General features: G+C 48.2%; 2 protein-coding genes across 4 annotated transcripts; one reads left to right on the plus strand and one right to left on the minus strand.

Moving 5' to 3' along the window:
* Nucleotides 1-12,574: 12,574 nt before the first annotated feature.
* On the plus strand, nt 12,575-29,585 carry SYT13 (synaptotagmin 13). Of its 2 annotated transcripts, none has more exons than XM_075152533.1 (6): nt 12,575-13,094; nt 18,224-18,446; nt 20,322-20,456; nt 22,091-22,404; nt 26,526-26,655; nt 26,930-29,585. In XM_075152533.1, the coding sequence occupies exons 1-6, from the start codon at nt 12,912-12,914 to the stop codon at nt 27,232-27,234; spliced, it is 1,290 nt and encodes a 429-aa protein (XP_075008634.1). In that variant the 5' UTR covers nt 12,575-12,911; the 3' UTR covers nt 27,235-29,585. The 2 variants fall into 2 exon arrangements, with proteins under 2 accessions (XP_075008634.1, XP_075008632.1); XM_075152531.1 differs by having other exon boundaries at nt 12,603-13,094; nt 20,316-20,456.
* Nucleotides 29,586-38,238: 8,653 nt separating this feature from the next.
* PRDM11 (PR/SET domain 11) lies at nt 38,239-88,146 on the minus strand. 2 transcript variants are annotated; one of them, XM_075152336.1, is made up of 8 exons: nt 87,911-88,146; nt 69,800-69,918; nt 69,117-69,220; nt 68,484-68,746; nt 67,446-67,513; nt 51,124-51,311; nt 47,374-48,024; nt 38,239-46,536 (listed from the first exon to the last, which is right to left on the minus strand). In XM_075152336.1, exons 2-8 carry the CDS (start codon nt 69,913-69,915, stop codon nt 44,372-44,374), a joined length of 3,555 nt encoding a protein of 1,184 aa, XP_075008437.1. In that variant the 5' UTR covers nt 69,916-69,918; nt 87,911-88,146; the 3' UTR covers nt 38,239-44,371. The 2 variants fall into 2 exon arrangements, with proteins under 2 accessions (XP_075008437.1, XP_075008438.1); XM_075152337.1 differs by lacking the exons at nt 51,124-51,311; nt 67,446-67,513; nt 68,484-68,746; ... (1 more) ...; nt 69,800-69,918; nt 87,911-88,146 and adding an exon at nt 48,794-48,957.
* Between the last annotated feature and the right edge of the window lie 54,688 nt (nt 88,147-142,834).

Genomic DNA, 142,834 nt, shown 5'->3' on the forward strand with positions numbered 1-142,834 from the left:
TTCCCCATTTCACAGCAGGAGGAGCTGAATGTGTACAGGCGCGCATGCACCCCTCTCCCCTTCCCACTACTGATTTGCTCCAGGTCACCCAGCAATTGCAAGATTTTCCACCACAGGGCCTGGAAGGATCCCAGAGGAGGTGGGTGCCAGTCCGGTGCCTTCACTATTCCCTTGGGGAAGAGGGGACCTAACAGGGAACAGAGGATGGTTGCTACCCGAACCGTGACCGATCTATCCGTGATGCTGCCCAGGGGAGCTGTGGCTACGTTAACCTTGGCATACAGCTGTGATTACCTTCAAGAAAAAGCTTCCAAGGGGGCCTCTCTTTTCCACTCATCTGCCATTAGTTATTGAACACATTAAAGGGACGTGGCCACATTACCTATGATTACCGTTTTTCAAGCACTTACCAGTGTTCTTTCTGTGGCTCGGTGAACACATCCCTCTCCTTAGAGAACTTGCAGTTGAAATAAATTAGAGAGGCTGCCTTGAGATCTTCTGCTGGAGAGAAAAGCCTAGCTATGTTTTCATATTTCATTTATTTTAGATTTAGTTAATTAGCTGATAGAAGCGTGCATGGTCAAACTTCAGTCTGAGGGCTTTCAAGTCTAGCCTTTTGGCTTCGGATTCCTCTTTGTTGTAGTTTCTCCTCAGTGGACTCAGCTTTGGCTCTCAGTTCACAGGCTTGTATGCATTTATTTGTACTGGAAGATTTGAACTGCAGCTCTGGTTTCTTACAGGGATGGTTCTGTTGTGGATCTGCAAATGATACAGCGTGAGTTCAGCAACAAAGCAAGGTCAAGGCACTCTAAGAAAGCTTCTACTTCGAGGTCTGCTCCCATCCTTTACATATGTATCTGCCTTCTATCTCTGATAAGGAACGTCATAAACAGGATCTGTGAGGATATTTGTATTCCTCCTTTAAATAAGTAAATTCTTTTTGTAGGAAATTGAAGTGGGTGATGTGGAATATTCAAAGTGGTTGGTTTCTACAAAGGAGAGAAGGGTGGAGTATTTATCACTTTCTTTATTCTGGTAACCTTTTCTGATCTAGAAGAGAGAGAGGCCCATGTGTTACTCATTTTGGACCACCATAAAAAGGAGAAGAGAATGCAGAGTTTGTCTCTCCAAGAATTTATGAGGCCCATAGAGGCAGTCACTGTGGCCTGCCATTAGATGAATTATGCCTCTACCCTCGGACCATTGCAATTCTGGTATCTGGAGGTCTGATGAAGAAACAAGCACTAAGGTGCCGGTTTATGTGACGACATAACTAAAAAAAAAGTAACATGCAAATAGAAAAAAAATTGTATCAAATAATATCAAATGATTAAGTCAACCTTTTTACCCAATTAACCAGGAAAACTTTGTCATTTTTTGCCTAATCACGCAACTAACTGGGCAGCAGTCTTGGTGACCTACCCGGTCCTCACAGGAGCAGGACCACATGCGTCTCTGCTGATGGGTGTACTTGATTAAAGCACTCACAGACTGAAGCTAATGAGGATGTTCCTTGCTGTCAGTGAAGGCCGTTGGCCCAAATTATGAGCTGTTATGAGACAGTGATATCTTTTCCACACTCCAGTGTGTGGTTACTGTAGCAGGTGGTTTGAGTGCTGCTTAGGGTGATTTAGAGTAGCCTTTCATTAAGCAGTATTTCCACTTAAATTCCTCACACTCTGCTGCTGACACATACATCTTTGCTATCAGCCACTTGCTGGGGGTAGCAAACCAAGTCTAGGAAAAGGAAGCAGTGGTGTTTCCCCAGAGTGATAGACAGGCACTGTCACACTTTGAGTGCATTTCCCCTCGGATCACATCAGAATGGGTCATTCCCCCCGGGCAACTCTCCTGTCCCAGCCCAGGTTCCTGTTGGTGGTAAAGGGGCTCCCTCTCTCCAGGGGTTCTCCTGCCCTATGCCATTGAAGCTGCCAAGGACTTGCAGCTCTTCTTCCTGGCGGCAGAATCCACAGCTGGGAATGAAGGTCTGAGTACATTTGGAGCCCGTATGTTGGTTGTGTGTCCCTCTGTTAAGTCAAACCGAGGAGGCGGGGGGAACACCAGGCTGATCCCTAAACTGAATAACTGTCTGGGTTTGCAGCCCTCCGCTCGTGTCTAAATGTGCTGGCCAGGTCTGGAGGGGAGTGACAGAAAAGCTGGGGAGAAAACGGGACACTGCCATCTCTCTACCTTGGGAGTAGCTTCTTCTCATCTGCCTTCCTTGCCCCACAGCTTGCCTTATGTTGCAGGGCATGGGGAAGGAGACCTACTCCTAACTGAGGTCTGCGCTCTGCACCCTGTCCTACCCATCAACAGTGCCGCTGGACAGAGGCAGTGGTGACAGGCTGTCGTGTGCTGGTAATGCAGCACGAGAAAGGGCTGGCAATATTTGCTGCCTGGTAGCTGTAGCCTCATTTAGCCTTATGATCGCTCTGGTAGCTGAATTTCTGATTTTGCCAGAGACAAAGATCATTGCCGTGTTTGGAACTGATCCTGTTCTGTGGCAACAGAGACAAAAGGTTTTTCTCCTTTCTCATGACACGCCAGAGATCTGGTTTAGAAGATCAAGCTACAGATTTTGCAGCTTTGGGTGAAGAGAGTCCGTCTGAGCTCCTTCTCACCTGGTAGACTACCTGGGCATTGCTGCAGGGTACAGCATTATAAGGGGTGTGTGTGGCACCACACTTTGCAGAGACTGGTGTCTTTTTGCCTTGTCTTTTCTCTGCCTGTGACATGAGAAGAAGGGGGTTTGGGAGCTTCCTCCCAGGGTCCATTGGTATGACCCAGAAGGCACTGTGTATTCCAGTGTGGCTGGAAAAACCCTACCAAGATTTTCAGGATGTTTAGACCATCTACATTGCTGTTTCAAGTAAAGAAGTAGCCTCTGAATCTAATCATAGCGTGGCTTCTGTGCCCCAGCGTTTCTGTGTCCTGATCTGTACAGAGCTAGCCAAACTGGGAAAAGAAGCTGTGGGCAGCCACCTCTCCTACGCACCTTGCCATGCAACTGCTGAAGATTACACAACTGTTCCAGTTCTAGAGACAGGAGCCGACCTTTCCCTCCTACTGTCTGGTACCAAGTGTGTCTCAACTTTAAACAGAAATTTTGACACAAGATTCATGTATTTTGCCACAATTTAGGTGAAATGCAAAATTTCAACTTTGTTGGAACAAAAAGTCTTTCTGTTCTAAATCATAGCTTTGCAGTGATTTAATCTTAATCACATATTTTTGTCTGATAATGTCACAAAACGTCTTCAGTGGAATTGGTACTTCAGAGGAGTTAGGCTGTACGGACAGCAAGAAGAGCCTGGCGCTGACCAAGAAGACGCAAACTGCTGCTGCTGTGATATGAATATGTCACGCTGGGGTCATGCAAGAAGAACGGGCTTGAGTAATGAGGGCTTTTGATATGTAACTAGTGGTGTGACAGAAGATGTTAGATGGTGAAGGCAACTTGAATGGGAAAATCGTGAGTTCTAATATGACTATGTTAGACTTAAGCTCATATGAAGTCTCTTGGGAGAAAACATCAGTGTCAACCTGAGGTTTCACATTGTAAGAAGACAGATCAGATGTCAGATGTTGGTATGGCCTCTGTAAACTATTGATGAAATATGAAGCGGGAGTGGATCAGGAAAAGATCAGATGGAGATAAGGTATAGAGGAAGAGGAATTATCTATTCTCTTAAGAGATGATGGATTCTCATATGGTGAGGGCAAGAGAAGACGACCTACAAAATGAGCAGATAGAAGAAGTAAGAAGAGAAAGAGGAGGGATAGGTTTATGAAAGTAGAGGGAGGATATAATTGAGTTTCAAAAGTCATGAATGTGTCCAGGAAAAAAGGACGGCGTGAGCTGGCCAGTGTAAGCACAGCAGCGGTGTAGAGACTGTGCAAACCAGAGTGGAAACAACTGAGTTAAGGGAATTTGCAATAAGGGTTTTACTCCACCGTAACTGTGTCAGATTTCCTCCGACTTTACCCAGGGAAGAGCCACTGACCCACTTTGCAGTTTTGCAGCCAGAAGACAATTTACTCAGGAGTTTTGAGAGGGGCTAGGGAACAGTTGAGGACACAGGGCTTCAAGCCAGGGAGCCCCCTGGGGAGAGGCCAGTCCTCTCTGAAGTATAATTTGGGCAGTTGTGAAAATGAAGGAAACAATTCCCTAGGGCTACTGAAAGGAGCACACATGGGAGGCCTCCTTTCAAACTTGTATGCAACTTTTCCAGTCTCGTGTTAGAGGAAGGTTCTGCCGTGACTACTCTGAAGATTGAAAGTTGTGTACAAAGCAAGTACAGCCCTCTGGGGCAATCACAGGCAATGCCCCTGTGCTTTCCACCACAGAAGTGCCTAAATCCTGAGGGTGGTGGCTATCTCTAGATCATTTAGATTAGGCCTGACTGCAAAGCTGTCAATAACGGTGCTGGCTGGAGTGTGAAGTGTCAAGGACCTATTGCTCTATGTCACACTGGACAACATTGATTCTGAGTAGCAATTACCTGTCAAACTTGACCAGGACGAGGTCAGATCTGACTATGATCTCAATCTGAAAAGCTAAAAATAGCATATATTTCTGCAGACAGCAAAACCAATTCCCAGTCTCAACTATTTCGAAGGAAGGCATGGAGGTCAGGCAGGTCACAGCAGTGGCGCAGTAAGGATATCATAAGCATAGACACATGCCGCTCTGTGCACTTAACTCATTGTCAATAAACCCGATGGAAAGCATCTATCCTGATAGCTGGAGGCTGTTTTCTGAAAAGCCTGTTTTTGTAGAGGGTGTTTGTAAGGTCTCTTTCTCTCTTGACTGGAATGTCTGGGTACACGATCGTATGCGCCAACTCTTTTTATCGGAGTGCTGGCTGAGATTTGTATAATATCAGTGTTATAGAAAATGTTCCAAACCCAGATGAAATCTTGTGGCCACAAGCAATCGCTAGAGGTGAACATGAACAGAAGCGTAATTTCTCAACTCCAGAACTAGAAACTCTGAGTCTCTCTCATCTGTAATGATTTCCTCTGCTCTTTTCTCTGTCTCTATGTCAAGGAACAGGATCAAGCAATGTCATCTTAGGGAAAACTGTTCCTGTGGTGTTCTCGATACTAACAACAGCACAAAAGTCACTGCGAAAAGTGATTCACCATTTGCTACTAAGAATTACCACTGCTGAGGTACTTGCAGCTTCTGTGATGGGGGTACCTAGCAAAAGACCCCAATAAACATGGTGAGTGACTGGACGGGGCAGATCGGCTCGCAGTCTGTTCGCTGTGATTTCCTACCTGTGCCTCTTTGACAGAGGGGGGGAACACATGATAGCTGTGACCAAGACTCAAAGGAAACATGGAAAGAAAGAGTAAGAGGCCAAGAGCTGCTGCCAAACTGCTACTTTACATGAGCCAGTGACTCAAAATAACATCTCCAAAAAAGAAGCTGATTCGCAGGGTTTTACCTGAAAGATGTAGGAAACAAAATTTGTACAGCATGTGATGTCTGCTAGAATAGCACCCCGGGTCGGACCACAGGCCTCTCTGACCCCGTGTCCAAAAGTGGCTGCCTAGAAAAGCACGTAAGAACAGGGCAAACATATACGATACTTCCCCTTCGTTTTGAACTTGGATCCTGCTTGAATCTTCCCTGTAGTTCTTATACTGGAATTGGGAAGTTGATCCCTAGCCAGTTTCCCCAGTACACTCAGGATTTCAGAGACCTCTTTCTTCTCCCCTTGCAGTATCTCTTTTCCAGGCTGAGGAGTTGTAGCTTGCTCGTTCATTCCTTACACAGAAGCTGTTCCACACCTTTGATCATCCTTTCTGAACCATCTATGAACTTTTTTTCAGTTTGGTGACATCCTTTTTTAGACCAGAGAGGCAAGAACTGCACATAACACTTAAGGGAAAGGCAATCTGCTCCCAAAACAGAATTAACTCACACAAAAGCAGATGCTGCTTTGGCCATTATGTTGCCAGTTTGCCTCTTGCACCGCAGTGAAAAACACGACAGCTTTTTAATAAGTCTTCCCTTTCCTTCTCTGAAAGTTGCTTCTGCAGTGACAGTGGTGCCTGTGGTCTGAGGGGCAGTGGGATGAGGAACGCAGCAAGGTGGAGGACACTGCCTCCAAGCCCTGCTGCAAATCCAGAAGGACTGCTTGCCTGCTTGGGCTTTCTCTCGCAATACTACCTCCTAAAGACCTGTGCTAGGTTATTTTTTTTTTTTCAGAATGCTTAATACCACACAGTGCTGTACATGCTCCAGCACGGCTCCCGTGGAATTTTGCTGCAGATGCGAGCTCTCAGCTCTTGTGTAAATCAGACCACAAGGTACCAGGCTGGGTGTATAGAAAATGAGAAGGAAACATGTAATTATTCTGTTATTGTATAATAAATATTTCCAGCTGCTTAAACTGTAAGATCAGCCAGCAATCTGGCATCTTGTTTTTCTTTATCTACTCCTTCACTGGAGGGGGACACACATAAAAACCAGATGCTTTCAGTATATAACCCTGATTCATTCCCCAAAAGAGTGCATCTTATCAGCAAACTATTCAGAGTTCATTTAGAAATAAAATGGTATGTCATCCTGTACTTAAAGATTTAAAGACAAAGCTGACATGGAAGTGGATAGAAATAAGGCTTTATAGACAACCATAATTCTTGAATTTTCTGGCTTTGCAGCCTTAACATAGCTAGAGATATAATTTTAGCTAAAAGTATGAGATCCCAATGTTTTTCCTCTGCAAAATATCCTTCACAGCATTGGCACTGTAAAAAATTGAAACTCTAGCATGTTAACCAACTCTTAAAAGAAACTGTAAGGAAAACGTCACCTCTAGGAGGCAGCATTTTATTGCAAATACACAATGTATAATTTGGTGTCTGACACCAAAGGTTTTGAGGCTTCTCAAATCTCCTGTGATTATAAAAAGAAAATCTAGTAGAAAAGAAATAAACTGGAATTACCTGTGCAAAAATAAGCTCTGCTTCTCCAGCCAGCAAGAGGCAATTCTCAGATGAAATGGAGATAGTCAGGCACAAAATGCTCCCTGTTTTCCTGGGTTTTCAACAGCAAGTTAGCAGAGTTCGTTGGAAAAGCAGAATCTCTGGGTTGTTCATCTGCTCACAGCAGGATACCCTCCCCCATTTAGAAAAACGTGCTCATTTACTCAACTTCACCTGCTCGTTAGGAACATACTTAACCTCGTGGTTGCCACTTTACTGAACAACACTTTACTTTCAGTTGCATTTGCAGTGATTTTTTTTTCTGTCTTTCACCCAGGTCTGTCCTGAGCTGGAGCTGACATTTTCTTCCTGAATTGCCATTACTGAAGTGCTAAGACCTCACACTAAAGCACTTCACCTGGTGAAGCACAGACATTGTTTTTCTGCTGGGCTTTGTGGTGTGGTGTGACTTTCTAAAGCACAGCTGCCTTTCTCTTTGCAGATGGCCCTTTGGGGCTCTCGGAGGAATTGTGATTCTTTTGAAAAACTGCCTCACACATTAATACTCTTTTAACATCCCAAGCGGGCCCTATGTAAACATGAAACAACAGAGGACACCACATCGGTGGTGTCATTGGTGGTTAAACATCAGTTTAATTTGTAACCGAATGAAGATAAATCCCATTTAGCGCACAGAAGGGTACAGCTAGTTGCATGCGTGCACACCACCGTCTTGATTTCAAAACTACCCATAATGGAGAACCCTCCACAATCCCTCAGAAATTGCTCCCACCGAAATTATGCCCATTGTTGGAAATCTGCAACAGGTTTCTACTCCGAGTTTGTCTGGCATCAGCTTCTGGCCATTAGCTCCTGCTAACGCCTTGTTTGCTTGACAAAAGAGGACCTCTGTTATCAAAGATTTATTCCCCAGCTGGGTCCTTAAGGATTTTGACTGAGTCACCCCTTAGCCTTTTCGTCGATAAACAGACCGACCTCCTCGAGTCACACCCCGATCCACTGCCTTCCAGCCTGTGTTCACTCCCGTGGCTCTTTCCTGAACTCCCTCTAATTTGCCCAGCAAGTTGGTGCTCTGCCCAGCAGAGCAGGGTGCAGCAGGCACACCAATGCCAAATTCACATGTTACAGACCCTTCTTATTCCTACACGATGTTTTTCCTCTTGCCCTCCTGTGGATCACACTACCCTTCCTGGTCACTTTTGCTTTTCGGCTCCTTCTCCCTGCTTCGGAGTGTTGAGCCTCGCCCCCTCTGGGAGTATTCATCCAAAGTTGCCGCAAGGGATGCAAGAGCTGTACCACGGCCAGGTTTACAGTGGTTGCTGGTGATGGGGGTACCTGGCAGCCTCCTGAAAGAGGTACACAGCCAGATTTTTTCCATAGAACTCCTGAATCCCACAGGTCTTGGTCTCAGGACAGTTAGTGTCCTAGGCACAGAATCAGTTACCATGAGCCCTACGCCGCACGCATGCAACTAGTTGTACCCTTTTGCGCGCTAAATCCTTATCATCATCCTGAGGGTAGCAGAGTGGCGAAAGGCTACACGTGCAGCTGCCAGTTACTCCTGTAAGTCTGGAGATTTCAGGACTTCTATGTCCATTAACACCAGCTGAAGCACCACAGCTTGAAGCTCATTTTCTTGAGGTTGATTGCTGTATATCTCTCTTTGAGAAAATGATTCTTTCTTCTTCTCTTAATTACTTCATTTACTTGATTTATATCTACAGGTCCGTTTCAGTGACAGCGAGGGAGGGACCAAGCCCACATTCCTCTCACAAATCTTCCTTCTTTTCTTTTTTTTTTTTTTTGCATATAAATATGTAGAGACAACTGCTTTGTCTTAATAGCACTGCAAAAGATTATTTCAATGGTCTGGAACACTTTACAATCTGGTGGAGGATTACTTCACCACTCGGCGGAAGACAAAATCCCTTTCTTAAAACATTTACAACCTGAGGCAGCAGCACACAAAAGCATAAGGAGGTGGATGTAGTCATTGTAAGCACAAGCCTTTTACCTTCACTTTTGTTTTTGCCACGCTTCATTTTCTCGTTAAAGAAATGCGTGACAGCCATATGTGGTCTTCTGTCATTAACTGGCTATTTCAGTGCCCGAAGTCGGGTGGTGTAAACACCTTGTTATGATTCAGCAAGCTATTTCAGACCATCGTCCTGTTCAAACTGTCCCATTTCTGCAGCACAGAATCTCAGAATCTCATAGAAAGTCAATACAAGTGAAAACACGAGCTTACACCTTCAGGCTATATCTGACTCTTACAGGGGCTTCCCTGCAGAAAACCTCTCTCCCCCATTTCCGCCTGCTAACTCACACTTCTGCCTGGTGGAACGCCGCAGTGAGAGCAGAGTCTCTCTGACAAATACCACCCCCTGATGGAGTGGGCTGAGTCAGGGAAAGTAGTCTGCCACTATCTTTCATTCAGATGCAGTCGGCTTTCCCTTGTGCTAGTGAGGGATTCTGGAACTTTAATTTGTGTCTTCTAACGCGAGAGTAGAAGCTGCAGATCCCTGACCTGCTTTTCTGAGTGATTGGCAATTGCATTCAAGGGCTTTTTTCTGGTGAGGCATGAATTACAGCCAGGCAATACAAAAGCTCTTGTAATTTTCCACGTGATCCGTACCACCAATTCTTCATTCAGAGAAAGCCTCTTTTGTGCAGCCAATGGACGGAAAGGCCCAAAATATCAGTGGAAAAGCTCACAGCAGGAAAAAAGAATCTATAAGCACCAAAGGTTGTCCAGTGCCTTATATTTTGTCGTCACAGAATATTCATGTCTGAAATATTGGGAGCTCAAAACCCTGTTTATGCTTTTGTCATTCTTATACACGTATCAGAATCTGGAGAAAATATGTGGATAGAGTGACTGTAAAATATGTTGTCAGGCCTGAACCTGCCCATAAAGTTTAGCTTGCAAAAACAGGCTTTCATCTTTCTGCCCTGGCAAGTCTCTTTCCAAGGGCAGATGTGACAGATAAAAGAGCTATGTGATTCTGGACAATATCGGTGTGAATGGCCAGCGAGAAAAGTCATTTTAGCCTACTACTCCTTTAAAGAAAAAGAAGCAATTTTATTATTGGGTGTTAAAACAAGCAAGTGTAAAGCTAACCTTGAAATACATTTATGGTCCAATTTTTTTTAGACCAGGATGTGTTAAAAATAAGCAACCATGACAGATAAATGCAGTGGTATGTGCCAAAGCTACAGTTAAATTACATATCTGTACCTGTTACATGCATCAGTGCACACACAAAATTCCGCCATATTTGGCCTGTTGCTTGTAGACGCTCACATACTGCTAATATTCAATGTTTAGGAAGAGCTGTTTTGTTTTCCTAGCAATAGCAGCAAGAGGCTGCTGCCTGGCTATTATTATTAAAATATGATATCTGATGATGATTTTGTACATCTTACATTTCACAGCATATACAATTTCTGGCAAGGAAAACTTAATCTTCAGATATGAGCAGCTAGAAAACATCTTGGAGAGGTATACTATTAAATTATTGTCTTGCAAGAGAGATTTTGATGGGGTCTTCCTTCCACAGCCTGTTGTAAGCAGTCATTATATAATTCTCAGAACAGCTCGTAGAAGACACATGAAGATTGCATCTCATGGATGGACTGAATGCCTTCTCCACTCCGAATCTCTGTCAACGTATTCTACCCTTAACAGCACCTTCTTCTTTCTCATATGGTTTCCAAATCTCAGGGGCCTCTGATCTAGGTGTGTTCCACTTCCCTAGCACCTTGAGGAAGAACCCATCCTGTGGAGGAAACCAAAGGCATCTAAAGAGTGTGTCCATCCTTTTTGTCCTCTTTCAGACTCTCCTCTCTTCTAGTTCTCTTGAGTGGTGGTGGAAGTCCGTAACAATATGGTACATTTTTCAAACTCAAGATAAGATCTTGTGGCCCTGTGATTATGATGTTACCTGTTCAACTATGGGCTGAACGAAGTAGTTGTTAGGTAAGTCAGCAAATGGTTGCAAGAGTCTACCTGTGGCAGAGAAAGTTCAGATCAGCAAAGGTAAGCACAAGGATGCTGTTCAAGGCTTTGGAAGCTCCTGAGCCACCAAGAGCATGAAGCAAAGGGAGCATTTAGTCAGATTTCTCAATCCCCTCTATGTGATGTTCTCCCACTACTGAGCACAGCAAGAGATGTTCCAGTGGTCCAGCCTGGGGTGGCCAGTTCTATATTCCCATATAGACAGAAGAAAAAGCTCAAGGTTTTCCTTCTGTGGGCTGAGCTGAAAGGCCAGTTTCCATGGGCTCAGCAGTGTTTTGGGGGATTGTCTCTGCTTAAGGAGTCTATCGTGATTCTCTTCTTGATGGGGGGGTCAGGAGGCTTGGAAGTGGGGGGCGAGATGCGTGTCTGACAAGCCTGGTAGGGTGAGGAGAAGGCAAGATGACAGAATGCGCACTGCATCCATAAGGAATTGTTAAAGAGGAATCTTTAACAATTAAAGTGACAGTCAGATGTGTGAGAGAAGCTTTGTGCCAGGGAGGTGAACATGTCATCTATAATGGAACAAAGGTGGTGTGAGTCATCATGAGTAAGACGTGAGACATCAAAAAAAGTCAAGAAAAATCCATGGCAAAACCTGAGCAGCAGAAAGATCAAAAGAACTGAATTCCTAAACTTTTCTGTGTACATAGTTCATTTTTTTCCTGATCCACAGGCATCAACTGTATTCCAAAATAGAAAGACAAAGAAACTCCCAGTAGAACTGGGTATTTTTTCCAGAGCCTTATAAGGAATATTTAGCTCCTTGCTTACTAGTTCCACTCTGGCCCAGATATACAGTGACCCAGATTTATAATCATCTTCTGGCCACTAGGTACTCCTTGTGAAGCACCTGGAAAATGGTTGTATGTGTCACAAGAAACACACCAAAAGATGGCATTTTTTCTCCTCTCCCCCAAGTCGGGCAGTCTGAGAAATAAGGCAAAAATAAATGAGTCCGAGAAAGTTAATCACTCCATCACCTCGAGAGAAAACTGAGACGGACATGTAGCCCTTTAGGTCTGTTCATGTAGGTTCTTCTACTGCACTCATCAAGCCACTGCCTGACAGTGGTGTAGCCAGCAGTATGGCTAATATCTAGCGTTTGTTGTTTGCGCTCTCATCCTCTACAGAGGAAGCAGCGTACGCGCCAGGGTGTCTTCTTTGATAGGATTTTCTGCTGTCTTTTTAAATAGAAGTGCTGCTCTGCATTGATGCCACAGAAAGCAGCTCCAAAAGGTTCAGACCCTGCGCTTTGAGGGGAAGCTGGTGAGGAGCGGGACAGTGCTTAATTCTTGCGTGTTTGTTCCCCAGCCTCTAAAGAATGAGCAAGTTTTGCCTGACCTACACGCAGGCTTCGCGCTGACTGCGGTGCTATCCTGCAGTGCTATCGTAACAGGGCTTCTCCGGCCAGCACCTTCTGGCAATCACTACCTTTCCCTTAAGACAGAGAAGTTCAACCTCGAGCACATTAGCAAGCTAACCCCCAGAAATATTGCTAGAGAGCTGATCAAACATTTGGATGCACTTTCTGTGAGTTAGCTAGCAAGGCCCAGCCCCTTCTGCTGACGTCTTTCCTCTCTATCACACATCAGACTTTTCCCAGTGGAGCTGGAGAACAGGCTTCAATGAAAACTGCCTGTTTGCAGCTCTGTGGAGATTGCAGGCACCACAATCACCATTTCCTCTACCTGACCTGGAGCAGAAACTCCATCATCAGGATAGAAAGGTACCTTGTTGCCTAGCAAAGGTGGGATGATTTATCTCTGTTTCTAGATTGGTCCCTTTTCTTTGCTGCACAGGAGAATTGTTTTCAGACTTCCAAGGAGAATGAAGCCAGGCTAGAAATCGGAGTGGATGTGCGAGAGCTGCTCTCCCAGGGAGGAGAAGGAGTCACAGGGTTTCTGTGCTTTTTGTTCCGGTGCAGCGCAGGACAATGGTTTTATCTGCCCCAGTTATAGCCCTGGGGGCTACCTTAGGGACTGCAACCAGCATCCTTGCCCTCTGCGGTCTCACCTGCTTCTGCAAATGCAAGCAACCTGGGAAAGGACTCTCAGAAAAGGACCAAGAGGAGGACACGGAAAATACTAAGCCCAGTGTGCTTCAGCCAGTCCAGCAAGTAAGACACAGTCTCTAATTTACTCTGTGATTTTTCTTTAAATGCAGAGGGTGGGAACGCAACTTCTCTGTTAGGCTACTCAGCATGTGATTTATGCTGCTTATTTATCTGCTTACTGTGTTCAGGACGTAACAAGATGTTAGTGGGAGGAGGAGTGAGGGAAAAACAGAGATAGGTTGGGTCACCCACAGAATTACCGGAGCAGGAGACAGCTGCCACAGTGCCAAAGAGAAAGCTGCTAATGGCAAAAATAGGGGAGGAGGACTGGAAACGCTGCTTAGCTGTCAAGCTAGATCACAAGGGAAATAATTTCCTGAGGAGAGAAGACTGGTCTTTACCAGGTGGCATGCAGCACTGTAAAGAGGAGATGACTCCTGCTGAGTTCTCCCATAGCAGCTATTTCTCTAACTCCGTTCACGACATCTTATGGTTCCTGCAGGATAGTTCCCTGTCAACAGCTGGCTTCTTGTGGAAAACATCCCTCCTCCTCCCTCTGCCCCTCTAACTGAGGGGATTAATTATGTGTGAAGTTAAAACAAGGCATTGAAATGATAATAAAATGCAAGTGAGAATCTAGAGTGTGATGACTGGACAATCTCATCACACTGTGAATTGCTTTTTTACTTACTATAAGAGCAATGTGGAGTATGGATAATGTCAGGCACCCCTGTGTGGTTTTTCTTTCTTGTTAGAATCTTGTTAGAAACCCCCTGATTTACTCCTGAGCTTAGTGCAAGAGAGAGCGAGGCGAATTATAGGACCCTTCTAATATACCTATTAATGGAAAACTCTCCTTCAAAGGGAAACGTTTGACTGATTTCCTTGGTTCTTTAGCACGACCCGCAGCACTGGTCAGTCCCTGAAAGAATTACCTGTTGGCTGTTGCTCCTGGTGTTTGTATGTGCCTACGTCCTTTTCACTTTCATCTAGCCATTCAACTAAACGTTATGCCATAGCAGCCAGTTCCAAAGGCCAGTGATCCATTGTATAACAGTCTTTGTTTGCCTTTTAATTATCTGAGCTGCCTATTATTTTTGTATTCTTAAAGAGCGTAGCAGGAATCCCAACTGAACGTCTCTGTGATGTTTGTAATTACATATTCAGTCTCTCTCTGGCTACCGCTCTTAGGCTCTTAGTAGAAAAGAGCCCTGGCATCCTCATGCTCCTGTTGCAGTTTGTTCTGAGGAAAAATGACCAAATCTACTAATTGTATTGTAAGATCTGGTGCAGATACACAGAATGGCGTTACCAGAGCTTCTGGTTGCTGGGGGGTGGGAGGATGGCTCCGCTGGCCATGGATGAACATCTGCACTGAGCTTAGGACTTCTCAAGAGATTGCTGCTAATTCTGAGTGTTCATCCATGAGCACGGTGAATATCTCCTAGTACCTGTTCGCATTTTCCTAGGATGAATTTCACCTGCTATTCTGTTTGATAGTTTTGTCATGTCCTTTCCAGGCTCCTTTCTTGTCTTTTCTAACCCATACAGGGGATTTGCCAACTCCTGTATATAAGGATGTACGATAATGCCGAGATTTTCCAAGTTCACTGTTAAAATGAATGAGAGGTGTGTAACTTGGACAGTCATATCACTTTGCATAGCATTTTTTCTAGCTGTTGTCTGGAAGAACACTGCCCACAGATAACTTTACCATCAGTCTCTTTCTACAAGAGACTTTTTGTTGTTGTAAACTTCTAGCTCAGAAACCTCTTAAATCTTTACTTTAACTCTATCCTTGGACTGGACATTTTTCTTTTATACAGCCTTTTGGGAAACATCTTGGGAAAGTGTTAATCTGTCTTGGAGCTTGTCCTCCGGGGTGTCATCCTGCTTGCATGACTGAAATAAGCACTAAGTCACCGTGAAGTCCAATTAAGCCTCCAGTACCCAGCAGCTATTAGGTTATGGTCCTCACAATATTTCTACATACATCGAGTTTTGCCATTAACTTAATCCAGTATTTGACCAACAGGGGATCAAATTATTCAACCTGCCCTCAGTGTATCACTATTACCTGAGTGACTGTATTCTTTTAGCATTGTAGACTTTCTAATTAGAAGTATTATTTCTAATGTTACTGTTTGTTTGGTTTTTTTTAACATGAAATCTGGCCAAATTATAGCAGCTGAATGAACATTCTGTCACAGAAAGTGCAAAATGTTCTTAGTTTGCATATTCTGTATGTTTAACAATTCTTTCCAATTAAAATAGTTTTCTTGCCAGGAACATGCATCCTCCTATGCTGTCACTGATCCAGAATCAGTCTATATACCTTGAAGGAATGAATCTCAAATTGAGTTCTGAGCTTGTGAAGTTTTATCATCTGTGTCTATGTTTATAAATTGTCCTGTCGGGACTTTTTTCTGACTCCATTAGTACACCGTATGTCCTAGTCAGTGCTTGACATACTTAATTATTGAAGCCTGTCAGGGCCAGTGATTCTGATAAACAGAGATGACGAAAGATGAAGCAAGACTGCATTTTATTCACTCGGCATGTCTCCCATGACAGTGATGCTTGTATTTGCTATAGACAGCGGCTCCCCATGGACATGCCCTGCATACATGAGGAGGAAGAGTTCGAACACAAAGATACCTCTACAGAACAATCAAAAACTGCTGTAAATTTGCAAAGTCTCAGCAAAGCCTGCAGAAGGAAGATTTCTAAACACATCCAGCAATGGCAGCAATCTGGTGCATTGTTTGAGCGGCACTGGGCAGGGACCCAGAAGGGTCAGTTGCAGCCTCCTTGCTGCTTTTGGTTTCTTTGCTTTCACACTTCTTATGCAGAACTATCTGAACTATTCTGCTCATCTCTTTATGTAAGATGCTGCTGCTGATTTGCAAAGGGAACTTCCACAGGGCACTGCTATGTAACTAGATTAGTAGACAGCACTTGGGAACAGGGCTGGCAGCAAAAATAATAAACAGAGGCAGATGCAGTTGGAAGAGGGGGTGGGCTAGTCCCACTGTGCTTGCATATGTCTCTCATCTCTAATTCTGCAGAGCAGACAGACAAGAGGAATGTTTAGACCCAGTGGAGCTCTTACTTGCCGCGTGCTGATGGATTTCCTGACTAAATATCTGGCTTTTAGCAAGTGAAAGAAAAGACTGTACTAACAATACCTCATATTTGTACGGTGTTTTTCATCCCAAAGGATCCCAAAGTGCTTCATGTGCTAGCAGCACACAGCAACGCAGGCGCACTGCTCTGGTGTGGTGGTCAGTGACTGGTAGGACAGCAGCCTTATGCAGCAGCTTCAGGAGAGAAAGAACAGCAGAGACTGCCAGCATGGCAAGCACTGTACGCCTGTTAGAAGCAACGCCTTTGCAGAACAAAAGCGACCTGGTTTTTCAAGCTGTTGTCTAGTGATTCCTAACATATTTTGCTTGGTTGGTCTGCTTGAATTTTAGAAGAATGGAAAACTGCATTTAAGGTTTGGATGAGTAACTTCAAACTTCCTATGTATTATTTTAGGACTGATGAGGCTTACATCTCTAAAAGAGGGATCTCACTTGCAGACCCGCACCGTACGACTTACATAATACCTCAACTCAGCTGAATGCTAGGTGGGCACTGCGCACAGTGACGTCTGTCTTTCTCAACCCACTTCTCTTTCAGAGCCCTTAAAATTAGACAAGACAAAATGCTATGTTACATAGCGGACTTCCTAAACATTGATGCACCGGCTGCCTTGAGAAGATGGAGTCGCTGACCTAATTAGTTCTTTACCACTGCCAAGTGCATGTAACCGTAGTGCTACGATCTCCATAAGCAGAGTATGACTAAAGAGCTAAAGACCAAGACTGCTCTCTTTCTTCAGCTCTATTTCTTGAGGAATAGGTATGCTCCCTCAGGACATGTGAACTGGAACCACAAAGTCCCAACACAGACAAGTGCTTCAGGGCATTATCTACATTCATTATTAATAGGAAACAATGAGTCTAATGAAAAACTTTAATTACAATTACGAACATTTTCTGGCTCACCCTCGATCTAAACTTAACACAGAATAGGTTGGCAAGCAGCAGAGTTGGAGAGAATCCCACTGCACAATAATCAACCAAAATGGCAGTTTTACTGCTGCTTTTTGTCTTTTGTGTTTTGGAAACATTAATAAAATCTCTTGCAAGGGTCAGGGTAATTTGCTAGTCAGCTTTCGTTCTTTACCATTGATGAATCCAAATATAAATGAATCAGGAATGATTTCAGTTGTGAGCAGACAGGATTCTTTCTTGGAACATAAGGAAAAGAGGACTGTTTTATTCCACTAAAATATTTTTCATTGTTTTGGGAGAACAGTAATGCCTTTATGACAACCTTTGCTTGGACTGCCTGAGCACTACACCGTCTTTCAAGTTCTTCTGCTCATTCCATGTTCATGATTCAGCAGGGAATTGAAATGTTAAGAACAAACTCTGACATAAATCCAAATTTCTATCCTGATATAATAAAGGGGAAATGTGTGTCTGAGGGTCAAGTGGAACTCTGGTCCCCAGAGCCAAGAGACAGTCCAAGACGCTGAGATGACCACTGAATCAACTACTTTTGGTATGCCATTGCAGGGCTCATTTGTTCAACCAGTTCTCCTTTGCCTTATTACACCGTGGTCGTACTTGTTCCAAGTGACTGTATGATCCATGCCTTTGCCTTTCTAATGCTTACTACATACTCACATAAAATGTTCTGAAATCTGTGGTGGCTATAGCCTCTTGATCTCGGATTTGACTTCAAACATCAGGGTAAAAAATACCATACTTCAGTCATAGCAAAATGAACTTCATGGTTGATTTCTGTGCTAAGAGAAAATACAGGCTTATGAAAGAAGGATTAACTGGTACAGGAACAGAGGAGTAACCAAACAATAAGAACATATCTTTTTCTTGTTGCAACCAAACATCTGTAGAGGCGTAAATCTGAAAAGACACACGCCAAGTAGAAGGGTATCAGCTTTGGCAAGAAAATCCCTGGTCATACAGGCAGCAGTTTCTACAACCCAAGAAACAATGACGGTAAGAATGACCAGAGGGACTGTCTTTTCTCCCTTTGTCCCAGCTCATTTAACATTGAAAGAATAGGAAGAATTAGCCTAATCAGTGCAAAGTAATAAACAAGGTTTTAATTTTCAGTTCAACATTAAGAAAACTGCAGAGCCAGTCCAGCCTCGAGCACTCCTGAAGTTTCCCAACATTTATGGCCCCAAACCGGTAGTAACTTCACCTGAAATTGTTAACTACACGCAGTACTCCCTGAAGACAACAGAAGAACCAACTACTGGAAAACATACTGGTTTGGATGAGAACAGGATGAAGATACAAGTCAACGAAGAGCTGTTTGTTCTCCCTCAAAACGGTAGGAGCATTTGGTCTTCAGACTAACAATTCCTTTTCTGGGTGTAGATATGTAATACCTCTGAGCAAAATGTGATTGTAGTTAGAGAAATAAATGTGAAAAGGAAGACATGGGGCGCTTTTCACTCTCTTATGAGCATTGTAAGTGAGTTCTGTCTTCAATGCATGTGTTTAATAGAAAGTAGTCATGGAGCTCATCAGGACATTCAGATAACAAAGCTGTAGTTGTGTCTGGTTGTAAATTTTTTACCTAAACATCTTTTGTGTTGAAGAATCTGGCTCACTGGAAGCAGACATTTTGTAGAAAAACATGTATTTAGTGTAGTTTTACTGAGAGCATTTGCCAGAGTATGGGTGAAATATCTGGCCAAAACTAGGCAGAGTATCTCCTCCAGGACAAATGCTAGCTGTCCAGCCACTGTCCTTGTCAGGGACATTGGCAGCTTCTACTTTATTTTCTCTGCTGCTTTTTTTCCACCAGTTTGGTGAAATGGTCTTGGCTTCTTGTAATGTGCAGTGAAACCAAAGGCTGACACCTCAGACATTTTTGCCAAATAGAATTCTTGTTTTCCAGCCAGCCCAAAGGGTAACATGCCAAAGCCTGGAACATAAGATTCCTGGAGCCTGAGAGAAAATGCAATGTTAATTATATACATCTTGCAGCATGTCTGGGTTGCTTCCATACTGATTTTTTACCTTCACAGCTGTCTTTTAACAGGATAATTGACTCTTATGGTTACCACATTAATAAACCCTTCCTGAAGATTTGCCAGAGACAGAATGCATCTGTCACGATTTTTTTAAGAGAACTCTTTTTAGTTTTTTAAAATTGCTTGAGATTATATTTTTGTCCTTCTGGGAGGACGATTGCTACATTCACTCCTTCACCCTGAGACTTGGGAGTATGGAAAAGAAAGTACTATGGGAAGCAGCTGCATTGGAGGAAGAGACTGTCTGAGCCACATCCTTAGGTGTCAGGGAGAAGATTATAGGGTAGAGAGGCTGCATGTAGGCTAAAGCTTTATATAAGTGCGCTGCACCGCTAATGGCACAAGCAAGTTTGCTTCCCGCTGTGTCTGATTTCATAACTTAAGTATTGCTGAAATAAAGCAAGAACTGTTGCGTTCTCCTTTCGGTGCTACATCGAACTGGTCTGGACTGTGGCTGAGATTTTTAGGAGGAAATGTCCTGGTCCCACTATTGTTTTCTCTACGAATCAGAACTGACCTTGCAAATAACAGCTTTTGATGACAAAAAGCTGTGGCTTTCCTTTTGGTCTTGCAACCTGCTTTATTTCAGTATGAAATATGTAATGGACTTCAAAATCACACGTGGAGAAACTGCCTGACAGCTTCCCAAGCTCATTATCTTCAACCTGGTCAAGCGCTATGGAAACAGATGTCTTCTGCATAACAAAGACTGTATTGTTAAAATTAAAAAACGTTTAGAGAGGTCTGAACTAACGCAGAGTTGCATGGTAGCTCAAAAGCCGAATCAAGTTCTCATTCCAAAGAACACAAGATTTAATTCACCAATGAGAGTTAAAAACAATTTAAAACAATACAACAAGTAATGAATGTGGTTTAGACACCTTGGCCTAGGCACCAGGTGAAAGAGCAAGTATGTGAACCGTCTTAGAGCACAAGGTGGTAGAGAGAAGAAGGCTTGTCCAAGTGCTGTAAAAAGAGCTGAAAGTGTGAGAAAACAGAGCAAAAAGGAGATATGGTGATGGGAGAAGAAGGAACATAAATTATATTCCTACATACAAGGTGCAAGAATAGTAAGACATTTAGAAAAAAGTCGAGTCGAGACAGGGTGGATTTGTTCTCCTTGGAAGTTGAAGACCTGCTTGCTAAAGGGGTTATTTCAGTTCCAGGTGTGGTAAAGGATGTGTGTGTCACGGAGCACTTGAACCCCCAGAGGGCAGCCAGCTGTAACCAGGCCCCGGAGCTGCGCTACTCCCTTGTGTATGATCAACAAAAAGCCGAGCTGCGTGTGGCCCTTCTGGAAGGTAAGGGGCAGAGATCTTCCACTGGTGATTCTCCCTCTGGAGGGTACAAGATACTTGTTGATTTTGTAGAGAGTTCCCCTCCTACCTTAAAATCAACACGTGTCTCCAGGACCCCCAGACGTTTCACTGGTTCTGGGCTTGCAGAATAGAAATACCTGGCAATGTCACTGCTTGACGTGAGCGTGCAGGGCATGGCTTGGGAACAGCTGTTTGCACAGCTCAAAAGCAGAAGTCAGGAACCAGGATGGGCTCCTCCAGTCCCAGGCATGATACAAAGCAACGTTGTCTTTTTATTTTTTCCTTTGGGGGCAGGGGGAAGGAGGTTGCTATCTCCTTCCTCTCTATAACTTTCATTCTTCAACTTGACCCACTCCCTACTGCCTCTTCCTCAAGCCAAGTCAAAGGCTGAGCTGGAGATACCAGACTTATCTTGCAGGCCCCTGAGGAAGGTCCCTCTAGCTGCGCCTGGCCAGGCGGCCAGGCTCTGTCTCACTCTCTGAAGCAGGAACTGACAACTGTATAGCTGCTCCACTCAGGGCTGGAGCACCATCAGTTCCTCTGGGAAAGTAAAATAAGCTGACTGAATAATTCATGCGCAGTGCACGTCTCTGTGGAAACCTAATCAAATCACAGCCTCTGAAGCGAGAATTGAAAGGGTGCTAAATGGCAGCCACTGCCATGGGTCGCCTGCCAGCAGCAAGCCCACAGCTTCCCTCCAGGGTGGACACCCGCGCCTGCAGGCTGCCACCCTGGCTCTCCTGCACGCGTGCTCCTCCCTGGATGCCCCACTGCCGCCTGGGCAGGATCCGGCTCTGCTCCCCGGCTCTGCTCCCCTGAGAAACCAGGAGACCCAGGTGAACCATGCCACCTGGAAGCTCAGGAGCTCCTTGGACTGGCTGCAGCAAGGACTTCAGTTTTGCCCACAAAGCCATACTGACCCCTCGAAGAAAGGCGTGCTCCTCTTGTTGCGGAGAAGGCAGCGCAATTCTGTTGATGCAACTGAGGAGGAGCGTGAAATGCCATTCTCACTCTAGGCTTTTCAACATAAAAGGGATATAAACTTAGGGATGAATGTCTCTTGACATCACGACAGATCTTTTGGGCTGTGGGATGGCTTCTGAAGGAGCCATTTACCAGAGGTTGGAAAGCAGAATGCAATAACCCTTAGACATACCCCACACTGGCCTGCAGGGGTGGATGTGTGCCAGGAGGGAGGTCTCTCCCATCTCTGATATCTGTGACTGACCATCTTGCTTCTAAAGCCTTTGTAAGAAGCTTTCTTTGCGTGCCAAGGTAAAAGTAAATGAGAGCTGCCCATCCCTGTGCCATGCTGTGTCTCATCTCATTGCTACTCTGCATCTTTCAAGAGAGCGCGTTTCCTTGAACACAGCTGTTGCTCTCCCAAACACTAACAGAATCCTTCTGCAGTCGCAGAAGGACAAGGACATTGTGGAGCATGAGGAAAACACCACAGCATGGGCTCACGGCTTAGTCTGCCCCGTGCAAGCAGGAACAGGGGTCAATGTCTATGCAGCTGTTTTATTTTATGGCTCTCATGAAATAAGCGATTTAGCCACAGATATTTCAGGGTTGTCTTTTGTGAGAGGTCTTTACAATCAATCTTTCTTTTCCAGCTATGCATGGCAGAATGAGTGGGGACCAAGACGCTGGCTGCCATTGCTATGTACTGGGCACACTGGTGAGCAAGTCCGGTATTGCTGAGGCCCAGACAGAGCTGAAGAAGAAGGTGCTTCACACCCTCTGGGAGGAGGTCCTGCGATTCCCATTAACGGAGGAGGAGATGCCAGAGGGGACACTGACTCTCACCCTTAGAAACTGCGACAAGTTCTCCAGACACAGCATTGTGGGGGAACTCAAACTGAGCCTTGCTAACGTGGAGGATTCCTTTGGGACGGCCCAGTGGGAAAGGCTAAAGACCCCAGAGAAGGTATGGACTCAGCCTGTGTCGGTAGTCCTGAAACTCTAAGGGTTAATTAGAGACAAGAGAAGCCCTCTTCCAAGAAGGCTGCGTGTCAGTGGGTGGCTTTGTTTGTTTGGAACCAGGTTTAGAGGGGTGATGTGTGCCTGCAGAGGTCACTCAGCGCTGGTCTGTGTTGGTCTGTAGCTAACCATTTCAGAAAGCAATCAAAGGCCCATCAGCCCAGCTCTTCCACCTACAGCTCCCAGCAGTTAAGATGTGTCAAAACTCCCTCTCCTCTTCCCGCAATTACATGACATTCTGACACTGATATCTGTAATTCAAAGCCTATGTCTAGAAAAAGTTACGTGAGTTTCTGTGAATTAGCGATGCAGGACCGTGGTGGCAAGTGCTGAAATACCAGAGAGTGCCTACAGAGCAGGACGGAGGGACTCTGCGGAGCTGGGTGCAGGTAGGGCATGCGGTGGCACCTCAAGGAGCCTTAAGCTAGGAGTGAAATACATTGTTGGGAATGAAATGTTTGACTGCTGAGCGCTTATCCTTGCTGGGATCAATCCAGCAGTGCTATTCATTCTGGGAGATGTCAAAATATCACTCATTGCATTGTGTTGGTTTTCTTAAACATCAAAACCTCCCTTTCCTTCCTTATCCACACTTCCCCAGCTGCACAGACAGGGAAAATGGAGGGAAGGATTCCAACAGTACTTGAGGTAGGTACAGGGGATGCTTCATATGCACTAACTTCTTGCACATTTCCTCAGGAGTCTTTTCCCTGCCATGAATAGATTATTCTTCTAGCAGCAGCAATACACTTAACAACATGGCACCAGGGCACTGCTATTGTTGCTACTAGTACATCGCTACAAACAGGTACCTATTGTACTTTGGCATGGTACGGGGTGAGCAATGCAAAACACCACCAGCATTGTCGCTAAGCATGCTGAAATAAATTATTGTCTGTCACCATCAGGGGTGAGGGCTCTCCACTGAGTTGGCCATAGAGACAGAGTACAGAGTTAGCATTTGTGATTTCCAATAATGCTAATTTATCTGATCACCACTTGAATGCTAATAGGGCTGGCCACTCTAAAAAACCTCTGGCAGAGAGAGAGGCAGCAGAAACAAATGGGTGGTCTGAATCAGTTTAATAAACTTCAAGCACAAAGCTAAATACTTGCCTAATAGCTGTGAATTGAAACGAGTTCCCAGTCTGCTGCTGTAAAAAGAGGTGTCCAAAAGAAATTATTCCAATATAATGATTTAAATTCCTAAACTGAGATAGATGGACCCCCCCTACCCCCCTTATCTACTGTAGTATCTGCTTTGTAAGCAATCCCCAAGGAACAGCCTGTTCACAGCAATGGTCAGCTGTCACTCAAGTACACCTGATGGAGTCCTGACACACTGGGTACTCTGCCTCGGTCCAGCTTCACAACTATGCAGAGAAACAGGGCAGCATTCATTTCTTCTCCAGCTGACAGCACAAGGTTAACACTAGCAGTACTGCTGAACAGTGCCCCAGTTTGAGCTGAGGATGTGCAGTGAAAGCTGAATTTGCGTCATCTGGGACCTGAGAGAGCCAACCATTGCACAGATAGCTTATACACAGATCCTGAATGATTCATGGAGAACCAGAGCGGGAGGGAGTGAGGAAGAGCTGATCAAAAAAGAGGAGCTATTTTTGACAGCATCCATCCAGGAACAAAGTTACTGGGCTTTGTTTAAAGTCTGACATTTCCTTGAAAAGCCATGAGCTGCAGAAATTTCATTCCTACCTTCCCAGTAATTCTCCCGCACGCAAGGGAAGGAGCTCAGAGGGGAGCTTACAGCTAACCAGGTAATGTAATTAGTATTCAGGAATTCATGGACTGCTGTGAGCAATGCAAAGCGTAGATATTGCAGACTGATATCCTTATCTTGTCTTCCTTCCCTCCCAGTGCGGTGCTAATGACAGTGATGATAGTGGCTCCTTGCATAGCACCTTCCCTTTTGTGATTTCACGGTGCCCTGCACACGTAATACATTGATGCTTTCTATCCTTATTGCACAGAAAGGAAGACTGAAGGTCTGGTGGTTGTGTGAATTTGCAAGGTTGCAGCACAAAGTGCAGGTTGTGGATTTAATAGGAAAAAGAAAAAAAAAAACAAAACCCAGAAGGAGGGGAAAGGAAAAGTACCTCTCGCTTGGTCTCTTCACACAAAACTCCAGCAGAGACCAACCGTTGTAGGTTTTGGTTTCGTGTGGATATAGGTTGATCAAAAACTTCATCAGAATATTAGGAGCTAGAAAGCCATAAGCACAAGATGTGACATGCGTGTACAATGTGTGTGTTTGTGCGTTTGTGCATGCGTGTGTGCGTGCACGTTTACAGAGCCCTGCCACCCCTTACCCCTCCGATCTCCACTGTATCTGTCTGTGCCTGGAGCTACAGGAACCAAATTCTAGCCAAGAGCTATAGAGTGGGACCTGGTGAGATGTAGAGGGATAAATAAACAAAAGCAGCATATGACTTGCCTAAACAGTGGTTTTGTATTGAGGTGGTATTTGGATTTGTCCCTCCATGTACGAATACCTTTTCTTTGGTAGTGGACATACAGCCATTTGAATCTGCCTCAGTTTGGTTTTATGTGTGGGGTTTTTTAAGATCCACTTAGATTTAGGACAGGATTTATGTAAGTGAAGTGCATATGAGCCCTTCATCGCTACCTGCCTGCATGAAAAAAAAAAAGATTTACTTGGGTTGATTTGGGATTGAATTTCAGGCTTCCTTGCTAACGGCCTCCCACCTGATTTGTGCACGACAAATCAGTCATTCAAACCAGACAGCGATGACAGCCGTGTTTTCTGCAGAGTCAGTCAGCTCATGCGGGGCCTGTCCTTGCCTGTTGCGAGTAACCGGGTGAAAACTTAATTTGAAATATTTATGGCTCACTTAGAAGAGGGAGCGCGGAGCACAGAAATGGCCTGGAGAAGGGCTGTGTGCCCTAAAGCCTGTAAATCAATCTGAGGAGTCCAAAGGGAGTCTATTGAAAAGACATTGGCTTTCTGGGGCTCTTTTGGGCCATTAACCTCACTCTAAACCAGGTTTCTGTCACAGGCTCCTACTCACGGAGAGAATAACTGCTCCCCTTTTGCCCCTCACGGCAGGCTGGCAGCGCTGCGCACCCCGGCGCGGGCCTTCTCTCCTTCCTCGCCGGCTCCCGAGGAGGGGTCGGCATTGCTCTCCAGGGGAGAGCGAGGGGCGGTGTGGTTATGTCCCGCCGCTTCCCCTCGGGGGATGCCGCTCCAGGGCAAGCGGGAAGGAAGGGGAGGAAGGCCAGGAGGCGAAGAGGCCAATCGCTAGTGGGAAGAAAGGAATAAGAAAAGAAAAGGGGAAAAACCCAAGCGTGGGCCCTGACGCGGAGACCCGGTGGTTCAGAGCCTTTGCCCTGGAGGAAATGCCGCAGGGGCAGCGGGGAGAGCGGCGCACAGGCCCGAGGGAAGACAGGCGGGGAAGGGAGAGTGAAGTACTGTGCCGAGGTCGTGGAGGATTTCGGGCTGGCTGGGTTTTCCCCACAACAAGTAAGGGTGTCAGAAAAGGTTCAGCTCCAGCGCCAGGGCCTGGCTGTGTGGCACAGGCCCGGGTGTCGCCTACTCTTCCCCAGGGAGCCCTACGCTCCTGCTAGGCGGCGCGGAGCGGGGTCCACACCTGGTCAGGGCCTCCTCACAAGAAGGGCAGCTGAAATGAAGAGTGAATTAAGAACAGCAGTAGTGGAAGTAGGGGACATAAATAGAGGGCAGCTAGATAATCACTCAGAAAAGGAGTATCTGACTACGTGCATGTAGTTCAGCCCCAAATCCTCTTCTCCTGACTAAATATTCCACTAAAAGTAGACGTTAGGAAGCAGTTACTTCCCAGCAACAAAAGAAAGCAGTAACATGATCAGGCCTTATGTGAGGAGGAGCCCTCTCAGACATCTTTGCCTGGTTTATTCTCATCAAGTGTAACTGGAAAGATCTCCTGTACAAAGACAGGGAGACAACTTGGTCGGACCACGACCTTCCACCCATCACCTTGAACTATTTAGTTTTCCTAATGTTATGGCCAAGATTGTATAAAAAATTAACCCTTCATGTGTCTCCATTTCCAGGAGCCGTCTACGGGCCGTGGGGAGGTTCTGCTCTCTATCAGCTACCTGCCAGCAGCTAACCGCCTGCTGGTGGTGATTATTAAGGCTAAAAATCTGCATTCCAAGCAGCTGAAAGATCTACTTGGCAACGGTGAGTAGGATAGCAAGAAAACAGAGACTGTTGTTTCTGCAATTTTGTAAATCTAGAAAGAAAGTGGGAAGGGTGGTGTTTGGCAGAAAAAAATAGATGTTTGGCTTAGAAAGCCAAAGAGATTTGAGTAATTTCTAAAAAGTGAACACCAAAGCCACCAAGATCAATGTTTCTTATGTTCTCTCTCTCAGTCTGATGTCACCAGTTAAAATTCTCTTGCATTCATTTTGTTGCATGCTCATTAATATGGTGTCTCTCTCCACTCCCTATACAGATGTTTCTGTCAAGGTGACACTGAGGCATCAGTCCTTGAAGCTGAAGAAGAAGCAGACCAAACGTGCAAAACACAAGATCAACCCTGTGTGGAATGAGATGATCATGTTTGAGGTGCCTCATGAGCTCCTGCGTGCCTCCAGCGTGGAGCTGGAAATGCTGAGCCAGGATGGTGCTGGGCAGAGCCACGTGCTCGGCAAGTGCAGCCTGGGCTTGCACGTCACAGGCACGGAGAGGAACCACTGGGAAGAAATGCTGAGGAACCCCAGGAGACAGATAGCCATGTGGCACCAGCTCCACGTGTAGGCTCATCATGATTACTGCCAACCATATTTCCACCAGGCCTCTAAGCCTGGGGGAATAAGCTGTATTTCACCTCCCACCTTCCCCTCCACGAAGCTGCTCAGCACAGCATTCCTTTTACACCACCTTCTCTGATTTTCCTGCCTCATCTTAGCCCAGGAAACTGTCTGGACAATCTCTTACCTAATCAAGTGGTTCTCTCAAATTTGACTGCCTGGATGATTTGAATTAATTTTATCAGCCTGCCCACTGCCATTTCTGTAAGGTCCCTGTTTCTGTAGAGGAGCAGAGGGGACCAAAGGTATCATGAAAATGTAAGCCACTCCTTGGCCTCTGACAGTCACCCAAGTCTCTTGATGAGTGCTGGCTCCATAATCACAAACATGCAGCAGATGTTTTACCAGTCACTGTTTTTCATAATACTTTACAAGACTGTGAGAAATGAAGATCACAAAACTAACTGCAGATCCAAAGTATCGGTATGAAAGAGAGAGTGAAGCCAATGTGCAGTAGATGGATACTAGAAGAAGATACAGAACTAAGGGAGAGAACAGAAGAAGGAGTGAGACAGTCAACACTATCATCCTGTGTAGCCTTTGAAGCAAACACTGCCAAACAAGTCGTCAAATACCTTCCTTCACTTTTGTTTCCTGGAGTATTTGACACCTTGTATTTAGGATTCATGAAAACTGCTGAAAATGTGAACGTTTCATGATCCTTTAGCAGAATACCTATATCTTCTGCCTTTCTACAGTGTCACCCAGGAAGACCCTAAACATGGACAAAAAGTTATTATTGATGTTGCCTCCAAAAACTTGGACCAAATCTTTCTGCTTACTGCCATCTTTTCTGTTTGGGTTTTTCTGAGCTAGAAAGTTTCAAATACCCTCATTATATTCCAGGCAACGTCTAAGACTAAAGAAAAGAAGTGGAATAATTTCATACCTTAGCAGTTGATTGACGGTTTTGGTTTGACAGTTAACTATCGGCACTCAAATCCTCATACCAGCATTACTTGAAGACAACCCTTAAGAACTGCCATGTATTTCATCACTTCCAGACAGAAGGAACTCACCGACCAGACAGACTCTCCGGGGCTTGTTTTTTTGTGTGCACTTTCAAGATTTGACGTGGCTTAAATGTTACTGTTTACTGTCCTTTTTTGTGTCTAGATGGACTGAAAGTCTGGCATTGGCAGTGATGATGTTATGACCCCATAAGCACACTGCTTGTCCTGCCACTTTATTTCAAGTAGTAGACACAGATTTAACGGACTTGCATGGGAAGAAGGCATCCAAAAATCGAAAACCAGAACCATATAGTTTGTAGCACTGAAAACCTCAGAGAACTTCATTTTTGCAGGATCGGCTTGACCCTCTGTTTAACTCAAAATACTAAGCTAGGCTTTAGCTAGTATCCATCCCATTTTGATGACTTAGTCAAACAAGTCTAGCACACTGTCAAGTGAAGGCGCCCACCCTGTTGGCAAAGGGAAACCACCAGAACCAGTATCTGAAAACTGGCTGAAGCACCAGGCACAGAGGGCTACGAACAGGGGAATGAAGTTCAGCTGGAAGCCAGTCACTAGTGGTGACTGGGGCTGGCAGTGGGACTGACACTGTTTAACATCTTCATAAATGACCTGGACAATGGGGCAGAGCGTGCCCTCAGCAAGTTTGCAGATGATACAAAACTGGAAGTAGTGGTTAATACACCAGGCGGTTGTGCCGCTGTTCAGAGGGATGTGGAGAGGCTGGAGAAACGGGCTGACAGGAACCTCCTGAAGTTCAACAAGGAGAAGTGCAAAGTCCTGCACCTGGGGAGGAACAACCCCATGCACCATTGCAGGGCCAGGGGCTGACTGGGGGCTGAAAGCAGCTTTCCAGAAAAGGACCTGGATGTCCTGTTGGACACCAAGTTGAACAAGAGCCAGCAATGTGCTCTTGCAGCAAAGGCGGCCAACAGTGTCTTGGGCTGCATTAGGAAAAGCATTGCCAGCAGGTCAAGGGGGGTGATCTTTCCTCTCTACTCAGCACTGGTGAGGGCACATCTGGAGTGCTGTGTCTGGTTCTGGGCTCCCCAGTGCAAGAAAGATACGGACTTGCCGGAGAGAGTGCAGCAATGGCCATGAAGATGATTAAGGGACTGAGCATCTTCTGGCGGAGGAGAGGCTGAGAGCTGGGACGGTTCAGCCTGGTCAACAGAAGGGTCGGCGGGGGGGACTTATTATGTATAAATACGTGATCTGGGAGAGGAGAAAAGAAGATGGAGCCAGACTCTTCTCAGTGGTGTTCAGTGACAGGACAAGAGGCAAGGGCACACATCGCAATACAGGAAATTCCATTTGAACACATAATAAAAAACAAATTAAAAAAAAGTTTTTTACTGTGAGGATGGTCAAACACTGGAACAAGCTGCCAAGAGAGGTTGTTGAGAGTCTCCATCCTTGGAGCCACTCAAAATCTGATGGGATACAACACTGAACAACCTGGTCTAGTTTACCCCGCTTTGAGCAGGGGCGGGTTTGGACAAGATGATCTCCAGAGGTCCTTTCCATCCTCAATGATGCTGTGATTCTGTGAAGAAACCAACAAGGTTGATGCACACTGAAAACTCTGTTATCTTTACACTGCTATTCCCTTTCTAGGTGGTGTAGCCAGGAGTTACAGGATCATTTTGAAGAGAGTGATAAAAACAGCTTCGACCAAACAAACAAACAAACAGAAAAGCAAAGTATGCCAATGAATCTTATACCCAATGTTTTAATCTCTGATATCGCTCCACTGGCTAGAGGGGATTTAAACAAAAAGAAAATTGACTTCTTGTTTTGCTCTATGGGTTTTTGTTTATTAACAAAAAGCTGTAGGATACTGTGAATAAAATAGACACGAGGTTTTAGTTGATAGTGAATTCTTAATAGTTGCTATGTTCACGATTTGCCTGTAGATATTCCTATAGATTTGGAATCATTATTTCCATTTAAGTGCAAAATTCATTGTTATGTTGGCCTATTCTACACATAGGTTCCTGCCAGCGCTGTGATTCTTCCTTCTTTTTAGAATAATGATAAGAAGGATAACTTCATGGTACGGTGCTGTTTGGCTGGCACCGGAAAGCCTGAAGGGCCAAATATTTGCTTTACTGCAAAGAGATTTCTCTAGTTCTGCCTCCTGCTTATTTTTATGAGCCTTTTATAACATTTTGGTGACTGACTGTAAACAGCATTATCTGCCTCTGCCCCTGGTGATTTTGGCACACCCTGTAATTAGATAGCAATCCTATAGTATCTGAAGGAATAGCCCCTTGCAATCTGATTTTGCTGTGACAAAATAATGTCCTCTTTTACAGCAGAAAAATATGTGTATACACACTACTTAACCACAAACTTGTCTTACGAGCAAAGTGGTGCCATCAGTGTTAAAGTAGGTGTTGTTCCCTCCTTTGCTGCAATAGGATTTAAATGGGGAAGAGAGGAAGAGTGAAAATGCTTGCATCTTTCCCGGCTGGATCTTTTTTGTTGTCTGGCGTTTTAGCCTGGAAAGAATGTTTCTCACGTTCAGGGCAGCCTGAACAAAGACTGCGAGGCAGCCAGTTGCTGCGCTGCGCTGGGGATGAAAGCAAGCGCAATAAAGGGTGCTGGCTGTCCTGAACAGGAGGAATGCTGCGTACGTGTGGTACCGGAGGGGCAGGGATGCTCAGCCTGGGCCCTTTTGAACTCTGTTAATAGAAGCTGTTTGTCATCACATTCCAGCACCTGCCCTTATCCCTCTGAATGTCCCGTATCGCCTGTTTAGCAATGCTTGTATGTCCCTGAGCCCCAGCACCCCAAGGGCCCGACGTGCTAGACTGGCCCAAGCAGACAAACTGCGGGGAGTTGCTGGGGTAGATGACAATGTCACGAATAGAAACAAAAAGTATTTGGAAATGCTCAGTGCCATCGTATCAAGCAGCTTCAGCAGTATGGGCTGTAGAAGTATCATCACTTAAGTGCAACATGGCCAGAGAACAGAGCCAGACAGCCCCATGGTTTTCAGCTTCTGAAACTCTAAATACAGGAGCATCAGCGAGCACCACAAACGTCTTAAATTAAAGGGTGCTGCTTATAAACAGCATCGTAAGAGAAGAAGCAAAAAACCAATTATGGCAATTAGTGTTCTTAAGCTACATGTGTGATCAAAAATAGCCATTAGATTCCCCAATGGCTATTCAGTGGTTGTACTGATTATTTTTCCTACTACAACCCATTAACATGACGAAGCTGGAAGCAAAGAGACTGTAGGGAGGAAGTTAAAAAAAGGCGGGGGGGGGCAGTCTACCTGGTCAGAATGAACAATCCTTTTCACAAAGGACGAGAGAGTTGCGAGTTTAACGACAGGGATTCACAGTCCCTCGTCCAGTGACAGAAACTAAACACCACGACTACTGTAAAACAGAATGAGAAATGCAGCTCCCATACTGCATCCAGCATCACCTGGGAGAGGTGGTCTCCTGCTGTGGCCTCTGTTCAGAGGAGGGGACTGAGAGGCCAGAGGAAATAACTTGTGACTGCATTAAGGAGTTACTTGGTTAAAATATAGATTGTAGCCATATGTTGCTTTGCCTTGACCTGCTCTCAGAGCTAGATCTTCCCGGAGAAATGATCTAGTTTGATTTTAGGCAATTTGTGCTACAGTAGAAGAGATTAAAAAGCACAGTTCATCGCTAGTCACTAAAACATTTCTGGGATGTTTAGACTCGTTACTACCCTCAGCCCCCTTCCCCAGTTGTAAGGGGGAGTGGTTGCAGCTGGTCTCCTGTAAGGGTAACATCTGTTCAGTGCACAGTTTTCCCCTCACTCCTTGTCCCAAATACGCTTCCATGGTGATAGGAACCATGTTTGCTTTGCAAAGAGGTAATACATCAGAAATTAATGGAAAATTCCCTTCAACAGGGCCGGGAAAATTTGCAGGCTCAACTGTTCTCCCAGGCATGACTGTGCTTTCAACACCTTGAACAAAAGTACTTTGCATTTTGCTAGCATCTGTCATCAGTATTATCTGGCAGTAGTGTCCAAAGACACCCATTTTTTTTTTCCGGAATGGAGGCGGTTGTAATTTGGGCTCTGGAAATACAGCCCAAGGTTTGCCCAAATTTTCCTGATGTCTTAAGATGAGTTGAGCACGATGATGTTTAGTAAGAGCTGGGAGCTAAGGTGGCCTGGACCACGCTTCTTGCACTCTTATGAAGGTCAATTTGAAGTTTGATTGAATTGAAGGGCAGAGCTTTGGTAGCATTTTTTGTGTGTTTCAGAATTTAACTAAGTCTCAAAATATATTTGGTTCATTTGCTGAAAGATAAGCATGATAAGTAAATACTAATACTTGACACTTTATATTGTTTCTTCTGTTGGTAACAATCAAATTGCGCAAGAATAGTAGCAAAGTACAATAGTGCTTCGTGGCCTTCCAGCATGAGAAGGCGTTTCTGCTTACTTGGTCCTTTAGTGTCCCAGTATGTTTATTGTACAGAGCCAGATACTGTTTGTTAGGACTCTATATTGTTCACACAGTCCAAAGCACAAAGATAGAGCGTGAGGCTCAGCCATTGTGTCTAATGTCACAGCACAAGATGTAAATCACCGCAAGTAAATAATTCCAAACTGTGTCAACAGTGTGTCTGCGTTGTTTACTCTAGGGGAAGTCCCCTCTGCTTGCAGCTCATGTCAGGGGGACAAAGTACTGGGGTGAGTCAACAGAAGGTCCTCTGAAGGGTGTCATCAAGGGATGGGCGTACGATGAGAAGGGGAGCAGTCAGCAATGGAGTCCAATCATAGGAAATCTATTGGCTTTTTCAGCAGGGTGGCAGCTAAACAAAGCTGTAAAGGCTTTCCTGCAGCTGTGAGGAGGTTAGGGAATAGGATCTGGGAATCAGGTTCCTCCCAGATACTGGCTCCATCTCCGAAACAAAACTAAGTAGTGAATTTGGATTCAGTCTTTTTGCCGATCCCAGTACTTTCAAGGTGGTGCTGATGATACGCTCTAAACTGTGCATCTGTAAGGAGGAATACCTACTTAGCTGACCTAATACCATCACGGGAATTAGCTGGTTCCTAACAAGACACAGAGATCAAAAACTGCACATAAAAGTAAGAGAAAACAGATTTTTGGGGCAGGAGTGGGAAGTATTTCTCTCTCTGACAGTTTGGGGGCACCCCCTCCCCCATCACAGCCAGTGTTAAAGCACAGGAGAAACCACAAAGTGAGTCTGATGGAGCCCCAGGCTGCTGCTGGCTTCGCAAAGAGGGTTGCTACCAGCATGTTAGCTGCGCGGCGAGGCTGGTGCTACTGAAGCATTTGCCGTAGAGGTGGAGGGAAAGGAGCTGTATTTTTGCCGTGCAGGGAGTTGAACACGGGTGGTGCATTTGCCAGGGACAATCCTTCCTGCCTAGGGGATTACAGCAGGGTTACTCAGTAATTCCCAGCCCCGTGGATTGAAAAGCAGCAATAGCTGCCGCAGAACCATTCGTCTCTTAACCCTGCTGTTCATTGTCACTTTGGATTTATTAGAAGCTTTTTTCCCCCCACGGTATTTAAAAATTAAAATGGGACTGGCCCGTAATCCTCTGTCTGCCAGGAGAGAGCGGCACCTAATCCAGCAGCTGTGTCGCACCCATTACCAGTGCTAGCCCTGGAGGTTTGCAGCCGGTTCCTCCGCTTCCCTGAACTCTTAGTGACCGCTGAACGTGGAATAAACCCAGCGAGGAAGGGGCTCCAAGATGTCCCTGAGAAGACAGCTCAGACCTCAAACCTGCCTGTTACCCAGTCTTCCAGGACAGCTCTCCCGAGTGTCACGAGGTGCGGCAGTGGTCCGGAGCGCGGGTCTGCAAACCCCGTCCCCGCGCTGCACGCGGCTCCCTGTCCTGGCCCCAGCACCTCCGCACTGCTCTCCCACCCCCGCGTTCCTCCGGAGGGACCGCCAGTCTCCCCAGAAACGGCGCGGCTGACAGCAGCGCAGACAGCACACCTATTTTTCCCCTTGGATCAAAACAACTTCAAAAGGGGGACTTCAGAGAGCTGAAAAGTCTGGTTAGCGCATATGCTGTTCTGCGGGAGCCTTTGATTATCCTCCAGATATTTTTAGAGCCCCTTGTAAATGAGCTGTGGCTCCGTTCGCGTGGCAGCAGTTCTGTGAGAAGCAGCCTCTGGCCCCCTGTGCCCACTGCTCCGTGCCACTGCAGAGCCGGACCCGGCACCGCCCCGCCACCTGCCCGGGCCCTCCGATTTAAACACCTCGGGCGGGCACCCACTTAAACCCACTGATGTACTCGGCTGCCCACGCTTTCCCGTCCGCCGCAGGAGAGGCAGATAGGGAAGACAGGCCCCCGGGAAGCACTGCAAACCCCCTCTGGTTATGCCTGCAAGCCCTCAGCGTCGCAGGCACCACAGTCCTCCTGTTTCCAGGAAGAAACAACACATTGGGGTTTTTTGCTAAATCAAGTTTTTAGTGCCAGCTGCTAACAACAGCAAGAGCACATCCAGGACACCAGCACAGCTGGGGAAGAGCGCGCCAGGCTTTAATGCTATGACAACCATCACGGAGGAATTTTTCCATTTCCTTTTCACTCATATCAACATGAGAATCAGTGGTCCTAAAAATGAAGGGCATCTTTAGCCCTAATCAGATAAATTTGTGTGAGCTTCCCTGCCTGACACCAGCTCAGATCGTGCACTTTGCTCGAAGGGATCTTGCTTCCAAGTCCTTGGTTTGAAGCTATCAGCAAGGAGGCTGATCACTGCCAACAGCGGCAGTCAAGTGTCCGCAGCACAAAACCACTTCTAGGAAATTAATTACAAATCAGCAATGCATTTCACACGCCGCCCTTACTCTTGACACACGGTTGAGCTGCTGAAAGTGAAGCATTGTCCTGCTCTGTGTGCTGCTAATTGACTAGCAAAGGCAAAACCCCAGAGATGAGGTTTCCGCTGCTGGCTGCCGGGTGCCCAGCAAACCCAGAGCCTGTTAAGTTGGAGCTAAGCCCTGACAACCACCAGGATTTTGCTGAGCTTGCTTACTGCTCAAAAATAAGCGATTTTAAATCACTACAGTGGAAGATGCCAGAAAATGGCAAATTGTTTGTAACACTTGGACTGCTCAATGACTTCGAGGAAGTCACCAAAAGCAACCTTTTCTATTGGATCACTAATTTTGGGCTATTTTCACTTCTGAGTCTGGAAATTGCCTCTCGCTTCCAGCCCCTGTGGCTACCGTCCCTGGTTAAGATTGTGGGGCATTCACTCTGAAACCAAAGCTTCTGCACAGCCCATCGCCCGCGGGGACTGACGTGGCCAGAATTTCCACCCAAATTTCTCTTCCTTCGGGAGGACCAGCAAGCTGCGTAGCATTGGCACCTTGCAACCAGAACAGCCACCAGTGGGACACAGCTGGGCATCAGGTTAAGTCCAAGACTATGAGCATGCATATGACAGTGGAGCCTCAAAGGGGGAGCAAAAACCTTTTTATACCATATGCATCCATTGCATTAAACGTTTCCGAGAGGGCTCAACTGCTCGCCCACTTCATGTAAAACTGGTTTATCTGCTGGTATCCATTCCCAGGTATCCATACCCAGGATCAATTGGAAAACTGAGATCCCTCCAGACCCAGTTAAATTAAAGAGCCAGTCCTGTTTATGAGAGGTTTCACCTCTACATACTGAAGCTCAGCAATACTATCAGCATCAACACTCGCAGTACGCAGTGCCACATACAGGATCCATACAGTCAGCTGCACAGCTTCCTCCTGCGTTTTCTGGTTCCCCCCACTGACACACAGACACATTTACAGCTGAGCGAACAACTGTTTGAGCTGGAAGGGTTTTTTTTCTGCCTATGTTTCTCTCTAGCTGCAGTTGGCACCCTGTAGCAGGGTTGGCCTAAACCTTTGCAACGCCCTCCCTGCTTGCGCTGCCACGCAGACCTGAGCTGCAGCGAAGGAAGGAGGGCCCATGGCTGAGCCCAAGGAGGCGACGTTTTCAGCTTTGACAGCTGTTTCATCAGAAAACGCAACTCACAGCCCAGTGCTAATCCACGGACACTCGTTTCAGAGGTTGCCTCTCTGGCCCACGCTGATTTAGCAGACATAAGAACCTCCACGTACAAAATTACTCTTATTTCATTGCACTGTTTTAAAAGTCACACCTTTAGTTAATCCACCGTGGACCCAGCCTCAATCAAAACTTTCATGTCAAAGAAGAAGAATCCAAAGTTAAACCAGCCCTTTCTTTTAAGGGTAGAAAAAGTCCAGCTTCCGCTGGCTTTGGAGGATGTAGAGCTCAGGAAAAGACTCTCCATCCTTCAAACCAAACCAGGGACACACGCAAGGTTTTGTCAACGTGCGCTACAAGCACAGCCCACCGCAGCGAAGGCAACGATACCGCCACTGTACCCAACTAGACAGGGAGCGCAGAGGCTGCAAGGGCACCCACTCCGCACCCCTACCCGACCGCGACGCGTGCTGACGTACCTGCGCCGGTGCTGACCCCGCGGGCTGCTGGGAGGTGGCAGCTCCTGCTCCGTGCCGCTGCGGCCTCGGCACAGCACCGGCATAACCCAGCCCATGGTGAAGTGACGCAGCTCCATCACAGGACATGCTGGACTTGCTCACCGAGGTGAGGACGTTGAGACGCGCCCCTTACAGTCGTGGGCTGGCGGAGTGCATCAGCTTAGGTGCCCTTGCTCTGGGAAAATGACATTAACCTCCAAGAACAATATAAAGAATTAGCAACCCAACTTGATAAATTTAAATGTTTTTTTATTAACAATCATTTTACATTACAAGGATAATATGACAAAAGGAAGGTTCTCGTGTACATACTATGATATATCAACATAGCTCTATTCGTATCCAGTGTCCTAGGTCCTTTCACACAGGTACTATAAAGCATAGTCTGTAAAGTAATAACATTTTAATGTTCTCCAAAAGAGTGATATTAACATATTAATACATATGTAGTAATAGACGTCTAGATATTTTTCTCTCATTTCGTGTGTGTGTGTGTGTGTGTGTGTGTGGTGGGTGGGTGAGAGATCGCTTGAAACAGTTCAGCAGGGCTGTGCTTGGATGTGGATGTGGAGAGGTTTGAGACAAAACCTCTCGTTTTCCGGAAGTAGAAATGCATTTTTGCCACCAGTCGGGTGAGTCTAGGAGGATGCCACGACTGGCAGAAAACTCCGTAGCCCTCCTATAGCGTTCGGGACATTACAGCATATGAGACGTGGTTCCCCCACGTAGCCCAGTGAGCTTATTCGACATGAGGTGCAGTGCATGGGAGCCCCTCGCCGGGCGGCAGCGCCACCGGCACGGGCGGGCGGGCGGCGAGGCCGCGGGCTGAGCCTACGCGAGTGTCAGTGGCATCCGAAGGAGGGGGCTGGGAGCGAGGAAACCGTCTCTGAGGTTCGTGAGGAACACGTGCCGGGGAGCTCCCCGCCGGCGCTGCGCGGCTGAGGGGCTGCGGCGGAGCGGGGAGCCGCCGGCGGGCGGGTTGCGGCTGAGGTGGATTACCAGTTGTGTGGAGGAGAGAGGCCTGGGAGAGGGCACTGAGGTGTGTGACAGGGCTTGGGGGGGAGCTTGCACAGCGTCCGCTCATGCAAGACCAGTGTAACGAGTCATTCGGCCGTCGGAATTACAACTCACCCTCCTCCCGACCGAAGCCAACAATTAAAACAAACGGCGAGGAGTGCAGTGGTTGCCAGGCCCAGCGTGGAGCTGCAAAGCCAGACCTCCACGCCTCCCCTTCGACCCTCGTGAGGAAGCAGCACGGTGACCCACCACCCGCTGCCAGCCCAGCCAGAGGCACCTCTTGGGTCCCCCCAGGTACCAGCCAAGGGCTTCACTCTGCAGCGGGGTCAGTGTCCTATGAGTGGCTGTCTGAAGGGGAGGATGGAGGGATGAGGCGGCTGCCCACCCCGCAGGCATCGGCAGACACTCAGGGAGGGCTGATCCGTCGCCCGGATCCACCCCCAGTCCCGCCACAGACATGCCTGTCATGCGAACATAGGTGTGTCTTCGCACGGGCAGGGCAAGAGGGTTGCATCCTTTGGTGCTTCCGTCTGGCAAGGTCAGCACACCACGCGTTGGGGCCCAAAGGCACACATGCGCCACCGACCACATCTTCCGCGCAATCACATCGTTCCCTTTCCTCCAGAAAAACCAGCCGGGCCCCCGGCCAGGCAGGCTGCTCACCGGCCGAGGAGCGGCTGCCAGACCGGAGGGAGCAGAGCGGCTCCTGCAGCAGAGCAGCGGCCAGCCGGACCCAACAGAGCCGCACGTGCCTCCCCAAAGGGGCTTGCACGCTCCCATCCTTATTGCTCCGAATTGGCGGTCTCTTCTCATTCGTGCTGCTCTAGCTCCGTGCGCCATCCCTGCCACCTCTGACCACGCGGCAGCGACCCTCCCTCCGCTCAGTAACGCCTTTGCTCTCCTGCTGCCTTTATCCCAGCGCCACGTCTGTGTCGCTGACCGATGCCCGCAAGCGAACCCACGCTCTTGCTGGGTGCCGCGCGAGCGCCTGCCGGCGTGGGGTGTCACTGGCAGCGTGCCGGCGACGACCCAGGAACGCCGGGCGGAACAGCAGAAAGCCACGTTTTCACGGCACCGGTACCCGCAGTTGCCAACCGCATCCACGCGGAGAGAGAAAAGTGCATGTGAGGGTGGGATATGTATCTGTCCGTGTGTGGACACACAGGACCTCAGCCAGAGGCTTACTCGGGAGAAGACAAGGACACTCAAGCATTTTCCCCCACCAAGACAATCCCCTATTACACAAACCTTATTTAGCACTTGGTTAACATGCCAGCAAGGAGACCCCTTGCCCTAACCACAAAGCCCCTCTCCATAGAGTGCTATACACGTAAATGTAGGCCTCGGTGTATGGCTAAAACTATCCCAAAGTCCAAAGTCTTCAGTGTTACGTGCCTTGTGCCAGAACACAGGGCCAGCCTTACACAAGGGTGGTTGAGTCTATCTCTATATTATATCTTTATATCTATCGAAAACATAGAAATATATAAATATATAGGATTTTATTTATAGATATATAAGCATGTGATTTTAATCTTTTGTACTGTGTGTATATGTACTGGGATGTGCGTATATACAATATATAGACCATATGCATATGTACTGTATACATACACTAGCTTACATGCACACACATCATACGTGTCTCCAAGGGAGACAGGAATTGCATAGGCATTACTGCATTGTATACAATGGCTGGGGGAGCAACGTACCATTTTTCTGCTTTTAAGACCTCTGTCGACAGGGCTGAGAGGGGAATCTGCAAAAGCAGAGGCTGTTGCTGCTTATTTGCAAGCCGGCTGTCTCGGTTGTCTTACCCACTGGTCAAACGAACAGCAATCCTCATGAGATACGAAAGAAAGGGGACCCCGAAGACCCTGTGGGCCACCTGGTTGAGTTTGTGCTGTGAGAAAGAGATGGACCGAGCCTGAAGCACGTCTGAGGAGTCGTTATCAGCAAAAGCGCGACCAGCGCGGGGCACATCGCCGCGGTCAGCTGGAGACCCAAGGCAGATGACACACCGGGACCCTGCCCACCGCGTCCCCTCGCACCCCTGTCCCGTGGCTCCCGCTGGTATGGGAAGAGCTTTGGTCTCTTGTGAGGATTATCCCTGCTGAGTTCGGCCTCGTGGCCGGAGGGCCCAGACCCCTGCGGCCACTGGCGAGCCCTGCAGAAGGACATGTCTGCATGTGCTTCACGGATTTCTGCTTCACAGCAGGGTAAAAGAGGCAGGGAGCCTGAGCAAAAAGGTGGGGGGGGGAAATGGGCAACCAAAAAGCCATTGGGCTAGAAATACAAACCCGAGGGTCTGGAGAAGTGTGCATTATTCACAGTCAGATGCCATAGCCAAGACGCGGGGGGAAGGCGAGAATAAAGAGCTCATTTGAGGAAAACGAAACCCTCCTCTCTTTGCAGCCGAAGCAGTTCAAGATGCTGTGAGCAACACGTTCAAAACAACCTCCTCTCACTCGCTCAGCGCAGCAGGAAAGGCATCGATTAAACCTGACGCACGGCGATCTCCGAGCTAAGGAGGCCTCCCTCCGCGCCACGCCGAGCCCTCCCCATGCCAGCCGCTGCCCCCCGGCCTCGCTGCTGCCCGGCCGGGCCCTGGGGTTTGCAAAGAGGGCCCAGAAATGCAGCCGCTCCCGGGAAAGGCTGGGCAGGCGGGGCACTGGGAAGCCAGGGGCACTTTGCATTGTATTCCTCCCTCCTCCCTATCTCGCTCATGCCGGCAGTCACGTTTCCATCCACAGACTATCCATGGGCGTAACAGCTACAGATCTGAGATAGGCAGGTAAACCTGGAGGGAAAGCTTGCCAAGCACCTGCGTTTGTCCAGGACAAAGGCCGGGTTTATTTTCTGACGTGGGGGTGACGGGGAATTGTTTGTGTTGGGGGAGCTGGGCTGGGCCGGGCCGGCTGCTCTGCCAAGCGTTCGTTTCCCATCACTAATGCAAGGGGTCTCTGACTTTTCCCACTGCCGGGTATCCACAGCATCCCGTGGCCGGGAATCACACTTCCCACCGACACCGCTCACAGGTGCACGCAAAGTTATTTGCAAAAGAAACAAGCGCTTTCCCTTTGCCAGCTGACTGCCTGGAGAAGAAACCACCACTGGCTGCACGTTTTGCTCTGCCGTTAGGAGTAAGAGCAGCCGGTTAAAGATGTCACTGATGAGAGCGGGATTTGCAAACGAACCAAAGGAAAGGAGTGACAAATTAGCGGAATCATTTCTGAACAAGCCTCTGGCAGCTCTTACCTCGCCGACAAGGCAAGGCACCCTTTTCTCCCCGGCGTCAAAAGTACAGCGGCTCAGAGCAGGAGCTGTAAACAGGCCTCTCGGGCGGCGCAGCACAAGCCCCGGGGGAGTGCTCCGGGCTGCAGAGGTGTCTGGAGACTGTCCGCAAGCGTCCCCTCCCTCCACGCAGGCCAGGCACTTGGACGGGCCTGCGACAGAGCCACGTGCCGAGGAGCTTCCACTGCTGCAAACAGAGAGGCAGGTGACTCTATTTCCCCCCACAAAGAGCTTTGGAGTTGAGCAAAGGAAAGAGAAAATGAAAAAGAAAGGGAAGAGGGAAACTGCCTTTACAGCCTCTCCGACAGCCACAGCAGCTTGCATCGAGTATCTTTGTTACTTTTGCTTCTGCTGCCGCGTGCACGCTCCACAAGGAAAAGTCTCCCCCGCCTGCCCATTCCCCTCCGGTGTGTCAACTCACTTTTTGTCTCCAACATCCACGTTCACCTTGCCCATCTCCAGGTCAGAGACTAACGGAGCAGCAATTCGTCTATCCTTTTTATCTTTTTTTTTTTCCTTTTTACATCTCCTCAGATTTTCACTAAGGAGGGAGCCTGCCATCTCCCGGGGCGGGGAGCAGCTCTGTGAGCTTTGCGGCAGCACCCTGAGCAGAGCCGACTCGCCAGGTCTACCAGCACCTCGTGTGGGGAGATCCCTGTTTTACAGTCAGGCAAGCAACTGCCCCAGTCTGCACAGCTGGCGGAGGGTTTCCAGTTTAATTTTTACTCCTCTAGATGAAGGGGTTGATTCGATCACATCACTTATTGGGAAAGACAGGAAAAAAATGCAAACGAAGCTGTTTTTTTGCTTGCTAGGTGTTGCATATCGATGCCCCTGCGCGGCGACGGCGCGATGCCCTGACCTAGCTCGCGACGTTTCCGCGAGGACTGCGGGGAGAAGCGCCCAGCGCCTGCACCCCCACTGGCGGTTCGGTGGGTGGCCCCAGCGCAGGCGCCTGAGCCGCCCCGCAGGCCGCACACACCGTCTGAGGTAAGGCAGAGGGGACAGGGAGTAAGTGCTACGGAGGGTACGCCGCCTGCCCAGCCCTCGCCGCTACATTCGCGGGGTCCGCTCTGCTCCCCTCAGCCGAAGCGCCCCGTTTCACAGCAAAGAGGGCAGAGCCAGGACGCAAGGGTCAGCCACCGCTAGTGCTTCGGGCGGGCTCAGTCCCTCCTCGGTCCCACAGAGACAGAGAGGAAACGCTTCCAAAACTCTGACCCACACCGGTTTAGCTGCTCCGGTGGGGTCTGAAAGCTGAGCCACTACGCAGCGGCGTGGCTGCACGCCTCTGCCCGGCGCTGGCTGCGTAGTTCTGCTGAAGGCAAAGGGGTTAGCGGGAGGTGAGCGAGACCTAGGCAGAAGTGCGCGTTTTCCCGGGGAAGACAGTGCGTGAACCCTGGCAGTGAAAGTGACTCCGAGAGAGATCGGTTCCAAACATGCTACATCTCCATTGAAAACAAACAAAAAAGTTTAAAAAATAAAATAATATTATATATATATATATATATTTATATAAATGAAAAGCTATCAACTAGCAGCAACGGTTCTAGAGATATCTTAGCACCAAGACCAAGGGCAGGGGTGTAACAGGAGAAAGGAAAGGTTCAGTGTTGCTGATACCACCATCACGTTTCCAAACAACACAGCTTGGCACAAAGCTCGTCCCTCTGGGAAGTGAGAACATGTCGGCTCGGACACCTTCTGGACAACAGGTTCTCACTCCCACGATGGTCTGGTCAGGTTGGTGCTGTCCATGCCACATCAGCGGGGCAAGGCACTAGCATCTGTGGAGTTTTTGCACCTTTTTTGTTTGTGGTTTTTTTTTTTGGTTTTGTGGTTTCTTTTTTTTTTTTCTTTTCTAACCTGAAGTGATATTGTGTGAATGCCTGGAGTTCATTTACTTTAAAAGAATAAAACAAATAAGAACCCCAAGCCCACAGAACAATCTCTTTGTGATGGAAGGTGCAAGTCCCCCATTCACATTCCAGCTGGACTCCGCATCCCTTCAAGAAAGGAAGAAATATTTCGCAGGAAGAAGCAGAGCATCCCTTCTTCCTGCTGTCATCAGTCTGCTGTGCTGTGGAACATGTTACCTTGGTCACAAGAGAATACGTGAACCTTTGTAGGACACCATCACATGAATATAATCCAAGATAATCTTGCATTGATAGCTCCTGCCACCAAACCGCAGCAGGTTTTTCTTTCAGTCATTCCAAACAAAACAAAACAAAACAAAACAAAAAACCCACAACAATCTAGGATTATAAAGACATAGTATAAATAATGTAAATTAGAATATAATTTTTTAAGCCTTTGAATCTCCGCCCAGAGATGGCTCTTGACTCATTGGCTGTCTAGCTTCCACAGCAGCCCTGGTTTTGAATGAATAGTTGTATATATATATTTTTTTATCTCCTACAATATAAAAATATAAATGCAAAAATTTCCCCCTGCCTTCTCTATTTTGCTATTTTATAGTCTGCACATGACATCATATTATAATATACGTATGATAGACTGGTACTACGGTTATCATAAAAGGAGCTGAAAGCCAAGTATTACTCTACAGCCCAAAAGTAGGGAGAACTGAGAAAGGGGCATCACAGTTTAGTGGAGGCATTTGTTTCTAAATCAGAAGAAAAACCCAAAATTCCGCCTCCAGCCCTTCCCTCCTGCCAGTAATCTCTGTGAGTGAAGAAAGCTCCCACTCGAGCAAGGAAAACTGGGTGGAGCTGGAGAGCCGGGGGCAACCTCAATGCACGGGATGCTCTGTCGGAAATCAGAAATCTGACGGTCGTCAACAAAAGGCTCAAATGGCTCAATAACTGGACTGGACAACGGAAAGAGAGGCAGAGATTAAAACTGAGGGGGAAAAAACCAACCAACCAACCCCAAAACAAAACAACACAAAAACCAACCCAACAAACCGACAACACACATACAAAGGAAACCACCGGGAGGGTGAGGCTGACAAAGACCCGTCGTCTAGCTTATAGATCATTAGGTTTGAACGTGTAGAGTATGGCCCCAGCACATGCTTCTAAAGAATGAAATGTTGCCACCTACGCTGCAGCTGCCATGGTTGGAGACACCAGTAAATGTCTAAACATTGTCTCAATCTTTAAAATTCTGCTTAGCTTCTATCAGACGCACATCGTCTTAACTTTTAAATTTTCAGTGTGGGTTTTTCCTTAATATATATAATATATATATTTTATATAATATATCAAAGTTTAGAGTATAGATTAAAAAAATTATTCAACAGCTTTCTGATCTGAGGCATTCCTTCCTAAATATCGGGGTAAAACTCAGAGCCATGGTCCATGCTCTGCAACATTGGCTTCTGATCAAGAGACGACATCCTGCTCAGCATTTCAGCCGACAGCGCATAACTATTGCCCGACTTCTCCTCGAACCAACTATCTAGCGCCCTTTTGCAATCGAAGTTGGCAATGGGCGGCCCGTTAACGGCAATCGTCAAAAGATCGCTGAGCTGCTCCAGCGTGAGCCGAGAGCGGTTGTTTTTGCGCACTCTCTGCAGGGCGGTGCGCCCCTTCTCGCAGCAGGCCGATGAGGTGGGAAGGACTTTAAGGATCTGAACTATTTTATTTAGGAGGGGGAATCTCTGTTTGTATTTACAAATGTGACTGAGCAAATCTTTAAAACCGTTTTTGGTATAATAATCCACCTTGAGTTCTCGCCACTCCATCAGCAGACTCCCTCGGGTGTCCATCCCCTCTCTGCAAACCTCTCTGGAAAACGACGGGACCGTCTCCAGGTGTTCAAATATTTGTACCATATCCTCCTTCCCATAGGTCATGAGCTCATCAGTGCTTCTGGGCCAAGCTGCAAGGTCAAATACCTGACAGGCCTTCACAAATGTCCGGCTACGGGAATCGAACCTTTGGGCTAGGATCACCTGGGTCTTCTGGCAGATCTTTTCTCTGATCGACTGGAATTTGGCTTCAGCCACCCGTAGGTTTTTCACAGCAATGCCATTAAAGCTTTCGCGGAAGTTTTCCTCGAATTCCTGCAAGTACTCCCCGGGCGAGTCTGCTAGCCGGCTGATCTCCTGGATGGCCTCCTCTATTTTATCGTCCACCTGCGACACAAGAAGGTACTCCCCTTGGAAGATGTAGGCAAGGCGTGAAAGCACAGCAATCACATCCAATAGGAAGTAGATGAGTTTAATCGACTGGTAGTCCATCAGGAACTGCAGGAGAGCCAAGGCAATGGCAGAAGCGTCCGCCCTTTGGGTCTGGCCGCTGACGTCTTTGAGATGGGCCACAACCTCAAGGTAATCCTTGATTAGAGCGTTGAGGACATTCTGCTCCCCAATGATCCACTTCACTGCTCGAATGTCCCCCAAGAACTCCGTCTCTTCGCACAGAGTGGCAGCAGTGACCCTCAACTCACACATGAGTCGGGGAGAGTAACGATAGAAACTGAGCAGTTGCTTCAAATTGTTTTCTAGCTCCTCCAGGCACGGCAGTTCCTTCCCGCTGATTGCATCCAAAATTTCCAAGTGGGGCCTGTGCACCATAAAGGGCAGGCAGAGAAGCCAGGGCAAGGTCTTTCTGATTGTCATGAACAAGTTGGCTCTCAGGCTGGCGGTAATGTTAGCACCATCGACTCCCAAGCCAATAGTTGGCTTCTCATCCTGCAATCGTATTCCCAGGCTGGAAAAAGCCCTGTCTAGCGCTTGGAGGTAACTGTCCGTTGTAGAAAAGCCCAGTTCCTGAAGAGACAGGAATTCGGTTGCCGGAGGCCCATCGCTGCTCGTGTACTGCACATAAACCGCAACCGTGTCTGCAAGCAAGTCATCGCTCTGCCCGTCCAGGATGATGCTGAGGAAGGGAGACTGTCGGATGCGTTCAACCAGGTCCTCTCGAAGAGCCCGGGCAATGTGGTGGATTAAGATTTGGCAGTCCCCCTCGTTCATGTATTGATCCACCACCTTGAGCTCACACTTCCTCAGTAGTTCTGCCAGAGGCCGAAAGTCGTAGTAGGGCCTGCCCTCCAGGGCCAAGTGGTAGGCGGTATTGAAGAGCAGGGTCATATTTCGGCACATCTCTTCTGTCTTCTCTGGGTGCATCCTGAGCTTGTAAAGCTGCAGGCACTTCTTGTGGAGGTTGCTCTGGCTGTGAAGCTTTATCGTGTGTATCTTGAACTGCTTTGAGCCAATGATGAAGGCTGAAGTCCGAGAGGATTGCACTGTGTACTGCCTACAGACGTGGCACCACATTTCATTCAGTGTCGGGGAGTACCGCAGAAACCAAAACTTTTTAAGCCACTCTTGCTTGAACCGCCGTATCCTCCGGCCCGTCGCAGAAGACATCTTGGAAGGCTCGTCTGTAGCAGCAATCATGTCATTGGAAACCGATTCATCAGCAGAATCCACCTCTTGGTCATCGTCCTCCATGATGGTGGGAACAGAGATGATGCTTTCTGAAGCTGTAAAAAAAAAAAAAAAAAGGAAAAATATATGGTATTTACAAAGTTGCTGTGCTAGAGGAGCATCCTACTGGTGACAGCAGAGCATTGCCTGATGAGCTGGCCACAACGTGCCCTCTCCTGCCCACAAAGCGCTATGGGTAGCATTTGAATCAAGGCTTTGAAGGGAAAATAAATCGATGTTTCTGCATAGGAACTTTGTCTCCAGCACGCCACAACGGACAGCAAGAAAGGACGCTACATCCTGGCCACTTGCACAATACATGGTGTGACCCAAATATTCCCTTTGGTGAAGGTTCCTGGCTGCTCGACAGCACACTCCTGGAGGAAATGAAACGCATCTTCAGAAAGGGACACATGGTTGTGCTAAGGCAGTGGAAGAAACAGAGGGCTTTCCAACAAGGGACACAGCGGGACATCATTTCATACACAAAGAGCGCACATTTCGGTCTTAGCTCAGAGTCATTCAGACTTTCTTGGTAGCATGCGAGGCACTGTGGACGGGCTTCCGCTGAAAGAGAATGCATCAAAAATACAGCAAACAAACTGTCTGCAATGGAATGTCTTTTTTATTGGCAGTGCATTATCAGTTACAACGGCAACAAATAGAGCAAGTTGTCATACAGAGTCTTTCCCAGACAGTGTTTTCCACTGTGCCCACAGCTGTGTCAGCTCCTGGCCCACCCGGTCACAAAACCTGACAACGAACCTTCCACGGAACCACGTGTTCACCTGAATACTCAGAGCAAAACGCTTTAGGTGGGTACACAGCACACAGGCATCTCACTACTCTCCTTAGGCAGGGTTTGGAGAATGCTGTTACTCGGCAAGGCTTACCTGTGGGGTCCGAGAACTCTTGGAGCTCGGGTACCTGGGGCGGTAGCACGGGTGGCTCGGGCAACTTCCCAGACCTCAGCATGTCTAACTCGGCCTGCAGCTCCCGGATCTTCTTCTTCAGCCGGATGCAGTTGGGGCAGAAGGAGGTGGTGGGGATTTCGTGGGAGTTGCCTCGTGCAGAGGCCAGTGACAGCTCGGTGGGGCTGTCTGCTTTGAGTGACAAGGGCTCTTCTTCCTCGTCTTCAAGGATGCCCACCTCTTTGGCTGAGCTGAAAGAGGAACCGTGGGGGACCTTCCATTCCCCCTCGCTTCGGTTTCTGCTGAGGTTCAGGGAGCCATGCTGCATGGCACTGCCACACCTCTCAAAGATGTCTTCGGCCTGGTATTTAGATGCTTTTCTGATGGAAAGAGGCGTACTCGTTGCTAACTGGTTCTCTTCAAATTTGGCGGACTCCAAGGAAGCCTCCAGAACGTCTTTGAAGATGAGGTCAATCTTTTTTTTCTTTGTTTGGGGGTGGGATTCCCCCTCGTCACAGCTGCGCTTGTAGGGGCTCTTCCCTTGTTTTAAGGTGGCGAGCTGGAGCGGCCCCCTCGTGTCCTCTTGATTTTCCACATTCTTTTCTGCCTTTTCCCTCTGCAACTTTTTGTCTCCTGGGAAGGAAAATGAGGGGGGGGGATTATCACCGGGAACCGAGCAACATCCCTCAATCTAAAACTCAAACGAAAAAAGAACAAAAAGGCAGGCTGAATCCCTGCAGGTCTGCACCTTGCGTTACAAACCAGGGAACTGACACAACTCAGTGGAAACCGAGGCTCGCGAGAGGAGGAGCCCTGCTAATGGGCACGTCTGCAAAAACAGAGACAGTCCTGGGTAGCCACAGCGGAGTAGGACCCACACACTCTCAAGAGAAGAGAAACTACAGGCAGCTTGTTTAACCTAACGGAATAACCAACCCGCGCTGCAAGAGGACTACGAGGTGAAGGACTACGAGGTGAATGACTGATCGCAGTGGAACCTAATGCCCAGAGCCCAAGCACCATTTCAGCTGCCTGGAAGACCTGTGCCTGTTTGACTTGGTAAAAGGTATCAAGCGTACAGCAGTGCAGCGAGAGATTCGGATCGTTTCATGACAACCCCAGCGTCTGTGCACAACACGGCACAAAGTCTGCAAGCCCCTTCACTCTCGTTCAGTTTGGAGGCTGCTCCAAGTAAAAATAACTTGCGCTCTTAAACCCCAAGGTACTCATTGTCAACTGAGCTACAACGGGTGAATGCCTTCAAAGGATGGGACATCTAGTTTGTCCCGGTGGAGTCTAAGAGTGTGGCAATTCAGTGATCAAAAAAAAAAAACAATAATAAAAGCAACCTCATACAAATTACTAATTGCTTAAAATAAAGGGAATAGCCAGATTTCCTTACCTGGAAATTCAAAAGACGATAGGTTTGGCTCAATTTCCATCATTCTTCTATCTTGTAAATAACTTCAAGCATTGATGGCTTCCCAAACAAGACGCTGCTTTATGCTGATTTTTGGTTTTGTTTGCTTTTAAAGTGTCATGCTTTCATAAGAGTTACGGAGCAAAAGCTACCATTCCCTCTCTAAGGACAGCAATGCTAAGAATGCAGAAAAGATGCAAGACTCGCAACAGTTAGAGTAAGGCACCGAAAAAGGGCTGGCCCGACTGGCAGGGATTTTGCACTGGGTTTTGATGCTGGCTGCCAAACCCAGCCACTTCTTGACTGAATCCATAACAACAGATCTCATTTTCAACACATTGACGAGAATTTCTACGGGCAAAGCTTTGAGCCTCTGATTTAGTATTTCCCCCGTTACGGACTATAACAACTACTGGCAGAGGTAGGGATTTAGAGAATGGATTCTTCTTCTTTTCCGGTGGTTTTTTCCCCCAACCAACCGAGTGGTTCAGCCCTATGGAAAAGCTAGAAATCACAGGATGATCCCTCACTTTATTGGTCTCACCTCCATTGATGAGGCGGGCCAGAAACTACCGGCAGAAACAAAACCCAGGAACCACGTTATTTTTCTGTGAGTTAATAAAGCGTGCCACTGCACTCGACAGGCTCATCTGCAGGGGATTTGAAACCTTTTAAATAGCAAGTGACTCAACAGATTTTGGCGTCGCTCCCTGACCGCCTCCCAGTGCCCTCCCAGCTGCGGCTGCGATGTCTCGCAAGTCTAGCAACGGCCCGAGTGATGCTCCGTTTTAACAACGTCTCTGCACTCCGTCTGCGAGTGCAGTGGGCCCAGCTCGCCGCGGATGAGCTCACCGAGAGGTCAGGGGGGTTCTAGGATGGTCTCTGCAGCCACATGGGTTTCTACCCGAGTGTGTGGTAGGCTGTGGCGGGTCCTGAGGAGCCCGGAGGCAGATCTTCACCTCACTCGTAGCACAGAGCAGGCTGTGAGTTGCCATTTCAGCTCGCACAAACCATGACACCACGACAAACCATGACTAAAGGCATATCTGTATGGCTGGGCAATTGTTTGTAGCCTTCGTGGCCCTCCAAGGCAGCTGCTCCAAGGGCATAGTCTTTCTCTTGCCGTACTTTCAGAAAGTACTAAGCCATCTGGACAACTAATGTGTGCATGGGATGCAGCAAAATCACTGCAGCCTGTACCTAATCACTCAGTGATGTTTATTAACATAAAAAAGCACATTCACACCAATGTTAATTCAGAAGTGGGAATTGCCCAAGTACAGCCATCAAGATGTAACGCTGCAAGTGCGTTACAACTCCAAGGTGATGGAGATAACCAGCTTTTTCAGGACATCTTGTCCACCCCATGATTAAAGAGGAGACACCTTTTACCAAGTCAAGGCAGCAACAGCAGCTGTCTAATAATATACACGGGAATCTTAATTAGAAAGTTATATTTAGTGTGGCTGCCCCTCTGAGGCCCTGCCATTCTGTGGCTAGGCCTGGAAAGAAATGCCCTTAATTAACTTCAGGTCTCAGCATCGAATAGATGAACAGACGCATTAAGAATTTTTGCCTTCCTCTAAAGCCCCCTGTATTGCTGACATTACGCTGACCTAAAGGACTGCTGGGTTTGTTCCAGCATGACTACTCTTAAGATAAGATAACAATTTTTATCCAGGGAAGAATCAGTCTGACAAGTACAAAGCCTCCTGTACGTTGTACACGCACTCTAAGGTTGTGAGACTAAGGAGTCTCTAGCTGATGTCGCGCTGATCCCAAATTATCTTTCTGAAGAAAGAGGAGATAAATTAAGCGAGGAAAATGGACATACAAACACACCAAGGAAATCTTTCTTTCATATGCCCAGAAAACCAGCTGGAGCTCCCTCATACAGGCTGCTCACAGGAGCCAGAGAAAGCAGCACGTTCAGAAGAAAAACCTAACGCCTGTGCGTGGGACCACCAGCTTGGCAATCTTCAGGCCAGAAAGTCTTGTGACAGAGGAGCTCTGTGATCCCTGGGCTTTGCATCAGGCCCTTGCAGCACACACGCGACATGACACAACACGACACGTGACACGACACAGCACAAATCTTTCTTTCACGATCTCCATGACAGTGGTTACATTATTCTTCTTGTGCACCCATCCATCCACGCCACGCAGAGCTCTCACCCAGAGGTGCTCTGCTTCTAGAAATGCAGCTCTCCTCGCACAGCCTGTGCATCACCTACTTCACCCACCGCACTCGGTCCAACCAGCGTGGCAGCCCAAGGGGGTCGGGGGAGAGGGTGGAAAGGGAGGGGACTCACCGCTTGTGAGATTCCTGTTGATGGTCTCCTGGGACATGCTATGCAACCGCTTCATGTAATCCTCACTGTACCAGACCCGCAGCTTCTCCCCAGGGCGGATGTCACGGCAGGCACGGAAGTAAATCCTCTCGCTGTGCTGGAAGGCCATCAGGTTCTGCTCCCTCTCCTCCCGGGAGATGATCACGTACCTGAGGGCGAGGTGACAAGGCAGGCGTGAAGCACAAACTTTTCTCCTGTGCCCCCCCTTGCACCAGCATGACAACCACGATGAAGCCAGCATTGACCTTCGGAGAGAGCCATCAACAGACTTTCCAGACTGGAAAGCATGGAGTTGTAAGTAATGGTGTGCAAATTGCCGGAAATACAGGACAACGAGCATGGACACCCAGGGAACACTAAGCTAGTGGGTCCATTTCTGCTGTGGAAGGGATGACAGCAATGTACATCCAATCTGAAGGAGTATCTCTGCCAGTAATGGTGACGCAGACTCTCATGGGCAGAAATTTCTTTGCCTAGTGATGGAAACAAGGACTTCTGGATTCCCCACCATCACTTCACATCCCAGGGCCTCCTTCTTTGTTCTCAGGAGCATCCAGAACATGGCAGGGTCAATCTGCCTGTCTCTTTCGCAAAACCACCATCTTCCTTTTTAGCAGAAACCAGATTTACTTGCTTCTCTCCTCTCAGACAAGCGGAATTGAGATACTCAGGGCAGAAACAGGGACACCTAATGTGCATGGGGGTATTCGCTGGTTGTCCAAAAGGAAACCAAGGACATGCCAGTACTGGAAGGTTTTGCACTTGGGAATTCAGCGGGGTGTGACATAAAAATACAAACAGCCCTGCGAGTCTCAGGAAAGCCCAGCACCACGTTGTGGGGATCTCCTGGCAGTGCTGACAGAAAGATCGCTTTCTGGGCATGGGGTTTGTTTTCCTGATTTAAAACAGCTAAATTTCAGCTCAACAGAAATGTATTAATTCACACTCCAGACAACTGGCCCTCTGTGCAACTTGGTAAGACAGAGATCTGTAGCTAGGATCATATTATTTGCTCTCACACTCCCCGTGTTCTTGCTAGAGCACATGGAAAAGGCTTGATAATACCGGTTTCAGCTGCCACCACCATGAGCTCATAACGCCCACCCAGGACCAGGAGGAGGCCCTGTCACGGTATGTACAGACCCGAGAGCAGATCTGAACCATTCACAGCTAAAAGCTTTTCCTTCTCTTACGCCATTTGCCTCTATTATTCAGCACTCCCTGGCACAGTAACATTAACGAAGGCGAACGGCATATGGCTCCTCTGACATCTGCTGCTACTAGCCCTTGCCCACACGTTCTCTTATAGCTCACAGGTATTTCGTTTCATCGGCTTAAGAAATCTGTGAATTTTTCCTTGAATGCTCTCCCCTTCTCTGGCCATGTGCATGCACAGATGAAGACACAAGCCCACCTGTATGTGATCACCAAGCCACACACATAAGGTCACAAACTTGGTGAAACTTCCCGCAAAACACAGAAAACAAGTCTGCAGTGTCTCAGACTGCCCGAGGCTCCAGCAATTCTGGTTTTAACGTTAAGCAACTGTGCATGTGCCTGCAATCAGCTGTATTTTCCCTAATGTGTGCTACCCAGGATGCTCCGCAACCTTCAGTAATTATTTAAACAGCAGGCTCTGGCACTGCCAAAATTAGCAGAACGTTGGCTTTTGTTAACCCTTTTACTTTTGATCACAAAACAAAGGAACTTTTAAACGACCAATTTGTGTATTTGAGAAGGAACGGAGGCCTGGACCAGCGCGGTGGGAAGGAGGTCCTGCAACGGCACACAGCCAGCGCTGCCAGGCTGTCACTTCTGGGTGGCAGTGACGACTCCACAGAAGGTGTATCAGGCATTCAGGCAGCCATGAGATACACAACCCTTGAGATAAAGCAGTGTGCTGTGGTCAGTCTGATGCCCTGCAGCACAGGAGATCCTAGAGGATGCTCTCCCCAGTCCAAGCAAAATGCTAGGATGTTTCCCAGCGCCAGCTAAGGAGAGACCCTGCGGCTGCTCTGCATCCCACTGCCCAAACATCAGCCGGAGCAATGACAAGATCAGGCTGCCCCTGCGAAGGAGCCCGGTTAACTGCAGAGATTTATCACCCCCAAGACACTCACAGCTCCTTCATACAACGTACAGGACTCATCCCCACAGCCAGTGGCACTGAGGAATTCACGGGGCAGTGGCAGGACGGTCCGGCGCATTCCCAGCAAACTGCATTTACAGCAAGATGTAGAAAATTCTCTGAAACACAACTTTGCGTGGGAAGCAGAGAGCCTGGTTAACTATTCCCACCAGGGCTCACTTTTATTACGAAGTATTTTATTAAGCATGAGCATGCTTTTCCTGTTCTCTCTCCTCCTGCCTGTAAACCTCTCCAAGTTTCTGCCCGAGAGTGTCCTTCAGCTCTGCCGCCCGTGTCCTGCGGCTCCGGCCGCCTCCCAGCGCGGCGGGGAGCTGGGAGGAAAGCGCAGGCAGGAGGGCGTGAGCTGCAGTACTGCTGCAGCCCTGCAGCACGCCACCCAGCCGCCCGCTCCCATCCAGCCTCCTGCAGCAATCGGCGCTGCCGATTTCACCAGGATGTATGAAGAAAGCCCTTAACAGGCAGTTGTGGAATAATCCAGTCACAAACACGTTTCTTCACAGCTGCTGGCAGCTAGCAACTGGTATATGCTCTGAGAGGAAGCTTTACATCTGTGATACTTCCCTGAGGTTACCTAAACGGGGATGAGATCACCCACATAAATGAACCGCTTTCGAACCAGCGCTGCCCAGCCCCAGCTCCAGCGAAAGCGAGCCCCGGGGCACAAATGCCACAGGTTACGAAGGATTGCATAAAACCCGAATTCCCCCTGTCGGTCTAAGACACCTCATGCCGCTGCACACCACGGGTTGGGGGCAGGTGTTTTCCCAAGGACAGAGGAAGCCACTCCACAAGAGAGCAGCCTGCTTGGCGAGGCAGGGGCACAAACTGCCTGCGGCGGAGAGGAGAGACTGTACCAGCCTGCCTTCACTGACATGTCTTCCTGAGGCTGAAGCGCTCACGTCCGGAGCAACCCTTCCTGCAAAGGTTGGAAAGCAGCCAGTCCCCCTCCTAATGCCAAACACTCAAGCTGCATTGAGGCAAGGCGGCTACCTCGGTTTAATGCCCAGGACAGGCACGGCTCGGCTGACACGAATACTGCACGCAGACGGGCATGGCCCTGCTTGCATAGCAGGTTTCCCAAGGAACCACGATCCCCAGAGGAAGAGCAGGGTTGGGATGCCGTTGGGGCAGACCCAAGCCACCAAAGCTGCTCCTGTTCCTGCAGACAGGCACTTCGTGTCCTGCTCAGTCCCTGGGACAAGCCAGGCTCAAGAACACCACCGATTTTGCCCAGGCTCTTCAGGACCAACCATTGCACCGATGGAGACCATTTATGTCCCATTTGCAGCTACTGGAGCTTGGATCAACCCCATGGCTGTCAGAGCCACAGCTCCTTGCTCCGAAGGGCCACCTTTCCCATAGCCTTTCTAGCTAGCAGCAAAAAACCATCCTCGTCTCCCTTTTTTCTAAGCCACAGCCCACTCAGGACACCAAATTGCCAATTTTTGGCATGGCCCAGTGAGCATGCCCAGAAAAACATCAAGGTATTTTTTGGCAGCTGGGACCATTCCTCTCCAGGAGAGGATCGGAGCAGCCAGGAGAGACAGCGAGGAGGAAGGAGAGCCCCGCAGATGGAGGGAGGCTCAGGCTTCTGCCCCTGCCCCAGATTTGCCCCATGGCTCCCCCCTGCCCCCTGCCCTCCGGCTGGCCCTGGGGATGCTCCGCTGACGCCCTGCCAGGGCAGAGCACCCCAGGGAAAAGGCCACTGGCCTTTCCCAAATCAACCTCAGGTGCAGAGCCAAGGGAGAACATCCCACGCAAGAGAGCTGCCACCAGCCCAGGCAGACGCCACGGGGTGCCATAGCCGCAAACCCTGCCGCAGCCCTCCACGCCGAGTGCCTCCAGGAGACCCAGCATCTGTGACAGGCTTGTCACCAGTTCAGGCAAAAATTGTATGAGAGAAACAAATGACTCAACAACAGCTGTGTTAAAAGACTCGTATTTTTATTGCATTCTTAACAAAAATACTTTTAAAGAGAGAATTTTTTCAGCATGTACAAGACATGGAGATACTGGGGTTGAGCACAGCAGTTTGCTTTGACACGGGCACTTACTTCAACAGCCAGTTAACATGATGGGTGCCGGAGGAAGTATCCTTTGTGAGCCAGTACAGAAAAGCCACTCCACCGAGGGGTCTACACAGGGCAGGAGATATGTCCCCAGATCTGGGCCAATCTGTAACAGTCCACAGAGGAAACTGGGGGAATCATCAGGCAGGTTATAGCACAAAGTCCTTTCTCCTCCCAGAGCCCAGCCTTTGGGGGTTTGCATTGAAGGCTGAGCATCCTGCGCCAGGACAACGGGATTCTCGCTCTGAACGTGTCTGTGTGGGCAAACTGATGGCAGCGATGATGCCAGCTCCCTCCAGTTCCCAGCACCTGCGGAAGTCTCCTCCTCTGCAGGCCTGAGGGTTCCTGGAAGGGATCCCCCCGGACAACATCAGAGGAGCTAATCCTATCAGTATATTCATGGGAGAACATCAGCAGGGACCAAATACTATAAAAATATAAAATACTACTTCTAATATATAGCAGCAGCTCTGTATTGACTCAGAAATCCTTTAAAACGTATTACCATTTTTTCAGTTCTCTGTGATTCATAAATTAGATCCACTTCTACCAGATTTCCCAGTCTTCCCTTCAACTGAAGACAGACTCTGACTTTTCCAGAATACAAATGTTACAACAGAAGTAAACCGACATTCTCAGAGGAATGTGAGCGAGTACTGTCCTGGTCTGGCACCAGCACTACGAGGAATGTCTTCTGCATGAAACCACCGTGGGTCATTCCTCAGAAAGGAGGTTTTTCTCCTTGCCAGACCTCTACTTCCTTGAGCAAGGGCCTTTTACCACACCACTAAAAATAAATTACTTGAATTAGAATTACAGAACAATTAAAAAGAAAACAGGAAAAGCACGTCAGGAATGCCTGACACAGCAGACATATAGTGAGCTTTCCAGAAGAGAAGCTAGTGCACTATGCTTTCAAAGGACAGGCCAGACAGATTAAAGAAGATCCTTCAAGATCACATTAAACAAGCCATCCTTCTGCTATACTGCGCTGCCTATGTTCAACTCCCGCTGAAGCTTACACAACTTTTCGGCCAAGTGTGTAGCCCAGCCATGGCATGACGACGGGCGTTCGTATTAACTTGAACAGTTTCCTGCGACCCACCTCCACGTACAATAGGACAGCCCGGAGAGCAGCGGCGTGCTAACTGTGCGTGGGTAACACCTTGGCCCTTTTCCCTGCTGAAGCATGACATGATAATGGCCCAGATTTTTCCAGAGATGAGGGCAGCATGGTAGGTGCAGATGTGCAAATCAAGCAGAAGACAGACATGTTGTAAAAAAGCTGCCACATATACGTTATCACCACCTGAGGTGACATTATTAAAGCCTGGTTTCAGAATCAGGGTTGTACATGGAAACCTCATGCAGCACTAAAGCAATTCAAATATAACAGTTCTTTCTTGCGTCTGTATGGGGAAAGAAAGCAGTACAAAACCAACATGTCTAAGATTTTAACCTGTATAGCTGTGAATTTAGATTGTAAACTCTTCACAATAGGAGAACACAGTACAGATCCCACTCTAAATAACACTAAGTGCAAAGCAAGTACTAAAATTGACAGAATTACAGTGATACAAAACCAAACTGTTCCCGAGGTCAGAAGCAGGCCCTATAGCTTTCCTTGTTTCTGTGCAGTCTCTCACATTTTGAAGAGGGTGAGGTGGTTCAAAACTGAAGATTGTAACATGCAAGAAAATAACAGGATACAATTCTCTTTAAATGTCGTCATATTATGAAATAATTGTATTTCAACTGCAATTGTGAAGGGTAGGTAGGGATTTCAGACTGGAGCAGACAAAAATTAAGCTCTCTTATATAAGTGCAAGTGGTACTGCAGGATCCAGGCATGTGCCACAGCAGCCCTTCTCAGCAGTCTAAAACCACGCAGTGCTCAGACCTGTCCTCCTGTCCTCAGCATCGTGCCTTCCTCCCCTCCCTGCACAAGCTCTGCTTTTACACCCCTCTCCCCAAAACTGTGTGTTAGTCACAGTAAGCCTTAGACTGCCCATTATTGCTGAACGCAAGATAAAAATAACGAGCAATAAGAGCCTTTAGAGCCATAAGGATGTATCTCTGCACAGCGCATATACTAATTTGCAGGAAGATAATGGGAAAGCAGTAGTAGGGTAAATTTGTGGGTTGATTGCAAAGGCAGCTCTGTAGTACACTGTCTCAGTAAATAACATTTCACAGGCACGAGAAGAGATCAAGATAATGATTCCTATTGCATCTCTCAGCTTATAGACCGTGCAAAGCACGGGGAAGCCAATGAAAACTCCTATCTCTATGAACAGAAAGATGTTCTGCATCCCAAGCTCTGTAAGATTTGAGATTCCTCTTTGCCATTGCAGAGGGCCAGCCCCGCTATTCAGCTGCCGCAATTCACACTGCTCTGTTAGCTAGCAGGGGGATGGACGGGTTAGGGCAGCTGCTGACCTTCCCCACAGAGCACTGAGACACATGGAGAGGCTATGTGAGCATGCAGCTCAGGAAGGGGCATCCTTCTTTACTTGATATGAAGCAGACTAAGAATGGTGTTTTCTCTTCCGTGACCTGGTAGTCCGTGCAGGAGGAGTCTGTTTTGGGGGGTTTTGGCCAGACTCTGCGCTGGGCTCAGGGGGCTGTTTTGAGCAAGCTGCTTGCAGAAGAGACCCCTGCATGACACTAGGATCCTGTATCCTATGGAAAGCCTGCACCCCATCACGGATTTCTGACAGGGTCTGGCACATCTGGCCGACCTGGCTGGTGAGGTCAGCCATCCTCTGACTGATGACATGCATGCTGTCTGCCATGTCTCTGTGAATAGCCACCAGCTCCTGGCAGAACTGCCTGAACAGGTCTGTTTGCTGCGTGTGGGAATGGAGAAGCTGGCGATCGAAGCTGGAGAGGGGCGGGCTCCTTGTGCGGAGGTTCGGGGGTCTGCAGGAGGAGGTGGTGCGCGGGGGTGGACGGTGCAGTTCCTGCCTTTGGCTGGTAGCTTCCGAGTGCTCTGATGAGGAAGAGGTGTGGAGGAAGGAGGGCCCGGAGAGCTGGTTGACTGCTGCACTGGCCCTCTGCAGCGATGAGAAGCGATGTTCCCTAGAAGTGCCTGGCATCTCTTCGTCTTCGTCAGCTTAAACAGAAGTGGAAGCATAAATTATTAATGTGAAATCCCTCACAACTCTGACTTCTGTTTCATGGTATCTCAAAGCACATGGAAAAAGGGTTCTCCCCTCCCCCCAGCCTGCCAATTGAGACAAGCCTGTATCTCCTGATGCATAACTCAACATGCACGTGCTGCAACGTTAGCATCTGGGTGACAAGCTTAGCCGTAAGAGGCCTGAAGAGCAGGTGAACCTAGTCAACCGAGGAGGAATCCAAGCTGCCATGGTATTCTGTACACAGCATTGTTCATTACTAGAAGATAAATCCATTTCAGACAGTAGCAATGAATCCCCTTCCCCAAAACCATAACTAGCTAGCACACTCCAACGTTTTGGAGGGACGAAGGCTCCTGGCCTTTGGTCCAGTCCCAGAACACTCTGACACACTTAGTTCCTCATGCCAAAACCCTGCTCCCATGTCATTTCTTACATCCTCCGCACTGAGAAAAGCATAGACGTAGTATTTGCTGCTCGCAAAGTCTGTACTGCAAGGCCGCTATGTGGCCTGGCATCGCTAACAGAACCAGGCAGTCAGGCGTAGCAGCAACGGGACCCTATATTATTTGGGCAAGTATACTTGATGCAAAACCAAAACCAAAGCAAAACACCATGGGAAAGTTCTCATTAGCCTGATAAACATCTAGTGATGTGCCAGTTCACAGGTACAGGCACATCAAGTGTAAGAAGAGATGATACTTCACTTGTTGCAACTGCCCACTATCTCCTTGCACAAGCTTTCATTTTACCTCTGAAATAGCACAACTGGCTTCCACAATAGCTGCAAAGAATGACCAAGTCCCACTTCGTCAGTTCTTGAAGATTTTTGTCCTTGCTTTCCCACTAACAACATTATTTCAGATACGAGGTAAGACCTAATGCAGTAGGACAGTGCCGCCCATGAAGTGTTAGTTGGCTCAATTCCCAAGAAATTATCCCCTCTTTCTCTCCTTTGTATCCCTAAAAGCTCACAGACCAAGAAGTTGCACCTCCACACAAGAGAACTGTATGTACGCAACTGGGGAAAGAACTTGCAAAAAGCAGCTTGCAGTTCAGCACTGGAAGGCATCTGAGCGTTGTAGTGTAAGAAGATTAACTTAGAAAGCAGGGCCAACAGCTTCTTAAAAAACAGGGAAGAAGGGAGTCATTATCATCTACCTTTTTCACAGCATTTGTGCTGAGCCTTCAGACCACTAGTGAGAAACCATTAGTAGCCTGGCCTCAGAGCGTAAACATCAGCGATCACTAAGACCCCTCAACAGCCCTCTTGGAAGGTGGTCACCATGCAGTGATCCATTAGTGACCAGCACATGGTTCTCAGCCTGACAGCACTGCTATTTTATTGGGGTGCATGCAAGATGAAGAACTCCTAATCCTTTACAAACACTGTCTCAAAGCCTGGAGGTAGTTGCACTTCAACTACAGATGTTCCCTCACTTGTAGGATTAGTTCAGACTTACGACCCATTAAGAAAGTGGAATCTGAAAAATGTCTACCCTTAGAAGAGAGTATGGAAAAGGACTAGATAAACAGATAAAGAAGATGATCTTAACTTGGAAACAGCTTTCCCTCAACCCATCTCAACACCCCCTGATCACCAGAGCAGGCTGTCTTGAAACCAAACATGGCAGTAGGACCTGGCTTGACAGGCAACCCAGCATCTCACAAAACACACAACGCTCTTCTGGTGTCACACTGAGATATGCAAGCATAAGACAAAGAGGTGTTAAGGCAATGATACTTACAGCTTGTTGACGGGCTGTCAACCACGTCCAGATCCGCTCTCCGGAAGCCGTGCATCTGGTGTGACGAATGCAGTGTCGACTCGATGGCTCTCTCGTGGGCGGTCAGGACGATGGCCGAGGGCCGCCCCGTGCTGCCGGGGCTGGAGAGGGACCTCTGCATGAATGCCAGTTTGTCCTTGGTCCTTCTCTTCATGTCGTCCCATCTGTGTTTAATGTCTTTTACAGACCTGGGGACCTGGCTGACTGAGGTGATCTGCCTGGCTATGCCTTCCCAGATCTTGTCCCTGTCAGCATGGGATAGACGCATTGTCTCCCTCCCAAACAGCATGGCTTCATTTCGGGTCACCTCAGTGACCAGAATGTCCAGTTCCTCCTTGGAAAACTTGGGCTTCCTCTTTCGTTCAGCCATGTTCCTTGGGTTGAACATCCCACAAAGCACAATTGGGTAAAAGGAAATCAGCGCAAAGTATCCCCCTGCATCCAACCACTTGGCCAGTGCGGCACTGGGGCAGAGGAGTTCGGTGGGATCCAGCTCCCCCCACCCGCAACAACCTCTCAGTTTTCCTCAATCGCACCAGGAAAAGGCAGCCGTTTTGTTTTTAAGAGGCAATTTTCAAGCTTAAGAAAAAAAACATCAAGCGACACTAGTGTGAAGAAGCCTTCTCAGCTTTACAGTTAAAATGAAATTTTACACTTCGTCTGATGCCCTGACTTAACTATGAGAATTTCAGTACAGCCTCACATCACTTGCCGCAGTTTGTGCACAGAAAAAAGCGTGAGAACTCGCAATCACGTTGATGAATTTGCTTCTAAGGTGACATTGCTCGAAAATGGGTTCTCGAGGAAATTTAGAGGCCTGAAACATATCTTATTGCCTGCCTGGCACAACACGCAACGGAAACTTTTACACCACCCTTGCTGTTAAAACTTGCAGGATGTCATGCAGACGCTACATCAAATTGGATTTTTTTCAGGGGAGGGAGATCTCGACTAGACTCACGGGCAATTTCTGCAACTCACTTTTCCTAAGGAAAAGTCCTTTCTTCAGCACCAGGGGTACTGCACATCCAGTGTTTGTCTGCTTCCAGCAAGCTCTTGTTTCACTCAGAAATGGTTGCCGTTTCCTATTGTTCGCAAAAGGAATGAGGCCACCCACTTGCTTTTCCTGGCTAGGCTTTGCTGTCAGTGCCACTGACAGGAGCCTGCTCCCAGTTTCTGGTGCTTCAAACGAAAAACTCAGAGCCTCAGCCCATCGAGAAGAAGAGGCAGCCACCCTAAGAACGACCACTTTTGTCCAAAGATATATGTGTGTATGTGTTTGTTTTTCCAGCCACATTCGAAGGAAACTTTAAAAAGAAACAAAACATTAGTCCTAAATAGGGCTTTGGGGGGGGGCGGGGGGGGAAGAAGGCGGCAGATCTATTCAATAGGGAAGGAGAAAACAAACTGCACGAACATGCAGTTTTGCACATAAACAAGTGGGATTGTGGACAGGGGAATAACCCACAGCCTGGGCAATGGACACCTGTGTATAAGCATGCAGAACAGCACAGAAGAGATCAGAGGCCACGGAGGAGCAGAACTGCTGGGAAAATTTAGTGCATGCCTTCATTTGAATTATAGTAGAGTGAAGTGAAATGCCAAAATGATTATTCTAGTGCTACACGTTACACAAGACTGCTTTTACACATCTTCAAACAATTAAAAGCAGGGATGTCGGGAACTTTTTTGAAAGAGGTCAACCTTTTTGGTGCTCATGTCATGCAGTTCTTAATATTTTAAAAGGAAGTTCTCAGATTGAAATCTACATCAGCACGGAGTTACGGTGGAGAACACAACGCTCATCTGAGGTAGAAGACTTCACCCCAAAAATCTGTCACTACAAGCCTAGAAAATTAATGTTTAAAAAGGATATTAAGATGTAAGATAGAAGAAATAAGACATCGTAATGGTTAGGACCTAACAACTGTAACTCTGAAGTGACACCATGGGAGGGAAAACGTTTTGGCTTCCCCCGTGTTAGTTTTCTTTCTGCTTATCGGCTCAAATTAAATGAAACCAAAGATGCTACCTACTAGTAACACCTAGTAGGTCCCAAATTAAATGAAACCAAAGATGCTAGTAATACTAGTAAATAGCATCTTCGGTTTCATTTAATTTGGGACATACTGTTAGCATCTTTGCAATGTTAGGGGAATAAACTCTGGCTGGGATAGCTCAGACCCTCCTCTTTCAAAAAACTACATTTAATCCTAAAATTTTGGCAGGACGCCCTATCTCTTGCAGACTTTAGCCACCCCAAAATACTTTCTGAAAAGTTGGTATAAGCAAAGGTCTCAGCATTTTTCCCACTTGCCCCACGTTTGTGATGGCCCTGCTGGCACCTCCTCAGGCGTGGGTGCCTTCAGCGCTGCCGCGGCCCAGCAGAAAAGAGGTGGTTTGGGGTGCTCTCACGTGAAAGGTGCTTGTGGGCTGCAGGCTAAGAAAAATCTACAGAAAGGCAGAGTCACCCTTGTCAGGTGTTGTTCTAGTTTCTCCTTAGTGCTGTTACACTGCTGTTTAACGAATCTCACTGACACTGCTGCCCTCCATTGGGGTGTCAGAAGCTGTTAACCTCGGTTAAGGCTGGAAAACCAGTAGGAGATGCTGCTGCTCAAATCCAGGCCACATACAGGGAGAGCTGGGAGCTAGGTGCACAGATGCATTTTACTGGGAAAAACATAAATGCATCCTTGACATACTGTTTTGGTGGAGCTTCATTTATGGAGGGATAGAAGGGAGTGTTTAGGGAAGATGGTAATGAAATGATGGAGAGCCAGCAAAGCACTTGCTACACTGACCTCAAGGGAAAAAAAAACCTCAGACTTAAAAGGAAAAAGGAGTTCTCCCAGCTGAACACTGGAAGGGGGAAAAGGCTACGTGGAACATTGAGCAAGGGAACATTTACAGTTTGATTTTTATCACATTCAGCAAAACATGTATATTCTCCGCAGGTACCCACGACCGCACAGTATCATCAGTGCCTCCACGTGGTGGAAACAAACCTCCACTGACAAGCTGCTCTGGTGAAAAGGAAGTAACAGTATTTTGCCAAGTGCCCCTGGGTAGAGGTGAGCTTGCAGAACAGAAGTCTCTCTGGAGCTGCTCGGAGCCGCTGGCGGGGTCAGGAAACCTGTGCCCCCTCTTCCCTGCCGAACCCATGGCTGCTGTCACTAGCAAAGCTGCCCCGATGGGGAATTAGAACCCTTTTTGCTCTTCCCAGACAAGGAAGTGGCATCCCACCAAATGCACTTAGGACAACCTGTGATAGACCTGGATATTCAGATTTCAGGGTTTCCCCTCATTTGCTCCAGCATGAATTGGGTTAAAACTTAAGTAACTTTAAGATAACTTAAGTATATTCCAACAGCAAACTCACCACGCAGAGAGTAATGAGTTCTGGCCAGTTTTAATCACGAACTCAATCAACGTTAGGTTCCCAGGCAGGCACATTAACCTCCTCCTTACAAAAATGCAGACAGTATTACTGTCAGAGATCATCTTCCCCTCATGCATTTCCTCTAGCACACAGGATGCCTCTAGGAGCGGTCACTGATATTTGGAAGTACCTCTCTGGGGATGTTGCGTGGGTTTTAACTCCAGAGGAGCCCCAGTTGTGGATCTGCAAATTCACACCTCAGCCCAGGTCAATCTGCAAGTGCAAGACTGTACAGCTATTTCTTTAAAAACACGTGTGATGTTGTAAACTATGTGAACAGTGGGCACTTAATGATCACCCCACAAAGACATCAGGTGACTCCACTTCTCTTGGCCTCTAAGATGGAAGCATATAACCACTTCAGAGCCCTGGGGAAAATTTGTTTACAAGGGTCACAGTCCTGCAGTACTTTAGGATCCCTTTGCTCTGCTTAAATTTCAGTCTGTAATGCATAAGAACATTTGCTCCCCTTGCTGCAAGGTTACAGAGACCAGTTTATGAAGTTCAACAAAATGACTTGTGCATAGACTGGTGGCTTTTACTCCCCCTGAACACATGGGCAGCCACAGTAACCCTGATTTTTAAAAAATTTTTATTTTTAAAAGGTCCTGTAAAGTTGAAACAGCAGCTCAGTACTTAAAAGATCTACTGATCTAAGTTGGTCCTGCTTTGAGCAGGCCATTGGAGCGCCTGACCAGAGCTCCCTTCCAAGCTCTATTACTGTATGAAGAAGATTAAATCGCAGACATCTCCATTATAAGGAGACACAGGAAGAAATAAAAGAGAGTCTTGCTCCCCATGAGACCTCTTTGTTACTATGTTTGGAGGGGAAAAGCGGCAGAGGGGACGGCAAAGGAGAAAGAAGTGATGAAGTCTTGCACCAGCCTTTTCACATGGGCTGAGACAAAGGATGAATTTGAACTGTGCCAAAAGCCTGCGAACACGTAAGAAGGGATACAGACTATAAATGCCAAAACTATCCTGGAAACGCCACACATGAGACACTTCAACAATTCAGTTAGGCACCACGAGTTTGCTGGTGCTTCCTATCCTGCATCTCAGTCTGGGTCAAGAGATAGACAACACAGAGGGATGTTTCCTGGACTTTCTGAATTACTTTCATTTTTTGGTCAGATCCATTTCTTTAAAGGTCCCCAACAACTGAATAACAGAATTTCCTCAGAAGTAACCAGAAACAACAGCTGGTTCTGTGCAATCCATCAGAAGCCTCAAGAACTCCCACCAGCAGCAGTTTATGGTTTGTGTCTGAGAAAGCACCAATTTTGCTTGAGGTTTGCTGCGATCCGTGGTAATCGGTCACCCTGAGCCCCCAGAAAAATAAAAACAGAGGAAGAGGTTTGTACACATCCCTACAGGTCAAAGCCACGGAGTTTCATAAAGTGTTGGAAACAACAGTGCTTTACTCTGGACAGAGGTGAAGGGTGTATTATTCTTGTGGCAGCGGCCAGCTTAGGAGAACATGCTCCCAGCATCAGGAGCGTGTCTTGACTGACTGATGAAGAGGGAAAGGGCAGGAGGATGTTACCATTGCCATGCCATCTGCTACGCTTCGTACTCCTTCCTCCCTGTCATCCACTGCCTGGGTAAACAGCCATTTGAAATTAAACCAGCAAGTGCTGCCGTGTACACATTGTCCTCAGCGGGAACATGAAAATGGACTCAGATGTGGTAGTCAAACAACAAAAACAACAGCCAGATCTACAAGAAGAGAGAGGAGTCAGACCAAGCTGCCCTCCCCGTGCCATACCCACCTACCCAAAGGGTGAGTAGATCTGCTTTGCAAAGCACTCCATCTGTGAGTGATGGCAAAGAGCACCATCTGAAAAACAAAAAGAGCGCTGTCTACAGCGTCCTGGAAGTACGGTTTCTGTGGGTAATCCCCGTGACAGGTAATGTGCTAGCACAGGATATCAAGTGCACCTCTGTTTGAAAGCTGCTAACAAAAAAACCCAAGGCTTTTGAGGACTACTAGCTCCACTTGAACTGTCAGTCAGGCTCTACATAATACTGCTATTAGAAGCAATTTTCAAGAGTGAAAACAGAAAGATGAGTAAGACTGGTACAGCCTGCACGGGTCCTTTGATATATCCTTACCCAGAAGAGTTGCAGAGATCATCTTTCCACAAAACTGTAACCTCCTCGTCCTTCATGGCTGTACAGAATGGCCCAGACTATGGCAAATACAAGTTTAGGCAAGAACATTCTGTTCTTTGGCACTGGGATCATGAGTAGTGCCCATTTAAATCCAGACATGAAGGTTATGTTCATGGCACTAGGAAGAAGAGTTCATATGATTTTTGCTTTCCAAAACTTGCTTTCCCCCAGTTTCACTGTCATCCAGATCACATAAAGATCCAGATCTACGCAGAAAAACCTCACTCTGATTTTTGAACTTTGCAGTCTTTACTTCAAGATATATGTCCCCCTACCTATCTGTCCACTGTACCACTGCTTCTTTTTGGAGTGACAACTCGAGCTTCAGCCCAGGTCTAGCATTTTCTTTCATCCAGTTGTGTACAAGGGTAACAGCTAGAATTCTTACAGAAAAAGGAGATCCTTTGCTGAACTTTATGAACATAAGTGTCAAAACAGCTGCTATCCATGTGAAGACTCAAATAGAGCAAAAGTGGTGCAGCCAGCTTTGACCAGCTAGGTTAGTCTTGCATCTATCTGTACTTCATGCTCTCTCTTCCCTTAGTGAGTGACCACTGAAAATCCTAGGCATCCAGGCCAATGAGCCAGTTAATTCCCATGCTGCTTTATTCTTGTATGAAATGCCTTTTTGACAACAAGCGTTTCCAAAATTCACTCCTGAAAGCAGGACTGGTGCTAATGAGGGACGGGCCACAGCATGCAGCTATGTCCCATTCTGGTGACTCACCGTACGCACGAGGCACTCCAGTGCCTGCGCCTCAGGAGGCTGCAAGAGTGACCTACATTTTGCAGATATATGCCAATACTTGAAGCACTGCATCACGGTTAAACATGTTCCCTTACTGCTGCAGTTAACAAACCAGAGCCAGCTCCACTCCTGGTTCAGTAATGACCGGTATTTGGGTTCTGCTCTGTTGAGACCCGGGGCCGGCAGAGGGAGCGCAAGCACATGCGTGATTTCTGCGTTCGGAGCTGCAGCAACTCACTCCACGTTTGTCCTAGCACAGTAAAGCCGACACTACCAATGACAGCCACCACAGACAACTGTTTCAAGTGAAGTCCCAGAAAGGAAAAAAAAAAAAAGCACCTCTTTCGATGCCTGTCAAATGGGCAAGGACAAAAAACAAAAAACCCCAAACAGAGTAAAATGTTACCTTGGGGATAATGCAAAGCATTTTGCAAATATTTGAACATAAAGTAAAAAAAAAAAAAACCACAAAACAACGGAGCGAGACCTGTCAGCGTTTGTAAGAGTGGATAAATAAGATCATCTTTATCGTTTGTCCTCATTCCAGAAAATAGCCATCCGCCGTACACACATCCTTGTTTTAGTCCCTTTCATTGAATCTGACTCCAAAGGATTTCATCACAATAAATACTGCAAGAGCACAAGCTCACCCTTTACAGAAGGGGTTGTGGCATTTTGGTTTGTTTTTCTGTCACACAAAATAACAAGGAGTGTTCCATGGCCTCTCTCTGGAAGACAGAGCCCCAAAAGGGAAGGCAGAAGAGAACTGGACTCACCTCATCCAGTTTGATTTGGTTTCATCCGTCCCATCGATGGATTTGTAGCGGTTGTTCTTATCAACGATCTGCGGAACAAGAGAACAGATGCAGCACGTCAACTAGCTGGTCCAGACAGAAGAAGGTCTACGACTCTCAAATCACTGCTTCAGTTCCAGCCTTAAGTCAGGACATGAAACTCTGCGCCAGCTCTCCTAGTACTACAGGCTGCTGCCCTGGATATGTGGGTAGAGGCTGCTCTGAACTGAGTAAGAGGCGTTTTCCTACGTACAAATGTCCGTAACACAGAACTATGGATGCAGCTGACAAAATTGTTAACAGTCCTGAGACAGAAAAGATTAACTTTCCTTTCAGGACAGGACTGAGACACACGTTTATTTTACAGACAGAAAAGCGTGAGCAGCATTTCATATCAGCAGTTCTCAATTTTTTTGCCACCTATAACTCAAGTTCCACATCTCATTTCTGATAATAATTAATGTCCGTCGACCTAGTGACATCTCTATCTCATAGACTAACCGAGGCCTGTAGTACTAGGGTAGAAAAATACGGGTTTTGCTACTGGAGTCTGCATGTAGATCAGTTCCTGATGGACTGGACCTCTGTCCTGGCCTCTTGGGCCACCTGCTCTGCTCAAGCGGGCTGGGAGGCCGTGCTGCAGGCCCATGAGAGAGCTCTGCAATCTCTAGATACATCCTTCCTCTGTCCTCAAAATGATGACCAGGGCAGAGAAAGGTACTGGAGGAGCCCTCGAGGTTGAGTGGGGATGGAAAAACATGGCAAGGGGGAGAGGAGAAGCAAGCTCTGCTTCCTACAGCTGTGAACTGAACTCGGGTGCCATGGCACCTGGTCTCCTTTCACGTACCTATACCCTTAAGCTGCTAATAATTATGGCAGGTCAATGTTTGCCTATTGCCCATGTGGGTCAGCGGAAGATCTTCAGAGAAGGGGGAAGATGGTTAAGGTCTGGCTCCACAGTCCCCCAGCTCCGAGCTGCACGGCTGGGGCGTCACTTCGTTGGGGAGACACGTCACTCACCAGCCACGAGAAGAATCCTGCAGACTTGTCCTGGCTAGAGATCTGCCCCTCGTACGGCCCGAAGATGTGACCTTTGGGGATCACCTCGTTCATACAGCGCACGTCGTTCTCCCCGTTGGGCTCTTTCACCACCTCCATTCCAGGTGGGATGGTCAGCGCTGCCCGGTCAGGGATGCCAACGGGCACTGGGGTGTCAGACACGAACACCGGGGGGCCATGGTTCGGGCACTCATCCACAAAGTACTCCTGGCAGGACTCGCAGACTGCGGGTGCGAGGGGAGCAGGGGTTAGGTCAGGCAGACATGATGTCCGTACAGGCTCACGCAGCTCATAGGATGCACAGCGCTCAGGACAGCACGCCCCAGCTCCCCGTCCTCCCCCCGGCCTGGCCGAGCCCCTTCCCCAAAGCCTCCACACGCGTAGACGCTTCACTGGCTGCTCGCTTTTTTCGTCACACGTCTCTGCTTTTGTGCAACAGCTTTCCTCATCGGCTCTTTTCAGGAGAGCACGCAAATCTGTCCCTGACTTTCTTCTTCCCTGCCTCCCACCGCAAACCAGCAGGGAGCTGACTAGGAAAGACCGAAGTCTATCTAAGCAGCGGTGTTGCTTTTCCCTCACTCACAAGACACTTACACCAGAAATCCACTTGCTGAAAGCTCTTGGTCATGATCAAATCCCGTTTCCCTTTCAGTTTCTTGGGCTCCACCTCCATGGACTGCGGGTCGGGCCTTCCAGAGCTGAGGAGGGAGCAACGGAAAGATGACGTTAACCTACCAAGACGTTGGGACTGCACACGGAGAGGAGCAGAGGCAACAGGGTCTGAACAACTCTCCGAGTCCCCACACCTGCAGCAGAGAAATGACTCAACACGCCACCCAACCTGCCAAAAGCTGGTACCTGAGATGGCTTAAGGCTAAAGCCTGCAGCAGGTAGTGGCCTCAGCTAGAGCAACCTCCGCGCGTGGCACTCACCGGGCATGTCCCACAGCAGGCAGGAGAGGGGCAGAGGGGACTCCCCCCAGCAGGAAGGCCGCGCCGCGCCGCTGCGGCCCGGGGAACGCGCTGCTCAAAGGCAAGGCGCGACCCTCAACGCGCGCCGGCACCGCAAGGCCTGACGCGAACTAGCGCACGTAGCAGAGACGTGCCTAGCACAGGAGTAGGTGACCAGCCCTGCCGTACACCTCAAGGCAGACCTCGCCAGGGAGGGTTTTAATAACTTCCAGAGGTTCAAGCGTATCCCTCAAAATCAACTTTAAGCTGGGGGGGGAGTGGAGCGAAGGGGGTTAGAGTACATCGGACTGCAGCCCAGCCGCGTACCAAGGTTGTCCATACTCCTGGTCCCGGCGCGGAGAGCAGGCCTCTGTTTTTATTGTCACCATCTCCCCTAAGGAAGCCTGGGTCTGGATCAAACAGTCCTTCAAGTTTTCACTCATGTTCTGAAAAAGAATGAAGGAAGGGAGGAGGAAAATGAGTGGCCAGGAAATCACAACCTTCCTCCCCCAGGAACCACAGCCCTCCTCCCCCGGGCCAGGACGCAGCCAGCAGAGCAGGCTCCCTCGCGGCACCAAGAGCCGCCATCACGCACTGGGGCACCGACGCGTGCACGTAGGTGGAAACCCCCTCCCGCGCCAGGGAGGAAAGAGCCGTTCAGTTGCAGGTCAGGCGAAGAGCATGAGACACCACGGAGCAACCTGAGGCATGGGGAATCGGAAGTATGCTCCGCAGCGCCCGTTAAAAACGTTGCGCATGGAATTTAAGACCGATGGGTGGGATGTGTTATGGAAACACAGAGCACCACTACCTCAGAGCAAGTCTTTCAGGACAGAATGACATGAAAGAGGAACGCAGGTCGTGGCATGAACCAGGATCCGTCTACAAATATAACATATGCCAGTCTCCATCTGGGAACAGAGCATGGTGTACTACACCCCTGCAGATGGAGCCTTCCGTGTGCTCCGGACATCTCTGACAAACAGGTGAGCGCCTACAGCACCCTGCAGGACTCCATCAAAACTGCACAAGTCATGCTCTTGAGCTTGCTGCCCCTTGCGATGACCGCAGCTGAGCTACCACCACCCTGCTGGCACGCAAGCCGTTGTAGTGAAAATGCTTCTCCCTCAGCTCAATGCGAGAGCCAGGAGCCACTTAATGATGTCTAAGAACAGCAAGCTCCAAAACGGTAACACTTGCCCCTTCCCCCCATAATGGGATGGTGCTGGAGAGAAAATATCATCACTGGTAAGGCGAGTGATGATAATTCAGAATTGGTTTAATTAATATTAAGACTTTTGGAAGGGTTGCAAAGCTTCAGAGCATCCCAGCTTGAAACAAGGAATAAAGCAGAGTGCCGCTCATCTCTTCATTGCATTCGTCTTAAGACTTCCCCCAAGGCACACAAACTGGCTGCTCTCAGGCACCATACCAGATCGGCCAGACTTCACAGCTGCTCCCCACAAAGTCTCCCGTGATCCCACTTTCCACGTCTGCTTCCCGACGGCACGCTCCATTACACTGCATGCTCGCAGTGCCTGACGGAGGGGCCTCAGCAGCTGAGCGGACCCCTTCTGTCAGGGAAGCTGATGGAAGAGCCCGTCCCCATTGCGACTTGGCTCTGGGCATCCCGAAATTCACGTTCTGAGGTCACAAACCCCTGAAGACAGGAATTTTCTTACTCTACACGTGCTTGTACGGGACTGAGCACCATGGAAGCCTGGTCTGCGTTTGTGCCCTGTTTACAGCAAGAAGGAATGCTATTCCCAGCCTCTGCGGCTCCTCTTTGTGTCAGGGGACAAATGATTAGTTTTTTCAGCCCAACTTCTCACATGCCAATGTGCAGCCTGAAAGACCTTCATCGAGCCTGTATCAAGGAAGCACTAGTTTATACTCGTACAGTGCTCTGAAAGCAAAGCCTCCGCGTAAGTACAACCAGATACGTGCAAATATATGCACTTTTAAGGCTTTACAAGATGCCCAAAACAAGACACATTTTCTTCCAGAATTACCACAGCCACTCAGAAGGAAAGCAATATTAAGGGCAAGGAGGGGCTCATTATTCTGGCAGGCTGAGCCCCCGCACTCTCCGAAGCGAGAGGGAAGCTCTCCACTCCTGTCCCCACGCACCAGCCGGTGCTGCAGGCAGGGGCTATCTGCCTTACCCATAGGACAAGGAAAGGTCTTTCCTGAAAAGTCTGCAGTAAAGCAGCTCAGGAGGGGAAAAGCAAGCAGCTGGGGGAGGGGAAAAATGTTAAAAAACAAGAAGAGACGGGTGCTGCCCCAGAGCTGGTTAGCGGGCGCAGGAGAGGCGGATGCTGGCTACGGGGCAGATGCCCTCGGTCAGAAAACCCACCCGTTTAGGAAGCCTGGCGTACGAGACACCCGGAGTTTAAACACCCACAACCCCCAAGGCTTCAGTAGGAAGCAGACATCCGTCTCTGAAGAGACAATGGGTTTTCCTTTCCCACTTTTCCCTCATGGAGACTCCTCCGTTACGGAGCGAGAGAGACCCAGTGACGGCGCAGTCTGACCTCCTGCGCAAGGCAGGCCACCACGCTTCCTTCAGTGAACTCCTAGTAAAACTACAGCGTACCTCCAACAAGAAAAAAAAAAAAGGAGCTCCTCATGTTACTGTATGGCACATTTTGCAGCCCTCCCCTCTCATGGTCCTCCCTGAACTCCCTCCAACTTATCAGCAACATTCCTGCGCAGCACCGGCTGCAGCACTCCTGCGCTGACGGGAGCAGCGCCTTGCACCGAGGTAACACCCTCCCTGCCCCTGCTCAGGGTTTCCATGTTTGCGTCCAAGTACCGCCAGTACTTTCTGGCCACTGTGCCCAGTTGGGGTTTTGCGTTTGGTGAACCACTGTGCTGCCGTAAGAGCCCTAGCTCCTGCAACAGCTCCCAGGCCACCGCACACCCCCTCCGGCCCTCCTACCTGCTCTGCGACTAGGGGCCTGCTTTTAAGGCATTCACACAACTCCTTCTTGTCTCGCCCAGCATACACACGATCACACCTCCACCACTAACTTGTCTCTTTTCATTACTCGTGTCTTGCCCGGACTTTGTGTTGCCCACGAACATAATCCAGATTAACTTTGTGTTTTCTTCCAGGACACCGACAAACTTAGACTCATAGAATCATTTAGGCTGGAAAAGACCTTTAAGATCATCATCGAATCCAACCGTAAACCTAACACTGCCAAGTCCACCACTAAACCATGGCCCAAAGTGCCACATTTACATGTATTTTAAGTATCTCCAGGGATGGCGACCCAACCACTTCCCTGGGCAGCCTCTTCCGATGCTTGATAACCCTTTCAGTGAAGAAATTTTTCCTAATAGCCAATCTAAACCTCCCCTGGCACAATTTGAGGCCGTTTCTTCTCGTCCTATCACTTGTTACTTGGGAGAAGAGACCAACACCCACCCCTTGATTAGCATCAAGCCAAAAAAACAACTGCCAGCTGACACTACTAGAAATACACCATCAGCAACGGCTCTCCTTTTGTTGTCACACTGTGACATTTCATTTAGTCAGGTTTTCGTTTATTCATAGAATCATAGAATAGTTTGGAAGGGACCTTTAAAGGCCATCTAGTCCAACCCCCCTGCCGTGGGCAGGGACATCTTCAACTTGATCAGGTTGCTCAGAGCCCCGTCCACCTGATCTTGAATGTTCCCAGGATGGGTATCCACCACCTCTCTGGGCAACCTGTGCCAGCGTTTCACCACCCTCAGCGTAAAAAATTTCTTCCTTCTACCTAGTCTGAATCTCCCCTCTTTTAGTTTAAAGCCATTCCCCCTTGTCCTGTCACAACAGGCCCTGCTAAAAAGTCTGTCCCCATCTTTCTTATCAGCCCCTTTAAGTACTGAAAGGCTGCAATAAGGTCTCCCCGGAGCCTTCTCTTCTCCAGGCTGAACAACCCCAACTCTCTCAGCCTTTCTTCATAGGAGGGTTCCATCCCTCCGATCATTTTTGTGGCCTCCTCTGGAGCCGCTCCGACAGCGTGTGACACATTGAATCATTCTAGCTGCTTATTCCGATGACCTGTGGCACAACTTCAGTACACTGAACGTGCAAGACATACCACCACTCTAACTTTATCAACCAAAATTACAGCAACATCAGAAAATCACACCATGTTAGAAAAGACCTATTTTAAAAAAATCTGTACAGACTGATTATTACAATTAATACCCCCTTAAATCAAGACCAATCCAATCCCTACCAGCTATTACATTATTTTACTGGAAGCCAACATCAGACTGCAGGTAGCCTAGCATTCTTGTTTGCCCAGATTAGACTTGGTATTAGCTTAGTTGTTTATGACTAACACACAACATTTTTTTCTGTCTAACTCATTACGTGTACTTTTTTTGTTAAATTTAGAATTTATGGCCCAGAGAGCGCTGCTCAGCCAGCCCTTTTAAAACCCCTGGATGCAAGTTAGCCAGAACTGCAAACTTAAAAATGTACTGCTGTAGTAGCTGCTGTTTGGTAATTTCCCAAGCTACTGCTACAACAGAGAGCATTGCGCTGCTGCTGTAACTGGTACCATCACCTAGCTCTTCTGCTAGCTACAAGAGAGAAACATTTGACATTTCTCCAGTTCCAGGCATCAGTAGATGACTATGCTTTTAGGACCCTTTTAGCTTTTCATGTATTTAAAGCTGCTTTTAAGTTTTACTAATTTCACTGCCCATTAGTCTCTTTCTTGCCCTTTCTCCTCCCCCTCTAGTCTTCCACTAGACAAGAGTCTAGTTCATATTCTGCACTTCACTCCCTCCGCTTCATTGTTTGGGGTTTTTTTGGCAATTTTTATAGCTGTGTTTTTCTAACACCTAAATATGAAGATCCTCTGAAGATTTCAGATGATGTGGAGAAGCACCATGTAAGCATAAGCAGAGCAGGCTCCTTGGTTACTGCTGAAGGTATTCCCGGGGGGTGTTCGGCCTCCCAGGTGCGTGTCCCTGTGGCCATCAGGACCGTCAGTCCTCCCAGTATCAATGTGCACGTCAGAGAGGACAATCTCAAGGCGAGAGGGATGCTGTGAAGATCCAGGTGCCGTTTGCACACAACGTCAAGTCTTTTGTACAGCAAAGGCAGCGGTGGTATGAGGCACAACACCCCTCGGCAGGCCCAGGACACCAACGTGACTGCTACAAATGCCAAGAGGCATCCCCAGGTTCACAGGCAGTGCCACATAACCTCTCCCGTTCTCTTTACAAAGTAGGCAAGGTCCTGTCATGCTTCTGCATGACACATGTTAAGATCTGCAGTGGCTTTACCGTGTTGCTCACAATCAGGGAAGTAGAAAACACAAGAACTTCTGAGCTGTTAATCTCTAATGCAGGAAAAAACATCCAAATGGGGTTAAGCATGAACGAACCTGTGAATTCCTGTCCTCAAGCATGCCGCCTTTATCACTGCCGCTCCTGTAGTTATTAGTTAACAGCCACAGACTCTTATCTGCATGCATCAGCCTCCAAAACAGAGCTTTAATTTTACATTTTACTGGCACGTTTCCCAGATTGGGACATTCTTGCATGTGAAACAGCTGTATAAGAATCCATCCCCTCCTCAGCACACAGCTCCTTCACTCAGTTTCTCACTGCCAGCCTTCTGGAGGTCATCCCCTCTTCTTTTAAGAAAGATCTTGCACAGCTTGTACCCCATTTTAGTTTTAAAGTGCAGGCCCATGGTGAAAGATGGACTTGAATTCATATGCTTTTTCTACAGTTGCATATTATCACCAGAAATAGTAATCCAGAACAGTCAGCTACTGACGAGCCGAGAAGGAGGAATAAAGCACAGCATTGAAGGCTCCGAGCTCCCCCCTAAACAGCCACGAAAGACCCAGGCTGACTGTTTTCCCCAAGGTGAATTCACTTACCAAGGTCCTCAGCCATGCCAACCATTTCAGGTCACTTTATGAAGCACCAGCTGGCTACGCAGCTCACGCTCGCAGCCAATGCAAACACCGGGAGATCCCACAAAATAAGAGGGAGAACCAGTTTGCTCAGAGGAGGACCACTGTCCACAAGCAGACACTAACCCCATGCTCCGATGGGAAAATTGCTTTCGCCTCGACAGTTCCCACAGCGCTGGCTCAACTTTCCCCCCCCGAAGTAGGATGCTCCTGCGGGTGAAGCGGTCCTCTACCCGGCGGTGCAGCAGAGCAGCGTCCCGGCACAGTGAAGGCTGGTGGCAAGGCAAGACTCGATGACCCGCTTCCCAGTTTAATGCAAGGCCAGGGCTCTTCCCCGACAGCCGCAGAGCAGGGCCGAATGCAGCCTGTGCAGCTGGAGACAAGCTGGGGCAGTCACAAATTCAAACTTAATTAGTGGAAATTATAGGGCACGGACGACGTAGGATTTGAGCAACACGGGCCGCAACTAGGACTTGTTTAAATCATTGCCAATTACTCCACTACAGTCGGTAGCCATAAATTCACCAGAAGTATGAAACATTTTATTTGAGTTTTGAATTCTCAAAATACTGAAGAAGGTCAGGACTACAAGAAAGATACCTGGAAGCACCACCAGTTTTGCTGCAGCTTTCTGAAGAAGCTTGGAGAGCAAGCTTCAAAACCACGAGACTTAAACCTGTTGTATACAGCAGGAAGGGCTGAGAGTTCCCAGTGGTTTCAACAACTTGCTCAAAACCAGCAACTAACACGACAAACAGCATCGGGCTGCCACGACACCAAGTTCCCGGCGTCATCCCGACTGCAGACAGGCTGGGGACAGAGAAATTCCCACGTGCCAACCTGGAAATCCTTCTGTCATTTCAAGTGGATGCGAGATGCGTTCACACTGTCACTCTTACATGGTTCATTGGCAAAACATATCATCAAAATCTGCCATGATTATTTCATGACAGACGTGTTTCAGAGGGGGAAGAAGGGAAAGAACCTCTGAAAAAATCCCTGAACTAGTCTTAAGTTTGTCCTAGGGTGAAGGTGGAAAATGCTGCTGACTTTACAGGATTTGACACAAAATTCTGTATTATGGTCAGTTGGGAGCATTTGCCCTTTGTTGATCTCAGAGTAGGAAGCTAGCGTCATGGATCAGCACAAGCCTCTGCAAATTGGGTATTAATTGGTGCAACTCCTCTACGTTAAGTGTTGAGTAAGGACTCAACACAGCGGGATGCTGACAACATAAAGCTCCCGTGCAGCCTAAGCCTCAGAAACAGTGCGGCATGCCACGGAGCCATGGCGGCTACTCACTGCAGCTGAAAGAATAAGCAAGTGACTTGTGTTTTTAAAATACATTAAAAATAATTACCGTGAACCGGAATCTTCTCATTTTTGCTGTATTCGGCTCTCTGCACGGATCTCACAGATTCATGTTTTAAGGGTGGAAAGGAGAATTAGGTCAACTTGATCCCCTGTACATCACTCGCCCTTACCTTTAGCCTACAAACAGGACAAAATCTCCATCTGAGTCTAGCCAGGGTAAGAGAAGCCAACATTTCATCAGAAGTTCATGTCAGCTGTTAATCCCCATCATGGACAAGGTATAGGTGAATCTCTCTAGTTCTCGGCACCAGTCAGCAGTTCTTTCAAAGGGCCCTGCAGCCTGGTGGGAAAGGCTGAAATACCCGGCATGTTGGGACACTGCTTTGAGCAAATGGAAAGAACTGCTGCCCAGGTTAATGGCTGTAACAAACCTCACCATCTTTGGTCAGGACTGCCAGCTGCACTTCTTTGCCTTTGGCTTCTTCAACATAAATATATACCTACATTTTTAAAGTTAAAACAAACAGGCACAAAACCCCAGTACTAAAACAAGATGCTATTCCACCAACATTTTTCTCCCCAAGGACAGAATAAGAGTACAACCAAGTGGGAGATGTAAGTCTTGTTCCTGTAAGGCACTGCTGAAAGGTGTTTGGATAGCACCGGTGATAAGCACTGAATAAAAACATATACATAGCAGAGCCCTGGATACGTACCCATGCAGCATCTTCTCAGCTTTCCAACAATTTTCATCATTCTGTGTAACTCTTCCAATTTTGTCTACGTTATTTTAAGATGCTGGCACCAGAAAGCCACACTGATACAAGACTGAGTCTGGAGTAAATATAAGGGTTACAGACATAAAACTACCTCATCACCCTGATTCATTACCTCCCCGTTTGTGTGTCCAAAATCACAGTCGTCTTTTCCAGCGAGGACCTGGCACAGAAAGCTCCCTGGAGCTGCTGGCCCATTCCGACCCCCACGTTCTCACACGAGACTGCTCGGGACACAGGCCCCCCTTCACAGATCACGTTCAGGACATGCCTTTCCAGGTTCATAACTCTCCACTTGTCTGCATGAAAATGATTTTCTTTCAATGGGTCCATTTACCAAACAAACTGCAGCACTCCGTCCTGCCCCTATCAACAGCTATAATTCACCAAACTTGTTTCATCTACGCATTTCGCTGGTGGTGAGTCATGGTGCCTTCTACACCACTGAGTAAGTGTCAGGCAGAATTGGCTTCTCCCTTCCCCTCATTTGAAGGGAAGGGTCATCGAGTCTACTTCTTTGAAAACACAGTCTCCACATATCGTGTTGCAGAGACTCTTCTGTAAAATGATCAAGCTCTAGCTTAAAATAGCTGGATTATTTGCTCCCCTCGTCTAAGGCGGCAATGCCAGACCCTTGATCTTTTGACGCTGAAAAAACGTTTTCTACGTTCATCTTAAAGTTAATCCACAAACGGTTGATTTATTAGTGTGCTAATACCGTCCTTTAGCTTAGAGTATCCTTCATCCTCCTTACTGTTTATACTGCCACTTCACTTTATTTATTGGATGCTGACTCACTATCAATCACTACCTTCACTTCCTAAGCCACTCGTATTTTATTGATATTCTTTGGCATTAGATATTAATTGGGTTCTCATGCACTGAGTTAACTGCCTTATACACCTAAGTATATCACATCTACGGATCTTTCTTTAAGCCAACCGTAAGCTTCTCAAAGAACAAAATCAGACCTGTTTGAGAAGTACAAGAAACTTTCCATAACATCAAGTTTCAAGCATGAATTGCTTATATTTACCCAGGATTGGTGTCATGCCACCCAACCTACAACTCCCTGGGCCATCCACTTGGCTATTTTCAGAACCGCCACAACGCAATCACTCTTCCCTCTCCTAGATTTGCTGTGATCCACCAAGACTGATTAAAAACGAACATCAGCAAGGTAGAGACCTCTTCTCGTTTATCTAGTGCTCACTTTGTTTCAAGGGAACGTGCTTTTTCCTAAGCGCAGCCGCCAGCAAAACTTTGCTTACCCACAGGACCCATGCTACGCAACTCCTGTGCCGGTCCCTGGATCCCTACTTATAGGGCTCAACTTTTGTATAATCAACTTATCCTTTCCTTGCTGCTGGCCCAGATGGCAGCCTTGATGGCAATCAAGAGCACACAACTCAACAAAGGTTTGGCTCTGGAAAAGTTAAGTTTTTCATCATGCAGATGCTTTTATAGAAAGCAGAGACGTGAATTTACTCCCTAAAGGACCTTCTCCTCCCATCCGTGGACAGACAAGAAGTCTGGAGTGAGGAAGCGCTTGGGAGGCATGCAGCAGGCTGGGCCACCGCAGCGGTCCTACTCTTCTGCTGTGCTGGGAGAGGGAAAAGACAATGGAGTGCCTTTAATGTTTTATAAGGCACACGCAGAAAATTCAGGGTCCTGTGAGCCTCGCCGCGTGCCTGGGACCCTGCCACATAGCACTCAACACCCTCCTGCCGCCCACGTCGCCCGGCTCCCGCCGCGAACTCACGCGCATCTAGAGGACCCCTGCATTGTGCAGGCTGGCCAGTCTAAAAATTTCTGTGGGTGAGTGACACCAGTGATTCACGTATTTGAACATCAACGGAGGTAAAAAGGGAAAGGGAAGGGAAGGCGCGGGGGTGGGCAGGAAGCAAACCCCAGACACTACTTTCTAAATAGCAGATGTGGCTATTCTGGCTAGCAAACTTCCACTTTAATTTCTAACCCACAGAGATGGGAAATGATTCATGAAAAATCAACAGGATAAAATTAGCTGGAAGGCAGAGAGATAATTCATGCAACCCAACCGTCATGGGCTGAAGTGCCAGCACTACCAGCGCTGCCTGGCATTTCAGCCTCCGGTGCCCTTCAGTGACTGGCACACAGCCAGCAATCAGCTCCACATATATTTCCTCAGTGTCTAAATTAGCCCTTCTGGAGAGCACATCCATCTTTTAAAAAGATGGCTTTTCACTCAACACTTTTCCATAAGTCCCAGCTTTTTCTTTTTTTTAAAAAAAAAGATTATCTGCAGTACTGTCTTTTTTTTCCACTGGTGAATGTTTAGTGGTGTCGCAGGGGATGGACTGACGGGACTTGCACGCACATCTGTAAGCCATAACCAAGCAATGCACGAGCATCAAACTGCCCCACCAAGTCAGAAAGCTCAGTGCATTTCACCAGAGCACCCTTTACGTGCACAAAGCCAACAATGCGCTCAACAGTGACAACCGAGCGCTGGTCTGCCTTCATACACACCGGTGATTTTTGTAAGACCGCCCTTAAATTCTGTCACGTAAAACGCATGAACCACAAAACACAGTTTCACCCTCGATACAGCCACATGACAGCAAGTTTCTTGAGCAGATGGTATTGCTTACAAATCGCAACCCAAAGCTCATTACCCCAAAGGCAGATGAGAAACCCCCACCCCTCCTACAGACCTCTGGACTTCCAGTTGGCGCTTGGTTATTGAGCAATGCCCCTTCCCACCACCCAAGGCAAAAGCTTCAGGAATCAATCGTCAAATTGTAAAGCCTCTGCAGCACCAATACCTCTAGGCAGACAGTCTCAGCCGCAGGGGGATCCCCATTCAATTGGGACCTATGGGTACAGACGCAAAATAAAGATGAAATCCTGCTTCTGTACCACTTGTCCAGTTGGTGCCTGTTCATTTCTATTGAAGGATGTTACGTGATGGTTCCTCTGTGTTTGTTACAGTGGTTTGACTCTACTTGGGCTTCAGGACACAGCAAGCGGCTCCTTTCTTTTCACTTGTTCAGCAAAAAGGGAAAGAATATTTGAGGGGGAAAATGAGAAGGTAGAAGCAAACCGTATTTTCATTTGTTCCTAAAATTCTAACAAGCTAGCTCAGTCCTTTAAAAGCACTAATGAACACACCAGGCAGAACGAGAACAGATCAACCGTTCCACAAAATGCAGAGGAAGAAAAAGCAAGAGCCGTATTTATTTCTCCTCATTTGTACCCTCTTGCAGGCCATTAGGAAGATAAGATCTCACAGACATTATTCAGGGCTGGTAAATCTGTCTACAGGTTAGGGGCTCACGTTACACCGCTTGGATGAGCACTGGCTGAGCATGGGTCACACCGACCCCCTTTTCCTTGGGGCAGGCAACAGTCCAGGTACTCCCAGGGTCAGATCTGCCAAGAAATCAGATATCTGTGTGCTGAATTCACTACCACCACCATTTGATCTGCACATTCCCTTCCATACAGAGAGAGGGATGTTCAGACCCTGTGTATCCTAACGTAGCTAACTACAAAAAAATTGCCAGCAGAGGCCAAGCACTTCTGGTCCATTCCTTCAAGCCCTGCTCCTCAAGTGCGTCTTCTACATAAAGGTATTGGGTTGCACAGAAATACCTGGTCCTCTACACTACGGACGTTTTTAAAATGCTGATTAGCGGAGGCATGGAAAGAACTCATTCAATCCCAGTCCAAACAGAAGAGGGAGCACTTCACAGTGACTTCACGTATGCAAGTCACTGAGGGACTACGAAAGTTCACCGACTACCCCAAGAGAATTCAAAAGCAACACTTCAACACCTGACTACAGAATGAGACCTAGTTAAGAAAAACCCAGCCACCCACCAGTTAAGACCTAAAGAGCATCTCGGTGCTAGCTCTCAACACATCCAGGAGATGCACTAAGTGGATCCACCTTTCTGGAGGTAATGCCTTTGCAACAGCAACGCAGCGTTAGCTGGCGGGATTCTGCACTGAAGGTCAGGTACCCCTGCACCCATCCTGTGGTCCCTCACTACATGATTTAGGAAAAATTTCTCAAGGAGCAGAGCAACTTACACACATACCACACATAAGAAAATTCTCTTCCCAATCACAAAGGGAAGAGAAATTCAGTAATTAAAAAGCTTCTATTCGTCAAAAGCTGATCGATCTCATTTGAGCTCAAAAAAGATAATCTGCATGCCTAGGTGTGTACACATGACAACTCTAGAACGTGTTTTATTGGTCACAAAAGTATGTTCACGTGTCATCAGCACTGATTTTTCCTTCAGTCAGTTTCCAAGTGTTTTCATTAATTTCCTCTGAAGGGATGAAAGGACTGGACTCTGCAAACTGTGGTGTATTTAACATTTGCATTAGCCTTTCCAAGCAAAAGGTCTCCAATTTAAAGAAAGCAGCAGACCACATGAAGTACTCCAGCAGCCTCAGAACAAAAGAAATTAAAAAAAAAAAAACACAGCAGCAAAATCCTCTGATATACACAGACACGAGGAAGTCAAGGTTTATCCAAATGAAAGGTGTAAAGAGGACGATGCTAGGAGTGGAAACGTAATCCCAGCCAAACTTACGATGTCTTTCTTACACTTAGTCTGCTCAGCTGCTTGAGTCTGCCGTTGAAGGACCACATTTAACTCCACTCAGCATATTATGATACAGTTTATTTGATACATTTTCAAAATAAAACTCATTGTACTGAAAAGGAATGTACTGGACAATATCTCACGTCGGTGATCAGCCTGGAAACACCTGATGTCCCTGACCAACACCAGCTCCAATTACCAGCCTTCAACACTCTGAAACACTCTGACAGGGCGTTTGCGGAGATCCACGGGAGCTGCGTGCCCGCAGCACCCTGATCCGCAAGCAGGAGCCCGGAGCCAGCCCTCCCCAGCGCGCAGGGATGACCTGGCTGGGGGACTGGCAAAGGATGCTCAGCGCATCGGCTCCCCGCTGCACAGTGCTGTGCGAGGCGGGAGCACTGCTGGCTCTCAGGGGTAGCTAATTAAAGCAATTCTAGAGCTGCCGCACGAGATAATCCCCCACGTCACCTCCCATGCACTTTCACCACTCCATCCTCATACATCACCCCCAGTACCTACGGTCAAGCTTCCACCCGCAAAGCCCAGCCCGCAGCTGACAGCAGCACAGGCAGCCCGGCTGAGCTGCCGGGAGTGCCAGCCCCGGCAGGGATCGACACCGACACTTATTTCGGAACTGCAGGCCCTCCGCCGGGACGAGTCACTATAGTCAAAGAAAAACTAGCCTTGCTGAAAAGCCAAAGCCTAAGGAGGAGAGAAGAAAGGGGGCAGAGGAACGAAGCCATTTATCAGAGCGTGCTCAAATTGGATGACTTTGCTTACGATTCCCTTCTGATGGGCCCCTTATTGATGGCTGTCTGTGACCGAGGGACTGCACTGGAACGGTCTTCTGCAGTACGCATTACTGTTCTCTCTCTGGAGGCTGCCAGTTTCTGCAGCTTAAACCTTAAATTATGTGTATAATGTTTTTACCTTCTGACTGCAGAGAAACTGTTCTGAGTCTGAAACGCCAGAGTGCTGCCTCCCTGCCTTGCAGAGAGAGGAGGCCTTTGAACAACAGCTGTCAAGGATACGAGCTATCCCGCTCGCACAAACGGACCAGTGACCAGGAAGCACAACAGCAAAGCTTTAAGTGTCAATATTTTTAATTGCCTGACTGTCTCTCAGCAGAAACGTAGGTTCTTGCAATTATGCGCAGAGTTTGGGATGGAAGGAGAAAAAATGCCAGTGCGAGTACCACCTTCACTGACTCTAGCTGAAGTCCGAACCCTACCTGGGGAGGACAGCGACTAGACCTCTAAAAACCCACATTGTAAATGTGATTCTAGATGCCAGGTCAAAGTTTACCCCCTTCACCTCTGCTTTTTTCCCTCCTTGCTCTCAATCCTCCCGGTCTTTTCTATTAGTAATGTAGTGCCTATCACGCAGTGGGCATTTTAAAGAACAACTTCTCTAACATGGGATGCTTGTGTTGCCCTCCTCACCAGGTTTCTTCTCCATCCACCTTGGCTGCTCCCACCTTCCAAAGGAGCCACAGGACTGCTCTGTGTTTTCCACCGCTCTTTGTTTGGCCTCTTTTACCTGCAAACTTCCTCCTTTTCTGAACCACTTTTCCCTCACCTTCTTTCTGAAGCTGCCACGCAGGGCGACGCGAACCTGTCTCTCACCTTGTCCTCTCTGTTTTTTCTTCAGGAGGTTGGACTTGCTACTGGAATCCGCTTGCACGGGCAAGTTTAACTAGCAGGGATTCCTGAAAAGCAACATTTCACCATGCAGCTTTAGTAGGACCATTGCTCTAGAGACTTTGTTTAAAAACACCTTCAGTAGCAGAGAAGAGGTCGCAAGGGAGAACGGAAGAGCCTGTGAAACTGAAGTCTTCTTTACTCCTCTACTGTAGAGAGGTCAGTGCAAGAGGAGGCACTAAAACCGTCTGCAGCTGCACAGGAGCTCTGGTCCAAGAAACTCACCCTGTCCGACAGAGCTTGCGATGAAATATGCCACAAGCATGACGACAAGGGGCGAGACGTGGAGCAGGAAAGCTAGCATCCCGCAGCAGGGCTCCTCGGCAGCAGGCCGGGAGGAATTCTGCCACTTGCTCAACGGCAGCGGATGTTGCACGTTCCGACCCCCCTGCACTGGCTACGCCTGTGCCTCAAGCAGCTCTCAGCCGCGGGGTCCAAAGGACCTGTGCTCAGGTGAGGGATCAGAGAACTCAACGCTGACGCAAGAAGACGTGTCAAGCCTACCCGATGCACGTCCAACTGACTCCAGATTTCTTAAAATGCCAAAAAGCTGCAATCCAAACTGAACAAAAAAAGCAATGTTTGCTTGTTTTGGCTTTCTTAGGTCCTAACTGGTTGTTCATAGGTCTCAGCTACACATTCCCAACACAAAGTAGGCATCAAAAGTTCTCACCTGCGCTCACGCCAGTGGGAACAAGAGTCATTACTTCTTACAGCTACCCAGCCTCGTATCTTCAGATCAATTGTTAGCAGCTTGTTTCTTCCTTCTGGAGGTCCCCCAGTTAATCTATGGTTTTATTATTTGATTGTCAAAGAAAAAACCAAAACAAACCAAAACATTTTGTCTTTAGGACTACATTTAGTTTCTCCATGCAAATCTTCACACACATGCCAACAACACTGGATTGGCAGTAACAATTTTAAATATGCTACTCTGAAATGTCATGAATACTGGGCTTTTTCTGATGGTCGAGGCAGTATTTTAAGAGTTTTGGAAACGTTTAGTAGCATTTATAGCAAGAGAGAGGCCCTGCTAACAGCAGCTTTAAGAATAAAGAAATAGGTAAAAGCACGTGCTTCTCTTGCATAAATGGACATGGGGGGGGGGAAACGCCAAAGAACACAGCTTTGCTTGTGAATTAGCCAGCAAGAGACAGAAGTTACAAAAGGAAAAAAGAATATTAAAAAAAAAAAAAGAAACAAAAAACCAGAAGGATAAAGTGTACATGGTACTCTTTATAAAAAAACCAAAGACCTCTCTTGCCTGGGCTTGTCATTTTTCTCCTCAACATACATACTTTACTCTGACTCCTGACTCAGGATGGCAACTTCCACTCACCGCAATGCTCGTGGCCCCCCGATCGCAGCGCCAGCCTGCTGCAGTGGAGCAGCCGCCCGCTTCGGGCTCCTCTTGCAGTGTTCATGGACACAACCTCACCCCTCTCCTACCCATCTTGAGCACGTCCGTCACTTTCCAGCAAGCACTACGAGCAAACAACGGGCCCCCACCCCATCCCAGTAAGACCAACCTTGCCTTCGTATGTCAAAAATAAGATTTCAGACAAGTCCTTGCTTTTGTCCTTATTATTTAAAACAGGTATGACCCTCACAATAATCCTCCCCCTTAATCTGTCAAAAAAGCACAAGTAATCACTACCAGTGACCAGTAAGGCTCACAATGAGAGAATCCCCCATAAACTGGCCCAGAAAGCATTGTGCTTCATGCACGGTCCACAAAGATGCTAGAGGAGCAACAGGCCGCTCTCCTGAAACCAGCAAGCTCTGCACCGAAGCCGGCACCGAGCTGGGAGCACAGGACCTCCCTCACGCCCCACAGCCAGCCAGAAGGAGCAGCCGCTTTTGATATGACCCCCAGGCAGGAGGGAACAGCGGCTTCCCCCGGTCCTGCTATTCCACACCGCAGTGGGATCGGTCAACTCGGCATCCAGCCAAGAGCCAGGGCAACCTTCAGCGTCTCCTGCTGCCACCTCACGCCCTCCCCGGTGAGCGGTTCCAGCTAACCAGCCTTTGCTTCGCTAACACAGTCCTTCCGCCAATCAGAAGCCCCAACGCTCGAACTCTTTGCGAACCGCACGTGATTCGAGAGCCCGACGTCGCTCAGCCGTGCGCTAAGCTATTATTTTTGGAGCAGGAGCACCTTTGGTCAAAGCACCCTTTGCAAGAAGCAAATACGCATCATCCGAATACTTTCGTTTCCGATTGCAGCTTGCACTTGAAAGCAAAAAATGCGCCATCCTCATCAGGGATGCGCGTCTATTGTGGGGTTTATACACAATACATTAGAAAGTTGAAAGAGTCATTTCCCTTTCCACTTTCATTGCTTATAATCTTGGTGATTGCACAACGGAAATTTAGGGGACACAAAGCCCAACCCAAGCAGCGTGCTCGCGCTCCGCCGGTCTCACGGGGAGTCAAACCTCGCCGGCAGGACCGGATCCAGGGGACTGCTGGATGTTTGGGGCTGGGGCTCCTTCGCTGCTCAACAAAACACCGTGCACACCCGCAGCGTTGGAAAACAACCTTTCTTAAGGTCAGGTCGTTTTTTTTTTTTAAGCTGGTTCTGCCAGTTCTCCCGTTAATGAGAAGCATTAATCACTGGAAAAAGAGGAAGCAGCACTGAGCCAACAGTTTTGCCCACGGGCCAGCTTTTTTTTTTTTTTCAGGGATTTGCAGCGGGACACTGGAGGCATCTTCCTTTTCCCTTTGGAATACGCCGAAGGATAAAGGAATTTGTTTAAAATAATAGAGAGAGAGAGAAAAAACCCATCCTATTCTGGAGCACTTGCAAAAAAGCCGGGAAGATTCAACAACTTAAAAAAAAATAATAGGGAAAAAGGCCCCAAAAATACGCATTTGGTGAAGTTTTTCCACGCGAGTCAACAAAGTATCCTGGCTAAGTGGTGCAAGGGCAACTCTTCCATCGGAGATGTTGCAGGCACGATGACTGCAAGCAGGGTGCACAACCGCGGGGTTCCCGCCGCCCCGGGCTTCGCCGCGCCCCGCTCCGCCGCTGCAGCCCGGCGAAGCCCGGGGCGGCGGGAACCCCGCGGTTAGGTCGCCCGGCGCCGCCGAACAAGCCGCCCGGCCGCAGCTCCGCGACCCGCCGGTGCCGCGTCCCGCTCCCGCCACCGCCCCCGGGGAGCGCCCCGCGCCGCCCCACCCCCGCGTTCCAATGTGGCGCGCGCCCGCCCGCCCCCGCCGCCGATTGGCCGCCGGACGCGTCACTCACCGGCCCCGCTCACGGCCGCGGGGAGGGAAGGGAAAGGCGGGGGGAACACGATGAGGGGAAGGGCGGGCGCAGTCGCGGCGCGGCGGGGAGCGGCGGGGACGGGCCGGGCCCAGCGCCGCCCGCCCCGTAGGGGAAAGCGGGGAAGGGCGGGGGGGCGCTACCTGTGCCCGCGGGTCGCCAACGCCGCCCTGCCCGCTGCGGGGACCCCCTCAGCCGGGCACCCCTCAGCCGGACCTCCCCCCCTTCCCTCCCCGCCTTCCCTCCCCCGGGGCTGGGCCGGGTTCTCCCTCCGCCGCCCCCACGCTCCGCAGCCATTTTCGTGGCCACCTTGGCTACCAGCGGGGCTGACTCACCTCGGCGCTGCGGGCGCGGGGGGCCCGCCTCGGCGTCGGAGACCCCGCTCCGCCCGGGGAGGGGAGGCGGGGGGAGAGCCCAGCTGGCTGCGCCCTCCCTCCCCGCCGGCCCCGCTGGCTAGTCCCAGGCGAGGACGGGTCCCGGGGCCGGGCCGGGCTCGGCGGAGGCGGCGGCGGCGGCTCCCTCCCTCCCGGCCGTGACCACCATCTTATTAGCACAGGAAATGACATGGAGAACGGAAGAGAGGGGCGTTCGGGGGCCGAGCCCGGGGACCCCCCGAACCGGGGGGAGGCGCCGCCGGCCCGCCCGGCCCGGCCCGGCCCGGCTCGCCAGGGCTCTCCCGGCGCCGCGGCGCTCCCGCCTTCCCTCCAAATACCCGGGGTGGAAAGAGAGGAGGGGGAAAAAAAAAAACAACAAAAAAAAAACCGAACCCAAAAAGCTGCAGAAAGCGGGGGAAAAAAACAGCAGAAAAAAGCCGAGCAAACCCAAACCGCCCGCGGTTCCCACCTCCTGTTCCGGAGCCTGCGAGTTCCGCGCGGAGCCGGCGGCGATCTGCGCCCGCGGCCGGCCAGGGGCTCGGGGGGCTCTTAAGGACGAAAACCGCCCGGGCGGCCCTCGGGCAGAGCGCGGGGGGAGCCGCCGGCCGAGGGGGCCCGGCCCGGCCCGGCGGAGCCGCTGGGCTCCCCCCGCCCCGGGCGCTGCCGCGGCCACCACCTGCCGCCGCCCGGCAGCCGCCGCCGAGCGGGACCGAGCCGCCCGCCCGCGCCCCCGGGGCCGCCCGCCTCTGGGGGACGGCGGTGAGACGTGCCCCCCGCCCCGGGGACGTGCCCCGGGGCTCCTCCAGCGGCCAGGGGAAGAGTCCGAGTGGCCCCGGGGCGGGCCCCTCTGCCAGCGGCAGGACCTCGGCGGTGCGCGCCGCTGGTCGCCCGCTTGGAGCCTCATGCCATTCAGCCAGCGAAAAGTGAATGTGAAGACGCGGTGTTTCCCTGGAGCTCAGAGCTCGATCGTATTTCAAATTACCCCCGAAAAAAGCAACCCACCCAACAGCAACAGCAACAACAACAAACCCTACCATCGAGCTCTGTGCAGAAATTACGGGCAACATGACGGATGACAAAAAGTAGGCATAATTTAATAAACAGAGGAAGCATGTCTCACCAATAAAACAAATTCTAAATAAAACCATCTGCAAGCATTAAATTTGAAACAATGCAAACTGTTTAGCTGCTTTGCCAAAAGAGGCACAGCAGGGGGTAAAGAGAGGGATGGATAAATAGCCATAATTTTCCAGTTCCTTGGGCTGACAATGGGCTTGTATGCAAACAGGGCTGTGGTGACAATGTGCATGTTTGGATACTTGGAACTACTTCCCTTTTTCTGCAGCCCTGAGAAATACCCTTTTCTGCAGTCCCAAGAAATAAAATTTTGTTTCTTAATATCCTCCGCCCTGAGGATGGTGTGGAGCAGAGAAAAATCAGTGAGGGCACAAAGTAAAAAAGGCCATAGCCCAAGCAAGCTAGAGGCCCACTTCTGCCATCCTTGAGCTGCTTCCGCTGCCGTCACTGAGGGTTTGGGGGGTGGCAGGACTCCAGGATCAGGTCTTGACGTATCACTTAAGTCGGCAAAAGATAATTTGTCTGGCAAAACAACGAGGAAGGTAATTCGGTTCAAAACAAGCTCGCTTTACAAAGGCAGCCAGTGTGGCACAGATGATTATTTGGAAGTTCAAATGAGTATCATTCCTCAGATCTCCAGCTGTGGTATGCTTTTTGTTCCCCATTTCTAACCTCTGGGGAGAGGATTCCTACTTAGTGGGTAAGCACGCTGTGTAATTTTACCCCTTCCAGTAATCGCAGATAGATGGACTTTGAGGCACTTGCACTTGCCTGGGAAAGACATACCATAAGCTGTCAGCACCTTCAGACTCCTCAGAAATATTAGAGATGCTAATAGAGCTGCCCTAGTTTGCAGTTTCTGTCTGTGTGCTGAAATGTGTGAGAACACTAAAATGACAGCAAGTATGACAATGGGCTTGTAAATATGATTGATGAATGAACCCAGAAAAAAAAAATAATTAAAAACCCAATAAAAATCATGGAAGTAACATAAATGCACGCTGAATGCCATGCTAATTTGGAGCAATAGTTTTGTTGTAGCTGTTGCAGTCTAAGGCTGAAGGAGCAGGCTCAAAGGGAGGCGTAATGCTTTTATTTATAATGAAAATTAAATATGTAAGTACAATATAAATAACAGCTATTATGTCTCCTCGCAAACACAGGCATGCTAATTTATTGGGAGGGAGTTGCCTTGTCTTTATGTGTGCCTGTTGTCTCTATACGTTTAATAGTCAGGCAATAAAATCCCCATGAAGAAGATTTTGTGTCTTTTCTGTCTAGAAACTAATTACAGAAGGAACACAGTGCAAATTTGTACACTCTGCAAAAATCTTACATTTGGGGCTTGGAAAGGCTCCCCCTTCCTCAGCAAACTGCTGCCTCACTTACTAAGAAGACATAGGATTAATTTTTTTTTAATGAGTGCTTCAGCACTTTTTCCTTGCATTCAGCCCCCACTCCATCATCCACAGCAATTCCCTTCTGTCTGCCCGGCTCTCAGAAAAACTTTACGAACGGCAACATCCATTAGGAATGAGGTAATTAGGTGTCGACTTTCCAGGATTAGACTGTCAAATCTGTTCCTCCATGAAATGCTGGATAGTCTCCCGGAGAGGCAAAAGGGTTTTTCTACCGACGCTGAGCTTTTTGCCAATAGTATAAAAAATAACGCGTGCAAAAGTGCATAAACCAGTATCCAGCTTGTCAACAACTACGCTTAAATGGTCTTCAGCGCTTAAGATGCTGGGAGTCGGCAGGTACCTCTGTCAGCTGCAAAGTCCGACCCCTGCAGCAGAAGCGACTGGATGTATTTTGCGCAATGAGCCCGTCATTCCCTAAAAACGGCCGGTGGCTCAGGCGCAACACTGCAAAGAGGGGGGAAGTCAGGCTCCGTGCTGGAGGTGGGGTGGCGGGGGGCTGCCTCCCCTGGGGATGCCTGCCTGTCTTCACCAGGGTGCCCAAGGAAAGGTAGAAAAGCGTTCGGTTCTTCTGCAAGCCAACGTGCACAGGAGCCATCACATCACTGAATATTCTCTCATTTAAGGTTGTCAACATCCTACATAACCACATCAATAGCAAGAGGCTGGCGTCTGCTTCCCAGGCTTCGAGGAATGAGTTGCTTGGGGCCGGACTGCCTCTTCCTCCAGGAAAGGTCGCTCGGTTGCAAGCAGAAAGGAAAATCCTACGGCCATTACCCAGACGACACCTTTCCTGCACACGGAAAAGATTCTGCAGGACCATCGCGCTGATGCTTTCAATCAGTGCGAAGTTAGCTGGCTGTTAAGTCTGTTAACCGGCTTTTAGTGTTAAAAACGCTGGTAAGAAGCCACGCCAAAATTAGGGATATTTCTCTTCCACACTGATGGGTTGTTGGATGGTGAATTGGAATACAGATTTTTCCCTTTGACAATCTGAAAATGTCCCACAAAAGAAAAGAAAAAGGAAATTACATGGCTGAGAAGGAAACTCGGCCAGAAACCCATAGTTACAAATGACTGTAGCAGGGTGGGACAGGCCCCGAAAGAGGCACGGGGGAAGAGCTCTTTGAAGAGCGCGTAACTCTGCAGAGCTGCAGCTTGTGTTTATTTCTGCTGTACAATAGGAGCGGCGATGATGTTTACCCAGCAGTGCTGTGTCTTTTTCTCGTCATGCTATACGAGTCTTTCACTGTTATCGGCAGACGAATACGAATGCTTTAGCAATGCAGTGCTCTCCATGAATTTTATGGATGTCACTGGATGAAGCCTGATGAACCATCACCCGAGGAGGCAGATAAACATTGCTGAGTTCAACTGGAAAGCAAGAAACTTCTGGGTGCAACCTTCTCTCCTTTTCTATCTCCTCTGGGCCCTGGCAGTTGTGCTGAGTCCACCTCAAGAGCTAACCCGAGCCTGCTCACTCCCCGGCCACAGCAGCTCTGCTGCTAACAAGAGAGGAGGAAAAGGCACCGTTAGGGTCAGGGGGGAGGGTGGGATGATCCTGCCAGGGGTTTGGATCAGTGTACGAGCCAGAGAGCCCTCCCTGGGAATGCTGTAGAGCTATATGGGAATTTGAGGGTATGGTTTGATGATAAAGATGCCGTGATGCAGCAGGTAGGTAGAGCCACTCCAGCAGGGACGGTCCCTTAGGTGGTACTGCTGCCCTCTCTGAGCTGGCTGGCTAACCCAGCAGAGAATTAGCCAGGCAATTGCCAACGCCAGCAAAAGGAGGTGGTGGATCCGTGCTGTCGGGGGAGAAGAGGAAATCCGGACCTCTCCCATGGCAACAAGGAGCCACTGGATCAGCCTCGGCATCCGCGCCTCCGAGGCAGTGCTGGCTTCAGGATTCCCTGCTCTGCGGCGGGTGGGTACTGCCGTGGCTGCCCAGCCCCGGCCCTGCTGAGAAGGCCGTGTGCAGGCCATGAACTGGAGCAGAGAGCTGAACTGGGTTAAAAATAATCCACCAAAGAAGAAAGCTGCTTAGTTATCATAGTATTGGTGCATGCATGTGGATTGCCTTTTACCCAGATGGACGCCCGTGTCTCGCGCTGCGGGGACAGCGGCGGGAATGAGCACTCAAACTATAGCCAGAAACCCGGAGATTAGATCACCTGCCCAAGACGAGTCCTGAAATCTTTTGGACTGGAGGAAGCACATACGAATAGTGCCTTTTCCAAACACTGCGGTTTGAGAATTTGCGCTGGTGTGTTTTTAATGAATAATCAGAACTGCTTTTCCATATGAAATTGTGTCTCTGTAGCTGGCCCAAAGACTGGGGAGCGAGGAATGTCTCCGCTCACAAGCACTTCAAAACTCGGTGGTTTGTTTCTAGGCATCCGTCACATGTTTTGGCAGTCCATAGGAATGCACACTTCTGTGTATCACAAGCAGCTACCCTGTCTTGAGCCAAATAACTTGTGTTTAACTATAAAGCTGTCTTTAAGAAAGATGCCGAGTTCTGATCTGAAGAAATCACGAGATAAAGAATTTCTTTTTCCTTTTGTCCTCACGCTCCTCATTCTGAACGTGGGCTTGAATTCTCTGTATGAATTTGGCTGCATCCACCACCTAGCCACTGGTTCTTTTTATGCTTTTCTTTATACTTCGATACATTCTTGGTATTTTCTTCTTGGGAAGATATATCTATGCTGCAGTCAACTCAAAATATTTCTTTCTGGGTAAGTTAACAAACTGATCTCTTTAAACCTCTCAACAAAAGACATTTTTGCCAGTCCTTGTATTGTTTTCCCGGTTTTCCTATAAACCCTGCTCAGTTTTTCAACATCCCTTTTAAAATACAGTTGCCTGAACTGCCCCTGGCAGCGTGGGGTCCACCTAACCAAAACCCAAACCACATATATACACACATTTCTTCCTTACTGCTACAGTTTCAGGATCACCCTAGTATTTTGTCATGTCACGACACTGCGTTCCCCAAGAACTGTTTATCCTTTTGCTCTTTCCAGAACTGCTGTTACCCAGGGGGTGCTCCATCACTCCGCGGGAATGGCCTGTGCCTGCATCGCCGTGCGTGGCACTGCCCGCAAAACCCCTTGCTGGGAATGGGCCCATTCTGACACCAAGCACTCTCAGACCAGATGGCGTAACACCTCCTCTTCCCTAGCTTGCTAATCTTGATATCACCTGTGAATTTTATCAGCAGTAACTTTATATTTAACTTTCTGGTCACTGATTGAAATATTGAATAGGTTAAATGTAAATACCCCTTCCTAGAAAGTCCCGCCACGTCACCGTCCCTGTTTGCTGGGGATTCTCCACCGACAATTTAGTTTCGAGATCCAAAGGAACCAGTTCTTAATCTAGTTAATGGGTGCATTATTAATATAAATCATGCTATTCTGGATTGATTAAAATGTCATCAGTACTAAGTTACCAGGTTTCTGTAATGCTGATAATATGCGGTTTATCCCTACCCTGGGGGATTTCTTGGTACAAACTCCTTGCATTGGCTTCTGAGCTGGAGAGAAAATAGTTCTTCTCTTATACGCGGTTGCATGGCTTTCATCTTTTCAGGACACACCGAATACGAGTGCGTACCCCAGCCGCGCCAAAGACGGCTCCTTCCATGCAGCTGCCTGACCCACTTGGCCACCGACTGCGGGCTCAGCCCCCGTGCGTGACTGCAGGACCAGCTTGGTGCTGGGTGCCCTTCGACAATTTGCTTCCCTCCCACTGCACCCCAAGTGGTAGGACCCCAGTACCCTCTGGTCCTCTGTCCCACGGGCCCAGCACATCGCTGAGAAGAGAGCTGGGAACACTTTCAACTCTCTCCTGGGATCCACGTCATCGTCTGTGGCATGGGGGGAGCGCCAGACGCTGCTGCCTCGCTTGCTTGGCTGCATATCCTCTCCTGGGGATATTTATCAGTTCATTACTAGTTGTTTATCTATCACAGTACCTTTGAGGCTGAGCTCCTGAGCAGAGGACACAATTTGTGAGATGTTGTTGTCTCTCAGCCCAAGTCTTGCACAACATGTGGTGGTTTTGTGCTGCACCGACCTTTGCTGAACCCTCTACCCACTCTTCTTCGTCGCAGCTACTCCCTGCTGCTTTTGGGAAGGCTGGGGCACCCCCTTTGCTGCTTGCTTCATCGTGAGAGGACAGCCCTTGGCAGGTAGCTCTTACAGTTTGACTTTAATACAGCCAGACTGAATGCCTCCTGCACACATCATTTATTAATATTTCATTTTATTGGGGGGGCGGGAGCGTTGCACTTCCACAAATGCTCACACGGTACGTTGCAGACAGTCTGTGCTGCAGTTACCTATTAGCCGTAAGTTATCCTTAACAGGCTGTTTTATTAAAATAAGTTAATTCAACTGCACGACCAGAGCAGAGAGCTCCAAAGCAAATAGTTCCAGCAGATTTTCACAGGCGGAGCCTCCGCCATTCACTGCTGCACCGGCGTATCATATTACGGGCACTACATCATGAGAACATGATCTATAAATCTCAGGATTTCTCTTCCAAATTAGAGACGTGTAGATCAAATTTAGCTCTGAATTAAAGTTTTATTTAAAGTAACCAAGTTCATCTGCATCAAATAAATACTTCCGCCTGGTTTTGAAGTCCTAGAGAAAAAAAAGATTTTTGTAGCAAGTAATCTGTCGCCTGTTTTTTTGCAGTCCAAACCATTTCATGTTGTTCTAATGCATCAGAGTCTGAAAATGATTGTGACTGGAAGCGAATAATAAACAAAAAAGCAAAATGACTGTCCAGACCTTATTGTCTGTAATGAGAAGAAAATTGGATATAATTATAAACCTTTGATTTTTTTACTAAACTCAGCTGTTGATAATAGCATAATGGAAGGTAATCAAATTGCTTTGTAAAAAGAGCATTCACTTAACGGGCAACACATTGCACTTAACTATAGTATTGAAGAATGTAAGGGGAAAACAGCCTTTAATTTTGCATTAAAAACAGGATCTGAAGAAAAATGGTGGTAGGGAACTACAGTGTTGCCAACTCTCATGACACTTGGTATTTTCCTTAAAGCTTCTGACTACATGGGTTTCTCAGCTTTCATTTTAAAAATAGTGCTTTCTTGTCCTCTGGCTAAGAGGTTGCAGAAAGCCCGAGCTTATGCACAAAATATTTAAAGATTCCTAAGCTAGAAGTAAATAAAAGGAAGCCACCTTTTTATTATTACTTTAAATGTCATGATTTTAAAGCTAGTTCTGGCTGCTCAGTGGCTGGCTTTTTTTTTCTGAATCCTCCAGGCTACCAGCGCTCCTGCCTAATGACAGTGTGTTTAAGTCAAGAACCAGCTTTTTGTGTTCAGTGTTTCAGTAGCACCTGGGTCATCCTACAGTGCCTACATCTTCCATTAATACAAGTAATAGCAAGGACTAATACAATACTAATAGCAATGACTATGATGCAGGGTATTTTTAAAGCAAAACAAACTACTTTATCAAAAGCACGAACACTAAAAGTGCAGAACCTGTTCAAGGTGAAGAACTCCATCAAAGAAGTCCCACTGAGCTGAAAGCAGTGCTTCCATGGGTAAGACTTCCATGGATAAGGTAGTTCAAAAAATATATTTTTTGAAAAGATTTTTTACCTTTTCTTTTTTTACCTTTTTTACCTTTTCTTTTTTAGCACATGAGCTTCATTTTTAGGTGTGTTTCACATCGTATCAGGAGGAGGAAAATGCCAAGTTGATTTTTTTAAATGAAATTTTTTTGGGCTAAAATAGCATGGTTTCACCAAGTGAAAGCTTTAGTTTCCCCCAAAGGCTGAATGCTATTTTTTTTCAGCTAGTAACATTGTTAATTACTTGCTTATCAAAGAAAAGGCTGTTTGGCTAATAGAAGTGTGAAAAGTGTTTTTAATAACTGTTTCAATAAAAATAGATGCAAACTGAAGATGAAATCAGTAAAAGCTTTGGAATTTTTCTTATACTGTTTTGAAATTAAACGAGCTTCAACGCTTTAAAAAACCTTCGCCCAAATGGATTTTCATGTTTTGATCAGTTCTAAGAACACGTGGGCAAAGAAATGCCTTAAAAGAATGGGGTAGATTCAGTGGGTTTTCCTACTAAGAATGTTTTTATTTTATTTTACATTTTCACTATCAGTTTCATCCAGACTTGTCTGAAAATTTTGTCTTATGTTTTTATAACTAGCCCTTCAAGTGGGAGGAAAAAATAAGTTGGAGGATGGGTTTTTTTTCCCAATTTACTTTGTGAATATGGTAGTACATTGTGTATGTTCCCTTTCATTGTTTCCCCAGTATGGGCATTTAGGCAATTTCCCCTCTTTGTGTGGGTCTTTCGTACTTCAAAGAAGAATTGAGAAGATGCCCGCGCCAGCCCACAAGCCCTTGCAGGTATAAGCCTCTACTGGCGTCAAATTATTTTTTCAAACGGCCAAAGGTTTTGAACACCCTTCTCGTGGAGCTGCGCTGCTTGCCACGTTGGCTCCCCAGTGTCGCCAAGCTGAAGACCCCCCACCTAGGCCAGAAATCCAACTCCATCCCAGCCGCGGATGGAGTGAGGCAGGGCCCACGGACAGGTCCCGCCATAGCCGTTGGTTTCATTTCCAGGACTCCGGCGTGGAGGCGCTGCCAGCGGGCCGCGAGGGTGCTCCCTCCCGGCCTCGCGCTGCTTCCCGCCTTCCCGCCTGGGGATGCGGGCTGGCTCCTTCCTAGCAAAACCCGGGGCTGGCTCCTTCCTAGCAAAACCCACGCTGTCCCCGGGGCCGGACCACAAGTGTCCAGCTTTGCCACAGCCAGCCCCGACTTTTTCAAGTCCTTACCCCAGGACTATGTTGTTTATTTCCCATATTTTCCTAACTTCCCGTACCGGCGGGATTCTCCTGTCGCACATTCAGACTCCTCCCTCTGCTGGCGGTCCCTGGGCCTGCACCCGGACCGGGGCGCGGGCTGGGGGGGACATAGAATCACAGAATCATTAAGGTTGGAAAAGACCTCTAAGATCATCGAGCCCAACCCCACCACGCCCACTACACCATGTCCCTAAGCACCTCACCTACACGTCTTTTAAGTACTTCCAGGGATGGGGACTCCACCCCTGCCCTGGGCAGCCTGTTCCAAGGCCTGACCACTCTTCAGTAAAGAAATTTCTCCTAATGTCCAATCTAAACCTCCCTTGGCGCAACTTGAGGCCATTTCCTCTCGTCCTATTGCTGTTACTTGGGAGAAGAGACCAACCCCCACCTCGCTACAACCTCCTTTCAGGTAGTTGTAGAGCGCGATGAGGTCTCCCCTCAGCCTCCTCTTCTCCAGACTGAACACCCCCAGTTCCCTCAGCCGCTCCTCACAGGACTTGTGCTCCAGGCCCTTCACCAGCTTCGTTGCCCTTCTCTGGACACGCTCCAGCACCTCCATGTCCTTCTTGTCGTGAGGGGCCCAAAACTGAACACAGGATTTGAGGTGCGGCCTCACCAGTGCCCAGTACAGGGGCACGATCACCTCCCTGCTCCTGCTGGCCACACTGTTTCTGATACAGGCACACTATTTTCTGATACATGTTCCTGTTGGCATGTGGAGGAGGCGAAGCGTTGACCTCGCAGGCAGCCGGTGCCCAAAACCCATCAGCACTCGAGGTGCCCCCAGAGCCAGGCACAGCCGGGCACCCTCAGCACACTCCGCTGTGCCAGGGACGGACAGCGTCGGGAGGCTCAGCTGGCTCAGCAGTGCTGAAATGCGAGCAACAAAAACCATCCTGGTTTTGGGGTGTCGTGGTTTAACCCCAGCCAGCAACTAAGCCCCACCCAGCCACTCGCTTACTCCCCCCCAGTGGGATGGAGAGAAAATCGGAAGGCTAAAAGTGAGAAAACTCGTGGGTTGGGATAAAGACAGTTTAATAGGGAAAGCAAAAGCCGCGCACAAGCAAAGCCAAACAAGGAATTCATTCACCGCTTCGCATCGGCAGGCAGGTGTTCAGCCATCCCCAGGACAGCAGGGCTCCATCACGCGTAATGGTGACTTGGGAAGACAAACGCCATCACTCTGAACATCCCCCCTCCTTCTTCTTCCTCCAGCTTTATATATGGAGCATGACGTCATATGGTATGGAATACCCCATTGGCCAGTTGGGTCAGCTGTCCTGGCTATGCTCCCTCCCAGCTTCTTGTGCACCTGGCAGAGCATGGGAAGCTGGAAAGTCCTTGACTAGCGTAAGCACTACGTAGCAACAACTAAACCATCAGTGTGTTATCAACACTATTCTCATACTAAATCCAAAACACAGCACTACACCAGTTACCAGGAAGAAAATTAACTCTATCCCAGCCGAAACCAGGACATGGGGTTATTTTACAAAAAGCAGGTGTAATCTGTTGCTCCATGCCCATTGATTTGGAGACCTTATTGCGGCCTTTCAATACTTAAAGGGGGCTTGGAAAGATGGAGAGAGACTTTTTAGCAGGACCTGTAGTGATAGGGCAAGGGGTAACTGTTTTAAACTTAAAGAGGGTAGATTTAGATTAGATATAGGGAAAAAAATCTTCACTATGAGGGTGATGAGAGACTGGAACAGATTGCCCAAAGAAGTTGTGGATGCCCCCTCCCTGAAAGCGTTCCTCCCTCATGATCAACACGTATTGATTTAAAACAACTTATGCAGGAGACATTTCTAAGCGTTTCCTTTTTGTTTATTTCTTTTGCACCTAGCTGGTTTTCGGTGCCATTTTAAAACATGTTTTCTCCTTTCCAATTTCTTACTTGACATACTTATTCCAGATACAAGTTTTTATTACTTTTTTCATTATTTAATTTTTTTATTATTTGATAAAACTAGAAAATTTGTTAATTTCTCATAGAATGCAGAAATTTCTGTTGAGAGTAAAAATCTTTTTTCGCCTTTGCAGTTGTCAGAAATGTGTGGCTGCTGCTGCTTTTAAGTTTGGAAAATTAAGAATTAAAACAAAGGATGTCAGAAAATTAGCCATTGGTTTATGCAGGACCTCAATTAAAAACAATTTTGTTTTGGGCTGCTACAGAAATTTCATTACCAATTCCCTCTGGGCCACTCGCTTGCTGTCACTACCAACAAAGCATAAAGGAGGAAATGAAATGTTACAAGATGAATTCGCTCACTTTGTGTTCCATTAAGAACACATTAAATAACAAACAGGAATGGTCATGTTTGCCAAATAATTAAAAAATATATATTTTAACCCAAACTGGGCTTTCTTCAAGCTTCCTGAAGACTCTGCAGGCAGAAGGGCAGCTTTAGTGTGGGACCTTGCAAGGCTTTCCCTGGAGCTCCTCCTTCACCTGAAGCACAGCAAGTAAAGCGTAGTATTCCTCCCACAAAGGATGGCGTTGTTTCTCCTACCTTGGTGAATCAGCAGGTGCAAAGTGATTTGTGAAGAACGTTGTGTCTCTAAATATGGGGTTTTCCCTATTTTTCCTCAAGCTCATTTCCAAGGAAGATACCTCCCTGAGGATGGAAACCAAGCCAGAGCGAGAAGGAATTGTCAGGAAGGTATTTGGGGACTGGGATCGCCTGTACCAGAGAAAGAATAATGTGGAGCGGAGGAGAGGGGAAAGAAAAGCACTGACAGGAGAGGGCGAGGTGTGAAAATACACATATCACATCGCATGGTAATGCTGAACCCTGCGAAGCCCCTTTCCACCCAGCACCGCTGATCCCTCAATCCACAGCAAAGCCTTCCAGTCGCAGAGCTGCAGCTGCCCACGTGGGCAGCTGGCTCGTGTTAATGTAACATTAACTTTTCCCACGTAACTGCGGCGAATCACAGTCTCTTCTCTTCTCAAGTTCTCTACCCTTCTTCTGCCATTAATCAGCTCTGTGCAAGAGCTGCTTAGAGAGTTTGGGTATCTCCGTGCTGCAGTCACAGCCCTACGCACGGTGCAAGTGGAGGCTCCTCAGCTGGCCTGGAGCTTGCTAACTCGAGCAATGGAAACAGTCTGTGGCGATGCAGAGCCCGGCGTGGGCTAATAAGATACCTGACAGCTAAATAGCTAAATCAGGACACCAGGTAGTTATTTTGAAGCTAATTTTGGTACCTTTATACTACAACACAGTCATTTCTATGCCATCTTCCTTAGGAGCACTAATATGATTTCCCACGTACCACAGCCTCTGAAGTGCTCCTGGTTTTAAAAACAGGAGAACATGCACTGTATTTCATCAGACATATAGTGTCAAAATAGAGCAGGCCTGAACTATTTTACATTTTAAGTTGTATGGTTTTATTTGTTAATTTTTACTACTGGAAATGAGTTTTGGACAACCCTTTTATCCATGGGGATGTAGATCTATGATGTACTTGCTTTTTCTTTGCCATCTGTGTTTCTCCGCTTTACTGTTTTCACAAAGTTTGTGCCGTCTGGAGCTCTGTTATTGCAGTATTTCTCCAGCAAGGGGCATGGGAGATCTTCAGCTGAAGCCTGAAGCCTGAAGCCACTTCACCATGGCTTGCTGGATTCTTGGCAAAGATTGTTTCTTGAAGGCCAGAAAGTACATGTTTCCATGCATCTCTGAGCCACCCGGAAGGACGGAATCAAATGAATACTCAAGATACATTGGCAGGCTGCTCTCTGATGCTACCCCCATGCTATCGTTTATACCAGTTTGGGTCAAAGACTGGTGGATTTGGAGTAGATGTGAAAATAAAGTATTCCTCTTTCATTACCGTTTATGCATTTACAGGCTTCCTGGGTACTTGCAGTGGCAGAACACATCCCATTTTGTAAGTATATATCTTAAAGCACAACTTCACAGGCACCGGTACTGGCGGGTGATATCTTTCCTCTCCCTTTCTGAGCAGCAAGCTGAGCGCTGTGGCCTCAAAGCAGCCGCAATCCCTCTCCAAGCGGAGTCAGTGAATACTGCGAAAGCCCTGGACGTTCCCGCTCTGAGCAACATGAGGTTTGTTTCAGTTTTTCCGTTCTTCGTGTCCTTCCAGCTCCCCAGTGCCCTGGAAAACATCATCACCAAATCCGAGGACAGAGGAATGTGTTACCTGCTGGCTGGTTGCCTTCACGTGCACCATCAACAGAGTATAGCGTGTGTGTAGCGCAAGCCTGGATGATGTTGCAGGGGCGATGGGTGACGGGGAAACTGCAAAAGAACCGAGCATCTCGCCACCGCGCAGTTAGAAGCACCAGGCTGGGCGGCAGAGGAAGGTACAGCCTCAGCTGCTGTGATCAGTTTGTTGGTGTGGGGCAGGCGTGGCTGAGTGAGGGCTCACCCAGGACCTGCAGAGTAAACCAGAGCCAGGCTGCTAAACTTCATTGCTGCTGCCAGCTGTGGCATCCAAGACACGGTGTAATCACGCAAATTCTGATCCACAGTACCGTGGAAGGGTCTGTGCAGTGGAAAGCAGAAGGATTCGGCCAACGGCAGAGCTGGCAGGTCTGGAGTTGTGACTGGTGCTATCACTTCACAGTTCCCAGGGTAAATCTCACCAGCCCTTTTCCAGGATGGAGGGAGATTTCCTGTTAAGATGCCTTTTCATTTATCCTATTTGAACTTGGTTTCACCTGTCACTGGAGAAGCTGAACCTGCTCTTTGCAATGCCTTGATCTTGTCTGACTCTCTCCCAGCTCAATGGGGATCAATGAAGATCTCCCTTCTTGCTGGGATATCTTCTTGCTGCTCTTCTGCATTCCCCCTTTGCTGGCTGGACTCTCTCTCCTCTCTCCCATCGCAGCCACACAGTGAGATAGCTTGGACCACCTGCCTGCTCCTCTGTAGCCCCAGAAAGGGCAACTTTCTGAGCAACTGCTGAGAGAGGAGAGACCGTGCAAACAATACGTATGGCAAGAGAATAAGGAGCATTGTGGCTGACTGATCTTCGGCTCCCCGGGGGTCAGACCAATTGCCACAGCTAAGTGGGACACATTTCTCACTCTACTGGAGCCGCTGAAACGGAGGGATTTGTGTTGTTTACTGAGATGCACGTGTTGGGCACCGGCGCTGCCTTAGGTGCAGTAACCGCTTGCATTTAATCTTTCCGTCAAAAGCTGACAAAGCTTTTTCCCTAGGCCTGTGTTTATCTCTCCACCTGAAGAAGCTGATGTATCGGGTAGATAAGTCAGCCCTCATACCCAGGAGGGAGCAGGGAAACTGCATTCAAAGGGAAAAAACTCTATTGGGAGCTCGACAAGAGCAAGTATCAAAAGAAATAGGAAGTGTTCACATACATGAAAGACAGCAATGCATCTTCTCAGGCAGTGCCGCACACACACACAAACACAGATGATTTCCTTGCACTCCTCCCAGTGCTCAGGAAACTTGAGATTTTCTCTTTTCTGTGCAAGTGCATTAGCATATCTCTACATGCAGCCTTTTCAAGTATCCAGGTCTTCCTCTGTTAGCAAAAGCTACTTCTGGCATCGTGGAAAAATGAGGAGAGGACCATCTTCTTTCTCATGTCTGAGTGCACAACCTCTGCCTCTTCTGTGGCCAGATGCTACCTAGAAACTTTGAGCAAGGAGAGGGGATGGTCACTATGGATTCAACCCAAACAGTGGCAGGCAGGCAAGGGTTAATCTCACCTGTTTGGAGTTTCAGGCTAGGCTGTGAAACCGAGCGTAATCTATTACCTGTATTTATCTTTGGTTTAATCAGTGGGCCCAGGTCCAGGCATTCCGGTTTATGAGGGAACGTGCAAGGTCAGATACCTGTGAGAAGGGTGGCTGGGAGGAGAAAAGAGTCACGAAGACCCCCGAGCGGCTTGAGAAGTGGCCAGTCCCAATAACCAGAGGAGGTCTTAATACTGAAAGAAGATGTGACACCAAATTTCTGGCAGTCCCCAGAGGTGCTCGTGCGTGGGCTGCTCTCCAGCCAGCAGAGACTGTGCACATTGACGTGGGCTGCTCAGGCTTTGCTTAGTAACAGAGAACCAAAATCCCAACTTGTCACAGTGTCCGTGTCCTTCCCGGGACACAGGCTGCTTCTCCCGCTGGCTCAGATCATGCAATGCTTAAAAAGATCTGCCTTCTTCAAATTCACCTCAGGAACATCTTGAAACAAGGAGAGCTTTTTTGAAGAGCTGCTCTGGCAGAAAAATTGCCGTCTTTTCAGCTGCCCGCATTTTCCAATAATTGCGGGTCTGTCCGGTATCTTGCACAGACACGTGCAGGAATACCCAGCGAGGATCATGCCTGTGCATCAAAGACCACGCTTTCCCTCTGGCAGCCCATCGTTGTTGCACTGTGTGTGTTCGTGCTCCCACCGTGCTGATCAAAAATCTTGTTTTCCAGAGCGCAGTCTTTTCTCTGTCAGTGTAACCAAAATTTACCTGTGTAAATAAGCCTTCTTCATTATTTACCAGCCCACCAGGCAGTGGGGGCTGAGAAGCTTGCAGGCACTGAATTTAGGTTCCCTTCTGGATTGCTGCTGGAGTATGGGAGAGCAGCAGGTCAGGAATGCACCTCTATGAAACCTCTTGAGATAGTAGACATCATGTTGACCATTCCTGGTTGGTGAAAATGCTTTGAGATCCATCAGTTAGTGAGTTTGCAATGCAAGAAGTATCAGCCCCAGTGATGGGTATAATTTAGCCAGTTAAGTGATGGGCACTGTTCCAGGACAAAGGTGCATTTGCGATTCTCCCTCCTCCAAATGACTTCAGACACAAAGACAACATGATGGTATCTGCAATCTCTCTTCTGTACCCTTCTCTGTGCAATAATAACCCAGCCCGGTGTGCCTCTGCCTCCTGCTCGCATCCTTCTCCCCAGCGCTGGGCTGGTGGCCTAGGGGACAGGGTTGGGGACAGCCTCCCTCTTCCTCTCCCTCTCCCCTTGCTGTCCCATTTATACTTTAGAAGTGCTAAGAGAACGACACCTCCCTTACAGTTTGCAGACAATTCTCAGTTTTCCCTGATTTTCTTAAAAATTGATATTAACTATCTACAGATGTCTTCAGAGAGCTTTTAGAAACCTTTTGAGCATTATCTAGATGTCCTGATTTAGAAATATTTATCTCTAGTGAAGGCTATTCGACAACTTTTGTTGTTAATGTAGAATAGAGTAGAATAATGCATTAACTTCATGGGATACTAATATGCCACCTATTTATCAGAAGATAAATATTTGTTGGATACTGCTGGGTTTTTCTCTGCAGGAATATTAGATACATCATTATCTTCATCTGATAAAAGATCTATAACAATTTTAGGATTTCTTTTGTTCTCAGAACATTTTTATCCACATTATCTGCCTCAATAGTCTTGAGTCATAGAATCTTTTTTTTCTTCGCTGCTTCTTCCAGCTCCCTTTAGAGCCTCGTCTTCCCTTTTTTATACGTTTGCACAGGTACTCGCAGACTCCCTATATACGTATTACTGAAACTGTCTGTCTGTAGAGCTCCCCTCAGTCAGGATATTTTTAAAGGAACAAATATTGTTTAGTTACTGTAAAGCTATGGTAACTTTTGTAATATCTAGGGAAAGTGTGCTCTTTTCTGAAATTGCCACTTTTCCCTTGTTCATCATTTGTTCCTCATAATTACTTTATCTTGGAGGCATCACCTGCTTTTAAGTTATCGGGTAAGGACTGTAGTCTGTACGCCCCTTACAAATTTAACCTGGTTCTGATCACATTTAATTTGATGGCTCCTAAACTTTCATCTCCTCGGCTAAATTCATCCGTGCTTCTCAGAACAAGGCTTCCCATTTCAGGGGTACAGAGAGTCCTGGGTGCCGAGCACCGAGCTGGAGCCCGGCCGTGCAGGTTTAAAGCTTGATGCAGGAGCGAGGGCAGCCGCAGCAGAGCCTGCCTAGCCCCATCCACGCAGTGCGGGCTGCTAAGAGGTTTGGGGACAAGTTACACAGGGTGAGGAATAACTCTTTAACACTCCCTGGCACCGTGGTGGTCGAGTCCTTGACGCTTACTGCATATGCTGCTTCTCGTAGCCGCCAGCTGCAGGCAGGCAGTGCTTTTACTGCTCTCTTTGCAGGTGGAGGAATGAGTCACAGACAAAGCGATGTGGCCAAAATACGGAGGAAATCTGCAGCAAGATTTTTTTCCCATTTCAGCTGAGTCCCCAGTTTGGGCTGCATAAACATCCTCCCTAATGTGGCACGCATGAGCAGATAGCTGTACATGTGGGTACACCGCTGCCCATCCTCCAAGGGAGCCAGAAATGCGCAAATACATCACAAGCCTCACATTCCAGAAATTAAATAAAATTCTCTTTTCACTCCGACGGCAGAGGATCTGTGCTTTTTCCTCCTGTCAGTACGAAGCCTAGTGAATACGATGAAGTCCTGGGTGGCTGGTTTTGTTGCAGCACTAAAATGTGGGATGATTATTATCTTGGGAAGAGAGGAGGAGGCCTAGAGAAGGTGTCTGAATTATTCAGCTTTCTATAATGGAAAAAAAGCCATTCTTTTCTGCTTCACAGTCACCTACTGGAATTATGATGGGATTAAAATGGAAATAAATTTTGGCCTTTACAGTTCCCTGTTCTTTGAGAAACAGAGGCTTGGATACACTGTGTGAAGGAGCTTGCTAATATATGACCCGAACTAGCATTTGTTATGCTCTAGGATGGTTTAGCTCCCTGCCTGTGGTCTCAGGCACCTGGAAGTCCAGGCTCGGCTCCTGTGGGACCCTTGAAAGGAAGCAAAGGAAAGCTAAGCCAAGGCAGTGCCTAAATTCTCTGTGCAGCTCTCTGCCCTGGCAACTGGAGATATTTAGAGGCGACAGATCAGGACTGGTGGAAAAGCGCAAAACACTGTGTGGAAAGCACTGAAAAATGGTCCTTTCTTCGAGGATTTAAAGAACTGTAAGGAGGAGTTAGTCTGCAGGGTGATACCATTTCCTCCTCAGGAATGGAGGGGAAGGTTATCTTTGATGTGGTCTGCTTTCGTGAACAGTAAAGGGGATTTAGAAGCAGTTTCGCCCTGCTCGTTCTGAGTGAAACTCTTGCTGAAGGTGGAAGAAAGCGGAGGCATTTATTGCTGCCGGTGGCCTGAAGACTAATAGAGGGGGATGGGGCTCTAGAAGGAAGCAACTCATAAAAATACCCGCAGCAGTAACAGCAATGCACTTTACCCCCTCCTGAGCAGTTTTCAGCCTGAAGAAGCTCAGAGTCATTTGCTGAGCTGGGCTGAGCCGCAAGGGCGTTGCTGCCACGGTCGGGCGGTGGGACTGACTTCAGCAGGACTGCTCACCAGCGGGGGAAAGGCTGTCGGAACAACGCCTCGGCATCCCAAAGGGAAAATAAGAGATACACCAGCACTATTTCATCCTCTGCAGCTGAAGCACATCACAGAGGCCGGCTAACAATACCCGACAGAGGTTCAGAGCAGAGTATGAGTTAGATCTCGCATGCAGCTGACACGAGAAGTGGAAGCAAAATGTGGTTTCTGGAATTCTTGGCGGACAATTAGTTCTTGTGGGAAATACGACGAGCCCTTTGATGACTCACTGTTCCAGATCTTTCTTGCGATATTCAAAGCGGTCCAGGGGATTTACCCGCACAGCTACCATTAAAACTGCTGCATGAGACATGACCACATTCCCAGGTTGCTTTGAAACTTTCAGGCCTTGATTCCTCCAAAAAAAATGAAACTCCCAGGTTGGGCAGCCGGCTGTGAGGGGGTGCTGCGGGAGGAGCGGTGCCGGCAGTGGTCCTCGCCCCTGCCCTGCTTCGCTGCGCTGGGGGGCAATTCATCAAAGCGCCAATTCCGCCTCCCTCCGCTGCGCCGGCGAGAGGTGACTGGCTCTGCGCCCGGCAGCATCTGGCAGCGAGGTGCGGTGTTGGTGCCGGCGGTGGAGAGGTGTGACCGGCTGTCAGTACCTCCCGCCTTGTTCCTGCAGGGTTGACGGGAGGGAAGATGCTGTGCCCTTGGACGGGCGACGGACCCTGTCCGCGGAGGGGTGTGTGTGCGTGCCCACAGCCGGTGGCTTCTCCTCCACATCTCAGCTGCCTCCAGGAGCTCCGTTTCTTTGTTTTCTTCTCTCCCTTCAGGGGGGAATGTGCCATCTCTCCTTGCTGCTATCTTAATATTTCCCCGACCACATCTTCATCTCAGCATCCTCAGGAGCCTCTTGACTCTACAAGCCACAGGGTTCATTTAAGTCATTTTACCAGAAGTAATGAAGAGGCGGTGCCCCACGGGGAGCTGCACACACCTTCCTCAAGCTGCAGGGAGGCTCTGGGCTCCTTCTGCCCAAAGCAGCAACTGTCTGTGTGTGTTGTGAGCGTTAGGTGGTGGCGAAGTAGTTACATATCTGCAGGGTCTCATGGTATTGAATGGATCACACACAAGCAAACAGACAGCCTCTGGTCCACAAAGGATTTCTTTCCCAGCTAACCCCCTCTGCTCATGATCTCTTCAGTCGCTGGGTTTATCGGATATGTGTCATATCAGTCCAGCAGCCAACAGCAGTCCCGCTGCCTTGCTCCCAGCGTGGGAAAGGCTGACAGGTGTCTGTGCAGAGCCTCCTTCTTGGACTTGCCTAGGTTAAATCCTCTGGGAAGAGGCCACACGGATGTGACGGACTGGAGAAGGAGAGCTGCTGCCTTCAGGATCACGGCACGTGGTGCCAGAAAGACGCTGGCAACCTGGATTGAGTCTAGAGAGCAGCTGCAAATGCATTTCAGGGGTGGACGTATGAGGTGAGATGAAGAGAGGCCAAGTTACAACGCTTGTGTAAGCTGTGGCTGAGCACCGGTACAGCATCCATCAGCCATCGGCAGGGGAGGAGGGAGAGCATCTAGCTGAATTGAAGAGGAACCTCTGTCTGGAAATGACAGCACTAAAGCAGGGAAATGCGGGGAAGATTTAGGAAGGAACATATGGATGCTGGATGTGTGGTTGTGAGAGAGTATCACAGGGATAAGGTGGGAAGCCAAATTTCGAGCAAGATTGAAAAAGCATCAGAAAAAATGAGCAGGAAGAGATAATCTCCTCCCGGCTTTTCTCAGGGAAGTGGCCCAGAAGGGACCTACTAGGGTTTCATTTTCACTTCCTGACAAAGGGACACTATGTGCTGATGCGGTGGGTTTCCTCTGGGCTAGACGGAGTTTTTTCCATGCCCCGCCAACAATGGATGTTAGTCCTCTAAACCCCAGGGGTCCCAGGCAGCCCTGCGGCCCCTGACTGCCCTACCGTCAGGAGCTGAATGCAGAGGAGGCCCCAGGACAGCTAGGACTTTGGAAAGAACAGATATTCCAACCCACGCTAACAATCTCATCGGCCTTGGGTACACTTGGGGACTGCTCGCCAGTGCCCTTGGGTCCCTGAGCTGCAGCTCAGAGGGGAGGGAGTTTGCGAGACGCCGTCTCTGCCCTGCCTTGAGTTTCTTTTTTGAAGTCAATCAGTTTTCCCATATGATCAGGGGTGAGGGCAGTGGCATTTTACCACGTGGTGATTTCAGAGACAGATGTATATGTTTTTAGCATCAGGCAGATAACCAAAATAAATCAAGCCCTGACAAGCTTGTGATTATATATTCATCTAGCAGCACTTAATAGCCGCCACAAGATGCTTCTTTGTATCTAACAATTCTCTGCTCAGTGCTCCCTCTCCTCCACATGCTCTTGCATCCATTCCAGCATCTTCAGTGTCTGCACAACGTCTCCCTGGGGAAAAGGAAGAGGGCACGTGTGTGTGGGTGACAGGCGGGGGTTGGGGCAAGCACCCTTCTTCAGGGATGCCAGTTATCCTCCCTCTGCAAGTGCCAGCACCTCCGGGCAGACACAGTAAAGCTTGCCTCCGTAACTGCTGGGCAAGGTAACAGCTTCTTCAGGGCCAGCACTGTTCCAAAGCAACATCTCAGCAGAGGGTGGTGGGGCTATAAATACAGCTGGCAGCACTTGGTAGTCTTGTCTGAATGATACATTTTTTTTCTGTAGAGTTTTGGCTTAGTAAACAAATAGAAGACAAGTAAAAAATAAGTCGATCTTTATTAAAAATGCAAAGTACATATGTGAGGAGAAGGGAAGAACAAAAAGAGGTTTATATTTTGCTCTGTTTCACCCCGAGCAGTTACAATTACTCTGCTAATTTTCCCCATGGTACCATCCAGATCTAACATGCTATTCTGGCCCTCAACCCAGAAGCCTGCCTGTTGCCTGCAGGAATAGCGGTAGGAAACAGGCTGGGGGGAACAGGGCATTTGCCCCATGGGCATCGATAGCCTGGTGTCTTCTTTCCTGGTCCCTGAGGGCCACCCAGCAATAACTCAGCACAGCCAGCCAGCCCCCCGAAAAGAGGGTGAGCAAATTCCTAACGCAAGCGCTTGGCTGGACATCTCGGCACCGAGCTCGGCCCTTGTTTCCCTTTGAAAGAAGAGCGAGCATCCGCGGTGGAAGAAATGGGGGATGTCCAAGAGGTGTAGGGGGTGGAGGAGGTGTGAAGGGAGGTGTCGCACTGCTCGGTGCTTTAAGGCTTGCACCCTACCCTGGGGGAAGGTGCAGAGTTCCTCCCATGCCCCTCAGGCTCCCATCACTAGAGGAGTGTGCGGCAATGCTCGTGCTGCAGGACCTGCTGGGGCTGCAGAAGGGCGCTGCGAGAGGCTCTTTTCCCTCGGGGGGGCCAGGCTCGCTTCCCTCCACCGCGGGACTGGCAGGCTACGGGGTAAGGGGATGAGATGGGAACCGGGACAAGAGACAGAGCTGGGCCATGGGTTGTTGTGAGAGCAGAAGTAAGTTATAGGCAAGGGGGGTGAACCGTGAAGACTCTTCCTGCAGCTTGACCTTCTTTTGGTGTCTTCAGGGGCAGCTGATGCTCTTTTTGCCTGTTATTAAAAAATGTGGCTATGGGAAACTCTGTGGCCTCACCTTAGAGGCAAAGCTGCTGAAGCAGAGCTGGGAGCTAATGCCATATGGGAAGAAACCTCATTCTGCTCCAGGGGCTTCCTCCCTCCTGCCCCCCAGCAGGACCCAGCTCCCCAGGGGCTGTTGATGTTCCCCAGAGGCAGACGCCCCCCTCCCTGGCTCCCCCCTCCCTGTAGCCTACACCGAGTCCTGAAAACCCCTGCCTGCTGGAAAATGACATCTGAGGTGTAGCAAACTCAGCTCCCCTGCCCCCATCACGTCTGCCTTCCTTCACGGTTATACTGCACATGGACCACTGCATGTCTACATGGGCCACAGCTCCTACGGCCCATGGGCCTCTTCCCTGTGGGTTCACACACACATGCATGCACACAGAGAACAGCTCACAAATTTCTCTTAAAAATCCTGTGAAAGAAATTTACTTTCATCTCGAGATTTTCTAGATTTAGTCTGTAGAAGGTGCAACCAGCCCCGTGCAGTTGTGGTGGTGAGGAAAACTCCAAACCCCTGCTTTCCACCCAAAACCTAATGAGTGAAACGTGGACTCCAAAAAACCCCTAAAAAACGCCACCAAAACCCTCAAAGCCCAAGCAATTCTATCTTTGAGCATAATGTAGTGAAAATATTTAGAAACTCTTGGAGATCCACTATATCTAGCCTGAGTTATTACTTGCCTGGAAGTTGATACCAGTCTGCTAGTCATTATTCTCCAGTTTAAACATTTCAAGCATGCAACCACCAAGAGGAAAAAATGCCTACTGACCAGTTACACATCCGCAGTCGTAAGCAGTGATGTATGGAAGCAAAACAGTTTGAAAAGAAATGCTGGGCTGGAAATTGTTCAGCCAAACACTTATGCAGAATGCTGTTATTCTCAGAAATGAGGACAGGTCTGAACTGGAACTGCCATATCCAACGTTCACATGTTTTAACCATCTGCCTTTGGGTGAAAGCATAGAAGCACAGACCTGCATCAGACATGAGGAGCTTGTCTGCTCTGATGGATGATACCTCTTGTATTTATCTGTTTGCGTTTTATTACAGCCTGCGTGCTCTGTGACTGGGCAAGTGCCAGCTGCCTCGTGCTGGTAATTGCATTCGGGGTCCAATGGGGATCTCCGGGTGGAGGGAGAAATCTCACTGACCAAGAGAGAAACTGAGTTTGCAGAAGTGAGAGAAGGTGTGGGCGTGCAGGGGTGGGGTGGGAGGGAAAGGAGCTTCAGCGGAGGGGCAGGGAGCTTGCTGCATGGGCAGAGGTGGGGGGACTGCCGAGACGAGCAGGGAGAAGATGCACCACTCAGGCCTGGAAGAAGTCAGATTTCCTTGAAGACTGTAAGGAGATGGTGTGGAGTTTGCTGCTACTTGTCGCTACTTTGACCTTTACCAAGCCTCTTTCTCTCTTTGCATTTCTGTTTCCAGTCGGTGTCAGCGCTGGTTATTTTTACCTCCAGCACTGCGGAGCGGTGGGGCCAATGCAATGGGTGAAGGTTTGTGAGACACACTGAGTCCTTCCTGAGAAGACTCTGCTGGGGTGCTGGCTGGCTGATAGCTGGTCTTTCCACAGTCCCCCATTGTATCTCAGCAAGCTCTCAGGAGCTGAGACACCCAGGCACAGCAGCCTTGCTGCCTTGGGGCAGGAAGCCTGAGGAAGGGAACCAGCTCCGTGCCTAGACAGCAAACAAGCCAGGATCTTCTTCTGAGACTTATCTGGATCTCCCCAAATTGGCTCAAACGGATACATGTGCAAAACAAGACCTGAAACTCCACAAGAAGAGAAGATTTCTGATGCTTCGTGTTTCCCACCATAGAGGGAAACCGCCACTGCCACACACACAGTGCTTCTGGTCCTGCCTAGGTGGGTAGCATGCAGGCTGCCAGCCCTCCAAAACATGCTTCTCCTGGAGGCATTTTGCTGCAATTCCTCCTAGACCTGCTCCCACCATGTAATTTGCCTTAACTACCTCCAAAAGACGCAAATGTTTGGAGCTGTGATCTAGCCCCAAAAGATTATTCCCCTGATTTGCTTTCAGAGAATTGAGTTCCTATCTATGCCTGCAACCTCACAAGTGTCAGAAGGCCAACAGCCTGCAGCTGAGTTGTCTGCCTCAAAAATAAACCAAGTTACACTCAAGCAGAGACACAAGAAGGTTTCTTTACTCTTCCTGGATTTGTAGGTACAAGAATATAAGATTCTTGTGTCCCAGGAAATGTCTGCAGATGCCAAGGGTCTAAATTAGCAAAGGTCAATATGTTCCATCTCTACAGCTCTAGACCAGCCCAGCCATCACACCTGAATGCCTGGCAGGTCTGACTACAGCTTTATCAAGGTATGTGGTGTTGCCCCTCTTCCCTGAAAGCACCCAGAGGTTTTTGTTTCCATGGGCTCTTTTTGTTTTACTTTGTGATGTGTGTTCGGAGTACTCCCTGAAGCCTTGGCTCAGAAGCAGCCCTTTTTTCTCTTCAGCGTGCAAGCGGCACAGCGGGGGCTTTTTCTGCGGGAGCGCTGGGCTCACAGAGATGTCCGCCCAGTGTTTGCTCCCAGTCCCACCTGAGCTTCTTTCTCTATGGCTGTTTTCTGCAGCACAGAACGGGGTTGTTTTTCCCCACCACCCTTGCCTCCTTGGCTTGGCTGTAGGATGCACCAGCCTGCTGCAGATGATGTGGAGGAAAGCACAAAAGGGACGGTTATGGACTCCTGCTCTTTTGGGTTATCAAGAAACTAAAACCACGATGGAGGCAGAATATGCTGGGAAAACGAGTGTCACTGATTGGCACAGATACGTCCTCCAAAACTTGATCAACCAAATGGGCTTACAGGGGAACAGTCTTGATGGAAAAGGATCTTCTGCAGCATCTTCCAAATTAATAAATCCTTACAGTGAAAGATTTTCTTTGACTGGCAGAGTCTCTGTAGCTCTGGTGTTTGTTGTTCTAAATTCAGTCTCTTCCATCCTCAGCTCTTTTTTTTAAATTCAGATCTGCAGGAAATGAAGCTAATATTTCATTCTGTCTGCCAGCTTGTTGTTCTACAAAGCAGCGTGTGAGAAGAATAAATGTGACTGTATCCTGACCTGCCTGGCAAAAAATCTGACCCTCTCCCTCCACAAGCACACACACTTTTTGGTTTGTTTCTTTGGGGAAGAACATGTGCAAAGCCAGGTGAGACCAGGCAAGAGAATGAGTTCATGAGGAAGGAAAACAGCTAATATTCCCATTTCACCGGGGCTTTTGAATAAATAAATAGCGCTATTAATAATTAATAGATCTAAACTTCAAGTCCTTACTCTAGGCAAAATTCTCCTTCAATGAGTGTTTTGCTCAAGCACAATGTAGGTCAGAAATTCAGATCTGGCATGAAGTATATGTTAATAAATAATAACGGTGGGCTGATTTTCTCCTCTCCCAAAAGAAACATTAACTGGAAGGGCCATGTGGAAAATAGAAATCTGTATTTTTCTGCTGGATCTTGTCCAATGCTGGGGAAAGGAGGAGGCTAATGCATGGTCTGTGTCTTTCTTACACGTCTTTGGTTCAATAGGCAGCAATAAAAGCATCCAGGGAAGGGCATCACATGGCCTCCTGAGCCCCGCTTTGTATGGGGCAGGGAGACGGTCTGTAGGAGAGCTTCCTGAGTAGAAGAAACCGTAATATAGCTGGACTCACCACTAATCCCATCTACAAAAACAATCTACAAACTATCCAGAGGGATTTCTTTGCTTACAGCGTAAAATGATGGCTAAAGCTTCAGACTAAAAACCACACAACAATTTGGTAGACCTGGAGCGTTCTCATGACTGAAACCAAAGCTTCAACATGTGAACGGTGTAATTCAGCAGATTTTGCTCACTGCCACCTCCTTCTTATGTGCATTTCTTCCATTTTTACTTTGGAGAGGTGACACTACAACCTGAGGAGAAAAATTATAGAAAACTGAGTCAGGAAGGGAATTTAAACCACCAGAACTTGGATTTTTGGTTTTTTCCATTGTTAATTTTTTCTCGTTCTGGATTTTCCTCTGCTTGCCAGCTAAACTGCCATCCAAGCAACCCACGCCTCTTCTGGTTGGATTTCCTTTTCAGGCTTTACTAAAGCCTGCATGATGCTTCTTCCCAAACTCTCCAGCCACACTTCGTCTCCTCTCCTGCCCCTGCTGCCTGCTCCCTTCCCGTTTTGTGTCGTTTCAAATTCCCAGTCCTGACCCCCACCTCCAGGACTTCTAACTCTTCTGGTTATCCCACTCATCAGCAACCGTAACACATCGGGCTCTCTGTCCTCTTTGCTGGCCTCAACGCTTTGCTTGTCTGCTTCTTGCAGCAGTACAAAGGTTTCCCGCTCTCTTAAGATATACACAACTGCTTTCCTGAGCTAAGCCAGAGCCTTCATCTCCTTCAGATGCCCCCCTACAAATCACATTTCTTGCTGTTTGGAAAGACGGTAAGTGAACAGAAGGACCAAACAACATGCTGATGACAAAGCTGTCTCTTTAGTCAGTGGAGATGAAAGGGGACTCAAAGCAACTTCATGTAGAATTGGATGGTAAATGGCAACAAAAGAAATTCAGTGTATTTTTTTTTCTTTAAAGGCTCAGTGCAGGAAGGCACTTCAGCCATTTGTACACTGAAAAAGTTTCCACATTAGCTCTGTCAGATAGGGAAGATACGAAGGCATCATCGCAGGCAGTTTCAAAAAAGCCTTTTTGACCTCGGTCAGGAAAGCTAACTGTGGCAGGCTGTAAGAGGAACGGGATGGAGGAATGTACTGAAACATGCCTGTGACATACATGCTGAAAGGCATATAGGGCTGACGTATATATGTTTAAAGAATGACTCGGAATTTGCCTCAGGGATGTCCCGGTTTGTTTTTTTGAAGAAGGCTGTAAAAGTGCTTTCATTTCATAAAGTACGAGCACGAAGTAGCTCTCTGAACTTCATTAACCCTATTAGAGAGGTCAAGTGGGCTCTGATTTGATAGCAGGCGCCTTCCCCACCTATTGCTTGGCCAGGAGTGAGTCTGCAGCGTTGTTTTCTCACCAGCCACGGCTGAGGCAGAGGAGATGGCCAGGACGAGCGGGGAGAGGGGACCGAGTCCTCTGAACACGCAGCCTCCTGACCTGGCAGCTCCGGAGGGCTGGTCCAGCTCCATCATGGGAATAGTACCCCCAGTCCAGAATACCGACCGGCAAATGACAGCAGGAAGGGAGAATATGCAACGGTGATATCTTTTTCTCCAGCAGAGTGACTCATTCAGCCATGGCTGCCAGCTGGAGCTCATTAGTTGCTTTAGATGTTGAGGAGGCAGAGAGATCTGTGATTTGCTGAGAAAATATTAATTGCATAAAAAGATAATCACGGAAAGGCAATTCACTTCATGAAATGACTGTTTTGAGAAGGTGGCAGCTCTAGTGCTGGGGCAAGTGGATAATGCAGTCAGCGACGGGTGTTACAGTACATTGAGCAATTAAACACACACTCCTGGCTGAGCTGTATTCATAAACTGAGCAGACTGTGAATCACTCGCCCCAAGCGCGCCTGAGATTTCATCTCCGTTGACATATTCACTGCCACATAAACACAGCCTCCGACACTGGGCTGCATCAGAGATGGTTTGGCTCCCAAGCGGAGCCAGGGCTCTGCAGAGCTGCTCCGGGGACCTGCCAGGGGGAGACGGGCTCGTCCCTGGGCCGGGTGATTCCCCCTGCCCTCGGCTGCAGGGGCACAGGCGCCCGGGGGTGCGGCGGCTGCCGGGGCCTGGGTGACGTCCTCTAGGCGTCTGTGCCTCCCCGGTGCACACAGGCTCTTGCCATGGCTGTTTGCGGGCAGGTCCCACCCGTGCAGGCCGCCCTGTTGGGATGGGTGCTGCGGGGCGCCCAGCTGTGACAGCCTCTCGGGGGAAGCTGGCTCGGCCTCCGCAGACGGGCTCCCACCCTGGCAGGGGGGTCTGGGCCCCACGGCTGGTATCAGGCTCTGCGGGCGATGGGGCGAGAGTAACTAACATGTCCTGCAGCACAGCCAGGGCTTCTGTCTGTTTTGGCATTTGAGCCGTAGCCATAATCTTCAGAGAAAAAACCCAAAGCGGAGATATACGCTGAGAGGAGTGGAGAGAAGAGGAGGGACAAGAAGGGAAGGGAAGGGAAGGGAAGGGAAGGGAAGGGAAGGGGAGGGGAGGGAAGGGAGGGGAGGGGAGGGGAGAGGAGAGGAGAGGAGAGGAGAGGAGAGGAGAGGAGAGGAGAGGAGAGGAGAGGAGAGGAGAGGAGAGGAGAGGAGAGGAGAGGAGAAGAAGAGAAGAGAGAGAAGAGGAAAAGCCCTCTGCCAGGATGAAAACAGTCCCTGCTGTGAAACCAGGCACCTGTGTCGCCTTCGACCAGGGCTGAGAAGTGCTTTTCTCTTCACAGCTCCACGTAGTAGCAGGACACAGGGTCTTTGCCTGCAGGCAGTGGGGTGCACAAGAAGCCCTCTGCTGACAACCTGTGTGTAGTCGGGTGGGTGTCCAGAGCCCCTCTTCCCTGCCTGGAGCCACGAGGCTTTTCTGCAGCAAGCTGACTGCTGACGATGCAGCTAGTGAAATCAGAAGAAGGTTGTAGGCAGGGAAGACGCTAATACGAAATACAAATATGAATACCTCTGTCATTTTGTCTTAAATTATCTTCCAAATTAGTCCTGGTTAGACCCTCTTTCTCACATCCTTCTAGCCCTCCACTTGAAAGTCGCCGCCTCCCTTGCACAGCCAGCAGCAGCCCTCTCTCATCAGCCAGAGTGGGCAAGGGGTCACGCAAAATGTTCTCTCCTGCGGGGTGAGAAGCAAAGCACCCCGCAACTCAAATCTTTCAGGGCCGATGCTTACCAACCCCGATGAGAACGTCTGCTGTGGGACGGCACAGCTGGGGAGCGCACCAACGAGTGCTCCGAGATTGTTATTTTTTGTACTACACCAACGCTTCCATGCGCAGTGAGACTGGTCATGGTAGCAACAACCCTAATCCACAGTGCTTTGTACCAGGGACTCGAGAGTGACAAAAGGGCAGAATTACAGGGAAGTGAGTGACTTCAGGGGGACACAGCAGGTGAAACCATTGTCGGCCAGCAGCAGAATCCAATTTCCCAAATCCCATTCTAGTGCCTCAGCCTTTGTGTTACATGCAATCCACTTGGGTTTCGTTAGTAAAAAATATTCTCCTTGCACATGGAAGACAGAGACTGCAAAGCTGAATAGGAGCTGATTCAGATGAGAATGTCCCAGCAGAACAATTGGTGCTATTTATAAAAAATGCACTCGTTGCAGTGTATAATTAGAAGCTTTGCCTTCCACACACAAATTGGAGATAATGACTCTGAAAGAAAGTGAAGGGAATCCAAACAGAACAATTTCTGTCCTGAAACTCACTTGCTAAAAACTCCTTCAGCTTTTGCCGAAGTCTCATCCGGGCACTCCGTGCCCCAACTAAAGGACTAGTGGACCGAGGATGTGGAAGCATCACAAAGTGTTACTAAAGGTTTTGTAGCCAAGAAGGTAGCTCGCGTAGGTAGAAGTAAAACCTGTGGGAATTTGGATGCCTGATTTGAGTGTGTCACGCCCTCATAATCACAGATCACTTTGGAAAGCCCCACCTGTTGATGGCAAAGGCTTGGACGCAGAGCTGCCTGGAACAGAGGAAGCTCTATAGCTGGAGATCCGGACTTCTGAGCTGGAGCAAAATGTACTTTCAAAATTTATTGTGGAAAGGCAAAGCACAGCTGTTCCATTTTCTAACCACAGAAATGCCTTTAATTAACAGTTAAAATACATTTTAAAAGACTTTGTTTCCATAATGTAAACACATATCATAGTATAGATAAAAATGTAACATGTCATTCTTAATAAACTTTCATATGTGTTGCTGTATGTGCACACGATTAAAATCAATTAATAGCTAAAACGTTTTGAAAAGACAGCAAAGTAGTTCCCAAAAAATCAAAACAAAAGGAAATCAGAAAGTTGCCTATGAAACCCTTTCGGTTAATATTTGTCTTAAAACTGACATGCAATATTCCCACAGGATATCTCAGGTTTCATGAGGCAGCGCTTTCTGATGCTGTGCTGTCAACAGTGTTTGTCCATCTACAGCTCAGAGGGAAGCCCGACTGGCCCTGCCAGCCTTGCTGCAAGCGAGGAACCTCCTCAGCAGTTGTCAGACATTTTGGGAGATGTCTGGGCCCTGGACCGAGGGAGAAGGGGAAGCCAAAGACCTGGCCCCAGCATGGCCCTGTGCAGCCAGCTCTCCCACCAGCACCGTGGCCTGGGCTGGGGCGGTGGAGACGGCCACCCTGGTGTGTAGAAGCAGATTTTAATTAAATCCTGTCAGATGGCAAAGCTCTTGGAGTCCAAACGCCAACTATTTCTCAGTCTAGGCAGAGAGCAGCCCATCAAAGGGTGTGAGATCTCGAGTGCGGGTGTGGGGATTCCTGGCAGCGTTGATTTGCCATGTGAGCTCTCTCTTTACAAAGTATAAATTCATAATAATTAAATTATTTTCATATATACATTGTTGTTCAAATCTGATCAAGAACTGCTTTAAAAGCAGTGAAGGGATTATTCACAGTTCCCCTACAAGGTAGGTCTTTTTTACTCCTATTTTGCAGAGAGATAAAGTGAAGTGCTATTGATCAGAATAAGTATCTAGTTTGGAGATCAGACAAATAGCCAGATGTAGAGCTACAAATAGAAACCAGAAAACTTATTTTTCACTCTGTGTGCCACTGTGTCATTCATTCTCCTCATACGTGAAATGGAAATAATAAAATTACCACAGGAGCGTTGTGCGTTTTCAGTCCTGAAATGCTTTGGAAGGTTGCAAGGAAAGCCTTTCCTTCCCCCATGCTCCTGTTGGCATGAGCTCCCCTTCTCCACTGATCACAGTGAATGGAACGTACCCTCAAGTCTCTTCTTCTAAGGAAATGTGTCACTCACGTTTCTGGCTCTTACTGGGTGCCATGGACTCCTGCCAGTACAAGGCTACCCTTAATGAGCCTTTCAAGCACCCTTTGGGTGGGCGATGGGAGAATCCCTCCTGCATGCCAGATGCACAACTCCAGGCTGGCCTTTTCTGCTGACCTGGCGATCCCTTTCCTCCCTGCTTGTCTCTGGTTGCTCACCAGCTGGAGACAGCATGGTGAGCAAGGCAGTGGCACTCCCTCCCCCCATAGCTCCCTCTGAAATCAGAATATACACCACTGCTGGGAGATGTCTTCACTCCTGATCCCTCAGCCATTGCTACAGCATCGCAGCAAACACGGTTACCACAAGATTCTTGAAAAATATCCTAATCCTTAAAATCTTTTTTTTTTTTTAAAGCCTTCCCTTATTGCTTGGCATATGGTTCAGATTATAGGATTTTCTATGCTCTGCACTTCATTGCTAGTCATTGTTCCTCAAAGTTCATTCCTTCTACCTCTGCTTGCTGCGACCACCAGAACTCGGTTAGGATTGGGTGATAAATGCTTTAAAAGTGCTTCCAACAGCATGGGCTGAAATTTAGCAGGCTAAATCCTGCCCAGAAGTAGTACAGGCTGAAATGGCAGGACTGGGAATATGGATCGGTCTGATCCAAGCAGGAGGCACCAACACTGCAGTCTTCTCCTGCCTAGGACATAGGTAAGCACCTTGCTAGCAGGACAACGATGACAGTGTAGCCTCTGTGCCTGTAGATGGGTTCCACCTCCAGCCTGGGACCTTTTTTTCACCATGCTCATTTGACCAGAAGGAAGAAGCTGTGGATGGGACTGGGGAGTCACTCATAACCTTCAGCATGACTTTACTCGTTTGGCTTGGCGTGGAGAATTCCTTAGGCAGCTGGTGATCAATGGGACCTGCTTGCAGCTGGGCCCCCTAATGCAGTTCACTTTTCAAAGAAATGCAGTGATGGAGCAGAACAGGCAGTAATGAAACTCTGAAGGACCCCGAAGTAGAGCTTCTTTTTCTCTCCCTTCAATTGCAAGGCTAATGTTCCACATAAATATCTAGCAGCTGGTTGTTTGTGTATGTCATTTTGAAAGCCTGGCTAAAAAAACAAGAGAGAGTACAGCTGGGAGTCAAAAAAGCTTTCAGAGGAGATAAGGCACTTTGCCACCAGCACTTCATGGGGGGGGGGGCATTCTGACAACAACATGATTTTAAAAGATTAAGTGCAGAGAGTATAAAGTTCTTCCAGAATTTAAGTATTTATTAAACATATGTACCAGAGGCAGCCACGAAGCACCAGGTTTAAAAGAGGGCTCCTGAGCTAAAAGGTAAATACTGGTATACTGGTAAATACTGGTAAATACTGGTATATAATGCTCTCTAGTTCTATGCGGGGAGAAATCAGCCAGGCACTGCTAAATGAAAAAAGCATAAACCTCTGAAATGAGCTGGGGAGTAATTGCCTAATGCCAAAAGGACGGAGTACAGAGTTCTTTCCTCCATTCTCTTTATTATTGATAATTAACTTTTAGCTCGAATCTGCAGCCGTAACTGCTCTGGGTACAGAGTCAACCACTGGGAAGCTACCAGAGGCCAACATTTTACAGGAAGAAAGGATCCAAGCTAGCCCCTGAAATGCAGGGTGTCTGCTTCTGTAGTCAGTTCCTCTGATTCCTCATGCAAATGTATGGATAAATATCCAATTATCCGTATTTGACAGGCAGCCATGTCTGTATGAATAGAAACACGCAGCTGTGTGCTCATCTCAGGCTCCAGCGTTTAAAGACTCTCTCCTGCCTCAAGGAAGTTGGCATTCGAGAGGAGAGATGTGTTAACCCCCAGACGTTAGCTGGAAAGCCACAAAAGTTCACGAAAGCCACCTCAAAGAGAACTGGTTTTCATGGAAACCGGTGAGTAGAAGACCAGCTAACAGTCCGACCACACAGCACGCCGCGGAGCGAAGGGCAACGGCTCTGCGGATGTGACACAGCAAGCTCACGTGCTGCTCTCTTGGGAATCGATGCAAATGGAGACTATGTGGCTGTATCATGAAAATAAGAAAGAAATGTAAAAGTAATCAAAAGCAAGGATTAATTCAGAAACGTAAAAGGGAAGCCTTGCTAAGGAAGAGTCTTACCTCGGCTGAACGCAGAGATTAGGTTTTAGGAAGGGCTCAGCTGCTGCAGATGAGAACCTCTGCAGGGACAGAGGTCAGAGGAACGCAGCCTCAATGCAAGACCCTTTTTTATGATCTTAAAAATACAAAATATTGGACTCCAGATGAGCTAATTAAATATGTTCCTACCGTTCTACCTTGGTCTAAATAAGGTAAAGAGCCTGTCTGTTGGTGCTTGCCAGCAAGCTGGCTCTTTTGACCTTTTTCTCACGGAAAGTCCTGACTCATCTCTGTCTCTCACCTCCAGTATTTGTCCATCACCTAAATTCCACCTAGCTTAACTAAAGCAAGGATGATGTAAGATGCCTGTTATAGTTACCCATTCATGCTAAGCCACTACTCATATTCATATAATGTTCCATTTCTAGTGGTTATAAACATTTTCCTCTGTTATACAGGGCTACATCTGATTGCTTTTAGGCCTACTACAAGAGTTAAAATGAAATAAAAGGCCAACACGTGAGACACGGGATGTGATCAATTGCCAGCACCGGTGCCAGGGCAAAGAGAAATCTGTAAGAAGATAACTTGAAGCGGTGAGAGTGGATGGAGGGAGTTTCCCCCCAGCCATTTCCAAGCAGGGGCTTTGCTCCCCAGGTGCGAGTCCCTGGCACGGCTGCTCCTCGGGGCCGTGGGGCTTCCTTCCTCCCCCTCCGGAGAGGCGGGTGCGGGGCTTGCTCCAACAGCGACGCGGTGCGGGTGCTGCTGCCCTTGTTCAGTGTGGAGGGTCAAAGCTGGGGGCGCAAGGAGAGGGCACACTTTCAGGGGGACCCACAGTTTGGGGCGCTCCTAGCAAACACAGCTTCACTGGACTTCACTTTCAGGATGACTGTATTCAGCCCTTTCTGCCAAATCCATCTCTTTGAAGTTATCTCCAAAATGGAGAAATTCATAGGCATTTTCCCACCCCCTGGTGTAATAAGCTCAGAAAACTGAACCGACTTAGAGCAGCCCAAGCTAATTTCTAAGATCCATTTATTGGCAGGATTTAGTTTCCTTTTGGATTTGTGAAAGACCAAAAACTGAAATGCTTTTTTTTTCCCCCTGTTTTGAAGTGCTTGCCAAATGGGTCCTGCAAACACATCAATGTGGACACTCAACACCGGCAGTCTCTGACTGTGCCTATTAATGGCTTTCAAACACTGGCACTGTGGGAATGTGGGAGTGCTGCTGTTTTTCTTCCCAGGCAAGCATGATACCCACATCACTCACCCCGCCCTCCTAGGTTTTTGGGATAGCTGTGCAAATGTGCCCTGCTCAAAGAGATGCACGACATTTTCTCTAGACACACTTTTCTTTATGTGCTTTCTTCAAATAGTTGTGGGAAATAAATAAACGCATCAGGAAAGCCATGGTAGGGAACTAACTCTTTTCAGAGGAAAATGCCATCACAGAGATACTGCAGCTCTTCCCCTGAGCCTCTCTGCGCCAGCCTGCCCTGCTCCCCTGTGCCCTTGGGCACACCCAGGATGAAAGTAGCACTGCTGGGCATGAGCAATGAACTCTTTCAGATCTAGGTTGCCGATTCCAGTCTTGATGAGATGTGACAAAGTGGCTCTGATCAGATAATGATTTGCTGTCTGTGCAGCAAGGGGGAAGACGTCGCTCCAGCAGAGGTCAAGTGCCTGAATCACTAAAATCGTGACAGCAAGGACAGTACAGGTAATGGTGTAGCTGGTTTCTCCAGGGTCCCTCTGTAATCAGTTAAGAAAAGCTCCTTGAAGGGGAACATCAGCTGCCTTAGGCTTCACGGCTAACTCCCTTGCTGGACATTTGCTGGCAGGAGCAGAAATCTTTTACGCCCATGCTCAGCTCAGCTCTTCTAGGCGTGACCATTGTAGAGATGAACTTCAGTACTCCCTACAGCAGCTCTATCTGGCCTGGGGATAGAAAACCTCCAGTCACGAGAGTTTCAAGGAGAAAATTTGGTCTAACATGTGAAAATAATCCAGTTCCTACTCTCGAATACTCAATGACAGGAGCTGCATTAGTGTCCCTCTCTGAACCCTCTCATGCTATCTTTAGAAAGGTTTTCTCAATTTCTTGGCTAACACATTCCTCCATGGCCTTTTATCTTCTCTCCTGCTGGGCAGATCTTTGAAGGATCGTCAAGAGCCATTCAGAGCTTATAAAAGAAAGAACACTTCCCCGGGGAAAGTAAGGTACCCTCCTTCAGCTGGGCAGGAAGGGGTTTGCCGTTGAGTTGCCAAAAGCAGTTTCACAGCTAATCTCAGTATGTCAGGCAGTTTCGGTTGGGCTAGCCGAGTGTGCGGTGGAAGTTTCCAGCCATGCTGAGATATTCGAGGGAGGTGGATGGAGATCAACAAGCCTTTCTCAAATGGGAACAGGAAGGAACAGGCTGAGAAGGTAGTGAATTAAGATGGCAAGCTGCAGTGCCAGACTTGACTCAGGTCAAGCTTGTGCGGATCTGAAGAGGTCACTGTGCATTCTCCAGTTCAGGTGTTTTGAAGCTCCCAGAGTTTCAAAGTTTTTATTCTCAGAAGCTGTGATTGCTCAAGCCTTGAAAGTATATGGGTGCTAGTCTTGTCCAGCTCTAGCTCCTTCGTATCTGTGATCAAATCCTGAATTTACGCCTGCTGGGTATTATGCATCATTCCAGCTCTTTTCCTGAGATGAAGTGGCTGAGCCAGGGTGTCCCCAGCAGACCCAAGTTAGCAGCTGATCTCTGGGTTTTAAATGGACTTGGACAAGGCTCCATCATTCAGGTATTTTTTCCAATGGAAAATGAGATGGAGACCACTCACACATCTCACAGAAAAGCTGCTTTCCCTCAGTCTTGGATTTTCCTGTGACCATGGGTGCCCTGCCAAGCGTTTTCATTTTGCTTTCTCACCAGACTAAATGCAGACCAGTCTGACAGTCATTACCAGGGCTAGCAACCCTGGGCCCTCTCTCCTTTCCAAGCCCTTTCCTATGAAGGGAGTGTTAAATGTGGAAGCGTCCACAAGTTCACCATGAAGAAGTGAGCATGGCACTGTCCAGTCCCGTTTCCAGTGAGAGGGAAGGACATGAGGGTTGCTCGAGCAGAGATCTTCTGTGCATGGTGAGAAGTTCAAGGAAGCATGGATTTCTTTGTCCAACATTTAAAGGTATAAAGCTGAAAAGCCTGAAAATTAGAACTCATTTTGCCTGGCGAGCAGGGATGCACCCAAGGAGTAGCAATACCTGCATCTCCCCCATGCTCTGGTCCATGTTGGTGTGACTTCCACCTTCCCTGAAAACCCTCATGAGGAGGTAAGAGATAGGCCTGCCTAAATCTCTGACCTTTCCTTTGCGTGACCTTCTGGGCTAGTTCTGACTCAAGGGATGTTATGAATGGGGACTCCTCCTCCTGACTGACTTCATGGGGGTGATGAAAGAACTATTTGTGCCAAGCAGTCCCGAACTGACTGCACTGAACAACCCAGAAACTTCTCTGTGAAACATTAGCCTGTGGGTGAAAACTATTGAAATCTGATTTTTTATTTTCTGTCATAGGTGTCTTTCCAAATCTCTGTGCCATTCAGTTTGCCAGCAGTAGCACCTCTGTGCTAGAAACTAAACTGAGATACCTGTTTAATGCAGTAAAAGTTGAGAGTGGAAAACAAAAATCCATCAAACTGCGTAATGGGTTTTCTCCAACCTCAGGAACAGCCAGAAAGGTTTCACAGTCAGAGTTCATCTGACACATTTTTCTGATGCATCCAAAGTCCGACTTGAATTCAGGTTTTGCATTCATGGCGAGACAAAAAAGCGGTTGTACTAAACAACGTGCCTGATTGAGCCACCTCTGTAGATCGGATGTGAGAAGCTCACAGGTAAATGTTATAGAAAGCCCAAAGCGATGTTTGTACAGCTCTTCTTAGCAGAGATTTTAATGCCCCAACAATATCTGTTATTGCTCAAGATGCCAGCTCTGGTAAAAAGTGCCGGTCTGACAGCTGTGGGGACGTGAGGTTGATTTATTCACCGAACCGAGAGAAAAGACAGCAGTAGGGCATGCTTCCTTCCCAGCACTCCCTGCCAACTTTATTCGTATTACCTAACATCCATACCGAAGCACTGTTTAGGAGCTCCAACCAGTTTATACTTCCTCTGCGGAGCACTGTAAAAATAGATAACCTCTTCCATTCTAGCGAGCAGGACCGGGAGAGTAAAGCACCTTTCGCTCCCCTGAGACTCCGCAGCTACATACTGTGGATTTTTTCTGTCCAGACCAAGACCTGCAAACTCATTTCATGCAGGGAACAGTGTGAACATCTGGCATCAGCTAATCACTCACCACCCTCTTAGGCTGCTGTCAAAATCCTGTGTTAGTAGGACCCTGACCTAAAGCTGTGACACGTTTCTGAGTAGTACATATGCTTAAGCCAAGAGAAAAGGAACGGCGGGAGAAGGAAAGCTAAGGCAAGGGGATAGTTAGTAGAGACAGTGCATTACGGAGACATCTGTTTGCCACAGGGGCAGCAGAACATGACAAACTTGTGAAAATTACCTTCGATGGTCAGGGTTGAAGCTGAAGAACCTGACAAGATCTTGATTCTGGGGGAACTCCAGTGAAAGGAGATGGCATCCCCATTTGGAGTCCATCCAGTTCAGCACTCAGTGACAAGTGCGGCCCTTCAGCATAGATCACTCTAATTGCATCCTATTTACTGTGTAATTGCTCTATAAACAGACACACACATACAGCATAAGAAGAGAATTGGGATCGATAATTATATGCAATTAGCAACATTCATTGCTCCCTGCTCTACTTATCCCTAATGAATGGCCTGTGCAAACAGCAGGCTTGGTACTGGGACAAATTTGTGTGTGACATGGGCAAAGGTAGCACCGGAGATTAGCACCATTCGTCATGGAGCAAGGAGATGGAGGAGCATCGCAGCCTAGCACGAGCGATGAACAGGTCCGCAAGGCCTGCGGCGGGTCAGATGGACAAAGCATGGCCAAAGGTTTCAAAGGGCTCAGACTCTGCTTTTGGACCTGGCAGTGTAGTTTCAGGAAAATCATTCTGGTATCTTTGTGTATCAGCTTCACCACCTACAACACAGGGCTGGCATCCTCAACTTCTTTGAAATGGAGGAGGGACATACACAAGAAAATTTTCATCAAAGAGCTAAGAGATACTGTTATTTCAACAATCCACAAATGGCCCTCATTTATTAGGATCCGGTAAACACTCTGAAATCTTAGGGGGTGCAAAAGAATTAGAGAGATAGAACCTAAAGGGTTAGCACTGCACCTGGGAGAGCAGCGCTGGCTGAAGAGGCACAAATGTGTGGCTGAGGAACTTCTCCGAAGTCGGAAATTTTAGGGCGAGGCAAAGCCAGATGTGTCTCAGGTATTGACAGCAGACCATAGGGGAACAGGGACAGCCTCATCATGTCAGGCTTATAAAACAAAGCAATTAAATGTTGGAAAACTGTATTCTTGGGTGCAAAAGAAGTCCTTCTGTGCCTGACAGATGGAGAAAATGGAGTTTTCTGTCCCTAGCAGCTACGGTTCTGGGAAACAGAGCTGGGACCTGAGTGAATCAAAACTGTCTGCGAGGCACTCCAGCAGATCTGTCATTTGCTAAACAGTGATAGTGGTGAAAAAATATCCATGTGCTAAAGAAATCTGCTGAAAAGGGAAACTGCCCAGCTGGGCTTCCACTCTCCGTGCGGATTCAGGCTGTGGTATTATCTGGGAGGCTGCCTTCCTGCTGGCAAATGTTAGCCAGTACCTTCTGGAAAGAGAAAAGCAAAGCATTTTTTATGGCCCATCTCTCCTGGGGAGGTGTATCCTCCCAGGAGGAATTCAGCAGCTTAGCTTTGAATTGCTCTTTTTGTCTCTTCCATTTTTTTTCTTGCATTCCCAGCAATGCAGGTCATTTCCTTTAGCCTCCTTAGGCCCATCCTTGCAGTGCTCCGTCTCTTTTCCTCCCAGAGGACCATGTCCCCCTCTGGGCTCCACCACGCCGGCGGGGGTACAGCCGGTGCGGCCGGGCTGCCCAGGGTGGCCGTGCTGCTGCTGCCTCTGAGAGCCAACGCTCAGCCTTGCTGCTGGCTGCACCTCGAGGGGTGCTTTGTGCCAGAGGCAGAAAAGCAAGTTGTTTTGAGGAAGAAAACCTCTCGGAATTAAACAGGAATTTCTGTTCTCTTTTGTTTGGTTACGGTCAGAAAATCTCGCCTCGGCGGGGCTGGCATCCCTTCCCACACGCAGCCCGTGGCAGCTAAGGCTTCTCCTCCTTGCGCTCAGCTGGTTAGCGCCCATCCTGCTGGCTGCCCTGATCCGAGAGGGCTTGCTTAACGAAATCTCCCGTCTAATGGCAGAGTTCCCTGACACAGGCTCTCTCTTATTTGGCCCCAGGAGATTTCAGAATAAGCGGAGGAATTCCTCCATCCACGCGGAGCAGAGTGTAAGCCACGGGTGGGTGGGCAGCAGGCTCGGCTCTGGCAGCTTTGGAAGACAGTATAGCATCTCCCCGGGGAAAGGTGGCTTCCACCTATCCCAGGGACCCATCTTCCCGCTCCCTTTCAAAAAACGCTAACAGAGGCTGCTTCTCATTCATCCCCTTTCCAGCACGTGCTTGGCTTTTTGGACCTTTATTTCCATGAGATCGCCCGAGTTTTTCTGTGCTGTACAGAGAAGGTTTCATTCAGGTATCAGCCTCACCTTCTCATCACACAGCTCTTCTCCACATTTTGGCTCCCCTTAAGTCAGAAGAGCCCTGCACCCTCCGCTGCTGCCCCGGACCACTCCACCGAGCTGCCTGGCCCTGCGGAGCACAGCAGGGCAGGCTCCTGGCTTGGTGGCATCCTGGCTGGGACGGCCATCGGCTCTCCCTGTGCCAGGGAGCCTGGCACAAAGTGATATTGGCCGGGCAGAAGCCTATCGACCTGGAGGGACGCAACGTTGGTCCTGCTTCAGCTGGAGAGCTCAGCAGGGCCTCAGCGCTGGATAATCACAGCAACCTAGGCACAGCCTCTGCGCTCAGCAAATGCTATATTTAATGTGAATAAAATAACTACAGGCATTGCACTTACTGTAGTTAGAAAGAAAAAAGACTGCCTGCACCTTTGGTGTAGTTACCACTAAGGAGCAGTGGGTTTTTTAAGTTCTTTTTCTTGCCCTGGAGCGTGCAAGCTTTTGCGAACTAGCAATGTCAGGAGAGGAGAGGGGAAGAATTTGAAACAAATTCTGCACTGGGCCCCAGCAGCGCTCCTTCCCACCCCACCGGCAGCTGGATCTCTGCTTGGGGCTAGAGGGAACGTAAAGCAGGAGTGCATCTTACGGCTGCCTGAGGGGCCTCTTCACCAGCGGGATCCTCTTGCCAGCGTGAGGAAGAGGAGCAGTCCATTTTTATATTTGGCATTGGAGCAGCAGAAGGACCCAGAGAGGGAGAGACCTAAGACGACATTTTTAAGTCCTCCATCAGAGACCAGCAGCCGCAGCAAGCAAGATTCTTCTTTAAATTGCCAGTAGACATTGAACTGACTCACCACGAGCAGTTTGTTGTAGCTTGTGTGTATGAGGGATGGATTCACCTGAACACATCTGTGGGTTGCAGATGGGGTAAGCATTTTGCCAAACTTCAGGAGACCTTAGGAGCATGGCTGCACGCACAAAAGGAGCAACAGTTTCAGGGGCTTTTGCAAAATAGCACCCACAATAACAAGCATTTTTCCATGTTCTTTCTAGAGCTGTGCAACTCTCCCGGCATACCAAGAACAAGGCTACCCTGTAAATCCTAGTACCATCCAGCAGGAAGGCTAATTCAGCAGAGCATGGAATAGGTGCATGTAGCGGGGAGAGGAGCGGCATGAAGAGATTCTGCATAATTTTTAAACCTGGGCAGATCAGATGTGCTGAAGCAGCTCCTTGCATCCGGGAGGATGCAGCAGCCGAGCGGGTGATTAATAAGGTCCCAGCCTGTCTGTGCCGAACACTCTGCGGAGGAGTGGGCAGAGACCTGTCTGGGGGAGCTGGGGTGGAGTTGCAAGAAGGCAGCCTTAAAATTTGGCACCGCTTGGCAGCTTGCTGTTTGCTCGGCCTTGGCAATTCCTCCTTGTTTGGGTTGCTACGAGTATGGACAAGGGGTTTGCAGCCACTAATTTTGGAAGTCTCTTAGATCAAAGAATTTTTATCATTAAAATTATTTCTTGATTTTAAAAAGAGAATAAATTTCACAGTAGCTCATAATGGCACTGTCAGCAAACGTTATTTCTCATGCTCCTTGGAGAAGAGCGGTGTCAAAGACGGGTGAACGGGCTAAGTTGAAAGAAAGATGAAAGAAGTTAACATAATGTGACATTGACCTCGAGGACAGTAGAGGGAGAAACGTGCCATGGCAAGTTCCTAGGACATAAGGAAGGAGGAGGGAGAGCGCGCGGACCGAAGTGGCACAACGGGCGACGGGAGAACCATAGCAACAGAAGCAGATTTAGGTGATAAAGCAAGAAATGCCTGCCCGGGGCGAGGTCTCTCAGGGCAGGGAGATGGCCGAACAGGACTGAACCAAGCCCAGGCAAAGAAAATCTGCCTGGAGTCGCCTGGTGCTTGCTTCAGAAAATGGACCAGTGGAGGTCAAAGCAGTCTCTTACCTCGGTGCAAAGAACCCTGACATGCCTGGTTTTCTCAGAGCCAGAGCTTTTCTTAGGCTCCACGAAAGTTATGGCAGGATTAATAATAACGATGCTTGGCTCTAGCCCTAATGTCGGCTTGAATGCATCCTGTTCTGCAAGATGCTGGGTCCTGCTTGCTTGGGCCTTTTTATTGTCCAGTTTCTTATGCGAGTAATCTGATTAGACTGTGGCAGATAAGATATGCAAAGTATTGCTCTGCTACAAGGATAATTAATTTTATCATATGATTTTGTAATAATTCATCCACTGTTTTTCCCTCTATATTTATAGACTCCAAGCTTTTAAACCCAGAAGGCACAGGGTGATTCAGCCTGACCACCTGCTGAAGCAGGCTGGCCAGACTGTCTTACCAACAATTTTAGTTTCAGACCAGCAACATCTGTTTGAGATCTACTGCCTCTAATTGCTCTCTTTTTTCTTCTCCTCAGAGTCCATGGCAAGAATTGTTCCGACACTCGGGTGCAGATTAGAGCATATTCAAGCTGTCAACAGACCGTGGGCCTTTGCAGGTTTAAGTTTCCCTGACTGATGACTCTGCTGGTTCCCACCAGTTCTGCTTTCCACCATTATCCCAGCCAAGGACTTGTCATAAATATACTCAGGATTGCAGTAACGAACTGCTCAGCAAACAATATTCTTAATGCGAGGTGTTTTTCTGTTAAGAATGCTTCAACACGTTGGTAATGACGCTACCCTCGTGATCGCTGTCAGGCACCACTTTTGGGTGGAGGCTGGAAGGGGTGGAGGTAATGGCACAGGTGCCTTCCACTTTTTGCCGTGAAGATTACCGCAGGCCTTCCATTCCCACCTCCGTGTCCAAGGAGGATAAGGTATTTTGGTCTTGCAGGAGGACTGGAAGAACTAAATCATTGAAGTTTCTGAAAAGCTGATCCACAGTGGCGGTAAGCACATACATACATTCAGCAGGAATTTAGAGACATGGGGTGAAATCTTGGTCCCCTCTGAAAACAGGGGCAAAACTGCTCCATGACTTCAGGGGATCCAAGTTTTCTCCTTTGGTGCAAGCAGGATACACAGCCTTTAGTTTCAGCCAGCGGTAAATCTGGCTCTCCCGCAAGGACAAATGGGATGATCGATATGCTCAATGTAGGTATTGAGGACCAGAACATGTGCTGTCGGTAGATCATAAAGGATAAGGTGAGCGTAGGCTTTAATTGTATTTGCCTCTCTATCGCTAGCAGCCTTCACCACTTTGTGTGAAATGAGATATTACCAATGCTATTCCTCTGCAGTGGCAGCAATCTTTCCCCAGCTGTGCGGGCTGGCACCGTAATTACAAAACATTGCTTTTTTACACTGTGCTCTGACTGCTCACAATCATTAACCACCGGCGCTTGCTTTTCTTCAGTTCCTTTCTTTAATGAAGAATTAGCCTATATATATTCACCATGGGTGGACCCATGGTGAATATAATTTTCAGGTGGATACCTGTGCCATAGCATTCAATTATTATAAAAGCTGCATTAACTGAGTTAAATTATTAAGAAATATTTCCTGGTGTACGAAGTGGCAGCTGTTCTGGGAAGAGGGTAATTCTCCAGGCTCACAAAAAGCATATGAAAGTGCAGCATAGGTCCTCCCTGGAGAAATATCACTGGCTGTCTCTACTCAACCTCTTAGACAGCTCTCATGCTTGAAAAGTGAGCTTAAGCCTATATGTGCCAGAATGCAAAAAAGCTTCAAAACTTGAATCCAGGGCTCGGACCCTGACCTTTGGGAAATGCTGGCACAGTAGTCCTCCAAGTGCTGGCTCCCCATGCAATGGTATATGAATATAAAAGGAGTCCTGATCTCGCTTTGTCCATGTGAAAGACATTTAGACAAATAACCACAGCCACTTTGTCTTCCACAAACCAGATAACATGGCCCTCTTCTTCCTCTTGCCGCCCCACTATTTTGCACATGCAACCAACAAAACTAGTGAGTGAAAATTCTTGTGAGTACAACAGTTTCACTCGGATCTAATCCAGATTCTGCAACAATATTGTAGAATAATTTTGTGGCCCTTTTTTTTCTGTGGGCTTTTAGCTTCATAGTTATATACATGTATTCGATCTCTCCTACTCTTAAAATACTATCAGAAAGGCTAAGAGACATTAATGTGAAGATGGATGGGAGATCTGAGATGTGTTATCAACACTGCCTTGTCACCCACCATCTGGGTAAACTAATGTGTAATAGAAATGTAAGTTTAAGGCAAAAATCTGTTTAAATGATTCCAGATTTGCCTCTTCAACTCTTACAGACAAGGCTGTATGGCAATAACTACACATACAGAGCAGTTTAGTTTTTCTCTTCATAAACAGAGTGCACTGGGATGCTCCAGAGACAGTACGTCCAGTTTCCTGAGTTTAGAAACCTGTGGAAACTCAGAGCAGGGAAGATGACCCTCAAAGGTCCCTTTCTGTTCCCAAATCAGCTGCGTCCCTCCAGGCAGCGAGGCTGAAATAGGCTACTGGGTTGCAATATGAATACATTGTGCCCAACTTCAGACTTTGAAGGTCTCTCAGAAGTTTCTCAGAAGGAGGGAAGGAAGAGGTTGTCCTGTGCTGCAGAGGCACAAAGCATCACCTCCTCCTCTGAACTGCAGTGGCTGCCCCAATGCTTGCAGATGCAGTTCAAGAGCTCCCCCGATCCTGAGACCTTGGCTTGCTCATCGGTCACCTTTGCTCATGACAGCACTGGCATGAGGCACGAGGGATGCCGGCTGCTGAACTCACTGCAGCGGGTGCTGCTCTCCGGGGAATTTCCTCCCTCAGACGTTGTGTTTAGCTATAAATAGAGAATAATGCAGAACACATTTAGTTTACTGGGCATTTTCTTGGTTGCTTAGCTGGATGCCTTCTGTGTGGGCAGATGAAGACCACCCAGGATAGCACAATATTTTAAACGCTTGTTTCTTTCTTCATTGTGCTGGATGCTTGCGTTGTGCCAGCCATACTGCAGTGGTGGGCACTGACTCCATCCTGCAGCTAAATTCTTGCATATTTTCTTGGGAGATGGGCTCGGCTGGCTGTAGGTGCAATTGAGGCAGGCCTACACTGAGCCCTCAGCTGCACCCCGCTTTCCTTAATCTGTGATAGTGCCCATTAGCTGCTTTCCAGTCTCTGGCAAGAGAGGAGGGTGATCTAAATGCAGGAAGGGTCACGGGGAAGTTTAAACAACCAGAAGTCTGCTGGTGGAACCAGCCGCAGGCAAAGGTCAGTCTGTGGCTGCCGAACACCGAGCCCCGCTGCCAGCGGGACGTGCACGGTCCCCGCTCCTGAATCAGCTCCATCCGCTCCTGAGGTGGACAGGGAGGGAGGAAACCAGACACAACCAATCCACCCCACGAACGCCTTGAGATGTTACCTAGGGACTGGGACATCCTCCTCCGTACCTGCCAGAGATATTTCTGTGGTGGTGGTATTTAAAGCGCAGTCTCCTGGGATGTCAACCGCCCGAGACCTAGAGGAGGGAGCAGTAGGCTGGATCCTAAACAGAGGACTTACATTGAGAGCTCAAGAGCGGAATTTTTGAGAGGAATGCACAACTTCTCTTGTGGCCGTTTCACGAGAGTGATAAATAGTGCAGCACCTACTGGAAGTTGAAACAGTTGTGAAATCTCCATCCTTGGAAATATTCACAACTTGGCCGGACAAAGGGTAAGCAACCCAACCTAAGCTGGCCCTGCTTTGAACGGGGCCTGGGACCGGGTGATCCTCAGGGGTCCCTTCCAACCCAGGTTATCCTCTGGCACTCTGATGTCACTCCCAGATGGCATGGCTCTTGAGAGAACTGTGGGTATTTGAACATAGGCACCCAAATTTACATTCCTAACCCTTAGGTAAATAAAAGTGACCAAAAGTCTCAAATCCACTGATGGAAATGGGCTGTCTTTTCTTTGAAAAACATCGCTACTTTTCGCTGCTCGCCTTAGCCTTTCCTTTGATTCATTCTTCTGGGTTTTTCTTGTAACTTAATAGTGAAGAAATCCAATTTATCCACTAGAGCTGACCAGAAAGAAAGGCTTTTCACAAAGGATCAAATGTAGAGCTGTTTAAAGATCAAAAAAAACCCCAAAAGAAATACAAACCATAACACCACTCCCTCCCCCAAACACACAACCCACAGCCAGGAATTATAAATCCTACAGAATTATCCAAACAGCCCCGTGCTTACAGCATTTACCGCAGGTATGAGCAAGCCAGAGTTAAGACCTTTACTCTTTCTGGTTCATTATACGGCCAATGTTTTTAATTATATTTGTTTTGGCATAGGATAGACTGAGTGCAACCTGAGATCTGATGTCTGCTAGGGGATAAGGATCTGAAGGACAGCTGGAGGAAAAAGCCAGCTTTGTTCTCTAGCCTTCATCCAAAAGCACACTCACTTGTTTGCTCTACCAGGCAGAGTTGGAATGACATGACGGATCTGAGCCCGTAAACCTGAGAACTGAAGAAAACTCAGTTACACCGGTAATGCATTAGTCTCCCTGAAACAAGCACATACTCTGGCTGACAGAATTTCATTAGCCACGTGAGATGGGGAGTCTTTTCAGAACAGCACGAGGGTGCAAGTCTTCAGTGGAGATGAAACATCTTAATGCATTTTTTTATATTTTCAGGAAGGGGTCTTACATTTTCTCTTCGGTCAGATTTTTGCCTGCTCTTTTCCTTCTCTGCTGCAGGTTGCGAAGATGGGCAGTCCTGATTTCTGCTCCCGTCTCTGCTGGGGAGGTGAAGCAGGGGCTGGGGCTGTCGCTCTGCCGGCAGGTTACACGCACACAGCAGGTCCTGTTGCAATTCATCTGTGAATTAAAGCATAGGCTGGGTGGCCTGCCTTGCCAGGAGTCACTCTTGCAGGCCTTCCTGTTATAGCAGCTGTAAATGGGGCAGGAAAAACACTGTCCCTTCTTTGCAGGCTAAGGAGCTCGTTTCGGTGCAGCCTGGAACAAAACTGTGCAAGAGCATCACTTGAGAGCTTGCACAAGTGCCATTCCTGCCACGGTGCTGAATTCTTCAACAATAATGCAGTCATGAACAGAACCATTACTAACCCTTAAATGTTTAGCGAAGCCAAAAGAGAAAATTGGCAGGGAAAGAAATGTTCTTTTCAGACTTCTGAAAGAGCACTACAGGCGACGGGGAGCAAACAGCAATATTACAGGCTAATAACAATGCTGCTTGAGGACTCCTTTAAAGGAATAAATATGTTTTTAATAAGTGTATTTCCTCATTTTGCAAGCTCTGGCTTCACATACAGATGTAATTTCATATGCAGAGAGTGGCTGTGAGGATGCGTTTGAAATGTCTGGGGACTCTCTGGATGGGGAAGGCTGGGTACGTAGAGGAACAGCCTCCCATTAGAAGGGATTTAGTCTGAATTCTCGCTCAAGAATTCAGAAATTCAAGAAGGAGCAGAAAAGCTGGCCATCTCCCAGCTCCCTCCCCATTCTCTGCCTCCCCAAAAGTGACTGCACAGGCTTCAGCGAGCACTACCCAGGAGAGCGCGAGACCCAGCCCTGAGCAGGGCAGAGCACCAGCTGCACCCGATGCTGCGCCTCCCGAATCACGCGATGGGGTACGGGCTGTTTCCCACCGCGAGCCTCTGCGTGGGGGACAGCCGGCCTCCGGGACAGTGCCGCGGTGACACAGCCCGATGGTCTGTCGGCCGAGGGTTCTCCCCGCCTGTTTCTCGTGGATCGCTAATAAAATGAATAGCATGTTGCTGCACTGTCGGGTGAGGGAGACAGCGGGGAGGGGAGGCAGACTTCTGGTACGATTATCTTGTCTTCCCATGCTTTTTGCCTTTTAGTAAATAAACCTAATAAGATGCTGGGCAGCAATTTAATCTGTCACGCTTCACATATCAGAATAATTCAGCTAGAAATAGAAAGTGTTCAACCCCCATTAGAGACAGTGCCCTAAAGAACGGGCTGATTTATCTTTTTTTTTGGCTTGTAATTTATTTCACATCAATTATGCACTGCCAACAAAAGTAGCTTCGTGCCAAGCTGTGATCTGCTTTTCTCTCTGAGACATCTTCACGGTTTTACTTCTTCTCAGACTGCTTGTTGGCCGGTTCCCATTGACAGCAAAGTCTTAAATATGCGAAGTAGTCACGCGTGGCACCTTGTCCCCAGTACTGCAAGTTAATTCCCTTCGCGGCATGAGGTCCTGGGTCAGTTCTCCCCAAAGTCCTTTCCTCTCCTTAAGGGGGACGCTAGTTTTGCCTGGCCTTGTTCTGTTTGTCTCTGAGCAGGGACGTGTTTGGAGCGAAAGGTGACCGTCCCATGACACCAGCGCAACCGTGCGTGCCTTGACCCTCACTCCTTGGCAGAGGTCAGGGATGCAACACTCACAGATTAGCCTCATTTAAAAGAGGTGGCACAGAGAGGAGCAGAGGCGCTGACACCACGGCCCAAACCACGGCGGTTGGAGCCAGCTTTCATGTTCACTATACATCCGCGTGCTCCGACACCGGCTGGGAAGTTCCTCCGGAGAGAAGATCCTCTCTGCATTGCCAGGCTGCTCCTGCACCTCTGCCTCTGGTGCTGCATTGTCATGGTAATGTGTCTGCTTCAAATGAAAAGCAATACATTTTTTTTATCACTGAATGAATTCTCCGGGCCAAATTCCATATTGCTTTTCTCCTCGTACTGCCACTAGCACAAAAGATGAAACATTTTACACTTAAATTCCATCTTGCCGAAAAGGCACAGATAATGTCCGCAAGAGAAAAGCAGGGCAGTCGGCTACATGACTCACGTTTAGACAGCATTTTTGAGCTGATGTTTCTGCAAAGCAGAGGTGGAGTGCCCCAAATGAACCCCCCTGTTGCTCAGCTCACTGTCCAGTGTGATGCTGTGTTGCCTTCCCTAGTTCTCATTGCACAGTGCACCTTCTGTATCCAAGCTTCCATGAATCAGACCTGGAATTCACAGCCCGTGCCAGAAATTGCTCAGTCCATGCGGTTTGAGGTGCTGCTGAATTGGACATTATCTTGATTCTGCTTTTTCAATCATTTGCAAACACACAGGCAGAACAAAACAGGTTTTATTTCTCCCTATTTCTCCCATCTTCCTATCACCTGTCCTGTTTTGAAAGCTTGTTGCAGGCACACGTGGCGATCTCTGTTGGAGGGAGCCGTTGGTAGCTGCCATCCTGGGAATCAAGCGAGAGGCAGGAATAGCCCTCTGCCAGGGAGAAGCTGGAGGGTTTTGTGTTCTTTTTGCATGATGCTGGAGCCTGAAGGGAAAGGCGCACCACTAAGAGGGTCAGGTAAAGACCATGCCTGCCCAACACATCCAGGACTCTGATCCTAATGGGGCTCACAGCAAGTGGAAATGTTAATTGATTCAGTGATGGAGCTAATGTTTTTGTCATTAGTAAGGACGGGCAGGAGATGAATCATTCTCCGTGGCTGGCTCTGCCCCGGCGATGGAGGGCTGCAAAGCCAGTCCCTGATGGCACCGCGGTGTTTGCCAAAGTGGACCTGGAAGAGCTGGAGTGCTCCGTTGAAACATCTCTGCCCTGTGGAGCGAGGGAGTGGGGCTGGGGAGACGGGACTCGCCTCCTCCGGTTGCCCTCTGGAGGGGACAGGAATGCTCCCGAGTGCCTGGCATTTCCCGAGGGAAAGCAGAGCCCTCGGGTACCTGCTGCTCTGGAGGAGGCAGCGGCTGGGAGCAGGACTCTGTGTGCCAGAGGCACCGAGGCTGCTCTGCTTTTGAAAGTCTGTATTTAATTACTTTGCTGCATAATAACGTTACCTGTGTGTTTTCTTTGCTAATACATCTTTGCCTGCCCTAGGAGACAAAGTGATTCTTAATCACGCCGATGTAACAGCTCAGGAATCACCAGCTCCCTGTGCCGGCTATGAACCACAACAGCATGCCCTTTATGTGTATTTGTATGCCATTTCACCGGCAGGAGGTTGTCAGTATCTTTCCTTTCTAACTTTCTAGCTAGTATTGCTTCTGCAGAGTCTTTCTGTGAGTTTTGCCAACAAGCCCAGCTTGTGAAGACCCTTCTGAGCTCTTTCAGCAGCCCGGGCGGGCTGCGACTGAGCTCCCTCCCCAGTGCAACAGGGCCGGGAGGTGCAGGGATGGGATGCAGAGCCAGCCAAGGTGGCTGGGAGTCTCTCAGGGCTTCTCACACTAGTGTACACGTGCCACTGTGGGTGGGTGGTGCATGCACACTAGTTTGTCTTTCTCAGAGTTCCTGTTATCATAGAATCGTAGAATAGTTTGGGCTGGAAGGGGCCTTTAAAGGCCATCTAGTCCAACCCCCCTGCCGTGGGCAGGGACATCTTCAACTCACTCAGGTCGCTCAGAGCCCCGTCCAACCTGACCTGGAATGTTCCCAGGATGGGTATCCACCACCTCTCTGGGCAACCCGTGCCAGGGTTTCACCACCCTCATTGTAAAAAATTTCTTCCTTTTATCTAGTCTGAATCTACCCTCTTTTAGTTTAAAATCATTACCCCTTGTCCTATCATTCCTCTATACATGTATATAAGTACATATATATACACATACATGTTGTCGGTCTGTGTCTTACCTGAAACTCAGGCAAACACTAATTGGCTTCCAAGCAATTCTTTTCAGAAAAATCTTCAAATCTTCTGGGTTTGCAGGAAACAAGCTAGATCAGAATGATTTCCTTTGGTCTGTTAAAGCTATTGTTACACTTAGGCTGAGACACTATGAGCTTTGCTTGTTTGCTTTAGAGCCCTGTCCCGAAAACTCTGCAGGAACTCAGTGTGCAAACAAGGTAGCATTACTAAAGTGCTCTTCGCAGCACGTTTTGTAATGTTTCAATGTCCATTTCTCATAGAGAAGCTCTTTGCCACCTGTAAATGTACTCACAGATAGAGTCATGTTTTTCTCTCCCTTTCTTTTTTGTTCTACTTGCTGGAAAAAATGAGGGCGTTTGGGTGTTCTGTAATGCAAGATCAAATTCATGTTGCACAACTCTCCCCGAAAGGTTCTCATGATGGGATAGAGTAAAATAATTTCCCTGGAGGGATCCCAGGCTCCAGCAGGCTGGGCATTACTGGCATGGCCAGGGGGTCTGGGGCTTATTCCTGTCTCCAGAGTGGGCTCAGATGTCGGGGAGCATTGCACGGGCTCCCCATGCAAGGCACTGCTGGTACACAACCCCATCAGAGAAGTACATGGAGAGAAGCGGGTCGTGAGAACTTACTCTGGTGAGGAACGCTGAGCTGCCCAGAGTGCCCAAGCAGAGCTGAGGTCCTCCCGGGGAGAGGAAAGCTGTGGGCAAGGCACGTGTCACTCGCCAGGTCGCAGCAGCCTGGTCCCGGCTGGTCCCACAGAGCTGCACAGCCGCAGGCACCGGAGCCTGGAGACTGTGGAGCACTGCCTGTATTTAACTCACCTCCAGACTAGAGGAAAGCACTGGTCCCTCACATATATCTCTTACTTCTATTTAAGGACAGGTCAAGGGTCCTGCTGAATCAGGAGATCCCATCCTTGACTCAATGCCCAGTGACAAAAGCATGACCTTACCACGAAAGTGTGTTTCCAAGAGTGGGAAGGCATTGATTTCTTCCTGATGCAGATGGAAATCAGCCTTGCCTTGAAGCACAATGATGGCCTTATCTCATAATTATTTCCTAATGAGTATCATTTCACATGCAAATCCCATCCATACAAAAACTCAATCCTTTTAAAAAATCTGAATAAGTGACGGGGTCTATAATTTCCTGCTGTGGCAACACCGCACAGTGTCATCAGGCAGTATGGTGGTTTCAGCACCCGCTGGTCTAATTTGCCTGCACTCTGCATAAAGCATTGTCAGCGTGCTTGTGGGCACGGCTGCAGAAGCAGCCAAAGCTGTGAGGGGACCGGGCAAACAGTGAACTACACTCTGCAGGGACCTGCAATCTATGGGGCATTTATAAAACAAGCTTTTCTCCAAACAGCGCATTCGGGAGGCAAAATGCAGCTACAAAACTGTAACCCAGGTGCTTAGAGAACTGAAAAGGGTCCCTCATATGTATCAGTGAAGGAGCATGACCACCAGAGAGGTGGGAATTGCAGGTCAGGCTGATAGGTGCCAGCTGCCAGCCCATGCTGACCTTGGCTTAGCACAGGGCTAGCCCAGGACCCTTTGCAGACATCCTCTATGCCATCCTTGTCCAGGCCAGCCCTTCCCAGAGGAAAAATATTTATTTCCTTCACTACTTTTTGACAGTCCCCATCCCCTTCTGGCACCTTCTTAAACAATTATTTGGAATGTTTTGGGGAGACCTATTTTTTCTCATTCATTGTTTTTGTCATCACCCTCTTTCTTGTGTCACCGAGAAGCTGGAAGGGAGAAAAAAGAAACCCAGAGATGTGAATCTGCGTAGGCCTCGTTATCGGTCTTCAGCAGCCTCCAGCTGAAAGTCCCCAGCTGACAGCATCCCGTGGGCTGCTTCCCACATCCCCACTGGGGATGTCCTGGTGTTCTGCTGAGGACGTTGCGGAGGAGGGAGAAGCAGGGAAAGGCGTTCTTCAAGGAGTTGTTTGTGGCTTTCTGTCCAATCTCAAGGGGATTGATTAAAAAGTTGGAATTAATCTTTAAACAGGTCTGGCGTTTAGACAGAAAAAAAACCCAACTCATCTTCCTCAAATACAGTATTTTAATGTGATGAGCACCAACTGTCTCTAGATATCCATGTTCTTTTGCCTGGTGATTCCCCTGTTGGTTCAGAGTCTGTGTGAGCCAATACAGCTCACAACTGCACCCTGAGCTCGTGCTGAGGAAGGCAAGCGAGGGCTCGTACCAGAGGGGACTGCTTGCTTGACCTGGGCTGGGAGCCTGCCCGGCGTCGGCAGCCTGCGGCTGCGATCTGTCAGCATCAAATCCATCAGCACAGGCTTGCTGTCTCGTGATTGAAGTACAAGTGGTACTAGTTTGGATATCACAAGAAATAAATCTCATCTCTGTCTCCTGGGAGACTCCTCTAAATGAAATAACCTGTCCTGCAAAGGCTTCGCCAGACAAACAGAGCATGCCCAATGTTGAATTAAAACCAAAACATACAGATTGACAAGAAAGAGTATCTTGGGCTTGGGAGGGGAATACAAAAAGAGAGAAAGCAAAGCACAGAGACCAGGAAAGGAAGGAGAAAAGCCAGGAGGCAAGTTAATTTAAGAGACGTGAGCTGTTCCAGGCTGCGTGCCTTCTCGCACAGCACTGTGACTGCTGGAGTTAATGCCGGAGTATGAAGCAGGCTCGTGTGCCGGCTGCTGCTGAGGAAACCTTCACCCACAACAGGAGCTGGGAGAGGGGAACAGTTTGCTTGGAGCCAGAACCCAAATCTGTGGGATATCTGTAACCAGGGGAAAAGCTAAAAAGTCTTCCAGATGGCAGGAGATGGCAAAGCAGACTCACATATTGGGAAATCTTGGGTTTGCTGCCAGCCCTGGCCCTTGTAGATTTGTCGCTTTATACAAAGTTAAAGCGTGATTGAGCTCTGCTCACTTCTATGAATTGCCTGGCTTTCTGTTAAAGAGTAGCAGTTGAGAGGCCAAAGTACAAAGCTTTTTTACGTAAAAGCAGTTCATTCAAAATCAGCCCAGAATAAATAACAGCAATAAATTACTGCATCAGAGACCCACCCGTATGTCAGCCCACGTGAGAACAATTTGGTCACCAGCAGTTCAAACCTTGATGGACCTGCTTACAATGCAGGGACACAGGCTGCCTCGTCAAACCAGAACGGGCATCTCTGTGTGGTCTTGTGAAAGAAGGCAGGACCTACTCTCATGCTTTCACGTGTTTTCCTCAAGGCAGGAGGTGAGCAGTTTTAAGAACTGCAGAGAAAGTCATCATCCCCACTGGTGTTGTGCATAAGCTGCAAATAAATCTACTCTTTCTGAAGGCCATTGCTGGGCTGCCTTTGCTCTCGCTGCCCTTCTCTCTGCCTGTCGTCTGGCCCGTCCCTGCCTCTAACAGCATTCGCACCCCATGGACCTCAGTGTGTCGTCTAAAGGGCAGCATTCCCTGGTACGGAGAGCAGAGAAAAAGCCGAGAACCAGAGACACACTTGATTATTCTCCCGTTTCCTGGCCACATTGATATAATTTCTGTATTCTCCTCTCTCCCTCCCAAAAGATCCAACACATCTCAGAGGATGCACATTAAGGAGAAACACAACTGCACGGCAGGTGCTGGTGGAAGCTATTTTTATGTCGGGGTTAAAAAAAAATGAAAGGAGTCTAAAATTGCCATTTTCTTCCTTGTTGCAATTCCTCAGGAAGAAAGATAATTTTACATGGATAAAAGAGAGGAAGAAAGCCTGCGTAAAACCAGCTGTTATCTTTGCACATATGAATGAAGCGTGCATTCAAACCCCAGAGAGATTCTACGGGGGCAGCCTGCCCAGAGAGTATCCTGGGGTCTTATGAGGCAGACCATAAATGCAAAAATACTTGACCATCCTCTGTATTGGAAACTGATGACTTTACAATGTAGAGATGTTTTAAGATGACCTTGCCATGGTGGTTTATGCCTCCAAATGTGGTCTCGCTGCTTAGCGGGAGGGCAGCCTGCAGGCTCCTGGGGATCTCCGGTCTTGCATCAGAGCGCTGAGCACTGGCAGTGGAGCATTAGCCCTGTTTCAGCCTATTGCTCCCAGCAGAAAGGAAAGATGATAGTTTGCCAATCCCCCAAGTCACTCTTAGCAATAGACAAGCACTGAGTAAAAAAAATCACATTGACTTTACTGCAATGCAAGGCCTCATGGAATAGTTACTGTATTTAGAGACAGACTCCTATGACCCTGGGCTCGCTGCAAGGCACTTCTGCTCCTCAGTTATGTGGCTAGCTACTCCAACTCGAAAAGCTTCAGAGTAAAGTCTTTTCTTCCAAGAGCTTCCCAAAGCCAAGTCCGGTTCCTGTGCCAAGCTTTTTCCACTTACTTGCCCTCCACTAAAGTACTGGTTGTGCAGCATGAAATATCCCCTGAACATTTTCCAGAGGACTTTCTGCTGAGTGTATTCCTGCCCTTGGGATCTCCTGCAACCCCTGGTCCTGATAACTGAACCACCCTTCTGCTCTGCTAATGGTACTCTGCCTGACACAGTCCTGCCATTTTTAGGTAAAAAGAATGCTTGTCCCAGGTGGGTGGATCTCAGCAAACCTTACCTCCCCATGGGCTGTAAATAGCCCATGAAACCTGCTTCTTCCTAGCTAACAGATGGGTAGCATCAAATTTAGTATCTCTAAATGGACTGGAGCTTCTGCTCCTCATCTCTTATAATTTATCAGACTCCTTGGGAAACAAACAGGTATGTGAAGACGATGGATATCCCAATGCCTGTTAGAGA

The sequence above is a fragment of the Calonectris borealis genome, chromosome 5, assembly GCF_964195595.1.
Source record: "Calonectris borealis chromosome 5, bCalBor7.hap1.2, whole genome shotgun sequence".
NCBI lineage: Eukaryota > Metazoa > Chordata > Aves > Procellariiformes > Procellariidae > Calonectris > Calonectris borealis.

What these genes read in the sequence shown, in the direction of transcription:
- SYT13 (XM_075152531.1), top strand. Translation starts at nt 12,912, where the DNA reads ATGGTTTTATCTGCCCCAGTTATAGCCCTGGGGGCTACCTTAGGGACT. An exon ending in GCGTGTGGCCCTTCTGGAAG is followed by an intron (nt 20,457 to 22,090) that starts GTAAGGGGCAGA and finishes TTTCTTTTCCAG; the next exon opens with CTATGCATGGCAGAATGAGT. An exon ending in GGCTAAAGACCCCAGAGAAG is followed by an intron (nt 22,405 to 26,525) that starts GTATGGACTCAG and finishes CTCCATTTCCAG; the next exon opens with GAGCCGTCTACGGGCCGTGG.
- PRDM11 (XM_075152336.1), bottom strand. Translation starts at nt 69,915, where the DNA reads ATGAGTGAAAACTTGAAGGACTGTTTGATCCAGACCCAGGCTTCCTTA. An exon ending in CAGGAGTATGGACAACCTTG is followed by an intron (nt 69,221 to 69,799) that starts GTACGCGGCTGG and finishes CTCCCTCCTCAG; the next exon opens with CTCTGGAAGGCCCGACCCGC. An exon ending in ACCAAATCAAACTGGATGAG is followed by an intron (nt 51,312 to 67,445) that starts GTGAGTCCAGTT and finishes CCTCGCCCTCAG; the next exon opens with GTACGTGATCATCTCCCGGG.